Source organism: Oncorhynchus tshawytscha, linkage group LG19, assembly GCF_018296145.1.
Source record: "Oncorhynchus tshawytscha isolate Ot180627B linkage group LG19, Otsh_v2.0, whole genome shotgun sequence".
NCBI classification, from domain to species: domain Eukaryota; kingdom Metazoa; phylum Chordata; class Actinopteri; order Salmoniformes; family Salmonidae; genus Oncorhynchus; species Oncorhynchus tshawytscha.
In genome coordinates, this window is record NC_056447.1 from 55,317,041 (window position 1) to 55,461,219 (window position 144,179).

The 144,179-nt window shown below is 45.7% G+C and overlaps 4 protein-coding genes across 4 annotated transcripts; all 4 read left to right on the forward strand.

The window, feature by feature from the left end:
* The first annotated feature begins 7,252 nt into the window (after positions 1-7,252).
* LOC112219063 (DNA-binding protein RFX7) lies at positions 7,253-62,332 on the forward strand. The gene is made up of 11 exons (XM_042301921.1): positions 7,253-7,764; positions 10,065-10,098; positions 18,991-19,076; positions 21,350-21,394; positions 21,751-21,873; positions 22,465-22,666; positions 24,982-25,192; positions 26,098-26,405; positions 28,174-28,355; positions 30,185-32,054; positions 57,199-62,332. Exons 1-11 carry the CDS (start codon positions 7,454-7,456, stop codon positions 61,192-61,194), a joined length of 7,368 nt encoding a protein of 2,455 aa, XP_042157855.1. The 5' UTR covers positions 7,253-7,453; the 3' UTR covers positions 61,195-62,332.
* A 14,215-nt stretch (positions 62,333-76,547) lies between these two features.
* On the forward strand, positions 76,548-113,498 carry LOC112219065 (protogenin B-like). The gene is made up of 20 exons (XM_042301923.1): positions 76,548-76,674; positions 77,382-77,681; positions 83,149-83,293; positions 83,637-83,773; positions 83,960-84,140; positions 84,424-84,539; positions 86,270-86,429; positions 86,724-86,971; positions 89,382-89,546; positions 89,951-90,256; positions 92,424-92,612; positions 98,769-98,864; positions 99,073-99,259; positions 101,972-102,099; positions 102,854-103,024; positions 103,798-103,986; positions 106,218-106,341; positions 107,502-107,649; positions 109,161-109,268; positions 109,410-113,498. Exons 1-20 carry the CDS (start codon positions 76,605-76,607, stop codon positions 109,959-109,961), a joined length of 3,720 nt encoding a protein of 1,239 aa, XP_042157857.1. The 5' UTR covers positions 76,548-76,604; the 3' UTR covers positions 109,962-113,498.
* Positions 113,499-118,394: 4,896 nt separating this feature from the next.
* On the forward strand, positions 118,395-129,640 carry LOC121840037 (probable ribosome biogenesis protein RLP24). Its single transcript, XM_042301190.1, has 6 exons — positions 118,395-118,433; positions 122,731-122,794; positions 123,756-123,831; positions 126,630-126,715; positions 128,899-128,936; positions 129,584-129,640. Exons 1-6 carry the CDS (start codon positions 118,395-118,397, stop codon positions 129,638-129,640), a joined length of 360 nt encoding a protein of 119 aa, XP_042157124.1.
* A 7,469-nt stretch (positions 129,641-137,109) lies between these two features.
* LOC112218943 (cAMP-regulated phosphoprotein 19) lies at positions 137,110-139,721 on the forward strand. Its single transcript, XM_024380184.2, has 3 exons — positions 137,110-137,362; positions 137,931-138,053; positions 138,321-139,721. Exons 1-3 carry the CDS (start codon positions 137,300-137,302, stop codon positions 138,495-138,497), a joined length of 363 nt encoding a protein of 120 aa, XP_024235952.1. The 5' UTR covers positions 137,110-137,299; the 3' UTR covers positions 138,498-139,721.
* The last annotated feature ends 4,458 nt before the right edge of the window (positions 139,722-144,179 follow it).

Sequence of the window (144,179 nt, forward strand, 5' to 3'; positions counted from 1 at the left end):
TCAGGGGTGGCTAAGCCATGTTGTATCTCATTAGCACGAGTACCATACCTGAGGCAACACTTTGACCTGCTTTTATTTAGTAAATATATTCTTAACTCTTTCTTGAACTGCACTGTTGGTTTAAGGGCTTGTAAATAAGCATTTCACGGTCAAGTCTACACTTGTTGTATTCGGGCTCATGTGACAAATAAAGTTTGATTTTGATTTTTGGTTCGTTTACTGGTTACCAGGGTTACAATGGGAAATACGTCCCAAATGGAACCCTATTCCCTATGTGGCTTGGTCAAAAGTAGTGCGCTACATAGGGAACACAATGTAGGGTGCCATTTTGGACGACAGCACAGTCACACTATTGATTGGTTTGTTTCGCATGCTCAAAACTCTTTATAGGTAATGAATAAGATCATCAATAAACAGAAAGACAAGTGATTGGTTAAATAAATAAAAACATGTTAATTGATAAGCCATTGGTAAGTGCTTATAAATGTTTATATAATGGTGTTATAAACCATTATACAGGTTGTCAATACTTATCTATGTACACTATTCATAAATAGTTTATTGGTCTTTCAAAGATAGGATGTATGTCATGGGATTGTCAGAGGTGCTGTGCATGAATGGAAACATGCAGATTGCCCTGAGGAAGATGATTCTGGAAGGTTACAAATGAAATAACCAAATAACCTAAATGTAACAGTATAACTTTAGACCGTCCCCTCGCCCATACCCGGGCGCGAATCAGGGACCCTCTGCACACATCAACAACAGTCACCCACGAAGCATCGTTACCCATCGCTCCACAAAAGCCGCGGCCCTTGCACCACCGCTAACTAAACTAGCGTTTCACTGGGAAGTCAATGCATAGAGAAGAATTCCCATGAAGGAACAGGGAATCAGAAAGAGAGTGAGAAAACAACAAGAAAACAACCTTTTGGAAGATTTTATATAAATAAACCTTATTCTACCAACGGTTGACTGAAAACACAGGATATTATAATTTACACGATAGGGGAGATGAGAGGCGATGAATGAGCCAATTGGAGGATTAGGTTTTAGGTGGTAATGGTTGTATGAGGGTCAGTTGAGGAATGTTTATAACGGCGTCATAAACCATTATACATGTTATCAATACGCCGAATTAACACCCCTACTCTTGAAACAAGAGTTACGTGACCACAGAGCCATCCTACACAGAGCAACGTCAATGTCTCCAATCACAGCCCTAGGGTCTAATTTGAGGGGAAAGTGCCCCCTACTGGCCTACTGTAATAATGACAATAAAGGAAAAAACTGCAACACCAGAGTTGACAAGAAGATGGCAATATTGGACAAGTAAAATATGTAATTAGCTCAGCCTGCCTAGCTACATTTATTGACAGTACATTTAGTAATACTTCAATTTAAGTGTGAATAAAACGTATATAGATTTTTTTCAGTAGCCGTCACGTGTACTGAATTGAATCGATTACAATATAATTCCCGTAACATTACGGTAGTCCTAATTCTGTTCGCAAAACATTCAAGAACTAGCGGAAAATAATTGTTGGTTGCACGTTAGCTTGGGTTGAGTAAAGACCAGTGGTGTAAAGAAAAATTATTTTAAGAGAAAAATTACTTTAAAGTACTACTTAAGTAGTTTTTTGGGGGGTATTTGTACTTTACTTTACTATTTATATTTTTGACAACTTTTACTCCACTACATTCCTAAAGAAAATAATGCACTTTCTACTTGATACAGTTTCCTTTTCACCAAAAAAGCACTAAGTTACATTTTGAATGCTTAACGGGACAGGAAAATAGTCAAATTCACGCACTTAAAAAATAAAATACCTGGTCATCCCTACTGCATCTGATCTGGCTGACCTACTAAACACAAATGCTTTGTTTGTGTTGTTTTTTAAGAACTAAGTTCTTAAATAAAGAAAAACAAGAAAATGGTGCAGTCTTGTTTGCTTAACATAAGGAATTAGAAATGATTTATACTTTTACTTTTGATACTTAAGTATATTTGAAACCAAATACTTTACAAAACTTTTACTCAAGTACGATTGTCCTGGGTGACTCACTTTTACTTGAGTCATTTTCTATTAAACCCTCCTGTTGTGTTCGTTTGGTGTTAATTAATTCTGTGTTTCAGGTCCAAAATGGCCGCCCCATTATAGCTGATTATAAATCCATAATACATATATTATTACCTAATGTTGTGTTACATCGTTTTAGCAACTTCAGTTCTTGTGAACATTTTATGTTTTGAACTTCTATTTGCTATTTATGTCCTGTAGGCCTCATTGACCTGAGCTCATACAACTATTTATGTCCTGTAGGCCTCATTGACCTGAGCTCATACAACTATTTATGTCCTGTAGGCCTCATTGACCTGAGCTCATACAACTATTTATGTCCTGTAGGCCTCATTGACCTGAGCTCATACAACTATTTATGACCTGTAGGCCTCATTAACCTGAGCACATACAACTATTTATGTCCTGTAGGCCTCATTGACCTGAGCTCATACAACTATTTATGTCCTGTAGGCCTCATTGACCTGAGCTCATACAACTATTTATGTCCTGTAGGCCTCATTGACCTGAGCTCATACAACTATTTATGTCCTGTAGGCCTCATTGACCTGAGCTCATACAACTATTTATGTCCTGTAGGCCTCATTGACCTGAGCTCATACAACTATTTATGTCCTGTAGGCCTCATTGACCTGCTCATACAACTATTTATGACCTGTAGGCCTCATTGACCTGAGCTCATACAACTATTTATGTCCTGTAGGCCTCATTGACCTGAGCTCATACAACTATTTATGTCCTGTAGGCCTCATTGACCTGAGCTCATACAACTATTTATGTCCTGTAGGCCTCATTGACCTGAACTCATACAACTATTTATGTCCTGTAGGCCTCATTGACCTGAGCTCATACAACTATTAATGGCCTGTAGGCCTCATTGACCTGAGCTCATACAACTATTTATGGCCTGTAGGCCTCATTGACCTGAGCTCATACAACTATTTATGTCCTGTAGGCCTCATTGACCTGAGCTCATACAACTATTTATGACCTGTAGGCCTCATTGACCTGAGTTCAAACAACTATTTATGTCCTGTAGGCCTCATTGACCTGAGCTCATACAACTATTTATGTCCTGTAGGACTCATTGACCTGAGCTCATACAACTATTTATGTCCTGTAGGCCTCATTGACCTGAGCTCATACAACTATTTATGGCCTGTAGGCCTCATTGACCTGAGCTCATACAACTATTTATGTCCTGTAGGCCTCATTAACCTGAGCTCATACAACTATTTATGTCCTGTAGGCCTCATTGACCTGACCTCATACAACTATTTATGTCCTGTAGGCCTCATTGACCTGAGCTCATACAACTATTAATGTCCTGTAGGCCTCATTGACCTGAGCTCATACAACTATTTATGACCTGTAGGCCTCATTGACCTGAGCTCAAACAACTATTTATGTCCTGTAGGCCTCATTGACCTGAGCTCATACAACTATTTATGTCCTGTAGGCCTCATTGACCTGAGCTCATACAACTATTTATGTCCTGTAGACCTCATTGACCTGAACTCATACAACTATTTATGACCTGTAGGCCTCATTGACCTGAACTCATACAACTATTTATGTCCTGTAGACCTCATTGACCTGAACTCATACAACTATTTATGTCCTGTAGGCCTCATTGACCTGAGCTCATACAACTATTTATGTCCTGTAGGCCTCATTGACCTGAGCTCATACAACTATTTATGTCCTGTAGGCCTCATTGACCTGAGCTCATACAACTATTTATGTCCTGTAGGCCTCATTGACCTGAGCTCATACAACTATTTATGACCTGTAGGCCTCATTGACCTGAGCTCATACAACTATTTATGTCCTGTAGGCCTCATTGACCTGAGCTCATACAACTATTTATGTCCTGTAGGCCTCATTGACCTGAGCTCATACAACTATTTATGACCTGTAGGCCTCATTGACCTGAGCTCATACAACTATTTATGACCTGTAGGCCTCATTGACCTGAGCTCATACAACTATTTATGTCCTGTAGGCCTCATTGACCTGAGCTCATACAACTATTTATGTCCTGTAGGCCTCATTGACCTGAGCTCATACAACTATTTATATCCTGTAGGCCTCATTAACCTGAACTCATACAACTATTTATGTCCTGTAGGCCTCATTGACCTGAGCTCATACAACTATTTATGACCTGTAGGCCTCATTGACCTGAGCTCATACAACTATTTATGTCCTGTAGGCCTCATTGACCTGAGCTCATACAACTATTTATGTCCTGTAGGCCTCATTGACCTGAGCTCATACAACTATTTATATCCTGTAGGCCTCATTAACCTGAACTCATACAACTATTTATGTCCTGTAGGCCTCATTGACCTGAGCTCATACAACTATTTATGACCTGTAGGCCTCATTGACCTGAGCTCATACAACTATTTATGACCTGTAGGCCTCATTGACCTGAACTCATACAACTATTTATGGCCTGTAGGCCTCATTGACCTGATCTCATACAACTATTTATGGCCTGTAGGCCTCATTGACCTGAGCTCATACAACTATTTATGTCCTGTAGGCCTCATTGACCTGATCTCATACAACTATTTATGACCTGTAGGCCTCATTGACCTGATCTCATACAACTATTTATGACCTGTAGGCCTCATTGACCTGATCTCATACAACTATTTATGTCCTGTAGGCCTCATTGACCTGAGCTCATACAACTATTTATGGCCTGTAGGCCTCATTGACCTGAGCTCATACAACTATTTATGGCCTGTAGGCCTCATTAACCTGAGCTCATACAACTATTTATGGCCTGTAGGCCTCATTGACCTGAGCTCATACAACTATTTATGGCCTGTAGGCCTCATTAACCTGAGCTCATACAACTATTTATGGCCTGTAGGCCTCATTGACCTGAGCTCATACAACTATTTATGACCTGTAGGCCTCATTGACCTGAGCTCATACAACTATTCATGGCCTGTAGGCCTCATTAACCTGAGCTCATACAACTATTTATGGCCTGTCCCCCTATTTATGGCCTGTAGGCCTCATACAACTATTTATGACCTGTAGGCCTCATTGACCTGAGCTCATACAACTATTTATGGCCTGTAGGCCTCATTGACCTGAGCTCATACAACTATTTATGGCCTGTAGGCCTCATACAACTGGCCTGTAGGCCTCATTAACCTGAGCTCATACAACTATTTATGGCCTGTAGGCCTCATACAACTATTTATGGCCTGTAGGCCTCATTGACCTGAGCTCATACAACTATTTATGGCCTGTAGGCCTCATTGACCTGAGCTCATACAACTATTTATGGCCTGTAGGCCTCATTAACCTGAGCTCATACAACTATTTATGGCCTGTAGGCCTCATACAACTATTTATGGCCTGTAGGCCTCATTGACCTGAGCTCATACAACTATTTATGACCTGTAGGCCTCATTTACCTGAGCTCAAACAACTATTTATGTCCTGTAGGCCTCATTGACCTGAGCTCATACAACTATTTATGTCCTGTAGGCCTCATTGACCTGAGCTCATACAACTATTTATGGCCTGTAGGCCTCATTGACCTGAGCTCATACAACTATTTATGGCCTGTAGGCCTCATACAACTATTTATGGCCTGTAGGCCTCATTAACCTGAGCTCATACAACTATTTATGGCCTGTAGGCCTCATACAACTATTTATGGCCTGTAGGCCTCATTGACCTGAGCTCATACAACTATTTATGGCCTGTAGGCCTCATTGACCTGAGCTCATACAACTATTTATGGCCTGTAGGCCTCATTGACCTGAACTCATACAACTATTTATGACCTGTAGGCCTCATTGACCTGAACTCATACAACTATTTATGTCCTGTAGACCTCATTGACCTGAACTCATACAACTATTTATGTCCTGTAGGCCTCATTGACCTGAGCTCATACAACTATTTATGGTCTGTAGGCCTCATTGACCTGAGCTCATACAACTATTTATGACCTGTAGGCCTCATTGACCTGAGCTCATACAACTATTTATGACCTGTAGGCCTCATTGACCTGAGCTCAAACAACTATTTATGACCTGTAGGCCTCATTGACCTGAGCTCAAACAACTATTTATGACCTTTAGGCCTCATTGACCTGAGCTCAAACAACTCGTTTTTACTATAACAAATACTCAGATGAAAAATATTGTGCTATTTATCAGTCTACTTTGTTTAACAAGGACTCTCTCCTCCTCACCAGTGTCATGATCAAATATATGATTTTTTAATTGAACATTTATTTAACTAGGCAAGTTAATTAAGAACAAATTATTAAGAAATATTATTCAATGACAGCCTTGTTCAGGGATAGAACGACAGATTTTTACCTTGTCAGCTCGGGGATTCAATCTAGAAACCTTTCCGGGTACTGGCCCAACGCTATAACCACTAGGCTACCTGGCGCCTCACTAGGCTATCTCATCAGGAGCCTCAGATACAGTATATCGTTTGGTCTTTGTGCTGCCACAGAATGAATTGTGAGCAAGGCCTGAAAAAAGCTTTATACACCAGAGCTGGAGAAAATGTCTATATATTATTGAAACAATGTTGCGATTGTTTGTGAGAATGCCAACAGGTGTGTTTCCCGTGGGGGAAAGATTATATTGGGGAACACACACACACACACACACACACACACACGTGGGGGTCTGGGAGAGGAAGTGTGTCCATCTGATGAATGCGCCTGAACTAAATTTTAGACACTAATTGCAGTCTCACCCATTCATTTCTAATCACTGGTCAAGGGAACATCACAGGTGAACAAAAGTTAAATAAAACACCCAAAATGTAATCAAAATCATCCAAATGTATGTTGTGTGTTCAGATGCCCTGTGTGGACCCAAAGTCATGCAACCTTATATGACAATCAGATTAAATTAACTACATTTTTTAAATAGAGAACTTTTAAATAGAGAACTCCAAGAATGAAAATTGGTACTTTTTCCACCACTGGTAAAGACTTTATTCAAATACTCGTATTATAATGCAATTCTGCTATAATAATGTTATTACTACAACGGTCATTATACAGTTACTATACTGTTATTATTAATTTAATAAACGAAATATTGATGCTGTATCTGGGCGGAATTATATTGTCAGCTTCATTCCGTTCCATCAGTTACCGCGCATGCGCCTCTGGAGCCGGAGCCTGCTGCAGGCGCGCTCGCTGATTGCGGCAGTGGTCAGCTTCTTTCAGCAAAATAATCACTTTTTTAACATTTTTATTCCCGCATGCTGTTTTCTTTTCTTTTCTACATTTCAAGTGCTGTCAAATCATAGCCTTAACCGACATGGTCTATCGTCGATCCAGTAGGTTCTCCTAGCTAAAGGGGTGGATGGTTATTCAGAGATTATACGCTCCTCATCATCAAACGGTGGGTACTCCGCTCCGGCGTCATGCACAGCCACACTGCCAGGGATGCAGCGCTATATCAAGGCATATAGAATCAGGCCTACTTGTTAAACCCCCCCCGACCAAACCACCTCCCCTCAATGAGAATATCGTCGTGATGGCCAATGAAGATGAACAACAACAACATGGTCAGCTGAAGCTCAACTCGGTATTGGGCTCTTTTCCAACACTAGTACCAGAACTCCAGGGCCCTGAGGCCAATGCGTTGCAGTACAAAATTAAGAATTCAATTTGGTAAGACATGTAGCAATGCATTCAAAGACCAATGCACACACACACACACACACACACACATACACTATACACACTTCACTCGCTTATAAATTAGCCACAGTGCTGCACAGGTACAACATGATGACAGATCAGGAGCTCGCTCTCATTTAGATATTCGATTCGTTAGCTAATCAATATGTAGCTAGCTGATAGCTAACTAAAATGATGTGTTTTTAACTAGCTAGTAGTAGAATATTAATTGCGTTTAGTTTGTTAGCTAGCTAACTAGCTAATATTGGGCATCTCTCCTTGCTAGGGCTGTGGGGCTGGTTGTGAAATGATTGCTGCTAGTTAGCCTAGATAGCTAGCCAATTTTCCAGACAGTGAAATAGCTGTCTGTACACACACACACACACACACACACACACTGTAGCTTGCTAGCTACAACATGACAACTAGCTAGCTAACATTGATAATGTCATGTGTGTGTAATAGCTAGCTAGCTACATGTATGCATGCATAGCCAAGGGAGGCCTAATGATAGTCATAAACCTACAGTATGATTAGCCAGCTATATGTCCATGACATAAATTACCCATAATGCCATTGAATCCAGTGTTTGGGCACAGCATGGACTCGTTCTGTATTCTTGTTGATGAGACCTGTCCTATATAATAATACAACTACCTTGGCTAGATGGGATATACACCACTTTGCTTAAGCCTATCATATCCTATCATATTCTATCATATCATATAATATTCTATCATATCCTATCATATCATATTCTATCATATCATATTCTATCCTATCATATCCTTTCATAACATATTTTATCATATCCTATTTATCATATTCTATCATATCCTATCATATTCTATCATATCATATTCTATCATATTCTATCATATCATATTCTATCATATCGTACCATGTCATATTCTATCATATCATACCTTGTCATATTCTTTCATATCCTATCATATCTTGTCATATTCTATCACATCATATGCTATCATATCCTATCACATCCTATCAAATCTTATCCTATCATATCGTATCATATCTTGTCATATTCTATCATATTATATTCTATGACATCATATGCTATCATATCCTATCGCATCATATCCTATCACATGTGAATAGGGTGTAGGTAGGCCATAGGGCCTCGGGGGCCCTTTCTAGATTCTATTGCTATGATGTAAACACAACATGCTGTTGTGTGGAATTGAGGGCTTGTACTGACCTGAGAACATGTTTGTTATGCTACTGCCTTTTTCCACTGTCTCTTTCCTTTCGCTCTCCCCCTCTCTCTATATTCCCCCTCTCTCTCTCTCTCTCTCTCTCTCTCTCTATTCCCCCTCTCTCTCTATATTCCCCCTCTCTCCCCCTCTCTCTCTCTCTCTATTCCCCCTCTCTCCCCCTTCTCTCTCTCTCTCTCTCTCTCCCCCCCTCTCTCTCTATTCCCCCTCTCTCTCTATATTCCCCCTCTCTCCCCCCCTCTCTCTCTCTCTCTCTATTCCCCCTCTCTCCCCCTTCTCTCTCTCTCTCTCCCCCTCTCTCTCTCTCTCTATATTCCCCCTCTCTCCCCCTTCTCTCTCTCTCTCTCCCCCCTTCTCTCTCTCTATATTCCCCCTCTCTCCCCCTTCTCTCTCTCTCTCTCTCTCTCTCCCCCCCTTCTCTCTCTCTCTCTATATTCCCCTCTCTCTCTCTCTCTCTCTCTATTCCCCCTCTCTCCCCCTTCTCTCTCTCTCTCTCCCCCCTTCTCTCTCTCTCTCTATATTCCCCCTCTCTCTCTCTCTCTCTATTCCCCCCTCTCTCCCCCTTCTCTCTCTCTTTCTCTCCCCCCCCTCTCTCTCTCTATTCCCCCTCTCTCCCCCTTTCTCTCTCTCTCTCTCTCTCTCCCCCTCTCTCTCTATATTCCCCCTCCCCCCTCTCTCTCTCCCTCTATTCCCCCTCTCTCCCCCTTCTCTCTCTCTCTCTCTCCCCCTCTCTCACTCTCTATTCCCCCTCTCTCCCCTCTCTCCCTCTCTCTCTCTCTCTCTCTCTCTCTCTCTCTCTCTCTCTCTCTCTCTCTCTCTCTCTCTCTCTCTCTCTCTCTTCCCCCCCCCTCTCCCCCTTCTCTCTCTCTCTCCCCTCTCTCTCTCTATTCCCCCTCTCCCCCTTCTCTCTCTCTCCCCCCCTCTCTCTATTCCCCCTCTCTCCCCTCCTTCTCTCTCTCTCTCTCTCTCTCTCTCTCTCTCTATTCCCCCTCTCTCCCCCTTCTCTCTCTCTCTATCTCTCTCTCTCTCTTTATTTTTCTCTCTCTCTCATTGTAGCAAGTCTGTCCAGTCAAAAGTGGACAACATATTGGTGAGTAGTTGTGATTGCCATAGATAGATATCAGCTTATGTCTTAGATGCAGAGTGAAAAAACAAGACTTTAGACTAGTTTAAAGGTGCACATCTACCGGAACGCACCAAACTAGTGATACTTTAGATTTCCTTGTGGGTTTTTTGAAGAATATGGCATAGAAATATCAGAAATGGCTAGTACAACTGTGTTTCAGTAACACTTTATTTAAATGATGCCGGTATAATGCAGGTTATAAGCATGTAGTTATGAGCCTTCATAATGTCATAAGGCTGATAAAGCTATCGAAGTTTGGTGTCAATTCCATTTCAATTCCAATTCAGGAACACTGAAATTTCAAATTCTTTTTAATGCTTTTCAATGAAGACATTTTGGTATTAGAATTGGAATTTTGTTTACTTTCTGGATTCACTGTAATTGAAAAATGGAATTGACCCCAACCCTGAAGGGATCACTGAATGTGTTATTATTATTATATCTACAGTAGCTTGTCTGTGTCAACTTAGAGAGCGTGACAGAGAGTCTCTCTGTCTGGTCTGTTCAACCTGTCACCCCGTGTCTCAGAGTAATGAGTGGCTGTGCTAAGATTCTGTCATGTCTCTGTCTGGTCTGGTGTTGGCTTGATCATGTTACGCTGTGTCATCATCAGACACAGTCTTAACCTGGGTCGTGTTCATCAGGGCACAACCAAAGCAAAGTGGTTTTTCAACGAAATGCAAACAACATTAGATTCTTATCGGACAAGTCCAGGTAGTTCCTTACAATGTCGGTCCATTTTTTTAATGAACACAATCCTGGTAATAAGCCTTACTGATATGATGACCCATTTAATATGTATGACCTACTTGTGTCAATCATAATAGAATGAAAGACTATAGACCAGCCTAAATTGTTAGAAAAGACAGTGGCGGGCGACAGCTAACAAGCGGGCGACGGCTAACAAGCGGGCGACAGCTAACAAGCGGGCGACGGCTAACAAGCGGGCGACGGCTAACAAGCGGGAGACGGCTAACAAGCGGGAGACGGCTAACAAGCGGTAGACGGCTAACAAGAGGGCGACGGCTAACAAGAGGGCGACGGCTAACAAGAGGGCGACGGCTAACAAGCGGGAGACGGCTAACAAGAGGGCGACGGCTAACAAGCGGGAGACGGCTAACAAGCGGGAGACGGCTAACAAGAGGGCGACGGCTAACAAGTGGGAGACGGCTAACAAGCGGGAGACGGCTAACAAGAGGGCGACGGCTAACAAGCGGTAGATGGCTAACAAGCGGTAGACGGCTAACAAGAGGGCGACGGCTAACAAGAGGGCGACGGTTAACAAGAGGGCGACGGCTAATAAGCAGGCGACGGCTAATAAGAGGGCGACGGCTAACAACGGCTAACAAGGGGGCGATGGCTAACAAGCGGTAGATGGCTAACAAGAGGGCGACGGCTAACAAGTGGGAGACGGCTAACAAGCGGGAGACGGCTAACAAGAGGGCGACGGCTAACAAGCGGTAGATGGCTAACAAGCGGTAGACGGCTAACAAGCAGGCGGCGGCTAACAAGCGGGCGACGGCTAACAACGGCTAACAAGCGGGTGACGGCTAACAACGGCTTACAAGCGGGCGACAACGGCTAACAAGCGGGTGACGGCTGACAAGAGGGCGACGGCTAACAAGCGGACGACGGCTGACAAGAGGGTGACGGCTAACAAGCGGACGACGGCTAATAACGGCTAACAAGGGGGCGACGGCTAACAAGCGGTAGATGGCTAACAAGCGGGCGAACGCTAACAAGCAGGCGACGGCTAACAAGCAGGCGGCGGCTAATAAGCAGGCGACGGCTAACAAGAGGGTGACGGCTAACAAGCGGACGACGGCTGACAACGGCTAACAAGCGGGCGACGGCTGACAAGAGGGCAACGGCTAACAAGCGGGCGACGGCTGACAAGAGGGTGACGGCTGACAAGAGGGTGACGGCTAACAAGCGGACGACGGCTAACAAGAGGGCGACGGCTAATAAGCAGGCGACTGCTAATAACGGCTAACAAGCGGGCGACGGCTAACAACGTCTAACAAGCTGGCGACGGCTAACAAGCGGTAGATGGCTAACAAGCGGGCGACGGCTAACAAGCAGGCGGCGGCTAACAAGCGGGCGACGGCTAACAACGGCTAACAAGCGGGTGACGGCTAACAACGGCTTACAAGCGGGCGACAACGGCTAACAAGCGGGTGACGGCTGACAAGAGGGCGACGGCTAACAAGCGGACGACGGCTGACAAGAGGGTGACGGCTAACAAGAGGGCGACGGCTAATAACGGCTAACAAGGGGGCGACGGCTAACAAGCGGTAGATGGCTAACAAGCGGGCGAACGCTAACAAGCAGGCGACGGCTAACAAGCAGGCGGCGGCTAATAAGCAGGCGACGGCTAACAAGAGGGCGACGGCTAATAACGGCTAACAAGGGGGCGACGGCTAACAAGCGGTAGATGGCTAACAAGCGGGCGAACGCTAACAAGCAGGCGACGGCTAACAAGCAGGCGGCGGCTAATAAGCAGGCGACGGCTAACAAGAGGGTGACGGCTAACAAGCGGGCGACGGCTGACAAGAGGGTGCCGGCTAACAAGCGGTAGATGGCTAACAAGAGGGCGACGGCTAATAAGCAGGCGACGACTAATAAGCAGGCGACGGCTAACAAGAGAGCGACGGCTAACAACGGCTAACAAGCGGGCGACGGCTAACAACGGCTAACAAGCGGTAGACGGCTAACAAGCGGGCGACGGCTAACAAGCAGGCGGCGGCTAATAAGCAGGCGGCGGCTAACAAGCGGGCGACGGCTAACAACGGCTAACAAGCGGGTGACGGCTAACAACGGCTTACAAGCGGGCGACGGCTGACAACGGCTAACAAGCGGGCGACGGCTGACAAGAGGGCAACGGCTAACAAGCGGGCGACGGCTGACAAGAGGGTGACGGCTAACAAGCGGACGACGGCTAACAAGAGGGCGACGGCTAATAAGCAGGTGACGGCTAACAAGAGGGCGACGGCTAATAACGGCTAACAAGGGGGCGACGGCTAACAAGCGGTAGATGGCTAACAAGCGGGCGAACGCTAACAAGCAGGCGACGGCTAACAAGCAGGCGACGGCTAACAAGAGGGTGACGGCTAACAAGCGGGCGACGGCTGACAAGAGGGTGCCGGCTAACAAGCGGACGACGGCTAACAAGAGGGCGACGGCTAACAACGGCTAACAAGCGGGCGACGGCTGACAAGAGGGCGACGGCTAACAAGCGGACGACGGCTAACAAGAGGGCGACGGCTAACAAGCGGACGACGGCTAACAAGAGGGCGACGGCTAACAAGCGGGCAACGGCTAACAAGCAGGCGGCGGCTAATAAGCAGGCGACGGCTAACAAGAGGGCGACGGCTAATAACGGCTAACAAGGGGGCGACGGCTAACAAGCGGTAGATGGCTAACAAGCGGGCGAACGCTAACAAGCAGGCGACGGCTAACAAGCAGGCGGCGGCTAATAAGCAGGCGACGGCTAACAAGAGGGTGACGGCTAACAAGCGGGCGACGGCTGACAAGAGGGTGCCGGCTAACAAGCGGTAGATGGCTAACAAGAGGGCGACGGCTAATAAGCAGGCGACGACTAATAAGCAGGCGACGGCTAACAAGAGAGCGACGGCTAACAACGGCTAACAAGCGGGCGACGGCTAACAACGGCTAACAAGCGGTAGACGGCTAACAAGCGGGCGACGGCTAACAAGCAGGCGGCGGCTAATAAGCAGGCGGCGGCTAACAAGCGGGCGACGGCTAACAACGGCTAACAAGCGGGTGACGGCTAACAACGGCTTACAAGCGGGCGACGGCTGACAACGGCTAACAAGCGGGCGACGGCTGACAAGAGGGCAACGGCTAACAAGCGGGCGACGGCTGACAAGAGGGTGACGGCTAACAAGCGGACGACGGCTAACAAGAGGGCGACGGCTAATAAGCAGGTGACGGCTAACAAGAGGGCGACGGCTAATAACGGCTAACAAGGGGGCGACGGCTAACAAGCGGTAGATGGCTAACAAGCGGGCGAACGCTAACAAGCAGGCGACGGCTAACAAGCAGGCGACGGCTAACAAGAGGGTGACGGCTAACAAGCGGGCGACGGCTGACAAGAGGGTGCCGGCTAACAAGCGGACGACGGCTAACAAGAGGGCGACGGCTAACAACGGCTAACAAGCGGGCGACGGCTGACAAGAGGGCGACGGCTAACAAGCGGACGACGGCTAACAAGCAGGCGGCGGCTAATAAGCAGGCGACGGCTAACAAGAGGGTGACGGCTAACAAGCGGGCGACGGCTGACAAGAGGGTGCCGGCTAACAAGCGGTAGATGGCTAACAAGAGGGCGACGGCTAATAAGCAGGACTAATAAGCAGGCGACGGCTAACAAGAGAGCGACGGCTAACAACGGCTAACAAGCGGGCGACGGCTAACAACGGCTAACAAGCGGTAGACGGCTAACAAGCGGGCGACGGCTAACAAGCAGGCGGCGGCTAATAAGCAGGCGGCGGCTAACAAGCGGGCGACGGCTAACAACGGCTAACAAGCGGGTGACGGCTAACAACGGCTTACAAGCGGGCGACGGCTGACAACGGCTAACAAGCGGGCGACGGCTGACAAGAGGGCAACGGCTAACAAGCGGGCGACGGCTGACAAGAGGGTGACGGCTAACAAGCGGACGACGGCTAACAAGAGGGCGACGGCTAATAAGCAGGTGACGGCTAACAAGAGGGCGACGGCTAATAACGGCTAACAAGGGGGCGACGGCTAACAAGCGGTAGATGGCTAACAAGCGGGCGAACGCTAACAAGCAGGCGACGGCTAACAAGCAGGCGACGGCTAACAAGAGGGTGACGGCTAACAAGCGGGCGACGGCTGACAAGAGGGTGCCGGCGCTAACAAGCGGACGACGGCTAACAAGAGGGCGACGGCTAACAACGGCTAACAAGCGGGCGACGGCTGACAAGAGGGCGACGGCTAACAAGCGGACGACGGCTAACAAGAGGGCGACGGCTAACAAGCGGGCAACGGCTAACAAGCAGGCGGCGGCTAATAAGCAGGCGACGGCTAACAAGAGGGCGACGGCTAATAACGGCTAACAAGGGGGCGACGGCTAACAAGCGGTAGATGGCTAACAAGCGGGCGAACGCTAACAAGCAGGCGACGGCTAACAAGCAGGCGGCGGCTAATAAGCAGGCGACGGCTAACAAGAGGGTGACGGCTAACAAGCGGGCGACGGCTGACAAGAGGGTGCCGGCTAACAAGCGGTAGATGGCTAACAAGAGGGCGACGGCTAATAAGCAGGCGACGACTAATAAGCAGGCGACGGCTAACAAGAGAGCGACGGCTAACAACGGCTAACAAGCGGGCGACGGCTAACAACGGCTAACAAGCGGTAGACGGCTAACAAGCGGGCGACGGCTAACAAGCAGGCGGCGGCTAATAAGCAGGCGGCGGCTAACAAGCGGGCGACGGCTGACAAGAGGGTGACGGCTAACAAGCGGACGACGGCTAACAAGAGGGCGACGGCTAATAAGCAGGTGACGGCTAACAAGAGGGCGACGGCTAATAACGGCTAACAAGGGGGCGACGGCTAACAAGCGGTAGATGGCTAACAAGCGGGCGAACGCTAACAAGCAGGCGACGGCTAACAAGCAGGCGACGGCTAACAAGAGGGTGACGGCTAACAAGCGGGCGACGGCTGACAAGAGGGTGCCGGCTGCTAACAAGGGGCGACGGCTAACAAGCGGTAGATGGCTAACAAGCGGGCGAACGCTAACAAGCAGGCGACGGCTAACAAGAGGGCGACGGCTAACAAGCGGACGACGGCTAACAAGAGGGCGACGGCTAACAAGCGGACGACGGCTAACAAGAGGGCGACGGCTAACAAGCGGGCAACGGCTAACAAGCAGGCGGCGGCTAATAAGCAGGCGACGGCTAACAAGAGGGCGACGGCTAATAACGGCTAACAAGGGGGCGACGGCTAACAAGCGGTAGATGGCTAACAAGCGGGCGAACGCTAACAAGCAGGCGACGGCTAACAAGCAGGCGGCGGCTAATAAGCAGGCGACGGCTAACAAGAGGGTGACGGCTAACAAGCGGGCGACGGCTGACAAGAGGGTGCCGGCTAACAAGCGGTAGATGGCTAACAAGAGGGCGACGGCTAATAAGCAGGCGACGACTAATAAGCAGGCGACGGCTAACAAGAGAGCGACGGCTAACAACGGCTAACAAGCGGGCGACGGCTAACAACGGCTAACAAGCGGTAGACGGCTAACAAGCGGGCGACGGCTAACAAGCAGGCGGCGGCTAATAAGCAGGCGGCGGCTAACAAGCGGGCGACGGCTAACAACGGCTAACAAGCGGGTGACGGCTAACAACGGCTTACAAGCGGGCGACGGCTGACAACGGCTAACAAGCGGGCGACGGCTGACAAGAGGGCAACGGCTAACAAGCGGGCGACGGCTGACAAGAGGGTGACGGCTAACAAGCGGGCGACGGCTAACAAGAGGGCGACGGCTAATAAGCAGGTGACGGCTAACAAGAGGGCGACGGCTAATAACGGCTAACAAGGGGGCGACGGCTAACAAGCGGTAGATGGCTAACAAGCGGGCGGCTAACAAGCAGGCGACGGCTAACAAGCAGGCGACGGCTAACAAGAGGGTGACGGCTAACAAGCGGGCGACGGCTAACAAGCGGGCGACGGCTGACAAGAGGGTGCCGGCTAACAAGCGGTAGATGGCTAACAAGAGGGCGACGGCTAATAAGCAGGCGACGACTAATAAGCAGGCGACGGCTAACAAGAGAGCGACGGCTAACAACGGCTAACAAGCGGGCGACGGCTAACAACGGCTAACAAGCGGTAGACGGCTAACAAGCGGGCGACGGCTAACAAGCAGGCGGCTAACAAGCAGGCGGCGGCTAACAAGCGGGCGACGGCTGACAAGAGGGTGACGGCTAACAAGCGGGCGACGGCTAACAAGAGGGCGACGGCTAATAAGCAGGTGACGGCTAACAAGAGGGCGACGGCTAATAACGGCTAACAAGGGGGCGACGGCTAACAAGCGGTAGATGGCTAACAAGCGGGCGAACGCTAACAAGCAGGCGACGGCTAACAAGGGCGACGGCTAACAAGAGGGTGACAAGCGGGCGAGGCTGACGGCTAACAAGCGGACGACGGCTAACAAGAGGGCGACGGCTAACAAGCGGGGGCGACGGCTAACAAGCGGACGACAACAAGAGGGACAAGCCGGCTAACAAGCGGGCAACGGCTAACAAGCGGCGGCGGCTAATAAGCGGCGACGGCTAACAAGAGGGCGACGGCTAATAACGGCTAACAAGGGGGCGCAAGCGGTAGATGGCTAACAAGAACAAGGGCGACGGCTAACAAGGCGGCGGCTAATAAGCAGGCGACGGCTAACAAGAGGGTGACGGCTAACAAGCGGGCGACGGCTGACAAGAGGGTGCCGGCAAGCGGTAGATGGCTAACAAGAGGGCGGCGGCTGCACAAGAGGGCGACGGCGGCTAACAAGGCTAACAAGACAACAACGGCTAACAAGCGGGCGACGGCTAACAACGGCTAACAAGCGGTAGACGGCGGGCGACGGCTAACAAGGCGGCGGCTAATAAGCAGGCGGCTAACAAGCGGGCGACGGCTAACAACGGCTAACAAGCGGGTGACGGCTAACAACGGCTTACAAGCGGGCGACGGCTGACAACGGCTAACAAGCGGGCGGTGACAAGCGGGCGACGGCTGACAAGGACTAACAAGAGGACGGCGGCTAACAAGAGGGCGGCTAATAAGCAGGTGACGGCTAACAAGAGGGCGACGGCTAATAACGGCTAACAAGGGGGCGACGGCTAACAAGCGGTAGATGGCTAACAAGCGGGCGAACGCTAACAAGCAGGCGACGGCTAACAAGCAGGCGACGGCTAACAAGAGGGTGACGGCTAACAAGCGGGCGACGGCTGACAAGAGGGTGCCGGCTAACGGCTAACAAGAGGGCGACGGCTAACAACGGCTAACAAGCGGACTAACAAGAGGGCGACGGGCTAACAAGAGGGCGACGGCTAACAACAACGGCTAACAAGCGGGCGACGGCGAGGGCTAACAACGGGCGGGCGGCGGCTAACATGTGAGCCAGCAACATGTGTAGTGTTTTGATTATCATAATAGCCACATTTACATGACATTTTAGTCTTATCTAGAAAGACTGACAGGTAACTGCCAAAATAATGGCAACACTCACAAAGTATATTGAAAGCAGGTGCTTCCACACAGGTGTGGTTCCTGAGTTAATTGAACAATTAACATCCCATCATGCTTCGGGTCATGTATAAAAATAGCTGGGAAGTCGATTATTTTGGCTACCGTGGATATGGCCCTGTCGGATGACAATGCCCCCAACAACAGATCCTGTTAGTTCAGGGATTCGATCTAGCAACCTTTTGGTTACTGGGCCAATGCTCTAACCACTAGGCTACCTGCCGAGATACTGCAGCGGTGCCTGGGACGGCGTTTTCCACCACCATCAACAAATCACAAATTATGCAATTTCTCTTAGAAGAATGGTGTCTCATCCCTCCAATAGAGTTCCAGACACTTGTGGAATCCATGTCAATGAGCATTGAATCTGTTCTGGCGGCTCGTAGTGGCCCCCCAACACCCTATTAAGACACTCTAATGTTGGAGTTTCCTTTATTTTGGCAGTTACCTGAAACTACAAGCAGTACATTCCACTAAAGGAGGTAGTAACTGGCAACAGTGAAGCAGGTTGGTTCCCATGGTCATAGCAATGTAGTATGTTAATACTAAATGTTTTGTGTCCCTTTTCTCTACTACCTCTCATTTTACAGCAAGATGTTGAGAAGTTTACAGACATCGAAAAACTCTACCTCTACTTGAAGTTGCCTTCTGGTCCCAGCAATGGCAATGATAAAGGGTAACTTCTTGTTTTTCCTTTTCCTCTCATTTATTAATAATATATATATATATCATGTTGCAGATGCTTTTATCCCAAGGAGACTAAATGTTTTGTATGGGTGTCCCCCTGGAATCAAACCCGCAGTCTAGGCATTGTAAGGGCCTTGCTCTACCAACTGAGCCATACAGGACCATTTACCATTGAAGCTGGGTCTGTTGTCTCATCAATAACTAGGGTACGGTAGGGTCTGTTGTCTCATCAATAACTAGCGTACGGTAGGGTCTGTTGTCTCATCAATAACTAGGGTACGGTAGGGTCTGTTGTCTCATCATTAACTAGGGTACGGTAGGGTCTGTTGTCTCATCGATAACTAGGGTACGGTAGGGTCTGTTGTCTCATCATTAACTAGGGTACGGTAGGGTCTGTTGTCTCATCATTAACTAGGGTACGGTAGGGTCTGTTGTCTCATCATTAACTAGGGTACGGTAGGGTCTGTTGTCTCATCATTAACTAGGGTACGGTAGGGTCTGTTGTCTCATCATTAACTAGGGTACGGTAGGGTCTGTTGTCTCATCAATAACTAGGTACGGTAGGGTCTGTTGTCTCATCAATAACTAGGGTACGGTAGGGTCTGTTGTCTCATCAATAACTAGGGTACGGTAGGGTCTGTTGTCTCATCATAACTAGGGGGTCTGTTGTCTCATCGGTAGGGGGTCTGTTGTCTCATCGATAACTAGGGTACGGTAGGGTCTGTTGTCTCATCAATAACTAGGGTACGGTAGGGTCTGTTGTCTCATCATTAACTAACGGTAGGGTCTGTTGTCTCATCAATAACTAGGGTACGGTAGGGTCTGTTGTCTCATCAATAACTAGGGTACGGTAGGGTCTGTTGTCTCATCAATAACTAGGGTACGGTAGGGTCTGTTGTCTCATCATTAACTAGGGTACGGTAGGGTCTGTTGTCTCATCATTAACTAGGGTACGGTAGGGTCTGTTGTCTCATCATTAACTAGGGTACGGTAGGGTCTGTTGTCTCATCATTAACTAGGGTACGGTAGGGTCTGTTGTCTCATCATTAACTAGGGTACGGTAGGGTCTGTTGTCTCATCATTAACTAGGGTACGGTAGGGTCTGTTGTCTCATCATTAACTAGGGTACGGTAGGGTCTGTTGTCTCATCAATAACTAGGGTACAGTAGGGTCTGTTGTCTCATCGATAACTAGGGTACGGTAGGGTCTGTTGTCTCATCAATAACTAGGGTACTGTAGGGTCTGTTGTCTCAATAATTATTAACTAACTATTAACTAGGGTAACATTTTGAAGCTGAGCCATTTGCTCGGGCTCTGCTGCTGCAGTACAGTCACATCTGACTTAGATCATAACATGGTGTCAGAAGCGCTTCAACCTCATCAAATACAAGACAGGTCATTTTTTGTCAGAGTTTAGAGTAATGAAAAGTAGCTAACTGCTTTCTGGTGTCTCTTCGTTGAGCAGAGCAGAGCCCAAGCGGAGCCGTTACTATGGTTACTCACAGACTCAAAGCAGAGCGCATGCAGAGCGAGCTGCGCGCAGGGAGCTAGTGACAGACAGAGAGGAGCAGCTCATGGATTTCGGATTTCGGGCAGGGCCATAAATTTGGCAGAAGTAATCAGGCCTGGGTAGGGTATGGCCTGAACTTCCCAGGCATGGGTAGTGTATGGCCTGAACGTCCCAGGCATGGGTAGGGTATGGCCTGAACTTCCCAGGCATGGGTAGTGTATGGCCTGAACGTCCCAGGCATGGGTAGGGTATGGCCTGAACTTCCCAGGCATGGGTAGGGTATGGCCTGAACTTCCCAGGCATGGGTAGGGTATGGCCTGAACTTCCCAGGCATGGGTAGGGTATGGCCTGAACTTCCCAGGCATGGGTAGGGTATGGCCTGAACTTCCCAGGCATGGGTAGGGTATGGCCTGAACTTCCCAGGCATGGGTAGGGTATGGCCTGAACATCCCAGGCATGGGTAGGGTATGGCCTGAACTTCCCAGGCATGGGTGGGCGGGGCTTAAAATGAATTCTCGTGCAGGGCTCTACAAGCAGGACGCATTCATTCGAGAGAGAAAAAACTTTCTCCACAATTCCTTTGCATCAATATTCAAGACTGCACTCTCTGTAGTGTGGTTAGGGTTATGTTTATTTGTACGATGATGAAGCAATACTAGTATAACGATTGATTTGCTATTATATCCAGCTTTCCGTGTTCTGAATTTGTTACGCTATCTTTATCCGTTACCCGCAACTCTTCAACACCGCAGCATCGCTAGGACTGAGAACCAGAGAGCCTCCACTCCGGGACTATGGTACTTACTACATTACACACACACACACACACACACACACACACACACACACACACACACACACACACACACACACACACACTTATACACACACACACACACACACACACACACTTACACTTACACTTACACTTACACTTACACTTACACTTACACTTACACACACATACACACACATACACACACATATACACACACATACACACACATACACACACATACACACACACACACACACACACACACACACTATTCCCTGAAAGAAATCCAAACAAAAGGTCACAAGAACGTTTTCATTTTCAAGGGTTGTTTCACCACTAACCTGCTTGTGTCGGTGTACCTTGAACCCGTTTCAGTGACCAGAGTGGCATGTCGTCCAGCCGAACACAGCAGATGTACGCTTTCAACTGGATCCGCAATCACCTAGAGGAGCACCCTGAGACATCACTGCCAAAGCAAGAGGTGTACGACGAGTACAAGTGAGTATGGCCTGTACATAGGGTTGCAAAAGGTTTTCCAGAAATCCTGGTTAGAAGATTCCAGGAATCAAAAAGGAATAAAGCAAAACATCTTAAATCCTCCAACCAGGATTTCTGGAAAACCTGGGTATTTTTGAGGAAAGGTACTGGAATTTGGCAACCCTATCTGGGTTCTCAGTGCAGAATCTTCAGCTCATCGAAAGTGGTTCCTGGACTGTGTCTGGGACAGCGGCCCTTGAGTCTATTAGTAGTGGTTTGTCCGGTTGAAGGAATGGTTTGATGAATGTGCCTGGTGCCAAAATCCTCGATAGGAAAAAATCATCCCAAGTTCTAGTTCAAAAAAGTTTAGGTTTCTTTGCCATGTTTACATTTATTATATTTGTTTATCTTATATTCACTAGAGAATCATCTAACTTTAGTGGGTTTCTTTCTGTCAATCAAATGTATTTTTATAAAGCCCTTTTCACATCAGCCTAAAACCCTCAGAGATGGCAAGCAGCGGTAGAGCACAGTGGTTAGGAATAACTCAACATGTACAGATCGTATTGGTTTAATACAAGACATGTTTATCATGTTGTGAATGTGTTTCAGGAGCTACTGTGACAGTCTTGCCTACCACCCACTGAGTGCTGCAGACTTTGGAAAGATCATGAAGAACGTCTTTCCCAACATGAAGGCTCGCCGCCTGGGCATGAGAGGCAAATCTAAATACTGTTATAGTGGACTGAGGAAAAAAGCTTTTGTTCACATGCCCTCTCTGCCCAACCTGGACTTACATAAATCAGGCGACGGGGTAAGTTTACATGATGTTTTTTTGTTTTTTTTTTGCCAGGAAGTGACCATAATCATTTCAGAACAAGTACATGTAGATTTCAGAGTTGGGGTCAGTTCCATTTCATCAGGGTTGGGGGTCAGTTCCATTTCGTCAGGGTTGGGGTCAGTTCCATTTCATCAGGGTTGGGGGTCAGTTCCATTTCGTCAGGGTTGGGGGTCAGTTCCATTTCATCAGGGTTGGGGTCAGTTCCATTTCATCAGCGTTGGGGTCAGTTCCATTTCATCAGGGTTGGGGTCAGTTCCATTTCATCAGGGTTGGGGTCAGTTCCATTTCGTCAGCGTGGGGGTCAGTTCCATTTCGTCAGGGTTGGGGTCAGTTCCATTTCATCAGGGTTGGGGGTTGGGGTCAGTTCCATTTCATCAGGGTTGGGGTCAGTTCCATTTCATCAGGGTTGGGGTCAGTTCCATTTCATCAGGGTTGGGGTCAGTTCCATTTCATCAGGGTTGGGGTCAGTTCCATTTCATCAGGGTTGGGGTCAGTTCCATTTCGTCAGGGTTGGGGTCAGTTCCATTTCATCAGGGTTGGGGTCAGTTCCATTTCATCAGGGTTGGGGTCAGTTCCATTTCATCAGGGTTGGGGTCAGTTCCATTTCATCAGGGTTGGGGTCAGGGTTGGGGGGTCAGTTCCATTTCATCAGGGTTGGGGTCAGTTCCATTTCATCAGGGTTGGGGTCAGTTCCATTTCGTCAGGGTTGGGGTCAGTTCCATTTCATCAGGGTTGGGGTCAGTTCCATTTCATCAGGGTTGGGGTCAGTTCCATTTCGTCAGGGTTGGGGTCAGTTCCATTTCGTCAGGGTTGGGGTCAGTTCCATTTCATCAGGGTTGGGGTCAGTTCCATTTCATCAGGGTTGGGGTCAGTTCCATTTCGTCAGGGTTGGGGTCAGTTCCATTTCATCAGGGTTGGGGTCAGTTCCATTTCATCAGGGTTGGGGGTCAGTTCCATTTCGTCAGGGTTGGGGGTCAGTTCCATTTCGTCAGGGTTGGGGTCAGTACCATTTCGTCAGGGTTGGGGTCAGTACCATTTCGTCAGGGTTGGGGTCAGTTCCATTTCATCAGGGTTGGGGTCAGTTCCATTTCGTCAGGGTTGGGGTCAGTTCCATTTCATCAGCGTTGGGGTCAGTTCCATTTCATCAGCGTTGGGGTCAGTTCCATTTCATCAGGGTTGGGGTCAGTTCCATTTCATCAGGGTTGGGGTCAGTTCCATTTCATCAGGGTTGGGGTCAGTTCCATTTCATCAGGGTTGGGGTCAGTTCCATTTCATCAGCGTTGGGGTCAGTTCCATTTCATCAGCGTTGGGGTCAGTTCCATTTCATCAGGGTTGGGGTCAGTTCCATTTCATCAGGGTTGGGGTCAGTTCCATTTCGTCAGGGTTGGGGTCAGTTCCATTTCATCAGGGTTGGGGTCAGTACCATTTCGCCAGGGTTGGGATCAGTACCATTTCGCCAGGGTTGGGGTCAGTACCATTTCGTCAGGGTTGAGGTCAGTTCCATTTCGTCAGGGTTGAGGTCAGTTCCATTTCATCAGGGTTGGGGTCAGTTCCATTTCATCAGCCTTGGGGTCAGTTCCATTTCGTCGGGGTTGGGGTCAGTTGCATTTCGTCAGGGTTGGGGTCAGTTGCATTTCGTCAGGGTTGGGGTCAGTTCCATTTCGTCGGGGTTGGGGTCAGTTCCATTTCGTCAGGGTTGGGGTCAGTTCCATTTCATCGGCGTTGGGGTCAGTTCCATTTCATCGGCGTTGGGGTCAGTTCCATTTCATCATGGTTGGGGTCAGTTCCATTTCGTCAGGGTTGGGGTCAGTTCCATTTCGTCAGGGTTGGGGTCAGTTCCATTTCGTCAGGGTTGGGGTCAGTTCCATTTCATCATGGTTGGGGTCAGTTCCATTTCATCAGGGTTGGGGTCAGTTCCATTTCTTCAGGGTTGGTGTCAGTTCCATTTCATCAGGGTTGGGGTCAGTTCCATTTCAATTGAGGAAGTAAACTGATAATCCAATTCCAAATCTCACTGAGAAGCAAGTTGAGGAAAATTTGAATTTGAATTTCAGTTTAGATCTGAATTTAAATGGAATTGACCTCATTCCTAGTAAATCCACCCAAACTCCAGACGATATCATATCTGAATGACCTCTTCCTTAAACTCCAGACAGGATATCATATCTGAATGACCTCTTCCCCAAACTCCAGACAGGATATCATATCTGAATGACCTCTTCCATAAACTCCAGACAGGATATCATATCTGAACTCTTCCCCTACTTAATTAACCCTTTTCTCCCCAGTGTGAGTCGATGGAGCCGTCGTCGGGCCAGTCTCCCAGTGCGGAGGATGAGATGCGCTCAGCGGCCTGTGGCTTGGTGTGTGAGTGGGCTCAGAAGGTCCTCAGCAGACAGTTTGATGCCGTGGAGGACCTGGCTCGCTTCCTGCTCAACAGTCACTACATAGGAACCAAGTCTATGGCTGCCCTCACCATCATGACTGGGGCTCCCACAGGTAGGCATGGCTAATGGGGATGGTGGGTTAGAAGGTACAGGTAGGCATGGCTAATGGGGATGGTGGTATGGAAGGTACAGGTAGGCATGGCTAATGGGGATGGTGGTATGGGAGGTACAGGTAGGCATGGCTAATGGGGATGGTGGTATGGGAGGTACAGGTAGGCATGGCTAATGGGGATGGTGGTATGGAAGGTACAGGTAGGCATGGCTAATGGGGATGGTGGTATGGAAGGTAGAGGTAGGCATGGCTAATGGGGATGGTGGTATGGAAGGTAGAGGTAGGCATGGCTAATGGGGATGGTGGTATGGAAGGTACAGGTAGGCATGGCTAATGGGGATGGTGGGTTAGAAGGTACAGGTAGGCATGGCTAATGGGGATGGTGGTATGGGAGGTACAGGTAGGCATGGCTAATGGGGATGGTGGTATGGAAGGTACAGGTAGGCATGGCTAATGGGGATGGTGGTATGGAAGGTAGAGGTAGGCATGGCTAATGGGGATGGTGGTATGGAAGGTACAGGTAGGCATGGCAAATAGGGATGGTGGGTTAGAAGGTACAGGTAGGCATGGCTAATGGGGATGGTGGGTTAGAAGGTACAGGTAGGCATGGCTAATGGGGATGGTGGTATGGAAGGTACAGGTAGGCATGGCTAAAGGGGATGGTGGTAGAGACGCTATTGGGTGTTGTTGATGGCCACAGTCAACAGGGGGCTCAACAGTCAATAGTCACTCAACGGTCACTACATTGGCACCAAGTCCGTGGCAACGCTAAGCAGACAACCAGGTGTCGGGCTGTTGATGGGAACGAAGTTGGGAGTCTTGCTGTAGTTGGTTCAACACATTTTTTAAAACCCATTTCTCAGGCATGTTGAGAAATCTCTTTTCTCATCTGTATATCTCACCAGGTCTGAAGACGCCCACGCCAACCTCTGCGTTCGTGCCCACGTCCGAGGCCTCGTCCTTCCAGCCGCAGGTGAAGACGCTGGCCTCTCCCTCGGTGGACGCCAAGCAGCAGCTCCAGAGGAAGACCCAGAAGAAACAGCAGGAGCAGAAGCTCCGGTCCCCCCTGCCTGGAGAGGCCCAGGGACAGAACCAGGCCAGGAGGACCGAGGCCAGCACCCCAGGGCCAGCTATCCCCTGTGGAAGTCCTGCCCTGCTTTCACCGCAACCTACCATTGGTATTGTGGTGGCAACCGTCCCCAGCCCCATCACGGTACGATGGGATAACATATGTATGCACAGATACACACACACACACACACAGATACACACACACACACAGATACACACACACAGATACACACACACAGATACACACACACAGATACACACACACAGATACACACACACAGATACACACACACACAGATACACACACACACACACACACAGATACACACACACAGATACACACACACAGATACACACACAGATACACACACACAGATACACATACACAGATACACACACACACACAGATACACACACAGATACACACACACACACAGATACACACACAGATACACACACACACACAGATACACACACAGATACACACACACACAGATACACACACACACAGATACACACACAGATACACACACATACAGATACACACACAGATCAGACAAGATTGATACTGGTTTTAGATGACATGCTCAGTTTTAAAAGATAAGATAAGGCAACAATTTATTGAATGTCAAGACTGGCGCTGCGATGGATAGCTACTGAACAATTCTGCTATTTGGTCAAATCTACATGACCTTGGGCCCAGATCTACATGACCTTGGGCCCAGATCTACATGCCCTTGGGCTCAGATCTACATGACCCTGGGCCCAGATTTACATGACCTTGGGCCCAGATCTACATGACCTTGGGCTCAGATCTACATGACCTTGGGCTCAGATCTACATGACCTTGGGCTCAGATCTACATGACCTTGGGCTCAGATCTACATGACCTTGGGCCCAGATCTACATGACCTTGGGCCCAGATTTACATGACCCTGGGCCCAGATTTACATGACCTTGGGCTCAGATCTACATGACCCCAGGCCCAGATCTACATGACCTTGGGCCCAGATCTACATGACCTTGGGCCCAGATCTACATGACCTTGGGCTCAGATCTACATGAGCTTGGGCCCAGATCTACATGACCTTGGGCCCAGATCTACATGCCTTTGGGCCCAGATTTACATGACCTTGGGCTCAGATCTACATGACCCCGGGCCCAGATCTACATGACCTTGGGCCCAGATCTACATGACCTTGGGCTCAGATCTACATGAACTTGTGCCCAGATCTACATGACCTTGGGCCCAGATCTACATGCCTTTGGGCCCAGATTTACATGACCTTGGGCCCAGATCTACATGACCTTGGGCCCAGATTTACATGACCTTGGGCACAGATTTACATGACCTTGGGCCCAGATCTACATGACCTTGGGCCCAGATCTACATGACCTTGGGCTCAGATCTACATGACATTGGGCCCAGATTTACATGACCTTGGGCCCAGATTTACATGACCTTGGGCCCAGATCTACATGACCATGGGCCCAGATTTACATGACCTTGGGCTCAGATCTACATGACCTTGGGCTCAGATCTACATGACCTTGGGCCCAGATTTACATGACCTTGGGCCCAGATTTACATGACCTTGGGCCCAGATCTACATGACCATGGGCCCAGATTTACATGACCTTGGGCTCAGATCTACATGACTTTGGGCCCAGATCTACATGACCTTGGGCCCAGATCTACATGACCTTGGCCCCATATTCTATGCCTGAGGAGTATTACTTCCTCCTTCACCAGTAATAATAATAATAAGTCATCTAGATCTTTTAACAGATGCTTACAGTCACACTGAATACATTTTACGTGTGGGTGGCCTCGGGAATCGAACCCCTGACCCTTGGCATTACAAGCGGCCGTCGTCTAACATGTTCCCACTGTGTGTTTCTCCCGGCAGGTCCAGAGGAGCAGGCAGCTGATGACATCCCCTAGCCCGGTGGCGTCCGCCGAGGGGAAGGTCATGCCAACGGTTAACTTCCAGGTGGTCACCCACACCCAGTCTCTGACCCACAGACAGTCCCCTAAAACGCCCCAGAACATCTCAGCCAGCCCCGTGGGAGACCGCCTGGCTAGGCACAGGTAATAATGAGAATCATCACCATTTATCATAATAATAGATTTTATTTCTACAGAATACTTTAGTTACACTATTGGACGGTTTTCCGGACACAGATTAAGCCCACCCTACACTCTTAGTAAAAAGGGTTCCAAAAGGGTTCCTCAGCCGTCCCCATATGATAACCCTTATTGGTTCCTGGTAGAACCCTTTTGGGTTCCATGTTAGCAGTTGATGTTACTCTTCAAGGACACAGACCCCAAAGCAAATCAGGGGAGAAAAAAAACAATTATTCAAAGAGGACAAATCATGGATGTTATGCTGAGAGGTAGGTATTGATTCTCCCCTGTCCTCAGTGATTCTCTTCAGTGATTCTCTCTCAGTGATTCTCTCTTCAGTGATTCTTTCCACAGTGATTCTCTCCTCAGTGATTCTTTCCACAGTGATTCTCTCTGTGATTCTCTCCTCAGTGATTCTCTCTCAGGGATTCTTTCCACAGTGATTCTCTCCTCAGTGATTCTTTCCACAGTGATTCTCTCCTCAGTGATTCTTTCCACAGTGATTCTCTTCAGTGACTCTCTTCAGTGATTCTCTCCTCAGTGATTCTTTCCCACTGTGATTCTCTCTCAGTGATTCTCTCTCAGTGATTCTCTCCTCAGTGATTCTTTCCACAGTAATTCTCTCTCAGTGATTCTCTCCTCAGTGATTCTCTCCTCAGTGATTCTTTCCACAGTGATTCTCTCTCAGTGATTCTCTCTCAGTGATTCTCTCTCAGTGATTCTCTCTCAGTGATTCTCTCTCAGTGATTCTCTCTCAGTGATTCTCTCTCAGTGATTCTCTCTCCGTGATTCTCTCTCCGTGATTCTCTCTCCGTGATTCTCTCTCCGTGATTCTCTCTCCGTGATTCTCTTCAGTGATTATCTCCAGTGAACAAAGTGACAGGATGTAGTTTTATAACCCAACCCCAGCCTGTGGTTGACCAATTAGAATTCCTTGCAATAAAACTGCGCCAATGGCCAAATAACAAGTATCCTATTTCAGGGTCAATGTATAACCAATTTGGACCAATGAGAACTTGCCATGTAGTTATGAGTCCCGGACTGAAATTCCTCTCAGGTCTCTGACCCATTGATCATTAATCCCCTATTACATAAAAAAACAACACTATTTCCAATGACCTTTAGTACTGTATTCACCTCTCGTCCTCTTGACCTTTAGTACTGTATTCACCTCTCGTCCTCTTGACCTTTAGTACTGTATTCACCTCTCGTCCTCTTGACCTTTAGTACTGTATTCACCTCTCGTCCTCTTGACCTTTAGTACTGTATTCACCTCTCGTCCTCTTGACCTTTAGTACTGTATTGACCTCTCGTCCTCTTGACCTTTAGTACTGTATTGACCTCTCGTCCTCTTGACCTTTAGTACTGTATTGACCTCTCGTCCTCTGCGTTGTGTATTTATCTTCAAAATATTCTTACAACCCTTTGTGGAAAGGGTTCTACATGGAACCCAAAAGGGTTCTAACTGGAACCAAAAGGGTTCTAACTGGAGGTTCTAACTGGAACCAAAAGGGTTCTAACTGGAGGTTCTAACTGGAACCAAAAGGGTTCTAACTGGAGGTTCTAACTTCAACCAAAAAAGGTTCTTCAAAAGGTTCTCCTATGTGGACAGCCGAAGAACCCTTTCAGGTTCTAGATACAGTAGCATCCCTCAATCATAGCCCTTGTAGCTAAAAAGCTCATTCAATGAACATTCTCCATTGAGCATGTTTTTTAGTCCAAGAAACCAGCCCTATAAAGTTCAGTTGCCTTTGTTTGTGTTAATAAACTATTTCCATCTCCTGACGCCACAGGTACCCCCAGATCCTCCCCAAGCCCTCTGCCACGGGGGCCATCACCCTGCGTTCGCCCCCCACCCTGCTCATCACCAACAGCCCCATGAAAACCCACCACGTGATCCAGCCCCAGCTCAGCTCCCACGTCAACGTGGTCAAGATGACCGCCATCTCCCTGACCCCGAGCAACACTATCAGTACCAGCAGTAACAGTATGGTCCTCAGGCCAGCTTCAGCCTCGGCCGGGGTGGGAACCACCACCACCTTTACCACCATCGCTACCATAGAGGAGGTCCAGCAACAGGGACAGAGCCAGGGAGGCCCCACAGCCACCCCACAATGCCCTGCAGTACGGCCTGGCGCCCCAGTCTCCACAGTGGCTCCTGAGGCCATCATCACTGACAATAACCCGGGCGTTAATTCTGGTAAACTGAGCACCATACAGAAGTCCCCCGGTGGGTCCAATCGTCCAGAGAGGGCCACTAAGTACCGAGCGTCCAGCGAACCCTCGCTCCTGGTCATATGCTCCCCAGGACCTGAAAGAGTTGCCGCCAGGACCAAAAGCTACCCTTCCTCTAGCTCCCCTCCCACCTCTGCCACCAATGCAGCGACCAAGCAGGACAGCAATAACAACAGCAGCACCGCCAACTGTCACCAAGAAAGTCCTTTTTATTTGACTGTTGTGCCCTCGGCCAATCAGAACACTCCTAGCGTCAGTGGAAAGTCCTCCTCGTCCAATGGCTTATCGGCTGTTACCCTATTGTCTGCTAGAGACTCCTCCTCCTGTGCGTCACGTTCTATGAGTCCTCGGAAGCGAACCGGCCCTGGTCTGGATTCCTCCCACGTGATCCCTGTGAAGCGTGTCTTCATCTCCCAGCAACCTTTAGGTGTGACCTTTGACCCCAAACCAGTGGTTACCGCCGCTGTCAAGAGGGTCCCAGCCAGACAAAGCACGCCGGCCCGACCGGAGAGCGCCCCCTGTCGAGTGACGGTGAAACAACACCTAGTGCCCACGCAGATCCTGGCGCCGTCTGACTCGCCCGTCGCGAACGCAGAGATCTCCTCCTTCTCCTCTCAGACAGTCAGTGTGAAGCCCCAGTCCTCCTCGTTGCTGCTAGTTAAACAGGAAGACCAGTCCTCTCTAACTCCACGTCTCAGCACTGTCAGCAGTCACACCAGCAGCACTGAAGCCTCTGGGACAACCACCACCGCAGTGTCTGAGCAGCAGCAGCAACAACAGCAGAAACAACAGCAACAGGCCTTACTACAGCAGATCACAGCAGGGACAGTAGGAGCACAGCAACACTCTGTCTCTGTGATGGCAGTAGGGGCACAGCAACACTCTGAGGTCTCTGCGATGGCAGTAGGAGCACAGCAACACCCTGAGGTCTCTGGGATGGCAGTAGGGGCACAGCAACACCCTGAGGTCTCTGGGATGGCAGTAGGGGCACAGCAACACTCTGTCTCTGTGATGGCAGTAGGGGCACAGCAACACTCTGTCTCTGTGATGGCAGTAGGAGCACAGCAACACTCTGAGGTCTCTGTGATGGCAGTAGGGGCACAGCAACACCCTGTCTCTGTGATGGCAGTAGGGGCACAGCAACACCCTGAGGTCTCTGTGATGGCAGTAGGGGCACAGCAACACCCTGTCTCTGTGATGGCAGTAGGAGCACAACAACACTCTGTCTCTGGGATGGCAGTAGGAGCACAGCAACACTCTGAGGTCTCTGCGATGGCAGTAGGAGCACAGCAACACTCTGTCTCTGTGATGGCAGTAGGGGCACAGCAACACTCTGTCTCTGTGATGGGGAACATGACAAGCACAATGTTGGAAGAGTCAGCTGTAGGATATGTGGAGGAGCTGCAGAAACAGGCCTTCACTCAGACTGTGAGTGCTTATTATGACCCACTATGTGTCTCTATGGGTCTCTAGTACATGGGTCTCTAGTACATGGGTCTCTATTTGTCTCTATGGGTCTCTAGTACATGGGTCTCTATGGGTCTATTTGGGCCTCTAGTACATGGGTCTCTATGGGCCTCTAGTACATGGGTCTCTATGGGTCTCTAGTACATGGGTCTCTATGGGTCTCTAGTACATGGGTCTCTATGGGTCTCTAGTACATGGGTCTCTATGGGTCTCTAGTACATGGGTCTCTATGGGTCTCTAGTACATGGGTCTCTATGGGTCTCTATGGGTCTCTACATGGGTCTCTACATGGGTCTCTATGGGTCTCTATGGGTCTCTAGTACATGGGTCTCTATGGGTTTCTAGTACATGGGTCTCTATGGGTACATGGGTCATGGGTCTCTATGGGTCTCTATGGGTCTCTAGTACATGGGTCTCTATGGGTCTCTATGGGTCTCTACATGGGTCTCTATGGGTCTCTAGTACATGGGTCTCTCTATGGGTCTCTAGTACATGGGTCTCTATGGGTCTCTATGGGTCTCTAGTACATGGGTCTCTATGGGTCTCTAGTACATGGGTCTCTATGGGTCTCTACATGGGTCTCTGGGTCTCTAGTACATGGGTCTCTATGGGTCTCTAGTACATGGGTCTCTAGTACATGGGTCTCTATGGGTCTCTAGTACATGGGTCTCTATGGGTCTCTATGGGTCTCTAGTACATGGGTCTCTATGGGTCTCTAGTACATGGGTCTCTATGGGTCTCTAGTACATGGGTCTCTATGGGTCTCTAGTACATGGGTCTCTAGTGGGTCTCTAGTACATGGGTCTCTATGGGTCTCTAGTACATGGGTCTCTATGGGTCTCTATGGGTCTCTAGTACATGGGTCTCTATGGGTCTCTATGGGTCTCTAGTACATGGGTCTCTATGGGTCTCTAGTACATGGGTCTCTATGGGTCTCTAGTACATGGGTCTCTATGGGTCTCTAGGGGGTCTCTATGGGTCTCTAGTACATGGGTCTCTATGGGTCTCTAGTACATGGGTCTCATGGGTCTCTAGTACATGGGTCTCTATGGGTCTCTATGGGTCTCTATGGGTCTCTAGTACATGGGTCTCTATGGGTCTCTAGGCCATGGGTCTATGGGTCTCTAGTACATGGGTCTCTATGGGTCTCTAGTACATGGGTCTCTATGGGTCTCTAGTACATGGGTCTATGGGTCTCTAGTACATGGGTCTCTAGTACATGGGTCTCTATGGGTCTCTAGTACATGGGTCTCTATGGGTCTCTATGGGTCTCTCTAGTACATGGGTCTCTATGGGTCTCTAGTACATGGGTCTCTATGGGTCTCTAGTACATGGGTCTCTATGGGTCTCTAGTACATGGGTCTCTATGGGTCTCTAGTACATGGGTCTCTATGGGTCTCTAGTACATGGGTCTCTATGGGTCTCTAGTACATGGGTCTCTATGGGTCTCTAGTACATGGGTCTGGGTCTCTATGGGTCTCTAGGGTCTCTAGTACATGGGTCTCTATGGGTCTCTAGTACATGGGTCTCTATGGGTCTCTATGGGTCTCTAGTACATGGGTCTCTATGGGTCTCTAGTACATGGGTCTCTATGGGTCTCTAGTACATGGGTCTCTATGGGTCTCTAGTACATGGGTCTCTATGGGTCTCTAGTACATGGGTCTCTATGGGTCTCTAGTACATGGGTCTCTATGGGTCTCTAGGTCTCTATGGGTCTCTATGGGTCTCTAGTACATGGGTCTCTATGGGTCTCTAGTACATGGGTCTCTATGGGTCTCTAGTGGGTCTCTATGGGTCTCTAGTACATGGGTCTCTATGGGTCTCTAGTACATGGGTCTCTATGGGTCTCTAGTACATGGGTCTCTATGGGTCTCTAGTACATGGGTCTCTATGGGTCTCTAGTACATGGGTCTCTATGGGTCTCTAGTACATGGGTCTCTAGGGTCATGGGTCTCTATGGGTCTCTAGTACATGGGTCTCTAGTACATGGGTCTCTAGTACATGGGTCTCTATGGGTCTCTAGTACATGGGTCTCTATGGGTCTCTAGTACATGGGTCTCTATGGGTCTCTAGTACATGGGTCTCTATACATGGGTCTCTATGGGTCTCTAGTACATGGGTCTCTATGGGTCTCTAGTACATGGGTCTCTATGGGTCTCTAGTATGGGTCTCTATACATGGGTCTCTATGGGTCTCTAGTACATGGGTCTCTCTATGGGTCTCTAGTACATGGGTCTCTATGGGTCTCTAGTACATGGGTCTCTATGGGTCTCTCTAGTACATGGGTCTCTATGGGTCTCTAGTACATGGGTCTCTATGGGTCTCTAGTACATGGGTCTCTATGGGTCTCTAGTACATGGGTCTCTATGGGTCTCTATGGGTCTCTAGTACATGGGTCTCTATGGGTCTCTAGTACATGGGTCTCTATGGGTCTCTAGTACATGGGTCTCTATGGGTCTCTATGGGTCTCTAGTACATGGGTCTCTATGGGTCTCTAGTACATGGGTCTCTATGGGTCTCTAGTACATGGGTCTCTATGGGTCTCTAGGACATGGGTCTCTAGTACATGGGTCTCTAGTACATGGGTCTCTATGGGTCTCTAGTACATGGGTCTCTATGGGTCTCTAGTACATGGGTCTCTATGGGTCTCTAGTACATGGGTCTCTATGGGTCTCTCTAGTACATGGGTCTCTATGGTCTCTATGGGTCTCTAGTACATGGGTCTCTATGGGTCTCTAGTACATGGGTCTCTATGGGTCTCTAGTACATGGGTCTCTAGTACATGGGTCTCTATGGGTCTCTAGTACATGGGTCTCTATGGGTCTCTAGTACATGGGTCTCTATGGGTCTCTAGTGGGTCTCTATGGGTCTCTATGGGTCTCTAGTACATGGGTCTCTATGGGTCTCTAGTACATGGGTCTCTATGGGTCTCTATGGGTCTCTAGTATGGGTCTCTATGGGTCTCTAGTACATGGGTCTCTATGGGTCTCTAGTACATGGGTCTCTATGGGTCTCTAGTACATGGGTCTCTATGGGTCTCTAGTACATGGGTCTCTATGGGTCTCTAGTACATGGGTCTCTATGGGTCTCTAGGGTCTCATGGGTCTATGGGTCTCTATGGGTCTCTAGTACATGGGTCTCTATGGGTCTCTAGTACATGGGTCTCTATGGGTCTCTAGTACATGGGTCTCTATGGGTCTCTAGTACATGGGTCTCTATGGGTCTCTAGTACATGGGTCTCTAGTCTCTATGGGTCTCTAGTACATGGGTCTCTATGGGTCTCTAGTACATGGGTCTCTATGGGTCTCTAGTACATGGGTCTCTATGGGTCTCTAGTACATGGGTCTCTATGGGTCTCTATGGGTCTCTAGTACATGGGTCTCTATGGGTCTCTAGTACATGGGGGTCTGGGTCTCTAGTACATGGGTCTCTATGGGTCTCTAGTACATGGGTCTCTATGGGTCTCTAGTACATGGGTCTCTATGGGTCTCTAGTACATGGGTCTCTATGGGTCTCTAGTACATGGGTCTCTAGTACATGGGTCTCTACTAGTACATGGGTCTCTATGGGTCTCTAGTACATGGGTCTCTATGGGTCTCTAGTACATGGGTCTCTATGGGTCTCTAGTACATGGGTCTCTATGGGTACATGGGTCTATGGGTCTCTAGTCTGGGTCTCTATGGGTCTCTATGGGTCTCTAGTACATGGGTCTCTATGGGTCTCTAGTACATGGGTCTCTATGGGTCTCTAGTACATGGGTGGGTCTCTAGTACATGGGTCTCTATGGGTCTCTAGTACATGGGTCTCTATGGGTCTCTAGTACATGGGTCTCTATGGGTCTCTATGGGTCTCTAGGGTCTCTACATGGGTCTCTATGGGTCTCTAGTACATGGGTCTCTATGGGTCTCTATGGGTCTCTAGTACATGGGTCTCTATGGGTCTCTAGTACATGGGTCTCTCTCTATGGGTCTCTAGTACATGGGTCTCTATGGGTCTCTAGTACATGGGTCTCTATGGGTCTCTAGTACATGGGTCTCTATGGGTCTCTAGTACATGGGTCTCTATGGGTCTCTAGTACATGGGTCTCTATGGGTCTCTAGTACATGGGTCTCTATGGGTCTCTAGTACATGGGTCTCTATGGGTCTCTAGTACATGGGTCTCTATGGGTCTCTAGTACATGGGTCTCTATGGGTCTCTAGGACATGGGTCTCTAGTACATGGGTCTCTATGGGTCTCTAGTACATGGGTCTCTATGGGTCTCTAGTACATGGGTCTCTATGGGTCTCTAGTACATGGGTCTCTATGGGTCTCTCTAGGGTCTCTACTCTAGTACATGGGTCTCTATGGGTCTCTAGTACATGGGTCTCTATGGGTCTCTAGTACATGGGTCTCTATGGGTCTCTAGTACATGGGTCTCTATGGGTCTCTATGGGTCTCTAGTACATGGGTCTCTATGGGTCTCTAGTACATGGGTCTCTATGGGTCTCTAGTACATGGGTCTCTATGGGTCTCTAGTACATGGGTCTCTATGGGTCTCTAGTACATGGGTCTCTCTATGGGTCTCTAGTACATGGGTCTCTATGGGTCTCTAGTACATGGGTCTCTATGGGTCTCTAGTACATGGGTCTCTATGGGTCTCTAGTACATGGGTCTCTATGGGTCTCTAGTACATGGGTCTCTATGGGTCTCTAGTACATGGGTCTCTATGGGTCTCTAGTACATGGGTCTCATGGGTCTCTAGGGTCTCTGGGTCTCTATGGGTCTCTAGTACATGGGTCTCTATGGGTCTCTAGTACATGGGTCTCTAGTACATGGGTCTCTATGGGTCTCTAGTACATGGGTCTCTATGGGTCTCTAGTACATGGGTCTCTATGGGTCTCTAGTACATGGGTCTCTATGGGTCTCTAGTACATGGGTCTCTATGGGTCTCTAGTCTCATGGGTCTCTCTATGGGTCTCTATGGGTCTCTAGTACATGGGTCTCTATGGGTCTCTAGTACATGGGTCTCTAGTATGGGTCTCTATGGGTCTCTAGTACATGGGTCTCTGGGTCTCTAGTACATGGGTCTATGGGTCTCTAGTACATGGGTCTCTATGGGTCTCTAGTACATGGGTCTCTATGGGTCTCTATGGGTCTCTAGTACATGGTCTCTAGGTCTCTATGGGTCTCTAGTACATGGGTCTCTATGGGTCTCTAGTACATGGGTCTCTATGGGTCTCTAGTACATGGGTCTCTATGGGTCTCTAGTACATGGGTCTCTATGGGTCTCTAGTACATGGGTCTCTATGGGTCTCTAGTGGGTCTCTATGGGTCTCTAGTACATGGGTCTCTATGGGTCTCTAGTACATGGGTCTCTATGGGTCTCTAGTACATGGGTCTATATCTCTAGGGGTCTCTATGGGTCTCTAGTACATGGGTCTCTATGGGTCTCTAGTACATGGGTCTCTATGGGTCTCTAGTACATGGGTCTCTATGGGTCTCTAGTACATGGGTCTCTGGGTCTCTAGTACATGGGTCTCTATGGGTCTCTAGTACATGGGTCTCTATGGGTCTCTAGTACATGGGTCTCTATGGGTCTCTAGTACATGGGTCTCTATGGGTCTCTAGTACATGGGTCTCTATGGGTCTCTAGTACATGGGTCTCTATGGGTCTCTAGTACATGGGTCTCTCTAGTACATGGGTCTCTATGGTCTCTAGTACATGGGTCTCTATGGGTCTCTAGTACATGGGTCTCTATGGGTCTCTACATGGGTCTCTATGGGTCTCTACATGGGTCTCTATGGGTCTCTAGTACATGGGTCTCTATGGGTCTCTAGTACATGGGTCTCTATGGGTCTCTAGTACATGGGTCTCTAGTACATGGGTCTCTATGGGTCTCTAGTACATGGGTCTCTATGGGTCTCTAGTACATGGGTCTCTATGGGTCTCTAGTACATGGGTCTCTATGGGTCTCTAGTACATGGGTCTCTATGGGTCTCTAGTACATGGGTCTCTATGGGTCTAGTACATGGGTCTCTATGGGTCTCTAGTCTACATGGGTCTCTATGGGTCTCTAGTACATGGGTCTCTATGGGTCTCTATGGGTCTCTAGTACATGGGTCTCTATGGGTCTCTAGTACATGGGTCTCTATGGGTCTCTAGTACATGGGTCTCTATGGGTCTCTAGTACATGGGTCTCTAGTACATGGGTCTCTATGGGTCTCTAGTACATGGGTCTCTATGGGTCTCTAGTACATGGGTCTATGGGTCTCTAGTACATGGGTCTCTATGGGTCTCTAGGGTACATGGGTCTCTAGTACATGGGTCTCTATGGGTCTCTAGGGTCTCTATGGGTCTCTAGTACATGGGTCTCTATGGGTCTCTAGTACATGGGTCTCTATGGGGTCTCTATGGGTCTCTAGGGTACATGGGTCTCTATGGGTCTCTAGTACATGGGTCTCTATGGGTCTCTAGTACATGGGTCTCTATGGGTCTCTAGTACATGGGTCTCTATGGGTCTCTAGTACATGGGTCTCTCTATGGGTCTCTAGTACATGGGTCTCTATGGGTCTCTAGTACATGGGTCTCTATGGGTCTCTAGTACATGGGTCTCTCTCTAGGGGTCTCTATGGGTCTCTAGTACATGGGTCTCTATGGGTCTCTAGTACATGGGTCTCTATGGGTCTCTAGTACATGGGTCATGGGTCTCTAGTACATGTCTCTATGGGTCTCTAGTACATGGGTCTCTATGGGTCTCTAGTACATGGGTCTCTATGGGTCTCTAGTACATGGGTCTCTATGGGTCTCTAGTACATGGGTCTCTAGTACATGGGTCTCTAGGGTCTCTAGTACATGGGTCTCTATGGGTCTCTAGTACATGGGTCTCTCTAGTACATGGGTCTCTATGGGTCTCTAGTACATGGGTCTCTATGGGTCTCTAGTACATGGGTCTCTAGTCTCTATGGGTCTCTAGTCTCTATGGGTCTCTAGTACATGGGTCTCTATGGGTCTCTAGTACATGGGTCTCTATGGGTCTCTAGTACATGGGTCTCTATGGGTCTCTAGGGTCTCATGGGTCTCTATGGGTCTCTAGTACATGGGTCTCTATGGGTCTCTAGTACATGTCTCTAGTACATGGGTCTCTATGGGTCTCTAGTACATGGGTCTCTATGGGTCTCTAGTACATGGGTCTCTATGGGTCTCTAGTACATGGGTCTCTATGGGTCTCTAGTACATGGGTCTCTATGGGTCTCTAGTACATGGGTCTCTATGGGTCTCTAGTACATGGGTCTCTATGGGTCTCTAGTACATGGGTCTCTATGGGTCTCTAGTACATGGGTCTCTATGGGTCTCTAGTACATGGGTCTCTAGTACATGGGTCTCTATGGGTCTCTAGTACATGGGTCTCTATGGGTCTCTATGGGTCTCTAGTACATGGGTCTCTATGGGTCTCTAGTACATGGGTCTCTATGGGTCTCTAGTACATGGGTCTCTATGGGTCTCTATGGGTCTCTAGTATGGGTCTCTATGGGTCTCTAGTACATGGGTCTCTATGGGTCTCTAGTACATGGGTCTATGGGTCTCTAGTACATGGGTCTCTATGGGTCTCTAGTACATGGGTCTCTATGGGTCTCTAGTACATGGGTCTCTATGGGTCTCTAGTACATGGGTCTCTATGGGTCTCTAGTACATGGGTCTCTATGGGTCTCTAGTACATGGGTCTCTATGGGTCTCTAGTACATGGGTCTCTATGGGTCTCTAGGGTCTCTACATGGGTCTCTATGGGTCTCTAGTACATGGGTCTCTATGGGTCTCTAGTACATGGGTCTCTATGGGTCTCTAGTACATGGGTCTCTATGGGTCTCTAGTACATGGGTCTCTATGGGTCTCTAGTACATGGGTCTCTATGGGTCTCTAGTACATGGGTCTCTATGGGTCTCTAGTACATGGGTCTCTATGGGTCTCTAGTACATGGGTCTCTATGGGTCTCTAGTACATGGGTCTCTATGGGTCTCTAGTACATGGGTCTCTATGGGTCTCTAGTACATGGGTCATCTCTACATGGGTCTCTATGGGTCTCTAGTACATGGGTCTCTATGGGTCTCTAGTACATGGGTCTCTATGGGTCTCTAGTACATGGGTCTCTATGGGTCTCTAGTACATGGGTCTCTATGGGTCTCTAGTACATGGGTCTCTAGTACATGGGTCTCTCTAGTACATGGGTCTCTAGTACATGGGTCTCTATGGGTCTCTAGTACATGGGTCTCTATGGGTCTCTAGTACATGGGTCTCTATGGGTCTCTAGTACATGGGTCTCTATGGGTCTCTAGTACATGGGTCTCTATGGGTCTCTAGGTCTACATGGGTCTCTAGTACATGGGTCTCTATGGGTCTCTAGTACATGGGTCTCTATGGGTCTCTAGTACATGGGTCTCTATGGGTCTCTAGTACATGGGTCTCTATGGGTCTCTAGTACATGGGTCTCTATGGGTCTCTAGTACATGGGTCTCTATGGGTCTCTAGTACATGGGTCTCTACATGGGTCTCTATGGGTCTCTAGTACATGGGTCTCTATGGGTCTCTAGTACATGGGTCTCTATGGGTCTCTAGTACATGGGTCTCTATGGGTCTCTAGGGTCTCATGGGTCTCTCTAGTACATGGGTCTATGGGTCTCTAGTACATGGGTCTCTATGGGTCTCTAGTACATGGGTCTCTATGGGTCTCTATGGGTCTCTAGTACATGGGTCTCTATGGGTCTCTATGGGTCTCTAGTACATGGGTCTCTAGTACATGGTCTCTAGTAGTACATGGGTCTCTATGGGTCTCTAGTACATGGGTCTCTATGGGTCTCTAGTACATGGGTCTCTATGGGTCTCTAGTACATGGGTCTCTATGGGTCTCTAGTACATGGGTCTCTATGGGTCTCTAGTACATGGGTCTCTATGGGTCTCTAGTACATGGGTCTCTATGGGTCTCTAGTACATGGGTCTCTATGGGTCTCTAGTACATGGGTCTCTATGGGTCTCTAGTACATGGGTCTCTATGGGTCTCTAGTACATGGGTCTCTATGGGTCTCTAGTACATGGGTCTCTATGGGTCTCTAGTACATGGGTGGGTCTCTAGTACATGGGTCTCTCTAGTACATGGGTCTCTATGGGTCTCTAGTCTCTATGGGTCTCTAGTACATGGGTCTCTATGGGTCTCTAGTACATGGGTCTCTATGGGTCTCTAGTACATGGGTCTCTATCTCTATGGGTCTCTAGTACATGGGTCTCTATGGGTCTCTGGGTCTCTATGGGTCTCTAGTACATGGGTCTCTATGGGTCTCTATGGGTCTCTAGTACATGGGTCTCTATGGGTCTCTATGGGTCTCTAGGGGTCTCTATGGGTCTCTAGTACATGGGTCTCTATGGGTCTCTAGTACATGGGTCTCTATGGGTCTCTAGTACATGGGTCTCTATGGGTCTCTAGTACATGGGTCTCTAGGGTACTATGGGTCTCTAGTACATGGGTCTCTAGGGTCTCTAGTACATGGGTCTCTATGGGTCTCTAGTACATGGGTCTCTATGGGTCTCTAGTACATGGGTCTCTATGGGTCTCTAGTACATGGGTCTCTATGGGTCTCTGGGTCATGGGTCTCTCTAGTACATGGGTCTCTATGGGTCTCTAGTACATGGGTCTCTATGGGTCTCTAGTACATGGGTCTCTATGGGTCTCTCTAGTACATGGGTCTCTATGGGTCTCTAGTACATGGGTCTCTATGGGTCTCTAGTACATGGGTCTCTATGGGTCTCTAGTACATGGGTCTCTATGGGTCTCTAGTACATGGGTCTCTAGTACATGGGTCTCTAGGGGTCTCTATGGGTCTCTAGTACATGTCTCTAGTACATGGGTCTCTATGGGTCTCTAGTACATGGGTCTCTATGGGTCTCTAGTACATGGGTCTCTGGGTCTCTAGTACATGGGTCTCTATGGGTCTCTATACATGGGTCTCTATGGGTCTCTATGGGTCTCTAGTACATGGGTCTCTATGGGTCTCTAGTACATGGGTCTCTCTAGTACATGGGTCTCTATGGGTCTCTAGTACATGGGTCTCTATGGGTCTCTAGTACATGGGTCTCTATGGGTCTCTAGTACATGGGTCTCTATGGGTCTCTAGTACATGGGTCTCTATGGGTCTCTAGTACATGGGTCTCTATGGGTCTCTAGTACATGGGTCTCTATGGGTCTCTAGTACATGGGTCTCTATGGGTCTCTAGTACATGGGTCTCTATGGGTCTCTAGTACATGGGTCTCTATGGGTCTCTAGTACATGGGTCTCTATGGGTCTCTAGTACATGGGTCTCTATGGGTCTCTAGTACATGGGTCTCTATGGGTCTCTAGTACATGGGTCTCTATGGGTCTCTAGTACATGGGTCTCTATGGGTCTCTAGTACATGGGTCTCTATGGGTCTCTAGTACATGGGTCTCTATGGGTCTCTATGGGTCCATGGGTCTATGGGTCTCTATGGGTCTCTAGGGTCTCTACATGGGTCTCTATGGGTCTCTAGTACATGGGTCTCTATGGGTCTCTAGTACATGGGTCTCTATGGGTCTCAGTACATGGGTCTCTATGGGTCTCTAGTACATGGGTCTCTCTAGTGGGTCTCTAGTACATGGGTCTCTAGTACATGGGTCTCTATGGGTCTCTAGTACATGGGTCTCTATGGGTCTCTAGTACATGGGTCTCTATGGGTCTCTAGTACATGGGTCTCTATGGGTCTCTAGTACATGGGTCTCTATGGGTCTCTAGGGTCTCATGGGTCTCTATGGGTCTCTATGGGTCTCTAGTACATGGGTCTCTATGGGTCTCTAGTACATGGGTCTCTATGGGTCTCTAGTACATGGGTCTCTATGGGTCTCTAGTACATGGGTCTCTATGGGTCTCTAGTACATGGGTCTCTATGGGTCTCTAGGGGGTCTCTAGTACATGGGTCTCTATGGGTCTCTAGTACATGGGTCTCTATGGGTCTCTAGTACATGGGTCTCTCTAGTGGGTCTCTAGTACATGGGTCTCTATGGGTCTCATGGGTCTATGGGTCTCTAGTACATGGGTCTATGGGTCCTCTAGTACATGGGTCTCTATGGGTCTCTAGTACATGGGTCTCTATGGGTCTCTATGGGTCTCTAGTACATGGGTCTCTATGGGTCTCTAGTACATGGGTCTCTATGGGTCTCTAGTACATGGGTCTCTATGGGTCTCTAGTACATGGGTCTCTATGGGTCTCTAGTACATGGGTCTCTATGGGTCTCTAGTCTCATGGGTCTCTATGGGTCTCTAGTGGGTCTCTAGGGTACTAGTGGGTCTCTATGGGTCTCTAGTACATGGGTCTCTATGGGTCTCTAGTACATGGGTCTCTATGGGTCTCTAGTACATGGGTCTCTATCTCTCTAGTCTCTATGGGTCTCTATGGGTCTCTAGTACATGGGTCTCTATGGGTCTCTATGGGTCTGGGTCTCTATGGGTCTCTATGGGTCTCTAGTACATGGGTCTCTAGTACATGGGTCTCTATGGGTCTCTAGTACATGGGTCTCTATGGGTCTCTAGTACATGGGTCTCTATGGGTCTCTAGTACATGGGTCTCTATGGGTCTCTAGTACATGGGTCTCTATGGGTCTCTAGTACATGGGTCTCTATGGGTCTCTAGTACATGGGTCTCTATGGGTCTCTAGTACATGGGTCTCTATGGGTCTCTATGGGTCTCTAGTACATGGGTCTCTAGGGTCTCTACATGGGTCATGGGTCTCTATGGGTCTCTAGTACATGGGTCTCTAGTACATGGGTCTCTATGGGTCTCTAGTACATGGGTCTCTATGGGTCTCTAGTACATGGGTCTCTATGGGTCTCTAGTACATGGGTCTCTATGGGTCTCTAGTACATGGGTCTCTCTAGTGGGTCTCTAGTCTCTAGTACATGGGTCTCTATGGGTCTCTAGTACATGGGTCTCTATGGGTCTCTAGTACATGGGTCTCTATGGGTCTCTAGTACATGGGTCTCTATGGGTCTCTAGTACATGGGTCTCTATGGGTCTCTAGTACATGGGTCTCTAGTGGGTCTCTATGGGTCTCTAGTACATGGGTCTCTATGGGTCTCTAGTACATGGGTCTCTATGGGTCTCTAGTACATGGGTCTCTATGGGTCTCTAGTACATGGGTCTCTATGGGTCTCTAGTACATGGGTCTCTATGGGTCTCTAGTACATGGGTCTCTATGGGTCTCTAGTACATGGGTCTCTATGGGTCTCTAGTACATGGGTCTCTATGGGTCTCTAGTACTCTATGGGTCTCTAGTACATGGGTCTCTATGGGTCTCTAGTACATGGGTCTCTATGGGTCTCTAGTACATGGGTCTCTATGGGTCTCTATGGGTCTCTAGTACATGGGTCTCTATGGGTCTCTAGTACATGGGTCTCTATGGGTCTCTAGTACATGGGTCTCTATGGGTCTCTAGTACATGGGTCTCTATGGGTCTCTAGTACATGGGTCTCTATGGGTCTCTAGTGGGTCTCTAGTACATGGGTCTCTATGGGTCTCTAGTACATGGGTCTCTATGGGTCTCTAGGGTCTCTAGTACATGGGTCTCTAGGGTCTCTATGGGTCTCTAGTACATGGGTCTCTATGGGTCTCTAGTACATGGGTCTCTATGGGTCTCTAGTACATGGGTCTCTAGTACATGGGTCTCTAGTACATGGGTCTCTATGGGTCTCTAGTACATGGGTCTCTATGGGTCTCTAGTACATGGGTCTCTATGGGTCTCTATGGGTCTCTAGTACATGGGTCTCTATGGGTCTCTAGTACATGGGTCTCTATGGGTCTCTAGTACATGGGTCTCTATGGGTCTCTAGTACATGGGTCTCTATGGGTCTCTAGTACATGGGTCTCTATGGGTCTCTAGTACATGGGTCTCTATGGGTCTCTAGTACATGGGTCTCTATGGGTCTCTAGTACATGGGTCTCTATGGGTCTCTAGTACATGGGTCTCTAGGGGTCTCTATGGGTCTCTAGTACATGGGTCTCTATGGGTCTCTAGTACATGGGTCTCTATGGGTCTCTAGTACATGGGTCTCTATGGGTCTCTAGTACATGGGTCTCTATGGGTCTCTAGTACATGGGTCTCTATGGGTCTCTAGTACATGGGTCTCTGGGTCTCTAGTACATGGGTCTCTATGGGTCTCTAGTACATGGGTCTCTATGGGTCTCTAGTACATGGGTCTCTATGGGTCTCTAGTACATGGGTCTCTATGGGTCTCTATGGGTCTCTAGTACATGGGTCTCTATGGGTCTCTATGGGTCTCTAGTACATGGGTCTCTATGGGTCTCTAGTACATGGGTCTCTATGGGTCTCTAGTACATGGGTCTCTATGGGTCTCTAGTACATGGGTCTCTCTATGGGTCTCTAGTACATGGGTCTCTATGGGTCTCTAGTACATGGGTCTCTATGGGTCTCTAGTACATGGGTCTCTAGTACATGGGTCTCTATGGGTCTCTAGTACATGGGTCTCTATGGGTCTCTAGTACATGGGTCTCTATGGGTCTCTAGTACATGGGTCTCTATGGGTCTCTAGTACATGGGTCTCTATGGGTCTCTATGGGTCTCTAGTACATGGGTCTCTATGGGTCTCTAGTACATGGGTCTCTATGGGTCTCTAGTACATGGGTCTCTATGGGGGTCTCTCTAGTACATGGGTCTCTATGGGTCTCTAGTACATGGGTCTCTATGGGTCTCTAGTACATGGGTCTCTATGGGTCTCTAGTACATGGGTCTCTATGGGTCTCTATGGGTCTCTATGGGTCTCTATGGGTCTCTAGTACATGGGTCTCTATGGGTCTCTAGTACATGGGTCTCTCTAGTATGGGTCTCTAGTACATGGGTCTCTATGGGTCTCTAGTACATGGGTCTCTATGGGTCTCTAGTACATGGGTCTCTATGGGTCTCTATGGGTCTCTAGTACATGGGTCTCTATGGGTCTCTAGTACATGGGTCTCTATGGGTCTCTAGTACATGGGTCTCTATGGGTCTCTAGTACATGGGTCTCTATGGGTCTCTAGTACATGGGTCTCTATGGGTCTCTAGTACATGGGTCTCTCTAGTACATGGGTCTCTATGGGTCTAGTACATGGGTCTCTATGGGTCTCTAGTACATGGGTCTCATGGGTCTCTAGTACATGGGTCTGGGTCTCTATGGGTCTCATGGGTCTCTAGTACATGGGTCTCTATGGGTCTCTAGTACATGGGTCTCTATGGGTCTCTAGTCTATGGGTCTCTAGTACATGGGTCTCTGGGTCTCTATGGGTCTCTAGTACATGGGTCTCTATGGGTCTCTAGTACATGGGTCTCTATGGGTCTCTAGTACATGGGTCTCTATGGGTCTCTAGTACATGGGTCTCTATGGGTCTCTAGTACATGGGTCTCTATGGGTCTCTAGTACATGGGTCTCTATGGGTCTCTAGTACATGGGTCTCTATGGGTCTCTAGTACATGGGTCTCTATGGGTCTCTAGTACATGGGTCTCTATGGGTCTCTAGTACATGGGTCTCTATGGGTCTCTAGTACATGGGTCTCTATGGGTCTCTAGGGTCTCTAGTACATGGGTCTCTATGGGTCTCTAGTACATGGGTCTCTATGGGTCTCTAGTACATGGGTCTCTATGGGTCTCTAGTACATGGGTCTCTATGGGTCTCTAGTACATGGGTCTATGGGTCTCTATGGGTCTCTAGTACATGGGTCTCTCTATGGGTCTCTAGTACATGGGTCTCTATGGGTCTCTATGGGTCTCTAGTACATGGGTCTATGGGTCTCTAGTACATGGGTCTCTATGGGTCTCTAGTACATGGGTCTCTATGGGTCTCTAGTACATGGGTCTCTATGGGTCTCTAGGGTCTCTACATGGGTCTCTATGGGTCTCTAGTACATGGGTCTCTATGGGTCTCTAGTACATGGGTCTCTATGGGTCTCTAGTACATGGGTCTCTATGGGTCTCTAGTACATGGGTCTCTATGGGTCTCTAGTACATGGGTCTCTAGGTCTCATGGGTCTCTGGGTCTCTATGGGTCTCTAGTACATGGGGTCTCTATGGGTCTCTAGTACATGGGTCTCTATGGGTCTCTAGTACATGGGTCTCTATGGGTCTCTAGTACATGGGTCTCTATGGGTCTCTAGTACATGGGTCTCTATGGGTCTCTATGGGTCTCTATGGGTCTCTAGTACATGGGTCTCTATGGGTCTCTAGTACATGGGTCTCTATGGGTCTCTAGTACATGGGTCTCTATGGGTCTCTAGTACATGGGTCTCTCTAGTACATGGGTCTCTATGGGTCTCTAGTACATGGGTCTCTATGGGTCTCTAGTACATGGGTCTCTATGGGTCTCTAGTACATGGGTCTATGGGTCTCTAGTACATGGGTCTCTATGGGTCTCTAGTACATGGGTCTCTCTATGGGTCTCTAGTACATGGGTCTCTATGGGTCTCTAGTACATGGGTCTCTATGGGTCTCTAGTACATGGGTCTCTATGGGTCTCTAGTACATGGGTCTCTATGGGTCTCTAGTACATGGTCTCTAGTCTCATGGGTCTCTATGGGTCTCTAGTACATGGGTCTCTATGGGTCTCTAGTACATGGGTCTCTATGGGTCTCTAGTACATGGGTCTCTATGGGTCTCTAGTACATGGGTCTCTATGGGTCTCTAGTACATGGGTCTCTATGGGTCTCTAGTACATGGGTCTCTATGGGTCTCTAGTACATGGGTCTATGGGTCTCTAGTACATGGGTCTCTAGTACATGGGTCTCTATGGGTCTCTAGTACATGGGTCTCTAGTGGGTCTCTATGGGTCTCTAGTACATGGGTCTCTATGGGTCTCTAGTACATGGGTCTCTATGGGTCTCTAGTACATGGGTCTCTATGGGTACATCTCTATGGGTCTCTAGTACATGGGTCTCTATGGGTCTCTAGTACATGGGTCTCTATGGGTCTCTAGTACATGGGTCTCTATGGGTCTCTAGTACATGGGTCTCTATGGGTCTCTAGTACATGGGTCTCTATGGGTCTCTAGTACATGGGTCTCTATGGGTCTCTAGTACATGGGTCTCTATGGGTCTCTAGTACATGGGTCTCTATGGGTCTCTAGTACATGGGTCTCTATGGGTCTCTAGTACATGGGTCTCTATGGGTCTCTAGTACATGGGTCTCTATGGGTCTCTAGTACATGGGTCTCTATGGGTCTCTATGGGTCTCTATGGGTCTCTAGTACATGGGTCTCTATGGGTCTCTAGTACATGGGTCTCTAGTACATGGGTCTCTATGGGTCTCTAGTACATGGGTCTCTATGTACATGGGTCTCTAGTACATGGGTCTCTATGGGTCTCTAGTACATGGGTCTCTGGGTCTCTAGTACATGGGTCTCTATGGGTCTCTAGTACATGGGTCTCTATGGGTCTCTAGTACATGGGTACATGGGTCTCTAGTACATGGGTCTCTAGTACATGGGTCTCTATGGGTCTCTAGTACATGGGTCTCTATGGGTCTCTCTAGTACATGGGTCTCTATGGGTCTCTAGTACATGGGTCTCTATGGGTCTCTAGTACATGGGTCTCTATGGGTCTCTAGTACATGGGTCTCTATGGGTCTCTAGTACATGGGTCTCTATGGGTCTCTAGTACATGGGTCTCTATGGGTCTCTATGGGTCTCTATGGGTCTCTAGTACATGGGTCTCTATGGGTCTAGTACATGGGTCTCTATGGGTCTCTAGTACATGGGTCTCTATGGGTCTCTAGTACATGGGTCTCTATGGGTCTCTAGGGTCTCTACATGGGTCTCTATGGGTCTCTAGTACATGGGTCTCTATGGGTCTCTAGTACATGGGTCTCTATGGGTCTCTAGTACATGGGTCTCTATGGGTCTCTAGTACATGGGTCTCTATGGGTCTCTAGTACATGGGTCTCTATGGGTCTCTAGTACATGGGTCTCTATGGGTCTCTAGTACATGGGTCTCTCTAGTACATGGGTCTCTATGGGTCTCTAGTACATGGGTCTCTATGGGTCTCTAGTACATGGGTCTCTATGGGTCTCTAGGGTCATGGGTCTCTAGTACATGGGTCTCTAGTACATGGGTCTCTATGGGTCTCTAGTACATGGGTCTCTATGGGTCTCTAGTACATGGGTCTCTAGTACATGGGTCTCTATGGGTCTCTAGTACATGGGTCTCTATGGGTCTCTAGTACATGGGTCTCTATGGGTCTCTATGGGTCTCTATGGGTCTCTAGTACATGGGTCTATGGGTCTCTAGTACATGGGTCTCTAGTACATGGGTCTCTATGGGTCTCTAGTACATGGGTCTCTATGGGTCTCTAGTACATGGGTCTCTATGGGTCTCTAGTACATGGGTCTCTATGGGTCTCTAGTACATGGGTCTCTATGGGTCTCTAGTACATGGGTCTCTATGGGTCTCTAGTACATGGGTCTCTATGGGTCTCTAGTACATGGGTCTCTATGGGTCTCTAGTACATGGGTCTCTATGGGTCTCTAGTACATGGGTCTCTATGGGTCTCTAGTACATGGGTCTCTATGGGTCTCTAGTACATGGGTCTCTATGGGTCTCTAGTACATGGGTCTCTATGGGTCTCTAGTACATGGGTCTCTATGGGTCTCTAGTACATGGTCTCTCTGGGGTCTCTATGGGTCTCTAGTACATGGGTCTCTATGGGTCTCTAGTACATGGGTCTCTATGGGTCTCTAGTACATGGGTCTCTATGGGTCTCTAGTACATGGGTCTCTATGGGTCTCTCTATGGTCTCTAGTACATGGGTCTCTATGGGTCTCTAGTACATGGGTCTCTATGGGTCTCTATGGGTCTCTAGTACATGGGTCTCTAGTACATGGGTCTCTATGGGTCTCTAGTACATGGGTCTCTATGGGTCTCTAGTACATGGGTCTCTATGGGTCTCTAGTACATGGGTCTCTATGGGTCTCTAGTACATGGGTCTCTATGGGTCTCTAGGGTCTCTACATGGGTCTCTAGTACATGGGTCTCTAGGGTCTCTAGTACATGGGTCTCTATGGGTCTCTAGTACATGGGTCTCTATGGGTCTCTAGTACATGGGTCTCTATGGGTCTCTAGTACATGGGTCTCTATGGGTCTCTAGTACATGGTCTCTATGGGTCTCTAGTACATGGGTCTCTATGGGTCTCTAGTACATGGGTCTCTATGGGTCTCTAGTACATGGGTCTCTATGTACATGGGTCTCTATGGGTCTCTAGTACATGGGTCTCTATGGGTCTCTAGTACATGGGTCTCTATGGGTCTCTAGTACATGGGTCTCTATGGGTCTCTAGTACATGGGTCTCTATGGGTCTCTAGTACTCTATGGGTCTCTATGGGTCTCTATGGGTCTCTAGTACATGGGTCTCTATGGGTCTCTAGTACATGGGTCTCTATGGGTCTCTAGTACATGGGTCTCTATGGGTCTCTAGTACATGGGTCTCTATGGGTCTCTAGGGTCTCTACATGGGTCTCTATGGGTCTCTAGTACATGGGTCTCTATGGGTCTCTAGGGTCTCTAGTACATGGGTCTCTATGGGTCTCTAGTGGGTCTCTAGTACATGGGTCTCTCTAGTACATGGGTCTCTATGGGTCTCTAGTACATGGGTCTCTATGGGTCTCTAGTACATGGGTCTCTATGGGTCTCTAGTACATGGGTCTCTGGGTCTCTAGTACATGGGTCTCTATGGGTCTCTAGTACATGGGTCTCTATGGGTCTCTAGTACATGGGTCTCTAGTACATGGGTCTCTATGGGTCTCTAGTACATGGGTCTCTAGTACATGGGTCTCTATGGGTCTCTAGTACATGGGTCTCTATGGGTCTCTAGTACATGGGTCTCTATGGGTCTCTAGTACATGGGTCTCTATGGGTCTCTAGTACATGGGTCTATATGGGTCTCTAGTACATGGGTCTCTATGGGTCTAGTACATGGGTCTCTATGGGTCTCTAGTACATGGGTCTCTATGGGTCTCTAGTACATGGGTCTCTATGGGTCTCTAGTACATGGGTCTCTATGGGTCTCTAGGACATGGGTCTCTAGTACATGGGTCTCTATGGGTCTCTAGGGTCTCTACATGGGTCTCTATGGGTCTCTAGTACATGGGTCTATGGGTCTCTAGTACATGGGTCTCTATGGGTCTCTAGTACATGGGTCTATGGGTCTCTAGTACATGGGTCTCTATGGGTCTCTAGTACATGGGTCTCTATGGGTCTCTAGTACATGGGTCTATGGGTCTCTAGTACATGGGTCTCTATGGGTCTCTAGTACATGGGTCTCTATGGGTCTCTAGTACATGGGTCTCTATGGGTCTCTATGGGTCTCTAGTACATGGGTCTCTATGGGTCTCTATGGGTCTCTAGTACATGGGTCTCTATGGGTCTCTAGTACATGGGTCTCTATGGGTCTCTAGTACATGGGTCTGTATGGGTCTCTAGTACATGGGTCTCTATGGGTCTCTAGTACATGGGTCTCTATGGGTCTCTAGTACATGGGTCTCTATGGGTCTCTAGTACATGGGTCTCTATGGGTCTCTAGTACATGGGTCTCTATGGGTCTCTAGTACATGGGTCTCTATGGGTCTCTAGTACATGGGTCTCTATGGGTCTCTAGTACATGGGTCTCTATGGGTCTCTAGTACATGGGTCTCTCTATGGGTCTCTATGGGTCTCTAGTACATGGGTCTCTATGGGTCTCTAGTGGGTCTCTAGGGTCTCTAGTACATGGGTCTCTATGGGTCTCTAGTACATGGGTCTCTATGGGTCTCTAGTACATGGGTCTCTATGGGTCTCTAGTACATGGGTCTCTATGGGTCTCTAGTACATGGGTCTCTATGGGTCTCTAGTACATGGGTCTCTATGGGTCTCTAGTACATGGGTCTCTATGGGTCTCTAGTACATGGGTCTCTATGGGTCTCTATGGGTCTCTAGTACATGGGTCTCTGGGTCTCTAGTACATGGGTCTCTATGGGTCTCTAGTACATGGGTCTCTATGGGTCTCTAGTACATGGGTCTCTATGGGTCTCTAGTACATGGGTCTCTATGGGTCTCTAGTACATGGGTCTCTATGGGTCTCTAGTACATGGGTCTCTATGGGTCTCTAGTACATGGGTCTCTATGGGTCTCTAGTACATGGGTCTCTATGGGTCTCTAGTACATGGGTCTCTATGGGTCTCTAGTACATGGGTCTCTATGGGTCTCTAGTACATGGGTCTCTATGGGTCTCTAGTACATGGGTCTCTAGTGGGTCTCTATGGGTCTCTAGTACATGGGTCTCTATGGGTCTCTAGTACATGGGTCTCTATGGGTCTCTATGGGTCTCTAGTACATGGGTCTCTAGTGGGTCTCTATGGGTCTCTAGTACATGGGTCTCTATGGGTCTCTAGTACATGGGTCTCTATGGGTCTCTAGTACATGGGTCTCTATGGGTCTCTAGGGTCATGGGTCTCTATGGGTCTCTAGTACATGGGTCTCTATGGGTCTCTAGTACATGGGTCTATGGGTCTCTAGGTACATGGGTCTCTAGTACATGGGTCTCTATGGGTCTCTAGTACATGGGTCTCTATGGGTCTCTAGTACATGGGTCTCTAGTGGGTCTCTATGGGTCTCTAGTACATGGGTCTCTATGGGTCTCTAGTACATGGGTCTCTATGGGTCTCTCTAGTACATGGGTCTATGGGTCTCTATGGGTCTCTAGTACATGGGTCTCTATGGGTCTCTAGTACATGGGTCTCTATGGGTCTCTATAGGTCTCTACATGGGTCTCTATCTCTAGTACATGGTCTCTATGGGTCTCTAGTACATGGGTCTCTATGGGTCTCTAGTACATGGGTCTCTATGGGTCTCTAGTACATGGGTCTCTATGGGTCTCTAGTACATGGGTCTCTATGGGTCTCTAGTACATGGGTCTCTATGGGTCTCTAGTACATGGGTCTCTATGGGTCTCTAGTACATGGGTCTCTATGGGTCTCTAGTACATGGGTCTCTATGGGTCTCTAGTACATGGGTCTCTATGGGTCTCTCTAGTACATGGGTCTCTATGGGTCTCTAGTACATGGGTCTCTATGGGTCTCTAGTGGGTCTCTAGTACATGGGTCTCTATGGGTCTCTAGTACATGGGTCTCTATGGGTCTCTAGTACATGGGTCTCTATGGGTCTCTATGGGTCTCTAGTACATGGGTCTCTATGGGTCTCTATGGGTCTCTAGTACATGGGTCTCTCTAGTACATGGGTCTCTATGGGTCTCTAGTACATGGGTCTCTATGGGTCTCTATGGGTCTCTAGGTCATGGGTCTATGGGTCTCTAGTACATGGGGGTCTCTCTCATGGGTCTCTATGGGTCTCTAGTACATGGGTCTATGGGTCTCTAGTACATGGGTCTCTATGGGTCTCTAGTACATGGGTCTCTATGGGGTCTCTATGGGTCTCTAGTACATGGGTCTCTATGGGTCTCTAGTACATGGGTCTCTATGGGTCTCTAGTACATGGGTCTCTAGTACATGGGTCTCTATGGGTCTCTAGTACATGGGTCTCTATGGGTCTCTAGTACATGGGTCTCTATGGGTCTCTAGGACATGGGTCTCTAGTACATGGGTCTATGGGTCTCTAGTACATGGGTCTCTATGGGTCTCTAGTACATGGGTCTCTATGGGTCTCTAGTACATGGGTCTCTATGGGTCTCTAGTACATTGGTCTCTATGGTCTCTATGGGTCTCTAGTACATGGGTCTCTATGGGCTCTAGTACATGGGTCTCTATGGGTCTCTAGTACATGGGTCTCTATGGGTCTCTAGTACATGGGTCTCTATGGGTCTCTAGGCCATGGGTCTATGGGTCTCTATGGGCCTCTAGTACATGGGTCTATGGGTCTCTAGTACATGGGTCTCTATGGGTCTCTAGTACATGGGTCTCTATGGGTCTCTATGGGTCTCTAGTACATGGGTCTGTGGGTCTCTAGTACATGGGTCTCTATGGGTCTCTAGTACATGGGTCTTTATGGGCTCTAGTACATGGGTCTCTATGGGTCTCTAGTACATGGGTCTCTATGGGTCTCTATGGGTCTCTAGTACATGGGTCTCTGGGTCTCTAGTACATGGGTCTCTATGGGTCTCTAGTACATGGGTCTCTATGGGTCTCTAGTACATGGGTCTCTATGGGTCTCTATGGGTCTCTATGGTCTCTAGTACATGGGTCTCTATGGGTCTCTAGTACATGGGTCTCTATGGGTCTCTAGTACATGGGTCTCTATGGGTCTCTAGTACATGGGTCTCTAGTACATGGGTCTCTATGGGTCTCTATGGGTCTCTAGTACATGGGTCTCTATGGGTCTCTATGGGTCTCTAGTACATGGGTCTCTATGGGTCTCTAGTACATGGGTCTATGGGTCTCTAGTACATGGGTCTCTATGGGTCTCTAGTACATGGGTCTCTATGGGTCTCTAGTACATGGGTCTCTATGGGTCTCTAGTACATGGGTCTCTATGGGTCTCTAGTACATGGGTCTCTATGGGTCTCTAGTACATGGGTCTCTATGGGTCTCTAGTACATGGGTCTCTATGGGTCTCTAGTACATGGGTCTCTATGGGTCTCTAGTACATGGGTCTCTATGGGTCTCTAGTACATGGGTCTCTATGGGGTCTCTAGTACATGGGTCTATGGGTCTCTAGTACATGGGTCTCTAGTACATGGGTCTCTATGGGTCTCTAGTACATGGGTCTCTATGGGTCTCTAGTACATGGGTCTCTATGGGTCTCTAGTACATGGGTCTCTAGTACATGGGTCTCTATGGGTCTCTAGTACATGGGTCTCTATGGGTCTCTAGTACATGGGTCTCTATGGGTCTCTAGTACATGGGTCTATGGGTCTCTATGGGTCTCTAGTACATGGGTCTCTATGGGTCTCTAGTACATGGGTCTCTATGGGTCTCTATGGGTCTCTAGTACATGGGTCTGTGGGTCTCTAGTACATGGGTCTCTAGTGGGTCTCTCTAGTACATGGGTCTCTATGGGTCTCTAGTACATGGGTCTCTATGGGTCTCTATGGGTCTCTAGTACATGGGTCTCTATGGGTCTCTAGTACATGGGTCTCTATGGGTCTCTAGTACATGGGTCTCTATGGGCCTCTAGTACATGGGTCTCTATGGGTCTCTAGGACATGGGTCTATGGGTCTCTAGTACATGGGTCTCTATGGGTCTCTAGTACATGGGTCTCTATGGGTCTCTAGTACATGGGTCTCTATGGGTCTCTAGTACATGGGTCTCTATGGGTCTCTAGTACATGGGTCTCTATGGGTCTCTATGGGTCTCTAGTACATGTGTCTCTATGGGTCTCTAGTACATGGGTCTCTATGGGTCTCTAGTACATGGGTCTCTATGGGTCTCTATGGGTCTCTAGTACATGGGTCTCTATGGGTCTCTAGTGGGTCTCTAGTACATGGGTCTCTATGGGTCTCTATGGGTCTCTAGTACATGGGTCTCTATGGGTCTCTAGGACATAGGTCTATGGGTCTCTATGGGTCTCTAGGACATGGGTCTATGGGTCTCTAGTACATGGGTCTCTATGGGTCTCTAGTACATGGGTCTCTAGTACATGGGTCTCTATGGGTCTCTAGTACATGGGTCTCTAGGGTCTCTACATGGGTCTCTAGTACATGGGTCTATGGGTCTCTAGTACATGGGTCTATGGGTCTCTCTCTAGTACATGGGTCTCTATGGGTCTCTAGTACATGGGTCTCTATGGGTCTCTAGTACATGGGTCTCTATGGGTCTCTAGTACATGGGTCTCTCTATGGGTCTCTATGGGTCTCTAGTACATGGGTCTCTATGGGTCTCTAGTACATGGGTCTCTCTAGTACATGGGTCTCTAGTACATGGGTCTCTAGTACATGGGTCTCTATGGGTCTCTAGTACATGGGTCTCTATGGGTCTCTAGGACATGGGTCTATGGGTCTCTAGTACATGGGTCTCTATGGGTCTCTAGTACATGGGTCTCTATGGGTCTCTAGTACATGGGTCTCTATGGGTCTCTAGTACATGGGTCTCTATGGGTCTCTAGTACATGGGTCTCTATGGGTCTCTAGTACATGGGTCTCTATGGGTCTCTATGGGTCTCTAGTACATGGGTCTCTATGGGTCTCTAGTACATGGGTCTCTATGGGTCTCTAGTACATGGGTCTATGGGTCTCTCTAGTACATGGGTCTCTATGGGTCTCTAGTACATGGGTCTCTATGGGTCTCTAGTACATGGGTCTCTATGGGTCTCTAGTACATGGGTCTCTATGGGTCTCTAGTACATGGGTCTCTATGGGTCTCTAGTACATGGGTCTCTATGGGTCTCTAGTACATGGGTCTATGGGTCTCTAGTACATGGGTCTCTATGGGTCTCTAGTACATGGGTCTCTAGTACATGGGTCTCTATGGGTCTCTAGTACATGGGTCTCTATGGGTCTCTAGTACATGGGTCTCTATGGGTCTCTATGGGTCTAGTAGTACATGGGTCTCTATGGGTCTCTATGGGTCTCTAGTACATGGGTCTCTAGTACATGGGTCTCTATGGGTCTCTATGGGTCTCTATGGGTCTCTCTATGGGTCTCTAGTACTTGGGTCTCTATGGGTCTCTAGTACATGGGTCTATGGGTCTCTATGGGTCTCTAGTACATGGGTCTCTATGGGTCTCTAGTACATGGGTCTCTATGGGTCTCTAGTACATGGGTCTATGGGTCTCTAGTACATGGGTCTATGGGTCTCTATGGGTCTCTAGTACATGGGTCTCTATGGGTCTCTAGTACATGGGTCTATGGGTCTCTAGTACATGGGTCTCTGGGTCTCTATGGGTCTCTAGTACAGTATATCAGGCTAACTATTTTTCATTTGTGGAGTTTACAAACGTTTGTTAAAGTCATTCCACAATATTATAACAATTGACCGTACACATTTCTTATTAAAATGTCATTTGATGTCTTTTGAAATCATCCCTTTTGGGTAATACCAATAAAACATTGTTCCTCCTCCTTTTGATTGTCAATAAAGTTATGTTCTATTTCATTCTGTTCTAGATCGCAGCAGACCACACCAAGCAGCAGGCCCTGGATTCTACAGACCAACACCAACTCTCCAACATCATGTCCCAGACCTCAGACTCCTCTGATCAGTTATCTGGCCTTCACCAGGAGATGGTGCACTTTGCCTCCTCAGCCTCCCAGCACGGCTCCACCATGGACTACTTCTCCTTTAACGATGACGATATGACCCAGGACAGCATAGTGGAGGAACTGGTTCAGATGGAAGAACAGATGAAGCTGAAAGGCCTCCAGCCGTTGTTCAGTACCTGTGTGGATAATATCTCTCTCCAGGGCCAGCCTGGGGGCCCCCAGGGGTCCATCCTCAACACTCACCACCAGGAGGATAGTTCCTCTTTCTACCAGTCTGCCCATAGCAGCATTACCCCTACCCTGACTCCAACCCCTACCCCCACGGAGATGACTCTCGGTGGGCATGAGCTGACCAGAGAGAGCCCCTGTTGCCATCACAGCATGGCCCCTATCACGCCCGTGGAGGGGCCTCTAGGAGGACGACACACCCCTATAAGCGCTCTGTCTAACTGTTCTAGCGGCATCCCGCCCAGCCCGGTGGAGTGCAGGAACCCGTTTGCCTTCACCCCTATCAACTCCAGCATGGCAGGGGGTTACCACGATGCCTCCGTGGTGTCTGTCTCCTCCAGTCCCATCAAGCCCATGCAGAGACCCATGGCCACGCACCCTGATAAGGCTAAACTGGAGTGGATCAACAACCGCTATAACAGTAGTGGTACTGAAGCTACTGGAGGAGTCGGAGCAGGGTCAGGTTCCGGGGTATCCATCTCTAACCACAGCCTTGGTGGACTCCTGCCTAGTTACCAGGATCTAGTGGATGACCATTTCCGTAAGCCGCACGCCTTCGCTGTCCCGGGCCACAGTGGCCAGTGTTTCCAGGCCCAGTCCAGACAGCAGGACGGCAGCCATTTTGGACATCTCACCCCCATCTCTCCGGTGCAACAGCAGTTGACCAGCGTATCAACCACACCCACCAACACGGCAAGCAAACAGGACGAGAGCTTCGCTGTGCCCGCCCCTTTGGACAGCAAGGGTGGAGCCTTGCCATCAGGGGGCGGGGCCTTCCGTTGCCGCAGCGTCAGCCCCGCCGTGAGTCAGATGACCTTCAGCGGTACCGTCACAACCCCCAACGCCGGCACTACCACTCGATTGGTTGTCTCGCAGTTTAGTTCCCCCATGACCTCACAGGAAATACTCATCATTCTGTCCAACAGCCAATCGGTGGGCGGCAACCTCCACAGCATGGCCCAGCGCAGCCAATCGGTGCCCTTAAACATCATGATGCAGAGCGTTGTGGAGATGCAGGGCATCCAGGGACAAAACCAGAGTAATGCCACTAAGATCACCAACGTCCTCCTGAGTAAGATGGACTCTGACGTAAACGACACTGTGAGGGGCCTGGGCATCAACAACCTCCCTTCCAACTATACCGCCCGCATGAACCTCACCCAGATGCTGGAGACCCAGTCTCAGAGTCAGACTGTCCCTGGGGGCTTCACCACTGGAGGAGATGGAGGAGGAGGGGGGAACGCCCACCAGTCTCAGCTGCAGACTGTCAGCTCCAGCCCTGCCTCTTTCGAGCTCCAGCAGCACGGGGGTTATCTCACCAGTACCGGAGGAGACGGTGGGGAGGTGAGCTTCAACCAAGCACAATCAGGCCCTGGTGGTGAGGATGTGGACCTGGAGCTACAGCAGATCCAGGAGCTTCAGGAGGCCTCAGGACAGCTCCATCCCCAGCTACTACAAACCCAGGCTATGCTGCTCCAGGACCCCCAGCTCCAGAATCCCAAGCTCCACACTCCCCAGGCCCAGCTCCAGAGTCCCCAGCTCCAGAGCCCCCAGCTCCATACTCCCCAGGCCCAGCTCCACACTCCCCAGGCCCAGCTCCACACTCCCCAGGCCCAGCTCCACATTCCCCAGGCCCAGCTCCACATTCCCCAGGCCCAGCTCCACATTCCCCAGGCCCAGCTCCACATTCCCCAGGCCCAGCTCCAGAGTCCACACACCCAGCTCCACATTCCCCACACCCAGCTCCACATTCCCCACACCCAGCTCCAGAGTCCCCACACCCAGCTCCAGAGTCCCCACACCCAGCTCCAGAGTCCCCACACCCAGCTCCAGAGTCCCCACACCCAGCTCCAGAGTCCCCACACCCAGCTCCAGAGTCCCCAGCTCCAGAGTCCCCAGCTCCAGAGCCCAGCTCCAGAGTCCCCGCACCCAGCTCCAGAGTCCCCGCACCCAGCTCCAGAGTCCCCGCACCCAGCTCCAGAGTCCCCGCGCCCAGCTCCAGAGTCCCCGCGCCCAGCTCCAGAGTCCCCAGGCCCAGCTCCAGAGTCCCCAGCTCCAGAGTCCCCACACCCAGCTCCAGAGTCCCCACACCCAGCTCCAGAGTCCCCAGCTACAGAGTCCCCAGCTACAGATTCCCCACACCCAGCTCCAGAGTCCCCAGCCCCAGAGTCCCCAGCTCCACATTCCCCAGGCCCAGCTCCAGAGTCCCCAGCTCCAGAGTCCCCACACCCAGCTCCAGAGTCCTCACACCCAGCTCCAGAGTCCCCACACCCAGCTCCAGAGGCCCCAGCTCCACATTCCCCAGGCCCAGCTCCAGAGTCCCCAGCTCCAGAGTCCCCACACCCAGCTCCAGAGTCCCCAGCCCCAGAGGCCCCAGCTCCACATTCCCCACACCCAGCTCCAGAGCCCCCACTCCAGAGTCCCCACACCCAGCTCCAGAGTCCCCACACCCAGCTCCAGAGTCCCCACACCCAGCTCCAGAGTCCCCACACCCAGCTCCAGAGTCCCCAGCTCCAGAGTCCCCAGCTCCAGAGTCCCCAGCTCCAGAGTCCCCAGCTCCAGAGTCCCCAGCTACAGAGTCCCCAGCTACAGTTTCCCCACACCCAGCTCCAGAGTCCCCACACCCAGCTCCAGAGTTCCCAGCTCCAGAGTTCCCAGGCCCAGCTCCACATTCCCCACACCCAGCTCCAGAGTCCCCAGCCCCAGAGGCCCCAGCTCCACATTCCCCATGCCCAGCTCCAGAGTCCCCAGCTCCAGAGTCCCCACACCCAGCTCCAGAGTCCCCACACCCAGCTCCAGAGTCCCCACACCCAGCTCCAGAGTCCCCAGCCCCAGCTCCACATTCCCCAGGCCCAGCTCCAGAGTCCCCAGCTCCAGAGTCCCCACACCCAGCTCCAGAGTACCCACACCCTGCTCCAGAGTACCCACACCCAGCTCCAGAGTCCCCAGCTACAGATTCCCCACACCCAGCTCCATAGTCCCCACACCCAGCTCCAGAGTTCCCAGCTCCAGAGTTCCCAGGCCCAGCTCCACATTCCCCACACCCAGCTCCAGAGTCCCCACACCCAGCCCCAGAGGCCCCAGCTCCACATTCCCCAGGCCCAGCTCCAGAGTCCCCAGCTCCAGAGTCCCCAGCTCCAGAGTCCCCAGGCCGGGTTCCGACTCCTCCAGCCCATCACCACCCAGCAGCAGCAACAACAACAGGATGAAGAAGACAAGGCACAACAACAGGATGAAGAAGACAAGGCACAACAACAGCTAGACTTCAGCAACACTGTTAAAGACCTGTTAGGTGACGACGGCCTCAACGTCCACGCTGAAGGCCTCAACGTCCACGCTGAAGGCCTCAACGTCCACGCTGAAGGCCTCAACCCTAGCTCTCAGCTGGTTGGTCAGGTGGCCTCGGAACTCAACGCCGCTGTGGCTTCCGACTTCACCAACGACATCAGGCTGATCTCTGACCTCTCCAGTAGCATCACAGACCTGAACACGTTGGACGCCGACCTGCTGTTCGATCCGTCCAATCAGCAGCAAGAACAGTACGAAGACGCCACACTGGAAGAGCTGAAGAACGATCCTCTGTTTCAGCAGATATGTAGTGATACTGTGAACTCCTCGTTCGACTGGCTGGAGTGCAAAGACCAGCCTACTACCGTAGAGATGTTGGGCTAATGATGTTATTGTGTGTGAACAAATTGAAGCTCATTCCCTTATATAGTTTACTATGGGTCTTTGTCTATTGGCCCTAGTCAGAAGCAGTGTACAATATAGGGACTAGGGTGTGTCAATTCAGATACAGACTGGCTTAAAATAAATACGTATATTTATGGGGTTTTGTTTTTTTCTTGTTTCGTCAGGGGAAGAAAAAAACTTCTGGACTCTCGGCCGTTTGTCCAGGGAAAAGTGCCATCCTAACCTGAATCTCTTTTATTGTTACGATATCTGAATCACAAACATTACCTCTTAATTTCACCTTCCTATGAAATCATCAATGAGTATATTTCAAGTGAGGGAAGATATGGTCTGTGAGACGTGGACTGGGAGACGTGGTCAGTGAGACGTGGACTGGGAGACGTGGTCAGCGAGACGTGGTCAGCGAGACGTGGTCAGCGAGACGTGGTCAGCGAGACGTGGTCAGCGAGATGTGGACTGGGACACGTGGTCAGCGAGACGTGGTCTGCCAGATGTGGACAGTGAGACGTGGTCTGTGAGACCTGGTCTGCAAGACGTGGTCAGCCAGACGTGGTCTGCCAGACGTGGACAGTGACATGTGGTCAGTGAGACGTGGTCTGCCAGACGTGGACAGTGAGACGTGGTCAGCGAGACGTGGTCAGCGAGACGTGGACAGTGAGACGCGGTCTGCCAGACGTGGACAGTGAGACGCGGTCTGCCAGACGCGGTCTGCCAGACGTGGTCAGCCAGACGTGGTCTGCCAGACGTGGTCTGTGAGACGTGGTCTGCCAGACGTGGTCTGTGAGACGTGGTCAGTGAGATGTGGTCTGTGTCTGAAATGCCAACCGAGGGTTCTGATCAAGAGTACTGCACTATATGGAGTAGGGGTCCATTTCAGTGGCAGACTTGTTATTGGGGGTAGATTTCCCAAGGTACAGTATAATGAACATCACACAGTTAAACCACATCTTCCTATGTTGTGTGTACTCATTCAATAATGCAATAGTTTTATTCAGAAATCATCTAACACATAGGACATCTGGCGCAAAATCACACAATCACATAATCACACATAATCACATAATCACACTCACATAATCACACTCACATAATCACACTCACATAATCACATAATCACACTCACATAATCACACTCACATAATCACACTCACATAATCACACTCACATAATCACACTCACATAATCACATAATCACACTCACATAATCACAATCACACTCACATAATCACACTCACATAATCACATAATCACACTCACATAATCACATAATCACACTCACATAATCACACTCACATAATCACACTCACATAATCACACTCACATAATCACATAATCACACTCACATAATCACACTCACATAATCACACTCACATAATCACATAATCACACTCACATAATCACACTCACAAAATCACACAAACAACACATTCCAAGACAACTTAATAATACACACATGACATTTTAGCAGTAAATTTGCCTACCATGTCCGAACACTAAAAGGGTAGCATCCGCAAGCTACCAGGTGCTGAATTTAAGACATCTCCATCATGCATCATATTGAAACCAAATCAATGGCATACTGGTTCATATCTGAACAGTTTAAATGTCAGTCTATATATGCTACTTGTACTGTTCAATTAGGAAGAGATGGAGAGGGATTTTAAAGATGAGGAAGAGGAGCTGGATTCGCTAGTGCTGGTAGTCTTATCTGGTGAAGAACCAATATGACACTCCGAGGAAGGGAAGCAACAACAAACATGGCTGCCTTATTTTCCAATCTTCCAAGGCCTTACGCCATCCCTACAGACAGACTATATAATACTATATAGTAGTACATAGAATCTGCACATTCTAGAACCGATTCTATAATTCTAGAACCATCCAGAGCTTCACCATTCATATCAAGACAACTGTTTAAAATCTGATAATGTTTTCAAAACTTTTTTTCCTTATGATTCTCTTTTTTATTTGCAGTGTCACTTGAGGCATCCATCCTGTATAAAAACAAGCCAAAGCAGTGCACTATATAGGGAATAGGGTTCTATAGGGCTCTGGTCTAAAGTAGTGCACTATATAGGGAATAGGGTTCTATAGGGCTCTGATCTAAAGTAGTGCACTATATAGGGAATAGGGTTCTATAGGGCTCTGGTCAAAAGTAGTGCACTATATAGGGAATAGGGTTCTATAGGGCTCTGGTCTAAAGTAGTGCACTATATAGGGAATAGGGTTCTATAGGGCTCTGATCTAAAGTAGTGCACTATATAGGGAATAGGGTTCTATAGGGCTCTGGTCAAAAGTAGTGCACTATATAGGGAATAGGGTTTCTATAGGGCTCTGATCTAAAGTAGTGCACTATATAGGTAATAGGGTTCTATAGGGCTCTGATCTAAAGTAGTGCACTATATAGGGAATAGGGTTCTATAGGGCTCTGGTCTAAAGTAGTGCACTATATAGGGAATAGGGTTCTATAGGGCTCTGATCTAAAGTAGTGCACTATATAGGGAATAGGGTTCTATAGGGCTCTGGTCTAAAGTAGTGCACTATATAGGGAATAGGGTTCTATAGGGCTCTGGTCTAAAGTAGTGCACTATATAGGGAATAGTGTTCTATAGGGCTCTGATCTAAAGTAGTGCACTATATAGGGAATAGGGTTCTATAGGGCTCTGGTCTAAAGTAGTGCACTATATAGGGAATAGGGTTCTATAGGGCTCTGGTCTAAAGTAGTGCACTATATAGGGAATAGGGTTCTATAGGGCTCTGGTCTAAAGTAGTGCACTATATAGGGAATAGGGTTCTATAGGGCTCTGATCTAAAGTAGTGCACTATATAGGGAATAGGGTTCTATAGGGCTCTGGTCTAAAGTAGTGCACTATATAGGGAATAGGGTTCTATAGGGCTCTGATCTAAAGTAGTGCACTATATAGGGAATAGGGTTCTATAGGGCTCTGGTCTAAAGTAGTGCACTATATAGGGAATAGGGTTCTATAGGGCTCTGGTCTAAAGTAGTGCACTATATAGGGAATAGGGTTCTATAGGGCTCTGGTCTAAAGTAGTGCACTATATAGGGAATAGGGTTCTATAGGGCTCTGATCTAAAGTAGTGCACTATATAGGGAATAGGGTTCTATAGGGCTCTGGTCTAAAGTAGTGCACTATATAGGGAATAGGGTTCTATAGGGCTCTGGTCTAAAGTAGTGCACTATAGGAATAGGGTTCTATAGGGCTCTGGTCTAAAGTAGTGCACTATATAGGGAATAGGGTTCTATAGGGCTCTGGTCTAAAGTAGTGCACTATATATAGGGTTCTATAGGGCTCTGGTCTAAAGTAGTGCACTATATAGGGAATAGGGTTCTATAGGGCTCTGGTCTAAAGTAGTGCACTATATAGGGAATAGGGCTCTGGTCTAAAGTAGTGCACTATATAGGGAATAGGGTTCTATAGGGCTCTGGTCTAAAGTAGTGCACTGTATAGGGAATAGGGTTCTATAGGGCTCTGGTCTAAAGTAGTGCACTATATAGGGAATAGGGTTCTATAGGGCTCTGGTCTAAAGTAGTGCACTATATAGGGAATAGGGTTCTATAGGGCTCTGGTCTAAAGTAGTGCACTATATAGGGAATAGGGTGAGTTTAAAAGACGAAAAGCTGCAAAAATCTATGTAAAGTATGTAAATGGCTGAGGTTGTTGCTTAGGCAACACTGGGCCAGAGAGCATGTTGTTGAAACAATCACAGCCAGCCAGTTAGTGCCTTCGGAATGTATTCAGACCCCTTGACTTTTTCCACATTTTGTTACATTACAGCCTTATTCTATAATAGATTATTATTATTTTAAACACATCCACAAGCAATCTACACACAATACTCCATAATGACATCACAATACCCCATAATGACATCACAATACTCCATAATGACATCACAATACTCCATAATGACATCACAATACCCCATAATGACATCACAGTACTCTATAATGGCAAAGCAAAAACAGGTTTTTAGAATTTCTTGCAAGTATTTACATAAGTATTCAGACCCTCGAAGTTGCTCAACAACTGAGAGACTATTCAGGATCGAGGAAAAGTTGAACGGAGAAAAGTATAGAGAGATCATTGGTGAAAACCTTCTCCAGAGCGCTGAAGACCTCAGACTGGGGGCGAAGGTTCACCTTCCAACACAACGCAGGAGTGGCTTCGGGACAAGTCTCTGAATGTCCTTGAGTGACCCAGCCAGACCCCGGACTTGAACCCAATCAAACATCTCTGGAGAGACCTGAACATAGCTGTGCAGCAACGCTCCCCATCCAACCTGACAGAGCTTGAGAGAATCTGCAGAGAACAATGGGAAAACTTTCCCAAATACAGGCGTGCCAAGCTTGTAGTGTCTTACCCATGTATGACACTACAATGCTGCAGAACTGCTGTAATTGCTGTCAAAGGAGCTTCAACAAAGTACTGAGTAAAGGGTCTGAATACCTATGTAAATGTGATTTTTCAGTTTCTTAATTTGTATAAATTAGCAAACATTTCTAAAAAAATAAAACTGTTTTTGCTTTGTCATTATGGGGTATTGTGATGTCATTATGGGGTATTGTGATGTCATTATGGGGTATTGTGATGTCATTATGGGGTATTGTGTGTAGATTGAGGAGGGGGGGGGGGACTATTAAATACATTTTTGTATAAAGCTGTAACGTAAAACAAAATGTGAAAAAAAGTCAAGGGGTCTGAATACTTTCCCGAATGCAATTTATAACAGTTCGGAGGATTTGCTTGAGTTGTGGCTATTGTTGTAAAAGTCATAGTCAAACTAAAGCTTCATTAATTTGTAAATAGGATAGATAAATAGAAATATGTTGTGTCACGATGAAAAAGGCTCTACTTACTATATTATGTCCATCATTCTAGTTAATAAATATCTATGTTCCATTTGAGAAAAAAAGAGAAAAGAGAGCTCAGCAGATTTATAATAGTGAAGATAATGGTTAAGATATGGTGTCTCATCGATGTATTTGTAATAGTAATGCTGTCCGTTTGGTCTCTAGTTTGCTGCTGTGTTTGACTTTTCAAAAAGATAATTATAATAATAGGTCTCTGACGTGTGCTTTGAACGAGAACAATCGCATGGTTTTATTGACAAGAACAAAACAGATGAGTAGTGGTATGAAATATTAGCCCGGTTGCATACATTTCTGTGACGTCATCGATTCTACAGACGTTGTGCTCAGAACCTTTTAAGCAGAAACACTGGAAAAAACATGTCAATGAGGGAAGACATGTCAATGAGGGAAGACATGTCAATGAGGGAAAACATGCCAATGAGGGAAAACATGACAATGAGGGAAGACATGTCAATGAGGGAAGACATGACAATGAGGGAAGACATGACAATGAGGGAAGACATGTCAATGAGGTTCCCTGTTTTCAACAGACAACCTTTGTAAGTTCCCTTTTATTTCACTACATGTTTATGATATGAAACATAGTGTAAAGTTCTGTTCTTCCTCCTCCTCCGAAGAGGAGGTGTAGCAAGGATCGGACCAAAATGCAGCGTAGTTGGTGTTCATGTTCTTTAATAAAGAACAAACTCAAACCATCAACATAAATACAAAACAATAAACGTGAAAAACTGAAACAGTCCTCTCTGGTGCAAAAACACAAAGACAGGAACAATCACCCACCAAACACTCAAAGAATATGGCTGCCTAAATATGGTTCCCAATCAGAGACAACGATAAACACCTGCCTCTGATTGAGAACCACTCTAGGCAACCATAGACTTACCTAGAGTACTACTCTAACCACAATCCCATAACCTACAAACAACCCCAGACAAAACAAACCACATAAATCTCCATGTCACACCCTGGCCTAACCAAAATAAATAACGAAAACACAGAATACTAAGACCAGGGCATGACACATAGCTTTGTCACATAAACCTTATAATGGACAAATGTAACGATGGAATGACGAACGGAGGCCCCGGTAACAACAACAACAACAAATACACAGAATATTTTTTAAGATCTAAGATAAGAAAGAAAGTAAACATTTTATCAAATGTCATGTAGATAATGACTCTACTATCATTAACTTGTAGCAAACATGTGCATTAATAATAATAATAATCTCAGTGAGATTTAATCATTCTCATCCACGAGAATATAATCTTACATTTTGAGGAAAAATTTCATAAACCCTTTTAAAAACCGACATGCTTCATTATGTTGATGAATGACTGTAATACGTAGGCCTGCATGTGTTGATCATTTCTATTTTACTACTCTGTATTCTTAAGTGCTTACCAAAATGGCATCTTATTCCCTATACGGTGCACTACTTTTGACATGGTCAAGTGCACTACATAGGGAATAGGGTGCCATTATACGGTGCACTACATAGGGAATAGGGTGCCATTTCGGGCGCACTTTCAGTAAGGTAACCACTGTCTGTTATGGTAAGGGTGGCTTCTGTGTACCTGACTGGCAGTGTTACTGTAGTTAATTTAATTACAGTAAGTTGGGCGGCTTCTGTGTACCTGACTGGCGGTGTTACTGTAGTTAATTTAATTACAGTAAGTTGGGCGGCTTTTGTGTACCTGACTGGCAGTGTTACTGTAGTTAACTTAATTAAAGTAAGTTACATTACTTTACATTGTGGGCTGTTTACTTAATATAAGTTAAGATAATTCTCTATGTTTCATTAATGACTGACTGTTATTTTTTATTTTTTTGCATACTTCTTTTTATTTTTGCATTTGTAAAAGAAAGAAGTTGTTAACAAAAATGTATTGATTTTTGTGGCATTATACTGTAAGGCACTGATATTTGAATTTAATCTTTGAATGAAGGAAAATGCACCTCCATCTTTAGATTTACACAAGTTCCAACTATAGAATTTAGAATGACTTGTTATGATTCTAAGGTTCCGTCTAGCAGTGACTCGTTGTGAGTTCCGACTGACCCTGAGCCAGTACCAACTCAGTTTGACTCATCTATCCTGTTCATTCCTACCAGTAGAAGAAGCTCCCTCCCTCTGTTGTTGTCTGGTGTACTGTGTCATATGTACAGTAGCTTGTTAATATGGCAAAACAAAAGCGTTAATGTTTCTTTTTCAATGGAAAGTGCTCACAGGTGAGATTTTTAAAGTGGTTTTAAAAGCCAATAAACTTTTTTATAGAATGTTGCTCTTCATTGTGTTCGCTTCGTTTCTAAACGGTAACGTTGAACTACACAGATCCACTGTATTCTATTTCAAACGCATAGATATAGTACTGATGAAAAACTGGCCTCAAGTGGCAACACTATTGATGATAGCCTACTGAGAAGGTTTTCTGTGTCCCCTACGATGAACAGGAACTAACAGAAATACCTTGTCTTTTTTGCAATGAGTTTTATCCAACGTTTTTAATTTTTTCCCCACTTTCTTTATAACAGTGCATTTGTAAAGTATTCAGAACCCTTGACCCTTTCCACATTTTGTTACATTACAGACTTAATCCCATTTTTTCCCCCATTGTCAATCTACACACAATACCCCATAATGACAAAGTAAAAACAGGTTTTTAGAAATTTGGCCAATTTTTTAAATTTTTGATTAAAAAGTATTCAAGCCCTTTACTCAGTACTTTGTTGAAGCACCTTTGGTAGTGATTACAGCCTTGAGTCTTCTTGGGTATGATGCTACAAGCTTGGCACACCTGAATTTGGGGAGTTTCTCCCATGCTTTTCTGCAGATCCTCTCAAGCTCTGTCAGGTTGGATGGAGAGTGTTGCTGCACAGATATTTTCAGGTCTCCAGAGATGTTCAGTTGGGTTCAAGTCCGAGCTCTGGCTGGGCCACGCAAAGACATTCAGAGACTTGTCCCAAATTCCATTCCTGCATTGTCTTGGCTGTGTGCTTAGGGTCGTTGACCTGTTGGAAGGTGAACCTTCACCCCAGTCTGAGGTCCTGAGCGCTCTGGAGCAGGTTTTCATCATGGATCTCTCTGTACTTTGCTCCTTCCATCTTTCCCTTGATCCTGAATAGTCTCCCTGTCCCTGCCGTTGAAAAACGTCCTCACAGCGTGATGTTGCCACCACCATGCTTCACCGTAGGGATGGTGTCAGGTTTCCTTCAGACGTGACGCTTGGTATTCAGGTCAAAGAGTTCAATTTTGGTTTCATCAGACCAGAGAATCTTGTTTCTCATGGTCTGAGACTCCAAGAGGACTGTCATGTGCCTTTTACTGAGGAATGGCTTCCGCCTGGCTACTCTACCATAAAGGCCTGATTGGTGAAATGCTGCAGAGATGATTGTCCTTCCGGAAGGTTCTCCCATCTCCACAGAGGAACTCTGGAGCTCTGTCAGAGTGACCATCAGGTTCTTGGTCAGCTCCCTGACCAAGGCCCTTCAAATCAAATCAAATGTATTTATATAGCCCTTCGTACATCAGCTGATATCTCAAAGTGCTGTACAGAAACCCAGCCTAAAACCCCAAACAGCAAGCAATGCAGGTGTAGAAGCACGGTGGCTAGGAAAAACTCCCTAGAAAGGCCAAAACCTAGGAAGAAACCTAGAGAGGAACCAGGCTATGTGGGGTGGCCAGTCCTCTTCTGGCTGTGCCGGGTGGAGATCTCCTCTGATTGCTCAGTTTGACCGGGCGGCCAGCTCTAAGAAGAGTCTTGGTGGTTCCAAACGTCTTCCATTTAAGAATGATGGAGGCCACTGTGTTCTTGGGGACCTTCAATGCTGCATAAATGTATTGGTACCCTTCCCCAGATCTGTGCCTCGACACAATCCTGTCTTGGAGCTCTACTGACAATACCTTCGACCTCATGGCTTTGGTTTTTGCTCTGACATAAACTGTCAACTGTGGGACCTTCTATAGACAGGTGTCTGCCTTTCCAAATCATGTCCAATCAACTGAATTTACCACAGGTGGACTCCAATCAAGTTGTAGAAACATCTCAAGGATGATCAATGGAAACAGGATGCACCTGATCTCAGTTTTGAGTCTCATTAGCAAAGGGTCTGAATACTTATGTGAATAAAATATTTCTGTTTTTTATTTTTCATACATTTGCAAAAATGTGCTTTGTCATGATGGGGTATTGTGAGTAGATTGATGAGGAAACATTTTTCTTTAAATCAATTTTAGAATAAGGCTGTAATGTAACAAAATCTGGAAAAAGTCAAGGGGTCTGAATACTCTCCGAATGCTCTGTAGATGTTGTATCCGATTGTTCTTTTGCATTGACAATATGGCAGAGCTGGGGGTCAACCTCAAGCCCCTACACATCAAAAGGTTAAAGGTCAAGTCAGCCCATTGGATGGCTCCTGGGGTAACTGGGGAGGAGGGGCCTCCCTCTTCCCCCACACAAATCCCCTCGACCAATCAGGAAGAAGTCTGTTGGTCTTGTCTCTCCGTTCCCAGGCCCTCCACCGTATTTATAACATGTTAATGACCTTTACTCCTATTGATCATGACCTTGCCCAGCCTGACCCCTGACCTCTGACTCTTGACCCTGAGAGTGAGGAGCCTTGTCACTGTGCTGTGCCTCCACACAGTGACAGTGTTGTTTAAGCAGTATGTGGTCCAATCAATGACATAGAGCAATAAAGAACACACCCCTTCCCTGAGATGCTGACTAAAGGAAAATAAACTACACACACAAAGAAACAAGTTGCACACTCATCTCTCCTTGCTCTCGATATTGGTCAATTCTATACGAATTCCACACAGTGCCATTTGGCAGGGTAGCCTAGTGGTTAGAGCGTTGGACTAGTAACCAAAAGGTTGCAAGTTCAAATCCCCAAGCTGACAAGGTACAAATCTGTCGTTCTGCCCCTGAACAGGCAGTTAACCCACTGTTACTAGGCCGTCATTGAAAATAAGAATTTGTTCTTAACTGACTTACCTAGTTAAATAAAGATCAAATTTACAAAACATTTAGCAGTGTTGGGGAGTAGTGATCTACATAAAGTTCAACTAGAAATTTAATTATGTTTTGATGTAGCTTGGTGGTAGTTGAACTGAATTCAAATCTAGGTCGTGTTTTCAATAGTAACATTTTTTTAAATGATCATGTAGTGGGGTAGCTAACTACTGGAACTATACACTACTGTTTTACCATGTAGCAGTGTAGCTAACTACTGGAACTACACACTACTGTTTTACCATGTAGCAGTGTAGCTAACTACTGGAACTACACACTACTGTTTTACCATGTAGCGGTAGGGCTAACTACTGGAACTACACACTACTGTTTTATCATGTAGCGGTGTAGCTAACTACTGGAACTATACACTACTGTTTTACCATGTAGCGGTGTAGCTAACTACTGGAACTACACACTACTGTTTTACCATGTAGAGGTGTAGCTAACTACTGGAACTACACACTACTGTTTTACCATGTAGCTAACTACTGGAACTACACACTACTGTTTTACCATGTAGCGGTGTAGCTAACTACTGGAACTACACACTACTGTTTTACCATGTAGCGGTGTAGCTAACTACTGGAACTACACACTACTGTTTTACCATGTAGCGGTGTAGCTAACTACTGGAACTACACACTACTGTTTTACCATGTAGCGGTGTAGCTAACTACTGGAACTAAACACTACTGTTTTACCATGTAGCGGTGTAGCTAACTGTTGGAACTACACACTACTGTTTTACCATGTAGCTAACTACTGGAACTACACACTACTGTTTTACCATGTAGCTAACTACTGGAACTACACACTACTGTTTTACCATGTAGCGGTGTAGCTAACTACTGGAACTATACACTACTGTTTTACCATGTTTTAACTACTGGAACTACACACTACTGTTTTACCATGTAGCGGTGTAGCTAACTACTGGAACTACACACTACTGTTTTACCATGTAGCGGTGTAGCTAACTACTGGAACTACACACTACTGTTTTACCATGTAGCTAACTACTGGAACTACACACTACTGTTTTACCATGTAGCGGTGTAGCTAACTACTGGAACTATACACTACTGTTTTACCATGTAGCTAACTACTGGAACTATACACTACTGTTTTACCATGTAGCGGTGTAGCTAACTACGTGGATGTCGATTATGGCAGCCCCCCATCTCTCTGATTCAGAGGGGTTTGGGTTAAATGCGGAAGACACATTTCAGTTGAATACATTCAGTTGGACAACTAACTAGGTATCCCCCCTTTCCCTTTCTCTATTAGGCTCAATAACACATTCTGCTAACATCTGACTCCAGATCTGTTCTTTTAATTTTGTATTCTATGACGTTTCAGATTGAGATACGATACTTTTTCACAAAGTACTTTGGATTTAGTAAATTACTTTATCAAAGTAACTTTAGTTAAGTAAACTATATTTTTCTTAAGGGAAGCTTTAGTGTAGCTTAAATTCTTCTGGTGTGAGGTAATGGGTAGCTTAGTAAACTATATTTTTCTTAAGGGAAGCTTTAGTGTAGTTTAAATTCTTCTTGTGTGAGGTAATGGGTAGTTTAGTAAACTATATTTTCAGATTATTTTCCCCAACACTAACAATTAGGGCACATAAGTAGCCAGATTTAACCAGGGAATGAATGTGGATGATACAATAATATAAACAGATATATAAAACAGCAGCTCAGTATTGGACTGTGTGAGTTACAGCACCTTAAGGTCTTAATGATTTTACCAGGGACTGTACAGGGTGGTGGATAATGTAGTCACTCTACGAATGAGGATTATGATAACAGATGTAGTTTAACAACACGCACCTGTACAGGGTGGTGGATAATGTAGGCACTCCTTTTGAATATGACATTATTTTTTATTTTTTTAAAAGTCAAATAGCCCTTTAACTGTTTCTACACAGCATTAAAACATCAAGTAAAGGAGAGATGTTGAGGTTCTGATTCAAACCTTAACAGATGGTCCTGTACTGATTTCACCTGCATTACGAAACCTTTAAATGAAACAGAGCATATTTGTAAATGAATGAATACTAAAGAGATGATCGGACAGCGTTATCCTGACCATTAGTCTTGAGCTTTGACTGAAGTGGGGCAGATATGATTAAATCAATCAATGGTCAGCTCTCTAATCAATATATAATTACACTGCACACTCCATCATGACAGGTTATTTAAGACATTATTTAAACTTTCCTTTACTGACAGTTGAAGCTCACAATCAATCTTTTTTTTAAAATGTATTATTTAAACTTTATTTAACTAGACAAGTCAGTGAAGAACAAACTCTTATTTTCAATGACGGCCTAGGAACAGTGGGTTAACTGCCTTGTTCAGGGGGCAGAACGACAGATGTTTAAATAGTCAGCTCGGGGATTTGCTCTTGCAACGTTACTGGCCCAACGCTCTAAAGGAGATGTGTGATGCTGCAAGAGGCAAATGGTGGTCACACCATTTCACAGCATACATGGCATGCTTTTTTTTTGCAATGGTATGGTAAAAAGGGGATAAAACAAATAAATAAGCCAATGAATAAAGTATTTTCCTCAAGTGTAAGGTGAGACAAAATGTCTAGATTAAATCTTTGCCTATGTAGAGAGCAGAGAGAGAAAAAAAGAGATTGGATTATTATTTTTTTAGCTGACCACAGCACAGCTGATTTCAACCTCACAGCTGGAGCCTATTGTGTGGTTATTGAATGAGGGTGGAGAGATGAAAGGGTTAAGGGGAGAGGAGGGAGGAGCTTCATTGGCAAAAGACATAGTCACTCCAAATCCATGGTGGCCGGTTGGATCAACAGCTGAATTCATTTAGGAAGCCTGCTGATTGGCTACCACCGTCAATATCACTTCATAGTTACCAAGTTCTACGGTCGAACAGAGCAGCTGTTTCATTTAGGGACTTGATCACCAGGTTTTTTTTTAAATCAACGCATTGGTCTTTGGTAACTGCTTGCTAAACCCATAAAACAACATCTAACAAAGATATGGTGATGCCAGCAATTGTTGGATATCGTATGGTGCAGCATTGGGGAACATCCCCGGGCCGCCACTACGCGCGCACACACCACGTCTATTTTTCAATCGGCACAAGCAAGGCTGTTGCGGTGAACGTATTTCAGCCACGCTGACGGTCACAAGTCATGAAGGCAGTCAAATTCCATGTGACCATTTAGTCGTGGTAATTAGGCTTCTCCAAGCTCTGATGCCATCGAATGAATCGAAAATGAATCGATGAATTCATTCGATGAAAATCTAATCTAACTCCTCGCCTGTGAAGCCCTTTTTGTGCAAAGCATTGATGACGGCACATGTTTCCTTGCAGGTAACTATGATTGACAGAGGAAGAACAATGATCCTCCTTTTGAAGCTTCCAGTTTTTTATTTGAACTCAATTATCATGACAGCGTGATCTCCAGCCTTGTCCTCGTCAGCACACACCTGTGTTAACTAGAGAATCACTAACATGATGTCAGCTGGTCCATATGTGGCAGGGCTGAAATGCAGTGGAAATGTTTTGGGGTGATTCAGTTAATTTGCATTGCAAAGAGGGACTTTGAAATTAATTGCAATTCATCTGATCACTCTTCATAACATTCTGGAGTATATGCAAATTGCTATCATGCAAACTGAGGCAGCAGACTTTGAAAATTAATATTTGTGTCATTCTCAAAACTTTTGGCCACGACTGTAGAATATAGAGAAGACATCAAAACTATGAAATAACACATGGAATCATGTAGGAACCAAAAAAGTGTTAAACAAATCAAAATATATTTTATATTCTTCAAGTAGCCACCCTTTGCCTTGATGACAACTTTGCACGATCTTGGCATTCTCTCAACCAGCTTCACCTGGAATGCTTTCCCAACAGTCTTTAAGGAGTTCCCACAAATGCTGAGCACTTGTTGGCTGCTTTTCCTTCACTCTGCGGTCCAACTCATCCTAAACCATCTCAATTGGGTTGAGGTCGGTGATTGTAAAGGCCAGGTCATCTGATGCAGCACTACATCACTCTCCTTGGTTCCACAGCCTGTTGGTGTGTTGGGCTATTGTCTTGTTGAAAAACAAATGACAGTCCCACTAAGTTCAAACCAGATGGGATCTCGTATCGCTGCAGAATGCTGTGGTAGCTATGCTGGTTAAGTGTGCCTTGAATTCTAAATAAATCACAGACAGTGTCACCAGCAAAACACCCCCATACCATCACACCTCCTCCTCCATGCTTCACGGTGGGAACCACACATGCGGAGATCATACTCTTTTTTGGTTGGAACCAAAAATCTCCAATTTGGACTCATCAGACCAAGTACACATTTCCCCCGGTCTAATGTCCATTGCTCGTGTTTCTTGGCCCAAGCAAGTCTCTTATTATTATTGGTGTCCTTTAGTAGTGTTTTCTTTGCAGCAATTCAACCATGAAGGCCTGATTCACTCAGTTTCCTCTAAACAGTTGATGTTGAGATGTGTCTGTTACTTGAACTCTGTGAAGCATTTATTTGGGCTGCAATCTGAGGTGCAATTAACTCTAATGAACATATCCTCTGCAGCAGAGGTAACTCTGGGTCTTCCATTCCTGTGGCGGTCCTCATGAGAGCCAATTTCATCAGAGCTCTTGATGGTTTTTGTGACTGCAACTGAAGAAACTTTTAAGGTTCTTGAAATTTTCCGTATTGACTTATCTTCATGATGGGCTGTCGTTTGTCTTTGCTTATTTGAGCTGTTCTTGCCATAATATGGACTTGGTCTTTTCCCAAATAGGGCTGTCTTCTGTATACCAGCCCTACCTTGTCACAACACAACTGATTGGCTCAAACACACTAAGAAGGAAATACATTCAACAAATTAATGAACAACTGTTAATTGAAATGCATTCCAGGTGAGTACCTCATGAAGCTGGTTGAGAGAATGCAAGAGTGTGCAAAGCAATTGTTTTAACTTTTTAAAATTTAACCTTTATTTATCAAGGCAAATGGTTTGCTACTTTGAAGAATCTCAAATATAAAATATTTTAAATTGTTTAACACTTTTTTTGGTTACTACATGATTCCATGTGTTATTTCATAGTTGTGATGTCTTCACTATTATTCTACAATGTAGAAAATAGGACAAATACTGAAAAACCCTGGAATCAGTAGGTGTGTCCAAACTTTTGACTGGTACTATACATGTAGTGTGTTTCCACTAGTGGTTCCCCCCTGCCCACACCCGCGGCCGACCCGCAGACCCCTCGCCACACAGTTTGGGAACCACTAGTGGAAACCCACCACATGCGCCCCACGATTAAAGCTTGGCTCAAGAAGCGCATGCGCCGTCGGGGGGGTGGGGTCTCAGCCGGAGTCTGTCTCAGGAGTTCTCAGCACCGGTGTCATTCGTTATTTGAGGGAGGCTCGCAGCACGATGGGGAACGGCGGTCGTCCTTTATAGAATGACAGGACAATCGGAATAAATGGCGATTTTGAAAAGGGATCGATACCAGCAGTGTTTGCTGTGTTTTGTTTTGTTTATTCAACTATCAGGTTAAGTAATTTGTTTTCTTCCTGTATCTTTTCTGTGTCAGTAGTTCTTTGCAACTGCAAGAGAGTTTGAGGTCCGTGTGTGTGTGTGTGTGTGACCAGACATAAACCGTACCAGACCGGATGACCACAGAATGTAGCCACAACCTTTTGGGCGGATAATATACCGGGCAAAAAAAAAAAGGATGCACGAGAAAAAAAAATTATAACGTAAAAGGGAAAAAATAAGTTAATATTCTGTGTAAAATGCTATGATTACATTACGTCTAGAGGAATCGAGTAACTGACTTGAGTGGCGGTGATTGTGTCCAGTTGTTAATTCCTGCATGGACCAAAACCATGCATTCAAATATTCAAATTAACTGATATTTCCCAATTCAAACTGACAATTTGGTATATATTTTTTGGTCTCATCAACACTGTATTGTGTACCAAGTAACCTGAGCAATAACTAGGCTATACACTGTATCAGAGTTATTTATTCTTCTTTCTCTTTGTGATGTATTTATCAGGAAAATCAGGAAACGGTCGAGAATTTTACACTAAAAGCTATACACTGCTATAATACACTGCTATGGTAACCATGCAAGTATTGTGCAATACATAAGTGCCCAATAGAGTCCCACAGACCTAACATATCAATGCCTTCCTCTCCATCCTTCCTCCTCCTTCCATCTCATTAACGGTCCCCTCTCCTTTCCATTTCCCAGGTGTTTTTTGTTTCAGTGAGCTCTCCTTCATCACAGAACCCAGTGATGTTGTAGTAATAACCAGGGATCCAGTGACCCTGGACTGTGTGGCCCACGGTCAGCCTCCCATCACCATCAGATGGCTGAGGAATGGAGTCAGGGTAGAGGAGAGCGAACGACTACAGATCCTGTCCAACGGATCACTGTACATACCTGAGGTCAGGAGAGATGGGGAGGAGTCAGACAAAGGGTTCTATCAATGCCTCTCTCAGAATAGATATGGAGCCATATTAAGCCAAAGATCCCGACTGACTATCACAAGTAAGTATGGAGCATGAGGCAAATACAATGTGTCACTGGAAAGCATTGTATATACCTCTTAACAGGTATATCAAGCACATCGTTGCAGGTTGTATGTAGAATGCTATAGAACAACAACATTTGTAATGACACACACAAACACGTTATTGAGAAAAGTCCTCAGTAAAGTTTTCCATGTCATTAGAAGTTGTCCAGTGTTTCAGGAAGTGGACAGGCCTCTCCTTATTGGTGGTAAAATATTCTTGTGGGGTTATAGACTTCTTTCAAAGTTTTTTTTAAACATCAATTATATACTGATGGACAGTCTGAAAGATAATTAAATACTCAGGTTCACAGGTTATATGTGTAATTTAGGAAAAGTAATATGGAAACACACACGCACACACACACGCGCACACACACACACACACACACACAAAGGCCTACACACTTTCACACACACACACACACCATTTCCTGGAAAATGGGATCAGTCAGTCTGCCGTGTTCTTGTGTTGGTTATTTGCCAGTGGAGACCAGTGCTCTCTCTGTGTGATTGTCTGTCACTTTTAGCCCTTTGTCTGGCCTGCCCTGACTGTTCCTGACTGGCCCTGACTGTTCCTTACTGGCCCTGACAGTTCCTTACTGGCCCTGACTGTTCCTTACTGGCCCTGACAGTTCCTTACTGGCCCTGACTGTTCATTACTGGCCCTGACTGTTCCTTACTGGCCCTGACTGTTCCTTACTGGCCCTGACTGTTCCTGACTGGCCCTGACTGTTCCTGACTGGCCCTGACTGGCCCTGACTGGCCCTGACTGTTCCTGACTGGCCCTGACTGTTCCTGACTGGCCCTGACTGTTCCTTACTGGCCCTGACTGTTCCTTACTGGCCCTGACTGTTCCTTACTGGCCCTGACTGTTCCTTACTGGCCCTGACTGTTCCTGACTGTTCCTAACTGGCCCTGACTGTTCCTTACTGTTCCTTACTGGCCCTGACTGTTCCTGGCTGTTCCTTACTGGCCCTGACTGTTCCTTACTGGCCCTGACTGTTCCTTACTGGCCCTGACTGTTCCTTATTGGCCCTGACTGTTCCTTACTGGCCCTGACTGGCCCTGACGGTTCCTGAATGGCCCTGACTGTTCCTTACTGGCCCTGACTGTTCCTGACAGTTCCTTACTGGCCATGACTGTTCCTAACAGTTCCTTACTGGCCCTGACTGTTCCTGACAGTTCCTTACTGGCCCTGACGGTTCCTGATAGTTCCTGACTGGCCCTAAAGAAAAGACTCTGTTGCAGGGCATTAGTTTGTCTACATCTCAGTGGACAGGACAGCTGTCCAGATCTATGGTCTATTGAGCATCACCAGGCCAGTTCTTAGACACAACCACATGGGTTGGCTTTGTTTAGTCTGGTTTATCTTTTTGGTAGGATATTTTTTTCATATTTTCCTGTAGGACATAATTTAGGGATGGTGGGGTGATATTTTAAGTATCACATATTCCTTGTTTATCAAAAGCAACACCAATATCAATGTTGCTTAGTTTATTGTAAGTTTTGATAATAGTTGTTAGAACTGGCAATGATGAGTGTGGCTCCTAAAGGGTTAAAGGTTTTGGCCAGCTGTATGGAGGCTGGGGAGGCAGAGGTTGGAGGAGGGGCATCTCTCTTTCTCTCTGCTGCTCCCCATCATTCCCAGAGGCCCAGAGAGGTCAAGGGTTGCATGGGAAAGTCTTTGTGATGTCACCGCCTGGCCTAGCCTGCTCTGAGCTCTGTGCTGGGTCTGGGGGTTGCCCTGTCCTGCTGTCCTCTGTCCTTTCACTAGTCCGTTGGTCCTTTCAGTGGCTCTCTAGTCGCTGACCTCTCCCACACTCACTATCATTGTCAAGGGCAACTCTATTGTTCTATGTATGTATAGACTAGGCCCGATCTGTCATGCGGGTGACTAGGTTGTATTATCAAACATCTGGGGAAAAAAATGCTCAGGAAAGGAAAGCTACAAGAGTTTTGTGATGTTTCTTATTATGTCTGATTTCAGTTTGATAACAGTCCGTGTTATACCACTGATGTCATAGAGCAACGTGGTCTATGACATCACACTACACCCGCATCTTTACAGTCATACTACAGCAACATTGTTTCATATTCTAAAACAAAACAACTAACAAAAAAACAAAGTCTCTTTTTTTGGGGGGTAGACAATAGCTGACCAGACCGATAACAGTCTTCGATCCGACCAGGTCTCCCCCCCAATTTGGTCTAAAATTGGATGGACATGGGGGCTGGGTTTGAACCCTGACCTCCTTTAAGGGAACCTTTGTGCAGTCTGACCTGTCCATTGATCTGCTGTTTACGACAAAGCTAGACTGGGCTGACCATATTAGTGGAGTAGTCTGCTGCCCGGGCCACACCCCCCAACATGGCTGATCCCGACCACCGGCAGAAACCCCCACCAGAGAGGATGGCCTGGCCTCTTATCTATGGGTGGGCATTTAGATCATCTTAGCAGGGCCCAGGGTAGTTGGCTCTGGGTGGTGAGGACCTAGGCCTACATTCCATGGTGCCATTGTTTTCAAGATGTTTCTCATGTTACAAAAAAACAAACATTTTTGAAATTTTATTTTTTTACACTCCCCCCTTTTTCTTCCCAATTTCAATCTTGTCTCATCGCTGCAACTCCCCAACGTGCTCGGGAGAGGCGAAGGTCGAGTCATGCGTCCCCCGAAACATGACCCGCCAAGCCACGTTTCTTAACCCGGAACCCGGCTGCACCAATGTGTTGGAGGAAACACCGCTCAACTGATGGCCGAAGTCAGCTTGCAGGCGCCCGGCCCGCCACAAGGAGTCAGTAGAGCGCAATGAGCCAAGTAAAGCCCCTCCTGGCAAAACCCTCCCGGTTTTGGTTGTGACACAGCCTGGGATTGAACCCAGGTCTGTAGTGACGCCTCAAGCACTGCGATGCAGTACCTTAGACCGCTACACCACTCAGGAGGCCCTTAACATTTTTTTAATAAGATATTTAGGTGATTATCATATGCAATGGGGAAGGCAGCCATTTGATTGCTGTTCTCTACAATCCAGGGCAAGGATGACCTTCTCAACATTAGGTTTAGCTTTTATTTGTGTGCAATATTGTTCTTATTAGGCTTCAAATTAAATAGGAAATATGTTTCATTCAAATCTGCTTTAGAGCAACATTTTTATGTTGACTTTAATAGGAGAAACTAGTCATTGATTTTCTGTGACTGGGGTCTTTAATATGGTTTTGACCTGGTCCTGTGACTGGGGTCTTTAACATGGTATTAATCTGGTCCTGTGACTGGGGTCTTTAACACGGTATTGACATGGTATTGACCTGGTCCTGTGACTGGGGTCTTTGACATGGTATTGACCTGGTCCTGTGACTGGGGTCTTTAACATGGTATTGATCTGGTCCTGTGACTGAGGTCTTTAACATGGTATTGACCTGGTCCTGTGACTGGGGTCTTTAACATGGTATTGATCTGGTCCTGTGACTGGGGTCTTTAACATGGTATTGTTCTGGTCCTGTGACTGGGGTCTTTAACATGGTTTTGACCTGGTCCTGTGACTGGGGTCTTTAACATGGTTTTGACCTGGTCCTGTGACTGGGGTCTTTAACATGGTATTAATCTGGTCCTGTGACTGGGGTCTTTAACACGGTATTGACATGGTATTGTCCTGGTCCTGTGACTGGGGTCTTTAACATGGTTTTGTCCTGGTCCTGTGACTGGGGTCTTTAACATGGTATTGGCTTGGTCCTGTGACTTGGGTCTTTAACACGGTTTTGATCTGGTCCTGTGACTGGGATCTTTAACATGGTATTGGCCTGGTCCTGTGACTGGGGTCTTTAACATGGTATTGATCTGTACCTGGTCCTGTGACTGGGGTCTTTAACATAGTTTTGTCCTGTGACTGGGGTCTTTAACATGGTATTGGCTTGGTCCTGTGACGGGGGTCTTTAACATGGTATTGGCTTGGTCCTGTGACGGGGGTCTTTAACATGGTATTGGCCTGGTCCTGTGACTGAGAGGGTCAGATGTGTTATCACTAAAAACACATATTGAAGGTTAAACATATTTCCTTTGGTACCTATATGTTTCCAGTGGATTTGTGTGAGTTTTAGGGTATGCTTATGGAAAGATTCCTAGTTAACATCACTCAGCCATCCTGACTCAAATGGACACCACGTTAACGACGTTAGTTTCTGTTGTTTCCAATGACACATTGTGTTTGTATTATGTACTCAATGGTCAGGCAGACAGAACCTTCTAGTATTTGTTATTGAAGATCTCTGTGATGATTCATTATCATACGTTTATTATTTATATTCCTCCTCTTCCTCCGCCTCCTCCTTCTTCATCTATCTGCAGTCTTAAAGCCTTATCTCCTGAGAGCCAGCCCATTGATTCGTGTTAATTTATGACCAATCATCATTTAATGCCATTCTCCCATTGATCTATTGATTGTTCTATTGATCCGGCCAGCTGACCAGCTGCACAGATGATTGGCTCAAAGACAAGAACGTGGTGGCTGGGATTTATTAAACTCCCTCATGGGTTCAGATCACATTTATCAATGTCAGGATTTGACAAGACTTGACCTTATATCTTCAAACTATTAGATTGAAAAGGTGAATATTCAAATTCCCAAAAGAAAAGTTGTTGAAATCAATGCAGTCGTTTTGTGAAACACTTGATAACAAGTTCATCAGAGAAACGTTTTTAAATGGTTAGGGTCCTACAGACCTTCCAGTCAGCCATTTGTTCTTAACTGCCTCACCTGGACTTAATGGTCAAGTAAATAAATACATTTGAATATGTTGCACCAGTTTGCATCTAGAACTCATGAACTCCCTGGTTATTCTATGTGTGTTCTGAGGGCAGTCTGTGTGTTCTGAGGGCAGTCTGTGTGTTCTGAGGGCAGTCTGTGTGTTCTGAGGGCAGTCTGTGTGTTCTGAGGGCAGTCTGTGTGTTCTGAGGGCAGTCTGTGTGTTCTGAGGGCAGTCTGTGTGTTCTGAGGGCAGTCTGTGTGTTCTGAGGGCAGCCTGTGTGTTCTGAGGGCAGCCTGTGTGTTCTGAGGGCAGCCTGTGTGTTCTGAGGGCAGCCTGTGTGTTCTGAGGGCAGCCTGTGTGTTCTGAGGGCAGCCTGTGTGTTCTGAGGGCAGCCTGTGTGTTCTGAGGGCAGCCTGTGTGTTCTGAGGGCAGCCTGTGTGTTCTGAGGGCAGCCTGTGTGTTCTGAGGGCAGCCTGTGTGTTCTGAGGGCAGCCTGTGTGTTCTGAGGGCAGCCTGTGTGTTCTGAGGGCAGCCTGTGTGTTCTGAGGGCAGCCTGTGTGTTCTGAGGGCAGCCTGTGTGTTCTGAGGGCAGCCTGTGTGTTCTGAGGGCAGCCTGTGTGTTCTGAGGGCAGTCTGTGTGTTCTGAGGGCAGTCTGTGTGTTGTGTCCCATAGCTAATTGGTCTTTCATTGTGTGCTCCAGATATCTCACCGTTCGTGGTGCACCCTGTGCTTTTGGAGGTGACTGAGGGTTCCGTGGCCAGGTTCACCTGTCAGGTGACCTCTAACCCTCCTGCCAGCGTGACCTGGGAGCTAGACCAAAGCACACTACCGCTGGAGACAGACAGGTACAGTATATATGAATATGTGTTTTAATGTAAAAAGGTTCTACAAGCGATGTTTAGGGTCTGCAGCTGGACCATGCTTACCATGACCACGAGTTGTGGTCAAGAAGCATTTGTCATTCCACTTCATGGCTGTATAGTTTTTAAAATATTATTCAAATCAGACTAGTATGGTATAAATATGTTACGCGTTGTTTATGTTAGGGTACAATTCAATATACAAGACCGCATTTGTCTCTTAAGTTTACTTCAATCTCATCGCTTTTTTTTGGGGGGGGGGGTTGTGTTTATACTGTTCTATCAGGTCCTGGTACTAACTATCACTGACTATACCGTGTCTCTCTAGAATCACAGTCCTGCCCAACGGAGTTCTCCAGATCCACAACGTCCAGCTAGAGGATGCTGGGAAGTACCGCTGTGTGGCCACCAATATCGGCAACCGCGTCAACAGCAGCGAGGCAACGCTCTCTGTTATCAAACCAGGTAATTGAGAATAAGAACTGTCAACAACACATTTATTCAATAAAGGAAGCAATCTGTGTATTTCTCCTATGGACAGCTGTATCACAGCTCCACTTCCTGGTATATTTCCATGAATGTACATAGAAACGTTGTTTATTGCTTTAAATGCTTACTTGACATGTGTCTTGGTCTTCCTGTCTGTTTCAGGTGTTGGCCCTAAGCCCCGTCAGACGCCCCGGATCATAGCGGGCCCCCAGAATGTGACGGTGTCCCTCCACCACACTGTGGTTCTGGAGTGTATCGCTACGGGCAACCCCAGACCCATCATATCCTGGAGCCGAGCCGACAGTAAACCCATTGACGTGTACAATGCCAGGGTGCTGGGCAGGTAAGACAGACATACACCATGGATGCTTTTTTGAATCACGCTTAAACTGAGAATCAACGATCAGACGTTCGCCCCCAATACTGCTGTTTACTTCGTTCGTGGCCGACTGTACCTTTTAATCAACGTCCTATATAGCTTGGCCTTTTTAAATCAGTGGTTGTATTAGTATTATTTAAGACATCCGTTGTGTTTTATGTTCTTTTGTTTTACTACAGTGTTTTGTTTTAACGGTAAAAGTGTGTTTCAAATGCGTCAAGTTTGATGTGTTTTTTTTTCCTGTCAGTGGAAACCTCTTGATCAGTAATGTGAAGCCTCAGCACAATGGAGTCTACATCTGTAGAGCCACCACACCAGGAACTCGTAACTACACCAACGCTGCTGCCAACCTCACCGTGCTCGGTGGGTACAATACTTGGGTACATTTCCTTCCTGCACAACAGAATCTGTTCAGTCGATAATCTTAATTGAAAGTGTTTTTTTTGTTGTTGTCCAGGATTGGCTTAAATCTGTGTCTCCGATTCCAGAATCTTATGCTCGTATTCATTGCTCTAATATACAGTGGGGGGCAAAAAACGTATTTAGTCAGCCACCAATTGTGCAAGTTCTCCCACTTAAAAAGATGAGAGAGGCCTGTAATTTTCATCATAGGTACACTTCAACTATGACAGACAAAATGGAGAGAAAAAAATCCAGAAAATCACATTGTAGGATTTTTTATGAATTTATTTGCAAATTATGGTGGAAAATAATAATAATGATGAAAATTACAGGCCTCTCTCATATTTTTAAGTGGGAGAACTTGCACAATTGGTGGCTGACTAAATACTTTTTTTTACCCCACTGTATGTGTTTTCAGACAACAATGTAAAGTACTGGATCCACAGAGATCGAACTGTTATATTGTCTTTGACCTCAACCATCCGTGTATGTTTTGGATGGAATTGAATAGTGTTTTTTCAGATGCTCAAAGAGCTTTATAATGTAAAGGGGAAACTAACCTCATCTACCAGTTAAAGGGGAAATTAACCTCATCTACCAGTTAAAGGGAGAAACTAACCTCATCTACCAGTTAAAGGGAGAAACTAACCTCATCTACCAGTTAAAGGGGAAACTAACCTCATCTACCAGTTAAAGGGAGAAACTAACCTCATCTACCAGTTAAAGGGGAAATTAACCTCATCTACCAGTTAAAGGGAGAAACTAACCTCATCTACCAGTTAAAGGGGAAATTAACCTCATCTACCAGTTAAAGGGGAAACTAACCTCATCTACCAGTTAAAGGGGAAATTAACCTCATCTACCAGTTAAAGGGGAAACTAACCTCATCTACCAGTTAAAGGGAGAAACTAACCTCATCTACCAGTTAAAGGGGAAATTAACCTCATCTACCAGTTAAAGGGGAAATTAACCTCATCTACCAGTTAAAGGGGAAACTAACCTCATCTACCAGTTAAAGGGAGAAACTAACCTCATCTACCAGTTAAAGGGGAAATTAACCTCATCTACCAGTTAAAGGGGAAATTAACCTCATCTACCAGTTAAAGGGGAAACTAACCTCATCTACCAGTTAAATCTACCAGTTAAAGGGAGAAACTAACCTCATCTACCAGTTAAAGGGGAAATTAACCTCATCTACCAGTTAAAGGGAGAAACTAACCTCATCTACCAGTTAAAGGGGAAATTAACCTCATCTACCAGTTAAAGGGGAAATTAACCTCATCTACCAGTTAAAGGGGAAATTAACCTCATCTACCAGTTAAAGGGGAAACTAACCTCATCTACCAGTTAAAGGGAGAAACTAACCTCATCTACCAGTTAAAGGGGAAACTAACCTCATCTACCAGTTAAAGGGAGAAACTAACCTCATCTACCAGTTAAAGGGAGAAACTAACCTCATCTACCAGTTAAAGGGAGAAACTAACCTCATCTACCAGTTAAAGGGAGAAACTAACCTCATCTACCAGTTAAAGGGAGAAACTAACCTCATCTACCAGTTAAAGGGAGAAACTACCCTCATCTACCAGTTAAAGGGGAAACTAACCTCATCTACCAGTTAAAGGGGAAACTAACCTCATCTACCAGTTAAAGGGAGAAACTAACCTCATCTACCCGTTGTTATGTCCCTCCAGAGCCTCCGTCCATGGTGGAGAGGCCAGAGAGCCAGACTCGTCCCAGGGCTGGCACTGCCCGTTTCATGTGCCAGGCTCAGGGTGTGCCCCCACCTCGCATCACCTGGCTGAAAAATGGAGAGGAGGTGCACCTGAACGGCAGGATCAAGATGTACAACAGGTAGAACCTTAACGTATTCCACCTTATTAAACTTATTAGACAATTCACCACTTATCCCTAAACAAATCAAAATAGATGTTAGCTGTTTCACTTTCTTTTAGATTAGAAAACTTCACCGTTTCAGTATAACAAGAACAGATTGTAGTAATAGTGCCCTACAATAAATTTGCGGAAATCTAATCACAATGTCTACATAATAAAAACTGTATAAAGGGGAATTGGGAGAACCCCCCCCAGAACCCCCCATTTCCTGATTGTACTCGATGTTCACTAATTCTGTGTTTCCCTCCACAGTAAACTGGTGATCACTCAGATCATCCCAGAGGATGATGCCATCTACCAGTGTGTGGCGGAGAACGAGCAGGGCAGCGTTCTGTCCCTGGCACGCCTCATCGTGGTGATGTCTGAGGATCGGCCCAGCGCGCCCAGGAACATCCACGCTGAAACCATCTCCTCCTCAGCCATCCTACTGGCCTGGGAGAGACCCATCTACAACGCTGACAAAGTCATTGCTTACTCTGTACACTACATGAAAGCTGAGGGTAAATGACGTGTTATAAGCTTGTATGAGCCTTAATAATGTCCTTATTACAGATGTAGGATCTTAATTTGAGCCAGTTTGCTACAGCAGGAAAACAATCCTGCAGCAGCAGGAATGATTATTATGTGGATTCTAATTAATGGACATTTTTGGAAAGGGTTGAAATATATTTCATGAGGGCAAATCAAGTCTGACGTTTCAAAGTGGAAATTACAAACGTTAGAAGCTTTTTTAAACCTCAAAAACATTGCAAGTTTTAATTTAAAAAAAAAAAAAATATATATATATATATATATATTGTACCAATTTAGGTTACAGGCGCCAAAAGTCACTGAGAACTGTTGCAAATTGTGGTTGAACTTGTTGAACTTCACAATGAAGGTATTGAAAGGAGTGAGTCCAGTCCACCTCAATAGACTATGGAGGCAGGCAGGGCTCTAACCTCTACGGCTCTAGTTGTCTAATGTGTGACCAGCTTTCCTTGGAGGCCATCTGTTGTCGCCACGGCGAGGTCGAGGTTTAAGCAGGAAGAATGGCCAACGCTCCAAAATAACAACAGCTACGGCGGCCATTGTCCACCCTCAACCTTCTCAACCACACCGTTCTCGCTCTTAAAGGGACAGGACACCATTTTCTTTAAGCCTGATATAATGGTTTTGAAATAGGACGTAAACTGTCTACTATTCCAGACCAAACAGACCTCCAAACACTTGTAATGTTAGGAGATAATCTACAAACTATCAAAATAAAGAAAGTCACATACTCCATATATAAACTCCCAGCCATTGAATGGGTATTTACCAACATTTCGACATTACTGTGCCTTCCTCAGGGTCCACAAGGAGAACCTGAAGAAGGCACAGTGATGCCGAAACGTGATGCATTAGTCAGCACCTCCACACAAATAAAAAAATTTTAAATCAGAAGATAATCTACAAACATTAGTTAACTGACATTTTAAACAACAATAATTGCTGACTGTTGCTAAAAAAAAACAACACTTAAAAAGTGGATACAGACAAATGTAAAAAAAAGTTTTTCTTTAACTCACAGGTTAGGACTGTTTGAGGCCTGTGGGCAGGAAAGACACAGGGAATGTGACTCTGCTCTGCATTAGGTCAATGTTTACAGAAAATCTGAGGGGCAAGAGAGACTATTAGCAGAAAGACTACCCAGCAAACCAGAAACATTCCCGGAACATTAGCTAAGATTCCCTGTAATAGTCCAAGGGCCACCTACCAAAAATGTGTTGCTCCGTGACCCAGAAAACTGAACTGCAACATGATGTATATAGTGTTATGAGCATGAATGATTTAAAACTTGTAAAAGTTGCACATACATTTTTTTTTTCTTTAATCAAAGTTATGATATTTAGCATCAAAAACACAGTTTCACTTTGGTTACTTTTGTTGCACACTGGCTCACAGAACTTCTCGGTTAATATAAGGTCCTTTGGGCAGCTGTACTTAGCCTACAAGGGCCATCATTGCTCTTTCCTGCTAGCTAAACTAAAGATAGGTCAACGTTTGCTAGCTTACACTGCTCTCAAAACATGCAAGGGTCCCGACAACTAAATAAAATACTGTTCTGGCATCTGAGATTTTTGTTGTTGTTGCTATTTAGCTTCTTATCTCGCATTGTTTTTGGATTCCTCCGGTCCGGCGTTTCTTTTTGCAAACATGAACAATGGAATGTGTGTAACAATGGTAACCAAGATTTAACATGGCAACCTCATAATGTTGCTAGGGGAAATTACCCAAAATGGGATATGATTTTGAAATTGTACCTTTTTTTTAAAAATGTATAATATCTTAATTAATTTGCAATTTTTACAAGTTGTAGATCACAAATTCTTCAACTTAATTACAATTATCTACGAAATAATGTTGCCATTTTCCAGTTCTGTTTCAAGGCTGGTGGGTAGCCCTTTGACTACAAGTTATAGTTAAGGTTTTATCTAGCGTTAGGATAACATCCCCCCCCAAAAAACATTCAAACAATGTTTTTTTAAATGAAATATCCGTAGAACGTTCTCCTAACTATAATGTGGTGCACAACATCTGTAACAGCCACCCACAGAACATTCCCCAAACGTTCTAATTAGGTTTCCAGATCATGTAATAACACATATTTTGAGCATACTGTCGCAAACGAAATGTAAGAGCAACGTTCACAGAACCAATTTTGGTTTGCTGGGTAGTTTACCCAAACAGTGAATCCAATTTGTTTATATACCACAGGGTTATGAAGATCTCTGGTCTTTTTATATCTATTTTATTTGTTTTTATTTCTCATTTATTTAACCAGGTCCCATTTAGGTATTTCCTCTTTTTTAAAGGGAGCCCTACATTTGAAGCATCTTACACGTTACGTTAAACCTATGCTTTTCATCTGCTCCCTATCCGTTCCAGGACTAAACAATGAGGAGTATCAGGCAGTGATTGGCAACGACACGACCAGCTACATCATAGATGACTTGGAGCCAGCCTGGAACTACTCTTTCTACATTGTGGCCTATATGCCGATGGGAGCTAGCCGTATGTCTGACCAAGTCTGTCAACACACTCTGGAGGACGGTGAGTAAGGCCATACAAATTTGTATCCTTTTTTTTTTTTTCTCACACCAATAAAATATACTTGAATTGAATTGAGTTGAGCAGTAGAGGACAGGGACTCAATGATTCCTTTCACTAAATCGCTTCATTTGAGATAATATTGCCGTAATATTCAGGTAAACGATGTGAGTCAATGTATTATCGTATTACTATTATATTGAATATACATATTCACTCGTATTATTTTTCAGATATTGGCTCTTCTGAAGAAGGTTTTTACCTTTTTGTAATGATGATAAACATATTATGTGATCGTTTTACCTAGATTAGTTGATGCACTGATTGGAAGTCGCTTTGGAAATGAGATTCTGTTAAATGACTAATATATAATGATGTATATGATGTCGCTCTTCCTGTTCCCTCAGTGCCCCTACGTACCCCGGAGCTCAGTCTGACCAGCCACAGCCCTACAGACATCCAGGTGTCGTGGCAACCCCTGTCCACCAAACTGTCCCGTGGTAACATCTGGGCCTACCGACTCTCCTACCGCACGGCCACAGACGCCACGGTTTTGTCTGTGGAACTGGCCCAGAACAACACCCAGTACCTCCTCGGTGACCTTCAGCCTGATACCATCTACCTTCTCCGGATCTCTGCAGCCACCAGGGTGGGGTGGTGTGAACCCTCCTCCTGGACCTCCCACCGCACTCCCAAAACCTCCAGTAATAAAGGTGACTAACATCACACCCTAACCCAATACCTCCAGTAATAAAGGTGACTAACATCACACCCTAACCCAATACCTCCAGTAATAAAGGTGACTAACATCACACCCTAACCCAATACCTCCAGTAATAAAGGTGACTAACATCACACCCTAACCCAATACCTCCAGTAATAAAGGTGACTAACATCACACCCTAACCCAATACCTCCAGTAATAAAGGTGACTAACATCACACCCTAACCCAAAACCTCCAGTAATAAAGGTGACTAACATCACACCCTAACCCAAAACCTCCAGTAATAAAGGTGACTAACATCACACCCTAACCCAAAACCTCCAGTAATAAAGATAACTAACATCACACCCTGATAGGGTGATCCAGCTTGGTCAGACTACTGTAATGATGTAGTCAGGTCCACATCTGATTGGTCAGACTACTGTAATGATGTAGTCAGGTCCACATCTGATTGGTCAGACTACTGTATTGATGTAGTCAGGCCCACATCTGATTGGTCAGTTCCTCATGGCTTATGAATAAAGGTTAGGGTTATGTGGTAGGGATAGTCTTCTCACACACAGTGGTTGTGTTTCTCTCTGTGAATTCCTAGCCTAGCCTAGCCTAGCCTAGCCTAGCCTAGCCCCATGCAGAGTTCCTCAAGCTGGTTTCAAGCGCACAGCGCTTGTAAAGGACCACAGGAGGAGGCAGGTAACTGGGTCCAGGGGCAGGCAGAAGGTCATACACAGGAGGAGGCAGGTAACTGGGTCCAGGGGCAGGCAGAAGGTCATACACAGGAGGAGGCAGGTAACTGGGTCCAGGGGCAGGCAGAAGGTCATACACAGGAGGAGGCAGGTAACTGGGTCCAGGGGCAGGCAGAAGGTCATACACAGGAGGAGGCAGGTAACTGGGTCCAGGGGCAGGCAGAAGGTCATACACAGGAGGAGTCAGGTAGCTGGGTCCAGGGGCAGGCAGAAGGTCATACACAGGAGGAGGCAGGTAACTGGGTCCAGGGGCAGGCAGAAGGTCATACACAGGAGGAGGCAGGTAGCTGGGTCTAGGGGCAGGCAGAAGGTCATACACAGGAGGAGGCAGGTAGCAGGGTCTAGGGGCAGGCAGAAGGTCATACACAGGAGGAGGCAGGTAGCAGGGTCTAGGGGCAGGCAGAAGGTCATATACAGGAGGAGGCAGGTAGCTGGGTCCAGGGGCAGGCAGAAGGTCATACACAGGAGGAGGCAGGTAGCTGGGTCCAGGGGCAGGCAGAAGGTCATACACAGGAGGAGTCAGGTAGCTGGGTCCAGGGTCCAGGCAGAAGGTCATACACAGGAGGAGGCAGGTAGCTGGGTCCAGGGGCAGGCAGAAGGTCACACACAGGAGGAGGCAGGTAGCTGGGTCCAGGGGCAGGCAGAAGGTCATACACAGGAGGAGGCAGGTAGCTGGGTCCAGGGGCAGGCAGACGTTACAAGATGTGTGTAGGAAAGACGTAAACTCCTAAATCCGAATCGGCCCCTATGTGCCCTGGCCTGAAGCGGTGCCAGTATGTGTCCTTCATCAACCTCTTCATACCGACTCTCCTTCCTGTGTTCTTCATCATCCTCTTCATACCGACTCTCCTTCCTGTGTCAAATCAAATCAAATCAAATCAAATTTATTTATATAGCCCTTCGTACATCAGCTGATATCTCAAAGTGCTGTACAGAAACCCAGCCTAAAACCCCAAACTGCAAGCAATGCAGGTGTAGAAGCACGGTGGCTAGGAAAAACTCCCTAGAAATAAGTGTCCATCATCCTCTTCGTACCGACTCTCCTTCCTCTGTCCTTCATCATCCTCTTCATGCCAACTCTCCTTCCTGTGTCTTTCATCATCCTCTTCATGCCGACTCTCCTTCCTGTGTCCTTCATCATCCTCTTCATGCCGACGCTCCTTCCTGTGTCCTTCATCATCCTCTTCATGCCGACGCTCCTTCCTGTGTCCTTCATCATCCTCTTCATACCGACTCTCCTTCCTGTGTCCTTCATCATCCTCTTCATACCGACTCTCCTTCCTGTGTCCTTCATCATCCTCTTCATGCCGACGCTCCTTCCTGTGTCCTTCATCATCCTCTTCATGCCGACGCTCCTTCCTGTGTCCTTCATCATCCTCTTCATACCGACTCTCCTTCCTGTGTCCCCACAGTGCCACCTGCCCCACTGCTGCAGCAACTGGAGCCTCTCAACTGCACCTCCATCTTGGTTCGATGGCAGCCATCTCCAGGCTCTGTGGTCGTCCAGGGTTACCGGCTCTGTTACCATGAGGAGGGCCAACCAGAACAGCCCTCCATCCAGCTCCAGCCTGAGGACACAGAATACACCATCAGTGGCCTGGGTGAGTGATAGTTACAGTAGGTATAGATTGGGTATAGGTATAGATTGGGTATAGGCGGGTATAGATATAGATTTGGGGATAGATTGGGTATAGGCGGGTATAGGTATAGATTGGGTATAGGTTGGTTATAGACGGGTATAGATATAGATTGGGTTTAAGTGGGTATAGGCAGGTATAGGTATAGATTGGGTACAAGTGGGTATAGATTGGGTACACGTGGGTATAGATTGGGTACAATCGGGTATAGGTATAGATTGGGTATAGGTATAGATACCCAATCTATACCTATACCCACCTGTACCCAATCTATACCTATACCCACCTGTACCCAATCTATACCTATACCCACCTGTACCCAATCTATACCTATACCCACCTGTACCCAATCTATACCTATACCCACCTGTACCCAATCTATACCTATACCCACCTGTACCCAATCTATACCTATACCCACCCGTACCCAATCTATACCTATACCCACCCCGTACCCAATCTATACCTGTACCCAATCTATACCTATACCCACCTGTACCCAATCTATACCTATACCCACCCGTACCCAATCTATACCTATACCCACCCGTACCCAATCTATACCTATACCCACCCGTACCCAATCTATACCTATACCCACCCGTACCCAATCTATACCTATCTAAATTTATACCCGCCTATACCAAATCTATACCTATATAGATATAGATTGGGTACAGGTGGGTATAGATATAGATTGGGTATAGATATAGATTGGGTATAGGCGGGTATAGATTGGGTATAGGTATAGATAGGGTATGGTTGGGTATAGACATAGATTGGGTATAGGTGGTTATAGATTGGGTATAGGTGGTTATAGATATAGATTGAGTATAGATATAGATTGGGTATGGGTATAGATTGGGTATAGGTGGGTATAAGTATAGATTGGGTATAGGTATAGATTGGGTATAGGTGGGTATAGGTATAGATTGGGTACAGGTGGGTATAGATTGGGTATAGGTATAGATTGGGTATAGGCAGGTATAGGTATAGATTGGGTACAGGTGGGTATAGATTGGGTATAGGCGGGTATAGATATAGATTAGGTACAGGTGGGTATAGATACAGATTGGGTACAGGTGGGTATAGATATAGATTGGGTATAGGCAGGTATAGGTATAGATTGAGTATAGGTGGGTATATGTATAGATTGGGTATAGGCGGGTATAAGTATAGATTGGGTACAGGTGGGTATATGTATAGATTGGGTATATATATAGATTGGGTATAGCTGGTTATAAGTATAGATTGGGTATAGGTGGGTATATATATAGATTGGGTATAGACATAGATTGGGTATAGGTGGGTGTAAGTATAGATTGGGTATAGGTGGGTATAGATATAGATTAGACATAGATTGGGTATAGGTGGGTGTAAGTATAGATTGGGTATAGGTGGGTATAGATATAGATTGTATATAGACATAGATTGGGTATAGATATAGATTGGGTATAAGTAAGGATTGGGTATAGGTGGATGAAAGTATAGATTGGGTATAGGTGGGTATAGATATAGATTAGACATAGATTGGGTATAGGTGGGTGTAAATATAGATTGGGTATAGGTGGGTATAGATATAGATTGTATATAGACATAGATTGGGTATAGATATAGATTGGGTATAAGTAAGGATTGGGTATAGGTGGATGAAAGTATAGATTGGGTATAGGTGGCTATAGATATAGATTGGTATAGACATTGATTGGGCATAGGTGGGTATAGATATAGATTGGGTATAAACATATATTGGGTATAGGTGGGTATAAGTGTAGATTGGGTATAGGTGGGTATAAGTGTAGATTGGGTATAGATTGGGTATACGTGGGTGTAAGTATAGATTGGGTATAGGTGGGTATAGATATAGATTGGGTAAAGGTGGGTATAAGTATAGATTGGGTATAGGTGGGTGTAAGTGTAGATGGGGTATAGATTGGGTGCAGGTGGGTATAGATATAGATTGGGTATAGGCAGGTATAGGTATAGATTGAGTATAGGTGGGTATATGTATAGATTGGGTATAGGCAGGTATAGGTATAGATTGGGTACAGGTGGGTATATGTATAGATTGGGTATATATATATAGATTGGGTATAGCTGGTTATAAGTATAGATTGGGTATAGGCGGGTATATATATAGATTGGGTATAGACATAGATTGGGTATAGGTGGGTGTAAGTATAGATTGGGTATAGGTGGGTATAGATACAGATTGTATATAGACATAGATTGGGTATAGATATAGATTGGGTATAAGTAAGGATTGGGTATAGGTGGATGAAAGTATAGATTGGGTATAGGTGGCTATAGATATAGATTGGTATAGACATTGATTGGGCATAGGTGGGTATAGATATAGATTGGGTATAAACATAGATTGGGTATAGGTGGGTATAAGTGTAGATTGGGTATACGTGGGTGTAAGTATAGATTGGGTATAGGTGGGTATAGATATAGATTGGGTAAAGGTGGGTATAAGTATAGATTGGGTATAGGTGGGTGTAAGTGTAGATGGGGTATAGATTGGGTGTAGGTGGGTATAGATATAGATTGGGTATAGGTGGGTATAGAACTCCAGCTTGAGGACACAGAATGAAACATCAGTGGCCTGAGGAGTTTCTGGCTCCCTGTGTAGTTGTAAAACATCAGTACGGCCTGACCCTTGTTTCCAAAACAGACGCCCCTCTCCTCCCCAGCCCCCCTCTTCATCTCTGTCCTGGTCCTGTTTGTGCTGTCTTACCAACTCTTTGTGGTCATTGTCACTTCTGGCATCACGATGACCGTATGAGTTGTGAAGACGGCACACACAGACCTGGGACCAGGCTCCTTTAGTCCCTGTCCAGTCCCCTCCCCAGTGTCTCTCCATTCCCTCTCCCAGCATTGTGTGAGCAGCAAAGCCTCCAAGGGGGTCAGAGGTCAGGGCCCAGATGTTCTTCCCACCACTGTTTCCCATGGATCTCATCCTTGGCTTGCATACGTTATCCCTGGCTATTGTACTATAGCCACTGGGCCAGAGCTCACCCCCGACACCTTGACTAGCACTCGATCTCCAGCAGGATGGGGTGAGGTTACCACCACACCCCACGGCCCCCTGGGACTGGCCAGAGCTAGACGGACAAAGGACCTATGACCTATGGTCTTGAGACAGTGGACTTGGATTAGAGAATTGCACTGTCTGTCTATTTCACAATGGCCTCTGTGATGTCCGAGGGCTGTAGGTTCGATTCCCACGGGGGACCAGTATGAAAATGTATGCACTCACTATTGTAGTGACTCTGGATCAGAGAGTCTGCTAAATGACTCACTACTGTAGTGGATCAGAGAGTCGGCTAAATGACTCACTACTGTAGTGAATCAGAGAGTCTGCTAAATGACTCACTACTGTAGTGGCTCTCTGGATAAGAGAGTCTGCTAAATGACTCACTACTGTAAGTCTCTCTACCTGCCGCCCCCGTCAGATACATTAGATTAGAACTCAATCTAGGCTTTTAACAGTTAAAGGATTTATCTGGAAGTAAGTTAATAGATTTACCTAGAAGGAAGTGTATAGATTTACCTAGAAGGAAGTGTATAGATTTACCTAGAAGGAAGTTTATAGATTTATCTAGAAGGAAGTTTATAGATTTATCTAGAAGGAAGTTTATAGATTTATCTAGAAGGAAGTTTATAGATTTATCTAGAAGGAAGTTTATAGATTTATCTAGAAGGAAGTTTATAGATTTATCTTGAAGGAAGTTTATAGATTTATCTAGGACGTTTATAGATTTATCTAGAAGGAAGTTTATAGATTTATCTTGAAGGAAGTTTATAGATTTATCTAGAAGGAAGTTTATAGATTTATCTAGAAGGACGTTTATAGATTTATCTAGAAGGAAGTTTATAGATTTATCTAGGACGTTTATAGATTTATCTAGAAGGAAGTTTATAGATTTATCTTGAAGGAAGTTTATAGATTTATCTAGAAGGAAGTTTATAGATTTATCTAGAAGGACGTTTATAGATTTATCTAGAAGGACGTTTATAGATTTATCTAGAAGGAAGTTTATAGATGTATCTAGAAGGAAGTTAGCCTATATGTTGAAGGGTAAGATAGTGGCAGTAGGGGAGACAATCCTTTCTATATATGCCTCCAAATTGAAGGGTAAAGACAGGGGCTGTCCAGTCAGTACACCCTCTCGATACACTGAGTGTACAAAACATTAGGAACACCTTCTTAATATTGAGTCGTTCTGCCCCTGAACAGGCAGTTAACCCACTGGTCCTAGGCCGTCATTGAAAATAAGAATTTGTTCTTAACTGACTTGCCTAGTTAAATAAAGGTAAAAAATAAAAAATGTCTCAGGGCTTAAAAATCCTACTCCCCTTCACTTACACTGATTGAAGTGGATTTAACAAGTGACATCAATAAGGGATCATAGCTTTCACCTGGTCAGTCTATGTCATGGAGAGAGCAGGTGTTCTTAATGTTTTGTACCCTCAGTGTATATGTGTCCAAATTGAAAGAGTCATTTGAGTGGACAGCCCTTTCTATGGTATATACTATATCTGTCTAAGGTGGAGGGTAGATAGAAGGCTGGAGGGGCGGCCAGGAGGAGGGTAGATAGAAGGCTGGAGGGGCGGCCAGGAGGAGGGTAGATAGAAGGCTGGAGGGGCGGCCAGGAGGAGGGTAGATAGAAGGCTGGAGGGGCGGCCAGGAGGAGGGTTATCAAAGGCTGGAGGGGCGGCCAGGAGGAGGGTAGATAGAAGGCTGGAGGGGCGGTCAGGAGGAGGGTAGATAGAAGGCTGGAGGGGTGGTCAGGAGGAGGGTAGATAGAAGGCTGGAGGGGCAGTCAGGTGGAACAGAAGGTCCCGACAAAGGGAAACAAAGGGGGCTCCTCCCCTCTACTCTACTCAATTCAATTCAAGGGGCTTTATTGGCATGGGACACATATGTTAACATTGCCAAAGCAAGTGAGGTAGATAATATACAGAAGTGAAATAAACAATAATAATGAACAGTAAACATTACACTCACAGAAGTTCCAAAAGAATAAAGACATTTCAAATGTCATAGAGTGGTCTACTCTCTCCTCTCCCACAGTCCTGAAGCCCAGATTCCTTCTGTTCTATCTTGGCCTGACCCCTGACACTAGTCAACCCCCCCCCCCCCTTGTCCCAGGGGCCTTGGGTCCTAGCAGCTGAATGCTGCCTCTGGCCCCGCACCCCAGCCCCTAGCCCCCAGGACCCCCACCAAGTCTGCTGGTTTCATCCCCCCATCACCACAACAACATGCCTGGACACACACACACACACCACCCCTCCCCTTTCCACTGGTCAATACCCAGAACCTAACCTTTCACACCAAGATATAAAACAAATCCTTAACGGTCCCCTAAAATACGTCATGATTTAGGAGATGGTTAGCGTGTGGTGCGTTTTCAAGTGAAAGACACTGAATTGAATTGCACCATTTTTAAAGAGCGATTGGCCCTAAAAATCAACTTCTCATTTTGAAAACGGCCGATCTGGCATCGGCATATGAGTCAGAAACATTGATTCTAGTGTCAAAATCGGCTATAAAATGTAAATAGAATAATTTTAGCATTAAGTATCTAGCAAGCGCAAAAGTAGGTGCCAGGCGCACCATTTTGTGTCAAGAACTGCAACGCTTCTGGGTTTTTCACGCTCATCAGTTTCCCCCGTGTTTATCAAGACTGGTCCACCACCCAAAGGACATCCAGCCAACTGGACACAACTGTGGGAATCATTGGAGTCAACATGGGCCAGTATCCCTGTGGAACGCCTTCGACACCTTGTAGAGTCCAACGCCTCGACGAATTAAGGCTGTTCTGAAGTCAAAAGGGGGGGGCGACACTGAACTCTGTGTGAGTAGGGAACGGTCAGCTAAGACCAAGAGGTCGTCTGCCCTCCAGCTCATAAGGGCTAGTACTTTAACTGTTAACTTTTCATTTATTTCATTTATTTATTCTTATTTCTTATGTTTTGACTGATAATGGCCATTTCAGATGTGTCTTTTGTTTACACTGATGTTTTTAACGCGAATGTGGGTCAGTTAGACAGAAAATATAATATATATTTCCACAGAAATGATTTATTAATCTACCATTTATTGTTTTCCAGAACCAAGGAGGAAGTACCATGTGAAACTGTTGGCATTAAGCCTTGTAGGAGATGGTTACCAGGCCGACCAGACACTCAGCACCCCAGGATGTGTGTGTAAGTAAACAGAAAAATCAGTTAAATCTGTTTCAGCTTCTGTTCCTCCTGATTTCTACAGGATCTCCCACTATTCAACACATCTCCCACTACCATAAAAATACTTCTTCGACATTTGAAGCAATCGCACGCATTTTCTACAGGAAATGTTATTTTGTTTTTGTGACAAATTGTTTGTTTTCCATCTGTGTGTGGGTGTGTCTTGTAGCTGTACGAGATCACCCGGTGGCCTCCCCTCCAGCCCCGGACCATGTGAGTGCGGTGGCTAACAGCTCGTCAACGGTGTACCTGCGTTGGAGCCGTCCTGCCTTCGCCTCTAGGAAGGCTGTCAGCTACACAGCTCGCTGTACACCTGTGGGCCTGATGAATGCATCAGCCATACGCTACATACAGACGTGAGTTCATGACCAATGTTCTGCAACAGAACTGCTCGTGATCTACAAGATACTTATGATCGTCAATAAGAAAAGAGGACCAAGGCACTCTTCATATAATTAATAAATATAATCATTAATCATTCAAACAAATAATAATTCATAATTATAATAACTAATACTTATAATCATTAATTATTGTATTCATTAATTATTGTAATAATTAATCAATAATAATTATATTAATTGATTAATAAGAATGAATAATTACAATACTTAATTAATAATAATGAATATGTATAATGGTTAATAATTAATAATTGTATTCATTTATTATTTTAATAATTAATCAATAATAATTATATTAATTGATTAATAATAATTATTACAAATTAATCAGTAATAAAGGAATAATTATAATAATGAATTATATGAAGAGTGCCTTGGTCCTCCTTTCTTTTTGATTACCAATTCATCCCTTTTACCAAAGAGCCTCTTCTGTCTACCAAAACATACCATTGTTTACCTTCGTAACACTCCCCTTCCTCCACTTTCTACAAGATACTTATGATGTTTATACCTGTATCCTGGAGTCTGTTGAGGAAGAAGAATACTTTACTACTATATTAATACCAAGATTATTATACTGAACAAAAATATGAATTGCAACAATTTAATTGATTTTACTGAGTTACAGTTCGCATAAGGAAATCAGTCCATTTAAATACATTCATTAGGTCCTAATCTATGGATTTCACATGACTGGGAATAAAGATATGCATCTGTTGGTCACAGATACCTTTAAAATAAATGGGGCTCAGGATCTCGTCACGGTAGTTTTGTGCATTCCAAATTGCCATCGGAAAAAATGCAATTGTGTTCGTTGTCCGTAGCTTATTGCCTGCTCATACCATAGCCCCACCTCCACCACCATGGGGCACTCTGTTCACAACCCCCCCACCGCCACCACCACGTGGCACTCTGTTCACAACCCCCCCCACCGCCACCACCACGTGGCACTCTGTTCACAACCCCCCACCATCCCACCCCTGTTCACACACTCCACCACCACGGGGCACTCTGTTCACAACCCCCCACCGCCACCACCACGGGGCACTCTGTTCACAACCCCCCACTGCCACCTCCACCACCACCACGGGGCACTCTGTTCACAACCCCCCCACCACGGGGCACTCTGTTCACCCCCCCACCACCACTGCCACCACCACGGGCATGTTCACAACCCCCCACCACCACCACGGGCACTCTGTTCACAACCCCCCACTCTGTTCACAACCCCCCACCGCCACCACCACGGGCACCTGCCACCATGGGGCACTCTGTTCACAACCCCCCACCGCCACCGCCACCACCACCACCACGGGGCACTCTGTTCACAACCCCCCCGCCACCTCCACCACCACGGGGCACTCTGTTCACCCCCCAACCCCTCCACCACCACCACCACGGGGCACTCTGTTCACAACCCCTCCACCACCACGGGGCACTCTGTTCACAAACCCCCACCTCCACCACCACCACGGGGCACTCTGTTCACAACCCCCCACCACCACCACGGGGCACTCTGTTCACAACCCCCCCGCCACCACTACCATGGGGTACTCTGTTCACAACCCCCCACAACCCCCCACCTCCACCACCACGGGGCACTCTGTTCACAACCCCCCCACCACCTCCACCACCACCACCACGGGGCACTCTGTTCACAACCCCCCCCTCCACCACCACGGGGTTCACTCTGTTCACAACCCCTCCACCACCACGGGGCACTCTGTTCACAACCCCCCACCTCCACCACCACCACCACGGGGCACTCTGTTCACAACCCCCCACCGCCACCATGGGGCTCTCTGTTCACAACCCCCCACGGGGTACTCTGTTCACCTCCACCACCACGGGGCACTCTGTTCTGTTCACAACCCCCCACCGCCACCATGGGGCACTCTGTTCACTCTGTTCACAACCCCCCACCGCCACCATGGGGCTCTCTGTTCACAACGTTGACATCCGCAAACCACTCGCCCACTTGACGCCAAACATGTAGTCTGTGGTTGGGAGGCCTTTTGGACGTACTGTCAAATCCTCTAAAATTATGTTGGAGGCGGCTTATGGTAGAGAAATTAACATTCAATTCTCTGGCAACAGATCTGGTGGACATTCCTGCTGTCAGCATGCCAGTTGCAACGCTCCCTCAAAACTTGAGACATCTGTGGCATTGTGTTGTGTGACAAAACTGCACATTTTAGAGTGGCCTTTTATTGTCCCCCCAGCACAAGGTGCACCTGTGTAATAATCATGCTGTTTAATCAGCTTCTTGATATGACACACCTGTCAGGTGGATGGATTATCTTGGCAAAGGAGAAATGCTCAGTAACAGGGATGTAAACACATTTGTGCACAACATTTTAGAGAAACAAGTTTTTTTGTGTGTATGGAACATTTCTGGGGTCTTTTATTTCAGCTCATGAAACGTGGGACCAACACTTTCTACATGTTGCAGTGTACTTTACTACTATGCTATTGTCCATTTCCATTGTCATTTTTCCGATCATGGAAATTGATATTGCATGTGGTGATTTAGTTTTACACTTTACTTCTCTTCTGACAAGAGACTGAAGTGCAACATTGTTATGAACACGGAGTGTGTTTTTTTATTGAACCCTGTCACGATTGCTAATATTTATTCTGGGATGTCTGTTTTGTCCTCGTCAGTACCAACCAGAGTGTGCTCATACAGAGCCTGGACCCCAACACTCGCTATGAGTTAGTGGTGCGTCTCCATGTCGACCAACTGGCCAGTCCCTGGAGCGTGGTTGTCTTTCAGAGGACTCTACCAGCAGGTAAACAAACCTCGTATTCTCTTCTGACGCATCATGTCACGTTTCCCAAAGATAACAAGGATAAAGAGTCCTTCATGATCTATGCATTATGAAGGACTCTATTTAACTTTTTTTAAGTGACATCAACAGCTTCCTTCCCAGTCTACTCTGAGATGTTCCCGGCCGGTTCTCTGCCCTGCACCTTGAGACTGATGCCCCATGTATATAGATAGAACACATAGAACACCGGTCACCTCATATTCTGTGTATATATACTGCTGTTGACTCACTGTTTATGTATATACTGTATTCTCAACTCTAGCTCATCCTAATATACCTACTACTGTACATACCATTTTCTTCCAAGTGATCTACTGTCTGAACACAACAGGTATTTATATTGTGTATTCAGACAGCGTTCACACTGATTTATCTACTCTCGGTTGTTGGACTCATTCTGACATGTTGTTGTTTTGTATTTGGATTATTTCTGTATTTGCTAGAACATTCTACAGGCGCTGTTTGAGTAACATAAGCATGACGCTGCACAAAGTTTATTGGTCGCATACAAAAACACAGCTATAACACCTGACAATGTTTTTGTACGGCGACCAATAAACTTTTTAAAATTTTATTTTATTTGAGATGGGCGAGAACCAGCGCACCCTTGTGCACACAATAACATTCACCAATCAAAGCCAACTGTACTAGATGACGGACCAATATACATTTAAGCTAATTAAGATATTTAAATGACCCTTTTTCTGTTCATCAGCGCCCAGCCACCCTCCCGAAGGTGTGAGGGTGAGTCTGATTGAGGACGGCACAGCCCTGGTTTCCTGGAGAGAACCAGAGGAGAACAACCTGGCAGTGACGCACTACACCATCCTGTACGCCTCACAGAGGGCCTGGCTGGCCGGATACTGGCAGACACTGCAGAGGGAGGGTGAGTGGAACAGCTAGATACTGGCAGACACTGCAGAGGGAGGGTGAGTGGAACAGCTAGATACTGGCAGACACTGCAGAGGGAGGGTGAGTGGAACAGCTAGAGACTGGCAGACACTGCAGAGGGAGGGTGAGTGGAACAGCTAGATACTGGCAGACACTGCAGACGGAGGGTGAGTGGAACAGCTAGATACTGGCAGACACTGCAGGGGGAGGGTGAGTGGAACAGCGAGATACTGGCAGACACTGCAGAGGGAGGGTGAGTGGAACAGCTAGATACTGGCAGACACTGCAGAGGGAGGGTGAGTGGAACAGCTAGATACTGGAAGATACTACAGAGGGAGGGTGAGTGGATCAGCCAGACACCGGAATATACTACAGAGGGAGGGTGAGTGGAACAGCCAGATACTAGCAGATACTGCAGAGGGAGGATGAATGTGATGGTTAGACAGCCAGATACTGCAGAGGGAGGGTGTGTGGAACAGCTAGATACTGGCAGATACTGCAGAGGGAGGATGAGTGATATGGTTAGACAGCCAGATATTACAGAGGAATTGTAAACACAGGAGGTCCTTTTGGAAGGGGAGGGTCTGGAGACAGGCTTGGGCAGAAGCTTTGAGAGCAGAGTGTTTGAGTCCGTTGAGTGCAGATTTAAACCTTTCTGACGTATCTGACCAGTGTGCATCCCAGATTTGTGTCTGGGGTTTTGGGAATGGCTGTGTTATGATGCATTCTACTCCAGTCCGCTCTGAAACCTGTCTGCTGTCCCTACAGGAAGTAACACCATGGCCCTGCTGGAGCGTCTGGAGCCTGGTAACGTCTACCTGGTGAAGATCTCTGCCTCCAACCAGGTGGGAGACGGGCCCTTCTCTACTACTGTGGAGCTGGCCCTGGGGCCTGGGTCTAGACACCGAGGGAAGAGCCCCAGGCACTCAGGCAGCGGCTCCTCCTCAGACACCACAGGTTAGTATTGTCGTAGTGTTGTTGGACTGGAGAGTGTTGTTGTTGACTGGAGAGTGTTGTTGGACTGGAGAGTGTTGTCAGTATTGTTGGACTGGAGAGTATTGTCGCAGTGTTGTTGGACTGGAGAGTGTTGTCGTAGTGTTGTTGGACTGGAGAGTGTTGTCGTTAGTATTGTGGGACTAGTGGTCAGTGTTGTTGGACTGGAGAGTGTTGTCGTAGTGTTGTTGGACTGGAGTTTTGTTGTAGTGTTGTTGGACTGGAGAGTGTTGTCGTAGTGTTGTTGGACTGGAGAGTTGTCGTTAGTATTGTGGCTAGTGGTCAGTGTTGTTGGACTGGAGAGTGTTGTTGGACTGGTAAGTTTTGTTGTAGTGTTGTTGGACTGGAGAGTTTTGTTGTAGTGTTGTTGGACTGGAGAGACATTGGACCTGTCATATCTTGGACTTTGAACATACTGCAGTTGGAGACAACAAACATAATATAGTCTCTTACTTTACCTGGTTGTAGGGCTATATACAGGGTATTACGGTACAGAGTCAATGTGGAGGCTATATACAGGGTATTACGGTACAGAGTTAATGTGGAGGCTATATACAGGGGGTACCGGTACAGAGTCAATGTGGAGGCTATATACAGGGGGTACCGGTACAGAGTCAATGTGGAGGCTATATACAGGGTGTTACGGTACAGAGTCAATGTGGAGGCTATATACAGGGGTTACGGTACAGAGTCAATGTGGAGGCTATACAGAGTCAAGAGTCAATGGAGGCTATATACAGGGTGTTACGGTACAGAGTCAATGTGGAGGCTATATACAGGGGGTACCGGTACAGAGTCAATGTGGAGGCTATATACAGGGTGTTACGGTACAGAGTCAATGTGGAGGCTATATACAGGGGTGTTACCGGTACAGAGTCAATGTGGAGGCTATATACAGGGTGTTACGGTACAGAGTCAATGTGGAGGCTATATACAGGGGTTACCGGTACAGAGTCAATGTGGAGGCTATATACAGGGGGTACCGGTACAGAGTCAGTGTGGAGGCTATATACAGGGGGTACCGGTACAGAGTCAATGTGGAGGCTATATACAGGGGTACTGGTACAGAGTCAATGTGGAGGCTATATACAGGGGTACCGGTACAGAGTCAGTGTGGTGGCTATATACAGGGGTACTGGTACAGAGTCAATGTGGAGGCTATATACAGGGTGTTACGGTACAGAGTCAATGTGGAGGCTATATACAGGGGGTACCGGTACAGAGTCAGTGTGGTGGCTATATACAGGGGTACCGGTACAGAGTCAATGTGGAGGCTATATACAGGGTGTTACGGTACAGAGTCAATGTGGAGGCTATATACAGGGGTTACCGGTACAGAGTCAGTGTGGTGGCTATATACAGGGTGTTACGGTACAGAGTCAATGTGGAGGCTATATACAGGGGTTACCGGTACAGAGTCAATGTGGAGGCTATATACAGGGGGCACCGGTACAGAGTCAATGTGGAGGCTATATACAGGGGTTACCGGTACAGAGTCAGTGTGGTGGCTATATACAGGGTGTTACGGTACAGAGTCAATGTGGAGGCTATATACAGGGGTTACCGGTACAGAGTCAATGTGGAGGCTATATACAGGGGTTACGGTACAGAGTCAATGTGGAGGCTATATACAGGGTGTACCGGTACAGAGTCAATGTGGAGGCTATATACAGGGGTTACCGGTACAGAGTCAATGTGGAGGCTATATACAGGGTGTTACGGTACAGAGTCAATGTGGAGGCTATATACAGGGGTTACCGGTACAGAGTCAATGTGGAGGCTATATACAGGGGTTACCGGTACAGAGTCACATGTGGAGGCTATATACAGGGTGATTACCAGTGTGACAGAGTCAATGTGGAGGCTATATACAGGGGTTACCGGGACAGAGTCAGTGTGGTGGCTATATCAGCAAAGGGGGTACCAGTCCAGAGTCAATGAGGAGGCTATATACAGGGGTACCAGTACAGAGTCAATGTGGAGGCTATATACAGGGGTACCAGTACAGAGTCAATGTTATATACAGGGGTACCAGTACAGAGTCAATGTGGAGGCTATATACAGGGGTTACCGGTACAGAGTCAATGTGGAGGCTATATACAGGGGGCACCGGTGTCGAGGTAATATGTACATGTAGGTAGAGTTATTAAATTGATGTGATTACTCAGTGTGACATGATTTCTCATGTCTTCCAGTGTTCTCTGACGGCCTGTACCACACGGAGCAGAATTCCATGACCGGGATCATCGTGGGGGTCTGCATCGCTCTGGCCTGTATAGTGATGTGGACCATCATCCTCATCAGCAAAGGCAGATCCAGGTATTTACACGATGTCCATCTTAGTAATAGTCGTCTGTTTCTTCTGTTTCTTCTTCTTCTGTATCTTCTTCTTCTCCTTCTTCTCTTTCTTCTGTATCTTCTTCTTCTCCTTCTTCTCTTTCTTCTGTTTCTTCTTCTTCTCCTTCTTCTTCTCTTTCTTCTGTTTCTTCTTCTTCTTCTTCTTCTCCTTCTTCTTCTCTTCTGTATCTTCTTCTTCTTCTTCTTCTCTTTCTTCTTTATCTTCTTCTTCTCCGTTTCTTCTTCTTCTTCTTTCTTCTTCTTCTTTTTCTTCTGTTTCTTCTTCTTCTTCTTCTTCTTCTTCTGTCTTCTTCTTTCTTCTTCTGTTTCTTCTTCTGTTTCTTCTTCTTCTGTTTCTTCTTCTTCTTCTTCTTCTGTTTCTTCTTCTTCTTCTTCTTCTGTTTCTTCTTCTTCTGTTTCTTCTTTTCTTTTCTTCTTCTTCTTCTTTCTTCTTCTTCTTTTCTGTTTCTTCTTCTGTTTCTTCTTCTTCTTCTTCTGTTTCTTCTGTATCTTCTTCTTCTGCTTCTTCTTTTTCTTCTGTTTCTTCTTCTTCTCTTTCTTCTGTTTCTTCTTCTTCTCCTTCTTCTGTTTCTTCTTCTTCTCCTTCTTCTTCTTCTTCTGTTTCTTCTTCTTCTTCTGTTTCTTCTTCTTCTGTTTCTTCTTCTTCTTTTATCCTTCTTCTTCTGTTTCTTCTTCTTCTTCTGTTTCTTCTTCTTCTGTTTCTTCTTCTTCTTCTGTTTCTTCTTCTTCTTCTTTTCTTCTTTTCTTCTGTTTCTTCTGTTTCTTCTTCTTCTGTTTCTTCTTCTTCTTCTGTTTCTTCTTCTTCTTCTTCTGTTTCTTCTGTCTTCTTCTTCTTCTTCTGTTTTCTTCTTCTTCTGTTTCTTCTTCTTCTGTATCTTCTTCTTCTGTATCTTCTTCTTCTGTATCTTCTTCTTCTGTATCTTCTTCTTCTGTATCTTCTTCTTCTCTTTCTTCTGTTTCTTCTTCTTCTCCTTCTTCTGTTTCTTCTTCTTCTGTTTCTTCTTCTCCTTTTCAGACTATAGTCCATTTACTCATTCTAATGCTTCAGCCATTTTTGAAAGAACTCTCTTCCAATATATTATTTTATATTGTCCCCTAACTTCTACTCTTTGCTCCAATAGGAAATCTTCCATCTGTAAGATCATGGACGTAGTGAACGGTGAGGGAACCCATGGTCCACATACTGGTTTGGCCCTGGCCAATGAACACCAGGCTGAGAACATAGAGGCCCTGATGCCCATGATGGCACCACACTTCATTGATGCCAAGGTGAGACATGACTCCACAGACACAGGTCATGAGTGTGTATGTATGAGACTGTATTTATGCCATATACTGTGCCTTCGGGAAAGTATTCAGACCCCTTTACACTTTTTCCACATTTTGTTAGGTTACAGCGTTATTCTAAAATGGATTACATTTTATCAACCTCATCAACCTACAAACAATACCCCATAATGACATCACAATACCCCATAATGACATCACAATACCCCATAATGACATCACAATACCCCATAATGACAAATAATTTTTTTTTTTGCAAATGTATTAAATCGGGTTCAAGTCCGGGCTCTGGTTGTGTCACTCACGGACATTCAGAGACTTGTCCCGAAGCCACTCCTGCGTTGTCTTTTGGCTGTGTGCTTAGGGTGGTTGTCCTGTTGGAAGGTGAATCTTCGCCCCCAGTCTGAGGTCCTGAGTGCTCTGGAGCAGGTTTTCATCAAAGATCTCTCTGCACTTTGTTCTGTTCATCTTTCTCTCAATCCTGAATAGTCTCCCAGTCCCTGCCGCTGAAAAACATCACCACAGCATGATGCTGCCACCACCATGCTTCACCGTAGGGATGGTGCCAGGTTTCCTCGAGATGTGACGCTTGGCATTCAGGCCAAATAGTTCAATCTTGGTTTCAATTTTGTTTCTCATGGTCTGAGAGCCCTTTAGGTGCCTTTTGGCAAACTCCAAGAGGGCTGTCATGTGCCTTTTACTGAGGAGTGGCTTCCGTCTGGTCACTACCATAAAGGCCTGATTGGTGGAGTGCTGCAAAGATGGGAGAAACTTCCAGAAGGACAACCATGTTCACAGATGAACTCTGGACCTCAATCAGAGTGACCATCAGGTTCTTGGTCACCTCCCTGACCAAGGCCCTTCTCCCCCGATTGATCAGTTTGGCCTGGCGGACAGCTCTAGGAAGAGTCTTGGTGGTTCTAAACTTCTGCCATTTAAGAATGATGGAGGCCACGGTGTTCTTGGGGACCTTCAGTGCTGCAGAATATTTTTGGTACCCTTCCCCAGATCTGTGCCTTCGACACAATCCTGTCTTGGAGCTCTACGGACAATTCCTTCAACCTCATGGCTTGGTTTTTGCTCTGACATGCACTGTCAACTGAGGGACCTTGTATAGACAGGTGTGTGCCTTTCCAAATCATGTCCAAACAATTGAATTTACCACAGGTGGTCTCCAATCAAGTTGTAGAAACATCTCAAGGATGATCAATGGAAACAGGATGCACCTGAGCTCAGTTTCATGTCTCACAGCAAAGGGTCTGAATACTTATGTAAATCTGAAGAAAAAAATGGGGGAAAAAATCTGTTTTTCGCTTTGTCATTATGTGGTATTGTGTGTAGATTGCTGAGGATTTTTTTAATTTATTGAATCCAGTTTAGAATAAGGCTGTAACGTAACAAAATGTGGAAAAAAGTCTAAAGGGGTCTGAATACTTTCTGAATGTACTCTACGCCTTTATCTGTCTCTAATCTGGTTCTCTCTCTGTTTTCAGGGTGGGACAAACCTGATGATTACAGGAGCCGGCCCGGTCTGCGGTTTCAACCGCAGTAAGAGATGGCACTTTTTTAAGAGGGAGAGATACAATAGAAGTACAAGCCAGGTCGGTCTTCAGACATGAACCAAATCATGTTGCTGCTATTAAAATACCAGTCTTCAACATGGAGTTTACAGTATTGAGTATTGGTAATTTGTTATACAATGTTGTTATACAACAAATATCTCTCCTCTCCTTTATCTCTAGGCTGAGAACAGAGCACGTCTGTACGAGGCAGGGAAGACCGTTCTGTGTTACGAGGAGAAGGAAGGTGCGCCTCCCCTCCAGCCCTCCAGCCTGCATATCCTGTTCGGGCCACTAGGGGACTTGGAGAGCTCCGGGGGCTTCAGTGAGGGAAACAGCTCTGGAACTACTGAGACCAGTGACGGAAGTCGGGAGACAGGAGACTCTGGTCTCTACTCCAACGAAGAGATAAGCAATGAGATGAGCAACTCCAGGCCTCCGTCCTTCGGGTCGGAGTTGGATGACAGTCCAACTCCAGAGAAGGAAGAAGAAGAAAAGCCTGGTTTTAAAGTGGAATCTGAGGTGACGCCACCAAGACATCCCTACCGTCTCCACCATGGTCTCCACCAGCCTGGTCATGACACTGTCCAGCATCCCTGTTCCCTCTCGGCTGAGGAAAATGTTTATCCTGCCCAGGCCACGGTCCAGCATCCCTCACGTCCCTGTTCCCTCTCGGCTGAGGAAGCTGTTTATCCTGCCCAGGCCACGGTCCAGTCAGCAGGCTCGTCCTGGTGATAGGTTACCCAACCTGAATGCGGCTTATTTTCAGTTGAAGCAGCCCACCTTTCTCGCTTCTTTGCCTCCTGAAATAGGTCCTTGGGCAAGGAACATACAGTTACATAGAGGGATCAGGAAGTTTAAGCTTTAAGGAGGAAAGGGGTGTTTGCTTCAGGTCTACCTCAAGATATTTGTAATGAATGGTGTTGTTTTCCTGTTTCATTTTGGTCTTATTTTCAGTCTGTCTGGTTTTTGTCTTTGTGTCAGGTCTTTAGGGATGATTTCTTAGACACCAACCTCAGCGGGGGTCGGTGACAACCGGATGCTTCCGGTTTTCAGGGGAACTGGAAAGAGAGACTTCTGCTTTAGGACGTTAACAAGTCGACATTCCATCTTAACTCCTCCTCCACATTTACAGGATTGGTTGAACAGTGTAGAAGAGCACAACAAAGAAAGAAACACCACACAGATGATGCTTTGTCATGAATTGGTGAAAGGGATGTTATGGGATCCTAATAAGCATGTTCAGTGAAGATTGGACATTGGAAGGAGCTTTACATGTTTTTAATTTTTTTAAATATTTTTTTTTAACAAAACTAAGCTTAATCTTTGTCCGGGAAACCAGTCCTTAATGTCTGTCCTAAACCAAAGCTCACCCAACAATGAATGTTCAAAAGAATGTAGAAATATATTGCTTGGTGATACATTCTATAATTAAGGAGATTTGTTTTCTTCCATTGAAGCAGAGGGTTGGTGACCCTCCTCATTGCTGATTGTCTACCTCAGTTACTCTGACTCTGTATATATAGTACTACCTCATTTATAACAATATATTGTGCAAGTACCGTATTATACTACTACCTCATTTTTAAGAGTATATTGTGCAGTATTATTTTCCCCAACTCAGGGTAATGAGGGTTGGAAATATTTCAAAGCCATGTCGTCTTACCTGCAGGAGTTATAGTTACAGGCTGAATTTAGTTTGAAGATTTGTGAAAATTCCTTTTTGGAATTATTTTTTTTTTTTTTGTAAGGTTGGAAAAGTGTTTACGTTTTTTTTTTAATGACGAGCCTCTTCAGTATAGTTCTAACATTGAAGTGCATTAGATACTGTATCACCAGTCTCTATTTGAGTAAGATCAAGTAACTAAAAAATTAAACGTTGAACTGGCATTTGCAGTACAGCGTACCTTTTTAAAAGCTTTAAAATGGCCTTATTATTACGTGGAAAAGGGCTTTGCAGATGATTGTAGATACAGAGAACCAAAGAAAGAGTAGGAACACGCGACATAACAGCCCTACAGTATTGTAAGTGTCCTCTGAATAATTTCGCTGCCGTGCCAAGTATGTATATTTCTCATTGAATTATCGAGTTGAATACAATTCTTATTGTACATTTTCAAGACACGTTTTTATATCTGGTTGAAAGCTTTAGTGCTCTGTCTTTCAGACGAGTGTTCTCCATTTGCCTTCTATGTCCAGTAGATCATTGATGCTAAATGCAGCGTTGACACTGTGCTATTAGATGCCAAAGAGTTGTCTACTTCCTCAGATGGGGGGATTCAGATAGATGATAGATCAGACTGGAGGACTGATGGGTCCTCCAGATAGATCAGACGGGAGGACTGATGGGTCCTCCAGATAGATCAGATGGGAGGACTGATATGTCCTCCAGATAGATCAGACGGGAGGACTGATGGGTCCTCCAGATAGATCAGATGGGAGGACTGATATGTCCTCCAGATAGATCAGACGGGAGGACTGATGGGTCCTCCAGATAGATCAGACGGGAGGACTGATGGGTCCTCCAGATAGATCAGACGGGAGGACTGATGGGTCCTACAGATAGATCAGACGGGAGGACTGATGGGTCCTACAGATAGATCAGACGGGAGGACTGATGGGTCCTCCAGATAGATCAGACTGGAGGACTGATGGGTCCTCCAGATAGATCAGATGGGAGGACTGATATGTCCTCCAGATAGATCAGAAGGGAGGACTGATGGGTCCTCCAGATAGATCAGACGGGAGGACTGATGGGTCCTCCAGATAGATCAGACGGGAGGACTGATGGGTCCTCCAGATAGATCAGATGGGAGGACTGATATGTCCTCCAGATAGATCAGACGGGAGGACTGATGGGTCCTCCAGATAGATCAGACGGGAGGACTGATGGGTCCTCCAGATAGATCAGACGGGAGGACTGATGGGTCCTCCAGATAGATCAGACGGGAGGACTGATGGGTCCTCCAGATAGATCAGACGGGATGATGTCACAGGAGATTCCAGAGTTGGGGCTAGTTCCATATCAATTCAGTCAGTTCCGGGAGTAAACTGAAATTCCAATTCTTTTCAAAAGGGAAATTTGAGAATTTTGAAATTTCAGTTAAACTTTACAGAATTTACTGAATTGAACTGGAATTAAGCCCAACACGGACAGGAGTTTGTCTCACACCAAAACAAAGAATCCAGTCAGTGTATTGACAGAGATAGTGGATGGATGAAGTAACATTTGCATTCATCAAGCTGATATCACCTGCGGTCAACAATTCACATGAATACCATTTTTTATAAATGAATGAATGTTGTATGATGGAGAAATGTATATTTGTATCCACTATATTTCTAGCCTGGTACCATATTTGTTTGTGCTGTATAGCATGCCAGCCATGACAATGACCATAGGAGTCGGCTACACAGATCAAACACAGCTGGGAGCTGCTATTATATTACACACCCCAGTTTGACAATACCACAAGATTCTGACTATCAACTCAATAACCCCTATGTGTGAAGAGCAACATAATCAAGTTTTATATCTTTGAAAAGCAAATAATCTTGACCAAAGAAGATGTTGTTTTAATAATTAGTTATTTGGTTTTACTTCTTTTTTTTTTTTTTTTTCACAACAGTATTTGCATAATGTGTTATAAGTTGCTAGGATTTTTGATGAACTAGAAAATGGAATTTTTAAAGTCGAATCATTGTGATGCCAAGTTCCATTTTTTGTTTTGTGTGGCTTGAGAGGTCAAAGAGTGTTCAGTTGTCAGTTGGATCGTGTTCATGAGATTTCGCCTGAAAGATGTTAAAAGTTTACTTTTGGGACTTTTTAAAACATTTTATGGTTTTGTTTATTTTAGGATAGTTTTATTTCGTGTTCAAGCATATTTCCTGAGGTCATGTCTACACTTGACACTTGCATGTGACTTCTGCTATCGGAAATACGAAGGTCGCATTGAAAAGACGGGTCTCTTTGTGGTCTGATTGTGTTCAGATCTGGTTACCACTTCAGGAGTTGGTCAGGGATGCATTGTGTTCAGATCTGGTTACCACTTCAGGAGTTGGTCAGGGATGCATTGTGTTCAGATCTGGTTACCACTTCAGGAGTTGGTCAGGGATGCATTGTGTTCAGATCTGGTTACCACTTCAGGAGTTGGTCAGGGATGCATTGTGTTCAGATCTGGTTACCACTTCAGGAGTTGGTCAGGGATGCATTGTGTTCAGATCTGGTTACCACTTCAGGAGTTGGTCAGGGATGCATTGTGTTCAGATCTGGTTACCAGATCTGGTTCCACTTCAGGGAGTTGGTCAGGGATGCATTGTGTTCAGATCTGGTTACCACTTCAGGAGTTGGTCAGGGATGCATTGTGTTCAGATCTGGTTACCACTTCAGGAGTTGGTCAGGGATGCATTGTGTTCAGATCTGGTTACCACTTCAGGAGTTGGTCAGGGATGCATTGTGTTCAGATCTGGTTACCACTTCAGGAGTTGGTCAGGGATGCATTGTGTGCGGATTTCTCCTCAGTCTGGACACAATCAGGCTACCGAAAGTGCATACAGTGGGCGATGTCATCAGCACTCCTCTCATAAGTCTCCAGAAAGCTTGTTTTGAAATTGAGAGGCGCCTTTTTCATTATAACGTTGGAGGACATACATTGTTAGTGTGTGAGGAACGTGTTTGCTGGCCTCAGAAATGCTAGCCAACAAGCTAATATTTAGAATAGCTATTTTTTTTAGTTTGGCTAGTGTTATGCAAACCCTTTTGCAATCCCTTTAGTGTTGCTTGCTAGCTACAGAGGTTAGCTGGCTGGTTAGCTACAGTAGTTAGCTACAGAGGTTAGCTGGCTAGTTAGCTACAGTAGTTAGCTACAGAGGTTAGCTGGCTGGTTAGCTACAGTAGTTAGCTACAGAGGTTAGCTGGCTGGTTAGCTACAGTAGTTAGCTACAGAGGTTAGCTGGCTGGTTAGCTACAGTAGTTAGCTACAGAGGTTAGCTGGCTAGTTAGCTACAGTAGTTAGCTACAAAGGTTAGCTGGCTAGTTAGCTACAGTAGTTAGCTATTGCCATCAGTTGTTGTTGTGTTATTATCATATTTAGCCTATTCCACCGTTTGTAGAATGCATACTGGCATTTGAATATAGCGCAGGAAAAACGGGAATCCGGACACAATGTGGACACGGAAGACACATTTATTTGTAGGTGTAGACACATGACACTTTCGGAATTCCCTGATCAGAATTCCCTGATCAGAATTCCATGATCAGAATTCCATGATCAGAATTCCATGATCAGAATACTAAAGCTGCGTGAACTGTCAAGTCTAGACACGGCCTTAGATGGATATAAGAAAAGACTGGGCTATTATCCCCCTCTGTCTGTGTTCTCCGAGCCTGCGTCAGGGACAGGTTTTGTCGGCTAGGGGAGCTTGCTGCCTTTGCCGGACACCCATTTGAATGTGTCCTTTTATTTCTACTATTTAACATGTGTTTTTGTTGTAATTTCCTGATTTTGTATTTCTTTCTCCCAAGTATGAAAGTAAAGAGTGTTTCTGTGTTACAAACCACATTATTTTATCCTCTCAAGATGGTCTCATCGTTTCAATAAAAATGTTTCCTGAAAAAGTTTTCCAGTGATAGTTTTTTTTTCAAAAATCATTGATATGGATGTGATGAGAGGACATAGTTTTATCTCAGTGTCACCAAAATACACTATACAGTGTCAACAGATACAGGATTGGTTGTATATGTGGATCTAAGTCTGTCCAGCAAACCAAAAAATGGTTCTGTGTGAAAATTGCATTCTGGGAACTTTTGCAGCAAATGTTCTCATAACTCAAAAAACTGTCTAGTCGTGCTGATGATTTATAGAACGTTTAAAACAAACATTTACCTGTTGTTGCAAGAACATTTCTAGAAAATATTGAATCTGTTCTTTGAAGGTTACCAGCATGTGTCATTAGGTTATTGGGAACATTGTGGGGACGTCACAAAAAGATAAGTTCACGAAAACACACACACAAAAAAAAAACTCCAGTTGTGCCAACATTCAGATCATGTCTGTAAAAAAATTACAAGAATGTTGACAGAACAGCCTTTGAGGTTTAAAAAAATAAAAATAAGGTTCCCAGAACATTTAATTAGGTTGTACATTACAGGCGATGGGTTCCCAAAACATTTAATTAGGTTGTACATTACAGGCGATGGGTTCCCAAAACATTTAATTAGGTTGTACATTACAGGCGATGGGTTCCCAAAACACAATGCTCAGTTGTGATGACATTCATACAATGTTTAAGTTAGGTTGCACAGAACATTCCCATAATGTTGTATGATGTTTCCACAATTTCTGAATAAGTCTGTTTTTCTATGACGTTCGTAAGCCTCTTTGTTTTAGGTTTAACATAATATTCAAATATATATATATATAAACACAACATGCAACAATTTCAAAGATTTTACTGAGTTACGGTTCATATAAGGAAATCAGTCAATTGAAATAAATTCATTTGGCCCTAATCTATGGATTTCACATGACTGGGAATACAGATATGCATCTGTTGTTCAGATACCTTAATAAAACAATAGGAGTGTGGATCAGAAAACCAGTCAGTATCTGGTGTGACCATTTGTCTCATGCAGCGCGACACATCTCCTTCACATAGAGTTGATCAGGCTGTTGATTGTGGCCTGTGGAATGTTGTCCCACTCCTCTTCAATGGCTGTGTGAAGTTGCTGGATATTGGCGGGAACTGGAACACGCTGTTGTACACGTCGATCCACAGCATCCCGAACATGCTCAATGAGTGACATGTCTGGTGAGGATGCAGGCCATGGAAGAACTGGGACATTTTCACCTTCCAGGAATTGTGTCCAGATCCTTGAGACATGGTGTTGTGCATTATCATGCTGATGGTGGATGAATGGCACGACAATTGGCTTCAAGATCTCACCACAGTATCTCTGCCATCGATAAAATGCAATTGTGTTTGTTGTCTGTAGTTTATGCCTGCCCATAACATAATCCCACCGCCACCATGGGGCTCTCTGTTCACAATGTTGACATCAGCAAACCGCTCGCCCACACAACGCCATACGCGTTGTTTGCCATCTGCCTGGTATAGTTGAAACCGGGATTCCTCCGTGAAGAGCACACTTCTCCAGCGTGCCAGTGGCCATCGAAGGTGAGCATTTGCCCACTGAAGTCAGTTACGACATCAAACTGCAGTCAGGTCAAGACCCCTAGTGAGGACGACGAGTATGCAGATCAGCTCGGATCGATGAGCTCGATGAGACGGTTTCTGACAGTTTGTGCAGAAATTCTTTAAATGTGCAAACCCAGAGTTTCATCAGCTGTGCAGGTGGCTGGTCTCAGATGATCCCGCAGGTGAAGAAGCTGGATGTGGAGGTCCTGGGCTGGCGTGGTTATACGTGGTCTGTGGTTGTGAGGCCAGTTGGACGTACTGCCAAATTCTTTAAGGTGGCTTATGGTAGAGAAATTAACATTCAATTCTCTGGCAACAGCTCTAGTGGACGTGCCAATTGCACGCTCCCTCAAAGGTTTAGACATCTGTGGCATTGTCTTGTGTGACAAAACGGCACATTTTAGAGTGGCTTTTTATTGTCCCCAGCACAAGGTGCACCTGTGTAATGATCAGGCTGTTTAATCAACTTCTTGATATGCCACACCTGTCAGGTGGATGAATTATCTTGGCAAACGAGAAATGCTCACTAACAAGGATGTAAGCAAATTGGTACACATCATTTAAAGAAATACACTTTTTGTGCGTATGGAACATTTCTGGGATCTTTTATTTCAGCTCATGAAAATGGGACCAACAGTTTACATGCTGTGTTTATATTTTTGATCAGTGTACATTTAACTTTGTCTTAGAGGTCCTCAAAACATTTCAAGAAGATTTAGAAAATGTTATATTGAATTTTTACCACAACATTCTCAGCATGCAAATGTGTAGTAGCTCTTTATTAAAGCACATTGGAATACATCCCCACGATGTTTCTCTCCAGATTGAATGGCAATACGCATTTGAGGACTGTAATTGTAGGACCACTACAAGCAGATATAGACCCACAGGACATTTGAACAGCATTTAATCATAAACACACAAACATATTTATTTGACTGTTTATACCGTATGTTGACAATCTGCACATGTGGGGTTTGAAACTGTCACGACTTCCACGGAAGGTGCATCCTCTTCCTGTTCGGGCGGCGCTCGGCGGTCATAGTCACCGGTCTACTAGCTGCCACCAATCTTTTTTCCTTTTCTTTTGGTCATGTCTGTTATGTGGTTCACCTGGTTTCATTTTGGTTAATTAGGGGGGGTATTTCATCTCGACATTTCCTTTGGGTTTTTGTGTGGGATTGTTTTCGCTTTCGCTAGTTCCCTGGACTGTGTCTGAGTGGGGTTTTATGGCTACTGCTGTAGTCCGGTGTCCTGTGATTTTTGAGCTGGTTGATTAAACGCCCTTTTCATTCATTACTTGTTTCTCCTGCGCCTGACACCCCACATCTCCTTGGGGAGTTTTGACAGAAACGGCAATGCTCGGTTCCCTAGCCAAGTCTTTTATCCTTCCGCCCAATCACGGAAGCTATTTTATAACTTATTGTTTTAGTGTGTAACCATGGCAGTATGGTCAATGAGGAATTGCATGGTTCCTTTTTTATCCTTCTTAAACATAACTAACCCAGGGATATACTGGCAACTGGGTTATTCACCATCACTTCCCCCACCCTCTTTATATGTTGTGTACTTCTGGTCCTATATTTACAAGATCTCCAAGACTGTGAATGTTGATCTAGGATCACTTTTGCTTTTCAGATCATAAAAAAAAATAAGAAAGAGGTGACCATGTCAAGCGTCTCAAAGTAGGAATTATATTGGGTTCATTTAAAAAAAAAAAAGTTGGAACAGTCAAACAACCTGGGGGTGAATTATTGTAACGACCTTGGGTTTATAAGCGCGGAAATCGACCTTGCCGCACGAGAAATCGACCTTGCCGCACGAGCATGCTTTTGAATGTCTGGTGCAAATTGAACATCTACCGTCAGTAGTTCAGGAGTACGTCCTGCAGAGGGCAGCAAAAGCGCTTCAGACACCTGACGTCTGCTATGACGAACGAAAAGAGGAAAGACGTAAAGACATGTTTGAACAATGCGGGGCCTGTTTAACTCCGGCCATGGGATGATGTTTGTACGTAATGACTGCAAGTTATGACTATTTGGTGTTCTTTGCCTTGTTTAGCGTCGACAACTTTTGTCTGCATCTCTAGTTAGGTATGGACCGCTGTTATCACGTTCAAAACAACTGGGAACTCAGGGGGGGAAAAAACGAGATCCAACTGGGGACCAGTTTTCCGACCAGAAAATCACTGACGTCATGATTTGACCTCGTATTTTTCCGAGCTCTCAGTTGTTTTAAACGCAGCATATGTCCCACACACTACGAGCTGCAAGAGCATCCGATGTGTGGACCAAAGCTAGCTAACTAACTACAGCGACACAGATACTGATGATAATTAACCCCTAGACAGCAAGTTATTCTTTTTTTGTGTGTTATTTCTTACATTATTAGCCCAGAACGTTTTTTTTTGTGTTATTACATACAGCCGGAAATCATTTTTGGATGTCAGAGCAGCGGTAACAGGCGATAACAGCAGGAAACAACTTTCCTGAATTGGATCCTTAGTTCGTACCCCCCCCCAGGAAATTTTACTTATCCTAGAGGCTGCTCCAAGACCCCGCAGGCGGAGAAGAGGTATTCAGAGTGGACTTCTAGTCCGACTCAGGAGGTGTGCACACCATCTACTGCTTCCGAGTATATTACTCGCTAATGTCTCTGGACAATAAAGCAGATGAGCTCAGAGCGAGGATCTCCTTCCAGAGAGACATCAGGGACTGTAACATACTCTGTTTCACGGAATGATGGCTCTCTCTGGATATACTGTCCCCGTCCATACAGCCAGCTGGGTTCTCAGACGGATTACCAGGACGTTGTACTCCGAGCATGCGCTGACCAACTGACAAGTGTCTTCACTGACATGTTCAATCTGTCCCTGACTGTGTCTGTAATACCAACATGTTTCAAGCAGACCACCATAGTCTCTGTGCCCAAGAACACTAAGGTAACCTGCCTAAATCACTACAGACCTGTAGCACTCGCGTCTGTGGCCATGAAAGGTTGGTAATGGCTCACATCAACTCCATTATTCCAGAAACCCTAGACCCACTCCAATTTGCATACCGCCCCAACAGATCCACACACGATGCAATCTCTATTGCACTCCACACTGCCCTTTCCCACTTGGACAAAAGGAACACCTATGTGAGAATGCTATGCATTCAACACCATAGTGCCCTCAAAGCTCATCACTAAACTAAGGACCCTGGGACTAAACACCTCCCTCTGCAACTGGATCCTGGTCTTCCTGACAGGTTGCCCCCAGGTGGTAAGGGTGGGTAGCAGCACATCCTCCATGCTGATCCTCAACACGGGGGCCCCTCAGGGGTACGTGCTCAGTCCCCTCCTGTACTCACTGTTCACTCATGACTGCATGGCCAGGCACGACTCCAACACCTTCATTAAGTTTGCCAGCTAATCTCAGCTAATCTCAGCTAATCTGAGGCTCCTGAACAGCTAATCAAATGGCTACCCAGACTATTTGCATTGTTCCCTCCCCTTTATGCTGCTGTCCCATCTGTCTGCTGTCCCATCTGGACAAGAGGAATACCTATGTAAGAATGCTGTTGATTGACTATAGCTCATCATTGAGCTCGGGGCCTGGGTCTGAAACCCGCCCTGTTCAACTGGGTTCTGGACTTCCTGACGGGCCGCCCACAGGTGGTGAAGGTAGGAAACAACACCAACACTTCGCTGATCCTCAACACAGAGGCCCCACAAGGGTGCATGCTCAGCCCCCTCCTGTACTTCCTGTTTACCCATGACTGCGTGACCACGCACTACTATCTCTTCACTATAGCACTTGTTTTTCTCAATTATTTTAAATCGCCTCCACATAGGAGATTCGATTGACTCCTCAAAACTTTTGCCACCTCAATCTACTTCACCCTTACAGGGCACTCAGGATCATGATCCCCCACCAACACCGTCGTCCTTCTACACACTGTTCTTCACTATACTGTCTGTCTGTCCTTCTGCACACACTTGAAACATGGCCAAATCCTTTACAATTCTTACACAGCAATGGTTTGGGGATTTGCGTATTTTACATAACCAAGGTTCACATGGGTAGGTATTTGTTTTTTATCAAAAAAACAACAGGAGCGACAGACTGTTCTCTGTTCTTCCTCTGTTCGTCTTGGTCACTCTGACAAGACTCCGCTTTTCCCAGCTCATACTTCACCATTTTCCATACCTCAAATGGGTTTCCCCACATACGCATTAGAGGTCGACCCGATTAATCGGAATGGCCGATTAATTAGGGCCGATTTCAAGTTTTTATGACAATCGGAAATCTGTAATTTTGGACACTGATTTGGCCGATTAAAAAAATATATATTTACACCTTTATTTAATCTTTATTTAATTAACTTGGCAAGTCAATTACGGCCTAGGAACAGTGGGTTAACTGCCTCGTTCAGGGGCAGAACGACAGATTTCACCTTGTCAGCTCGGGGGATTCAATCTTGCAACCGTACAGTTAACTACAGTACAGTTAACTACAGTACAGTTAACTACCGTACAGTTGACTTCAAGCCCATCAACTCCCGAGATGAGGCTGGTGTAACCGATGTGAAATGGCTGGCTAGTTAGCTGAGTGGCGCTAATAGCGTTTCAAACGTCACTCGCTCTGAGACTTGGAGTGGTTGTTCCCCTTGCTCTGCATGGGTAACGCTGCTTCGATGGTGGCTGTTGTCGTTGTGTTCCTGGTTCGAACGAGGAGAGGGACGGAAGCTATACTGTTACACTGGCAATACTAAAGTGCCTATAAGAACATCCAATAGTCAAAGGTTAATGAAATACAAATGGTATAGAGGGAAATAGTCCTATAATTCCTATAATAACTACAACCTAACACTTACCTGGGAATATTGAAGACTCATGTTAAAAGGAACCACCAGCTTTCATATGTTCTCATGTTCTGAGCAAGGAACTTAAACGTTAGCTTTTTTACATGGCACATATTGCACTTTTACTTTCTTCTCCAACACTTTGTTTTTGCATTATTTAAACCAAATTGAACATGTTTCATTATTTATTTGAGGCTAAATTGATTTTGTTTGTAATGGTTTTCTTTAGTTGAAGGAGAGGCGGACCAAAACGCAGCGTGATTATATTGATTCATGTTTAATAAAAAAAGATAAACACGAACACTACAAAACAATAAACGTGGAAAACCAAAAACAGCCCTATCTGGTTCAAAACACAGAGACAGGAACAATCACCCACAAACACACAGTGAAACCCAGGCTACCTAAGTATGATTCTCAATCAGAGAAAACTAATGACACCTGCCTCTGATTGAGAACCATACTAGGCCGAAACATGGAAATACCCAAAACATAGAAAAACAAACATAGACTGCCCACCCAACTCACGCCCTGACCATACTAAATAATGACAAAACAAAGGAAATAAAGGTCAGAACGTGACAGTATTGATGTGTTATATTAAGTTAAAATAAGTGTTCATTCAGTATTGTTGTAATTGTCATTATTACAAATAAAAATAAAAAACCGTCCAATTAATCGGTATCGACTTTTTTGGTCCTCCAATAATCGGTATTGGCGTTGACAAATCATAATCGGTCGACCTCTAATACGCATCCTTAACTCAACAAACACATCTCAACAAGAAGCGATTTATTATCCTTCATACACGTATCCTCCACTCCAATGTGAGACAATTTCAAGTTTTGTTTCAGTTTTCGATACTTCTGTTGTCCGAACATTCGTCTTTACCGACTTTGCTCTACGTGTTGCCTGATTCCAACTCAGCTTCTACTTCCTCCATCTTTTCCTCTCTTTGTTTCTTCCTTTTCTAATGATGTTTTTCTTCTCCTAGCCACTTGTACTTCTACATCTGCATTGCTTGTTCTTTGGTGTTTTAGGCTGGGTTTCTGTATAGTAGAGCCCGGGATGATATCAGTATCAGTCAATAGTATTTTAGTATCGTGGCAAGGAAACAAAACACAAAGCAGATTTTTAACTATCCAGGGTCACATTTATTTTCTAAGCTATATAGCACACAATGTTACATCCAGCAGGTTTTTTAAAGGACCAAAGAGTCTAGTCTGCTTTGCTTTGTGTTTTAATTTTTTGCCATGGAAAAAAGTTATTGCGATACTGGCATCGTCACAGCCCTTAGTGTAGAGCACATTGTGACAACTGCTGATGTAAAAAAGAAAGGCTTTATTAAAAAAAAACATTTTGATTTAATTTGATGAAGTATTCATAAAGTAAATATCCTTATGTAGCTACTACTATTAGTCGTAATATTCGTTCCCTGTTTTATTTGTTCCGTGCCTCAGGACAACTCGTTGGAGTTTGAGAAGCGCGGAAATATTCCAGTCAAGTACAGAAGGGAGTTGTGGGGTAAGATAAGGTCATTTATTGATCCAGTTATTTTTATCCTCTCACATGGCTCTTCAAGTCACCTCAGTTCATCGTATAATTGTTTACATTGAACTAATTGCGTTGTTAATGTGTGAGTCCATTTTAAATACTGACTAGAATAGCAACAACCTAACTTATTTTTTGTTATTTAGTGGAGGCGATTGTTTGAGGAATTTTGTTCCTATGTGTTCATTAACCAATGCAATTAATACACTCTGTCTGTTTCTAAGAATTTGTAAGGTTCTTATTTAAATGAAACGGACAGAGATCAGTCAACTTCTTGAAGACTGGGAAAAGCAGGTTGGATCTCGTCACCACCTCTGTCGTGTACCAGTTCACCACTGGCCTGAAATAAACCCTCAATTCAGAGGTCAGGTCTTTTGCCTTACGGATCCTGGATCCGCCCGTGCATGGTTTTCAGCAGTTCCTCGGGAAGACAGAGATAGATTTTGAGATCCGGCTCGAAGGACCAATTGATAAGAGAGTTATGTTCTTCAGGTACATAACCCAATTTAATTATATTACTCTCAGTCTGCAAACCAGAATTTGTAAGATCCTGGTCGAATGAAACAGATGGAGGCCCAGCTAAATGGTCAAATGTTTATTCATGGGAACGTTCATTCATTTTATACTGACTTCTCACGCCCACACATACACACAAACATACACACACACGTCCTGCTACGCACACACTGTCTCACCACCCAGCCAACAGAGATAGTGACCTTGTCCTTGAGACGTACTCCCCGTTCTCTCCCAAATCTCTAGTCAGGTCGGCAACAAGCTCAGACAGTCTGTGTTTAAAATACCATAGAGCTATATTGTTTTACCCTAATTCTGACTAGAACTACACATTTATTGATTATGATTTCATACATTCTAATCAATTCCATACAATTATATGTTTCAGGGCGGAACATTCTAATCATTCAATTAACAGACAATTCTCACCTATCAGCGATGAAGAAGGTGGAAGAGATCAAACAGAAACGACAGGCAAAGTTTATCATGAAATGGTGAGTACAATTCATAGTTTTTAATATGGTAAATAACAAGCAGAGTCCTAAATTAAAATTTGTAAAAAAATTGGCACATGCTTCGTAAGCAACAGGTGTAGACACAGAGTGAATGCTTCCTGACCCTGGGATAGTAATGCTTCCTGACCCTGGGATAGTAATGCTTCCTGACCCTGGGATAATAATGCTTCCTGACCCTGGGATAATAATGCTTCCTGACCCTGGGATAGTAATGCTTCCTGACCCTGGGATAATAATGCTTCCTGACCCTGGGATAGTAATGCTTCATGACCCTGGGATAATAATGCTTCCTGACCCTGGGATAGTAATGCTTCCTGACCCTGGGATAGTAATGCTTCCTGACCCTGGGATAGTAATGCTTCTTGACCCTGGGATAGTAATGCTTCCTGATCCTGGGATAGTAGTGTTTCCTGACCCTGGGATAGTAATGCTTCCTGACCCTGGGATAATAATGCTTCCTGACCCTGGGATAGTAATGCTTCCTGACCCTGGGATAGTAATGCTTCCTGACCCTGGGATAGTAATGCTTCCTGACCCTGGGATAGTAATGCTTCCTGACCCTGGGATAATAATGCTTCCTGACCCTGGGATAATAATGCTTCCTGACCCTGGGATAGTAATGCTTACTGACCCTGGGATAGTAATGCTTCCTGACCCTGGGATAGTAATGCTTCCTGACCCTGGGATAATAATTCTTCCTGACCCTGTGATAATAATGCTTCCTGACCCTGGGATAGTAATGCTTCCTGACCCTGGGATAGTAATGCTTCCTGACCCTGGGATAGTAATGCTTCATGACCCTGGGATAGTAATGCTTCCTGACCCTGGGATAATAATTCTTCCTGACCCTGTGATAATAATGCTTCCTGACCCTGGGATAGTAATGCTTCCTGACCCTGGGATAGTAATGCTTCCTGACCCTGGGATAGTAATGCTTCCTGACCCTGGGATAATAATGCTTCCTGACCCTGGGATAATAATGCTTCCTGACCCTGGGATAGTAATGCTTCCTGACCCTGGGATAATAATGCTTCCTGACCCTGGGATAGTAATGCTTCATGACCCTGGGATAATAATGCTTCCTGACCCTGGGATAGTAATGCTTCCTGACCCTGGGATAGTAATGCTTCCTGACCCTGGGATAGTAATGCTTCTTGACCCTGGGATAGTAATGCTTCCTGATCCTGGGATAGTAGTGTTTCCTGACCCTGGGATAGTAATGCTTCCTGACCCTGGGATAATAATGCTTCCTGACCCTGGGATAGTAATGCTTCCTGACCCTGGGATAGTAATGCTTCCTGACCCTGGGATAGTAATGCTTCCTGACCCTGGGATAGTAATGCTTCCTGACCCTGGGATAATAATGCTTCCTGACCCTGGGATAATAATGCTTCCTGACCCTGGGATAGTAATGCTTACTGACCCTGGGATAGTAATGCTTCCTGACCCTGGGATAGTAATGCTTCCTGACCCTGGGATAATAATTCTTCCTGACCCTGTGATAATAATGCTTCCTGACCCTGGGATAGTAATGCTTCCTGACCCTGGGATAGTAATGCTTCCTGACCCTGGGATAGTAATGCTTCATGACCCTGGGATAGTAATGCTTCCTGACCCTGGGATAATAATTCTTCCTGACCCTGTGATAATAATGCTTCCTGACCCTGGGATAGTAATGCTTCCTGACCCTGGGATAGTAATGCTTCCTGACCCTGGAATAGTAATGCTTCATGACCCTGGGATAGTAATGCTTCCTGACCCTGGGATAGTAATGCTTCCTGACCCTGGGATAGTAATGCTACTTGACCCTGGGATAGTAATGCTTCCTGACCCTGGGATAGTAATGCTTCCTGACCCTGGGATAGTAATGCTTCATGACCCTGGGATAGTAATGCTTCCTGACCCTGGGATAGTAATGCTTCCTGACCCTGGGATAGTAATGCTACTTGACCCTGGGATAGTAATGCTTCCTGACCCTGGGATAGTAATGCTTCCTGACCCTGGGATAGTAATGCTTCCTGACCCTGGGATAATAATATTTCCTGACCCTGGGATAGTAATGCTTCCTGACCCTGGGATAGTAATGCTTCTTGACCCTGGGATAGTAATGCTTCCTGACCCTGGGATAGTAATGCTTCCTGACCCTGGGATAGTAATGCTTCCTGACCCTGGGATAATAATGCTTCCTGACCCTGGGATAATAATGCTTCCTGACCCTGGGATAGTAATGCTTACTGACCCTGGGATAGTAATGCTTCCTGACCCTGGGATAGTAATGCTTCCTGACCCTGGGATAGTAATGCTTCCTGACCCTGGGATAGTAATGCTTCCTGACCCTGGGATAATAATTCTTCCTGACCCTGTGATAATAATGCTTCCTGACCCTGGGATAGTAATGCTTCCTGACCCTGGGATAGTAATGCTTCCTGACCCTGGGATAGTAATGCTTCCTGACCCTGGGATAGTAATGCTTCCTGACCCTGGGATAATAATTCTTCCTGACCCTGGGATAATAATTCTTCCTGACGGGCCCTTTAATTATAGGCAGAAGTTGTGATCTGATATTTGAAGGAACTTTGGGAGTAGTTTGCAAAGTATTTGTGCCAATGTGTATATATTGGATACAAGGCAGCGTTATTATATGATTATATATTATTATTATTATATTATGATATCTCAGTCAATCAGTGGATTAGCAAGTCCTTGTGTCAATCTGTATGTATGGAAATGATAGCTCAATGAGCTCATACCTGTTTCTCCATCTGCTCATCCTTCAGGCTGAAGAAGGGCAAACAGTTGGAGAAGGAAGAGGCCATAAGCAAAGTGAAGAAGAATATTCACCTCATCAAAGCACCTCATGCAGGTGAGACACCTGACTACAACATACACAGCTATTACTACAACATACACAACTAGTACTACAACATACACAGCTAGTACTACAACATACACAGCTCTTACTACAACATACACAACTAGTACTACAACATACACAGCTATTACTACAACATACACAACTAGTACTACAACATGCACAGCTAGTACTACAACATACACAGCTCTTACTACAACATACAACATACACAGCTATTACTACAACATACACAACTAGTACTACAACATACACAGCTATTACTACAACATACACAACTAGTACTACAACATGCACAGCTAGTACTACAACATACACAGCTCTTACTACAACATACAAAACTAGTACTACAACATGCACAGCTAGTACTACAACATACACAGCTCTTACTACAACATACAACATACACACCTATTACTACAACATACACAACTAGTACTACAACATACACAGCTATTACTACAACATACACAGCTAGTACTACAACATACACAACTAGTACTACAACATGCACAGCTAGTACTACAACATACACAACTAGTACTACAACATGCACAGCTAGTACTACAACATACACAGCTAGTACTACAACATACACAACTAGTACTACAACATACACAGCTAGTACTACAACATGCACAGCTAGTACTACAACATACACAACTAGTACTACAACATGCACAGCTAGTACTACAACATACACAGCTAGTACTACAATATACACAACTAGTACTACAACATACACAACTAGTACTACAACATACACAGCTAGTACTACAACATACACAACTATTACTACAACATACACGACTATTACTACAACATGCACAGCTATTACTACAACATACACAGCTATTACTACAACATACACGACTATTACTACAACATACACAACTATTAATACAACATACACGACTATTACTACAACATGCACAGCTAGTACTACAACATACACAGCTAGTACTACAACATACACAGCTAGTACTACAACATACACAGCTATCACTACAACATACACAGCTAGTACTACAACATACACAACTAGTACTACAACATACACAACTATTACTACAACATGCACAGCTATTACTACAACATGCACAGCTATTACTACAACATGCACAGCTATTACTACAACATGCACAGCTATTACTACAACATACACAGCTATTACTACAACATACACAGCTAGTACTACAACATACACGACTATTACTACAACATACACAGCTATCACTACAACATACACAGCTAGTACTACAACATACACGACTATTACTACAACATACACAGCTATTACTACAACATACACAGCTAGTACTACAACATACACGACTATTACTACAACATACACAGCTATTACTACAACATACACAGCTAGTACTACAACATACACAACTATTACTACAACATGCACAGCTATTACTACAACATACACAGCTAGTACTACAACATACACAACTATTACTACAACATGCACAGCTATTACTACAACATGCACAGCTATTACTACAACATGCACAGCTATTACTACAACATGCACAGCTATTACTACAACATACACAGCTATTACTACAACATACACAGCTAGTACTACAACATACACGACTATTACTACAACATACACAGCTATCACTACAACATACACAGCTAGTACTACAACATACACGACTATTACTACAACATACACAGCTATTACTACAACATACACAGCTAGTACTACAACATACACGACTATTACTACAACATACACAGCTATTACTACAACATACACAGCTAGTACTACAACATACACAACTATTACTACAACATGCACAGCTAGTACTACAATATACACAGCTAGTACTACAACATACACAACTATTACTACAACATGCACATCTATTACTACAACATGCACAGCTATTACTACAACATGCACAGCTATTACTACAACATGCACAGCTATTACTACAACATGCACAGCTATTACTACAACATACACAGCTAGTACTACAACATACACGACTATTACTACAACATGCACAGCTATTGCCTCTTCTCTCCTTCCCTCTGATCACCTCTTCTCTGCTACATGTTCAGTTTGACAAGCGAACAAACGTCTCCTTGACTTTAAAGGGGTTGAATGCTTGATGAGAGCAGCTTTTTAGATACATGTCCTCATTGATCTGCAGGCCAAGCCAAACAGCTGGAAGAGAAGATGTGGAAATGGGTAATGATTAACGTGTTGCTTTCGATGTGGTTGGTTTCAACAACTCATATTTCTGTGTGCTGTGTTTGAAATGTAACTGTTCCAAATACAAGTGGTGTCAGTCTTCAAAGCATACTGTGTATAATACAGAGGACATGTGTTTTTAAAGACATTGGATACAATAAAGGAATTGATGTATCCTGCCAAGTGAAATAGGTTTCTGATGTTCTTATGCATTCCATCTTATGCATTCCATCTTATGCATTCCATCTTATGCATTCCGTCTTATGCATTCCATCTTATGCATTCCATCTTATGCATTCCGTCTTATGCATTCCATCTTATGCATTCCATCTTATGCATTCCATCTTATGCATTCCATCTTATGCATTCCGTCTTATGCATTCCATCTTATGCATTCCATCTCATGCATTCCGTCTTATGCATTCCGTCTTGTGCATTCCATCTCATGCATTCCGTCTTATGCATTCCGTCTTATGCATTCCGTCTTATGCATTCCGTCTTATGCATTCCATCTTATGCATTCCATCTTATACAGTCCATCTTATACAGTGCCTAGTGAAAGTCTACCGCTCGCACAGTCTTTACATTTTGCGGCCTCAAAAATTAATCTAAAAAGGATAACATTCTATTTTTCTCCCCTACAGATCTACACAACCTACTCAACCTACTCCACGTTTTCAACGTGGGAAAAAAAGTTGTAGAGCATTTTCCAAGTTAATAACAAATATTCACACCTTGTCTCTGATTTTCAAGCAAATTTAAGTCGGGACTGAGACTCAGGAAAACTCAACACATCTTGGAAAGACATTCTGGTGTGTCCTTGGCATCATTTCTTTGTAACTGTCCCACTGAAAAATAATACTATTCCAGGGTTAGGTTTTCCTTTAACTTTTCACCTGAGCTTTGCTCGTTTCATATTTATTTTGATCCTGACAAACTCCCCAGTCCCTGCCGATGACAAGCATACCCATAACATGATGCTGCCGCCCCAGTTCTTGAAAATACAGAGGGTTTCACACTTTTGTGTTGTATTGGATATGACCAAAACCTGTAGTTTTTCCATTTAGGCCAAAAAGGTGTCTTTGCTGTGTTATCTTGCAGTATTACTTAACAGTCTTGTTGCAAATCAAATGGATGGTTTGGAGTGGATTTTTTTAAACACACGCTTCCTTCTTTTCTCTTTGTCATAAAGGCCAGCAATGTGAAGTGAATACAATGTTGTTGATCCCTTTGTATTTTTAAAGTATTGTGGTGGCAGCATCATGTTATGGGTAGCCTGGCGGGTAGGAGCGTTGGGCCAGTAACCGAAAGGTCCCTGGGCTGACAAGGTAAAAATCTGTTGTTCTGTCCCTGAGCAACGCAATTAACCCACTGTTCCCCGGGCCTTGAGCAAGGCAATTAACCCAGTGTTCCCCGGGGCTTGAGCAAGGCAATTAACCCACTGTTCCCCGGACGCCGATGACGTGGATGTCGATTAAGGCAGCCCCCCGCACCTCTCTGATTCAGAGGGAGAGCCGCACACACTAGGAGCTCAGATGCAAACAATATTTATGTCCAACGTGTAATACCCTGATGAAGACACCTTGTCTGTCGAAACGATGGACATAAATATTTTTGCATCTGAGCTCCTGGAGAGTGCGGCTCTCCTTTGTTTTTTTTAGAGGGAAATCTAACCCTGGGATAGAGTTTCATTTTTTCCATGGGACAATTACACCCGTTTATGCTAAAGACGTACCACAATGCTTTTCAAGAGGTGTTGAGTATTCCAGTCTCCATCCAGACTTAAATCTGAAAAATATATTTAAAAAAAAATCTGAGACAAGGTTTTGAATATTGCTGTCCGTCAATGATTCCCAACCAAATTCACTGAGCTTGAGCAATTTTAACAGAAACAATGGTTGTATGTTACACTAAGAGTTGGGCAAAGCTGGTTGAATCATATTAAAAATGATTCACAACTGTAACAGGAGAAACTAATATATGGTTCATTTTTCGATAAAAAGCCATGACAAACTTCAGCTAACTTTAACCACCACTAGTTAAAATCTTTGGAAGTGATGTGAGCATGTTGTTGATTTTTTTTCATGGCCAAATATCACCTTTTAACTAACATTAAACCAAATATGGAGTTGATTTAAGGTGAGTTTTGACATTATTTTTTTTCAAAACATGCCCCCATCACTTTCATAGATGTTTAGCTAGTGGTTGCTAAAGTTAGCTAAAGTTTAATGGCTGTTTACAGTTTCCCCTGGTCCAGAGACAACTTCCAGGGTAAGGAAACATCTAACATCAAGATGTAAAATGGTGTACTAGTAGTCCTTTTTAAGGCAGCAAAATGTGAAAAAAATGTGAAGACTGTGTAGTCCCTAGTGAAAGTCTATGTATTCGTTTAGACAAAGGCCCTTATTCACGTAATGTTTGTCTCTGTCTTGAGCATTCCATTTAGCAATCATATCTGAAATGAGTTTGAGGTTGATATTATTCGTAATTTGTTATTCGTTATTCACTGTGTGACTATATATTCCTTGTCATATTATTTATTTATTTATTTAATGTTTTATCGAAAATTCATTGTTGAAAAAAAGCAACCCGTAAGTAATCATTTAACTGTTAGTCTACATTTGTTATGACTTGAGTGAGGACCCAAAAGCGGTTTAACAAAAACAGAGTCCTTTAATGTAAAAAACACAGGGAAGACATAGATCCTCTTCAGATGTAGAAAAATGGCAAAATAGACAACCCTCAGAGAGGGCGACAAATGAAACAGAAAGTCCTTCTGATATTTACAAAAGAGTCCCCTTCTTAGCAGCAGAGGAGAATAGCTGGGTTGCGGCGACAGACTGCTGGTCTCTCTGGGTAGGCGCGGGTCGTAGCGGACAGAGGTACCTGATAACACGTATCATCAAAAGAACAGGCAGATTCCGACAGGATGGGACAAGGGTGAAGCAAACAAGACGATAGTTTGGTTCTGGCATGAGAAACTCAAACGAGAATCTGACAAAGAAAGAAGCAGGAACAGAGAGAGAAATAGAGACCTAATCAGAGGGAAAAAGGGAACAGGTGGGAAAAGAGTGAACGAGGTAGTTAGGGAAGATGAGGAACAGCTGGGGGAAGGAGAGGAAGAGAAGGTAACCTAATACGACCAGCAGAGGGAAACGGAGTGAAGAGAAAGAACAGGAACAAGACATAATATGACAATACATGACAACATTGTTGTTTACGAAGCGTGTGACAAATAAAATGTGATTTTATCTGTTTGGGGAAAATGCATATAATCGTGGGGTGAGACAGGGATGCAGCTTAAGCCCCACCCTCTTCAACACCCTCTTCAACATATACATCAACGAATTGGTGAGGGCACTAGAAAAGTCTACAGCACCCGGCCTCACCCTACTAGAATCCTAAGTCAAATGTCTACTGTTGGCTGATGATCTGGTGCTTCTGTCACCAACCAAGGAGGGCCTAGAGCAGCACCTAGATATTCTAAACAGATTCTGCCAGACCTGGGCCCTGACAGTAAATCTCAGAAAGACCAAAATAATGGTGTTCCAAAAAAGGTCCAGTCGCCAGGACCACAAATACAAATTCCATCTAGACACCATTGCCCTAGAGCATACAAAAAACTATACATACCTTGGCCTAAACATCAGCGCCAGAGGTAACTTCCACAAAGCTGTGAACGATCTGAGAGACAAGGCAAGAAGGGCATTCTATACCATCAAAGGGAACATAAAATTCAACATACCAATTAGGATCTGGCTAAAAATACTTGAATCAGTCATAGAGCCCATTGCCCTTTATGGTTGTGAGGTCTGGGGTCCGCATGCATGCAGAATTCTGCAGAAATATCCTCCGTGTACAACGTAGAACACCAAATAATGCATGCAGAGCAAAATTAGGCCGATACCCACTAATGATCAAAAGCACACCCCACAGAGCCCCAGGACAGCAGCACAATTAGACCCAACCAAATCATGAGAAAACAAAAAGATCATTACTTGACACATTGGAAAGAATTAACAAAAAAACAAAAAAACAGAGCAAACTAGAATGCTATTTGGCCCTAAACAGAGAGTGCACAGCGGCAGAATACCTGACCACTGTGACTGACCCAAACTTAAGGAAAGCTTTGACTATGTACAGACTCAGTGAGCATAGCCTTGCTATTGAGAAAGACCGCTGTAGGCAGACGTGGCTCTCAAGAGAAGACAGGCTATGTGCACACTGCCCACAAAATGAGGTGGAAACTGAGCTGCACTTCCTAACCTCCTGCCCAATGTATGACCATATCAGAGACACATATTTCCCTCAGATTACACAGATCCACAAAGAATTAGAAAAAACAATACATTTGGATAAACTCCCATATCTACTGGGTGAAATTCCACAGTGTGCCATCACAGCAGCAAGTTTTGTGACCTGTTGCCACGAGAAAAGGGCAACCAGTGAAGAACACACACCATTTGTAAATACAACTCATATTTATGCTTATTATCTTTGTCCCCAACGCTCTAGGCGACCAGTTTTGATAGCCTTTAGCCGCACCCTCATACTACTCCTCCTCTGTTCCGCGGGTGATGTGGAGGTAAACCCAGGCCCTGCATGTCCCCAGGCACCCTCATTTGTTGACTTCTGTGATCGAAAAAGCCTTGGTTTCATGCATGTCAACATCAGAAGCCTCCTCCCTAAGTTTGTTTTACTCACTGCTTTAGCACACTCTGCTAACCCTGATGTCCTTGCCGTGTCTGAATCCTGGCTCAGGAAGGCCACCAAAAATTCTGAGATTTCCATACCCAACTATAACATTTTCCGTCAAGATAGAACTGCCAAAGGGGGAGGAGTTGCAGTCTACTGCAGAGATAGCCTGCAAAGTAATGTCATACTTTCCAGGTCCATACCCAAACTACTAATTTTAAAAATTACTCTCTCCAGAAATAAGTCTCTCACTGTTGACGCCTATTAGCGACCCCCCTCAGCTCCCAGCTGTGCCCTGGACACCATTTGTGAATTGATCGCCCCCCATCTAGCTTCAGAGTTTGTTCTGTTAGGTGACCTAAACTGGGATATGCTTAACACCCCGGCAGTCCTACAATCTAAGCTAGATGCCCTCAATCTCACACAAATCATCAAGGGACCCACCAGGTACAACCCTAAATCTGTAAACAAGGGCACCCTCATAGACGTCATCCTGACCAACTGGCCCTCCAAATACACCTCCGCTGTCTTCAACCAGGATCTCAGCGATCACTGCCTCATTGCCTGTATCCGCTACGGATCCGCAGTCAAACGACCACCCCTCATCACTGTCAAACGCTCCCTAAAACACTTCTGTGAGCAGGCCTTTCTAATCGACCTGGCACGGGTATCCTGGAAGGACATTGACCTCATCCCGTCAGTTGAGGATGCCTGGTCATTCTTTAAAAGTAACTTCCTCACCATTTTAGATAAGCATGCTCCGTTCAAAAAATGCAGAACTAAGAACAGATATAGCCCTTGGTTCACTCCAGACCTGACTGCCCTCGACCAGCACAAAAACATCCTGTGGTGGATTGCAATAGCATCGAAAAGTCCCCGCGATATGCAACTGTTCAGGGAAGTCAGGAACCAATACACGCAGTCAGTCAGGAAAGCTAAGGCCAGCTTCTTCAGGCAGAAATTTGCATCCTGTAGCCCCAACTCCAAAAAGTTCTGGGACACTGTGAAGTCCATGGAGAACAAGAGCACCTCCTCCCAGCTGTCCACTGCACTGAGGCTAGGTAACACGGTCACCACCGATAAATCCATGATTATCGAAAACTTCAACAAGCATTTCTCAACGGCTGGCCATGCCTTTCGCCTGGCTACTCCAACCTCGGCCAACAGCTCTGCCCCCCCGCAGCTACTCGCCCAAGCCTCTCCAGGTTCTCCTTTACCCAAATCCAAATAGCAGATGTTCTGAAAGAGCTGCAAAACCTGGACCCGTACAAATCAGCTGGGCTTGACAATCTGGACCCTCTATTTCTGAAACTATCCGCCGCCATTGTCGCAACCCCTATCACCAGCCTGTTCAACCTCTCTTTCATATCGTCTGAGATCCCCAAGGATTGAAAGCTGCCGCAGTCATCCCCCTCTTCAAAGGGGGAGACACCCTGGACCCAAACTGTTACAGACCTATATCCATCCTGCCCTGCCTATCTAAGGTCTTCGAAAGCCAAGTCAACAAACAGGTCACTGACCATCTCGAATCCCACCGTACCTTCTCCGCTGTGCAATCTGGTTTCCGAGCTGGTCACGGGTGCACCTCAGCCACGCTCAAGGTACTAAATGATATCATAATCGCCATCGATAAAAGACAGTACTGTGCAGCCGTCTTCATCGACCTTGCCAAGGCTTTCGACTCTGTCAATCACCATATTCTTATCGGCAGACTTAGTAGCCTCAGTTTTTCTGATGACTGCCTTGCCTGGTTCACCAACTACTTTGCAGACAGAGTTCAGTGTGTCAAATCAGAGGGCATGCTGTCCGGTCCTTTGGCAGTATCTATGGGGGTGCCACAGGGTTCAATTCTCGGGCCGACTCTTTTCTCTGTATATATCAATGATGTTGCTCTTGCTGCGGGCGATTCCCTGATCCACCTCTACGCAGACGACACCATTCAGTATACTTCCGGCCCGTCCTTGGACACTGTGCTATCTAATCTCCAAACGAGCTTCAATGCCATACAACGCTCCTTCCGTGGCCTCCAACTGCTCTTAAACGCTAGTAAAACCAAATGCATGCTTTTCAACCGTTCGCTGCCTGCACCCGCACGCCCGACTAGCATCACCACCCTGGATGGTTCCGACCTTGAATATGTGGACATCTATAAGTACCTAGGTGTCTGGCTAGCCTGTAAACTCTCCTTCCAGACTCATATCAAACATCTCCAATCGAAAATCAAATCTAGAGTCGGCTTTCTATTCCGCAACAAAGCCTCCTTCACTCATGCCGCCAAACTTACCCTCGTAAAACTGACTATCCTACCGATCCTCAACTTCGGCGATGTTATCTACAAAATAGCTTCCAACACTCTACTCAGCAAACTGGATGCAGTTTATCACAGTGCCATCAGTTTTGTCACTAAAGCACCTTATACCACCCACCACTGCGACCTGTATGCTCTAGTCGGCTGGCCCTCGCTACATATTCGTCGCCAGACCCACTGGCTCCAGGTCATCTACAAGTCCATGCTAGGTAAAGCTCCGCCTTATCTCAGTTCACTGGTCACGATGGCAACACCCACCCGTAGCACGCGCTCCAGCAGGTGTATCTCACTGATCATCCCTAAAGCCAACACCTCATTTGGCTGCCTTTCATTCCAGTTCTCTGCTGCCTGTGACTGGAACGAATTGCAAACATCGCTGAAGTTGGAGACTTTTATCTCCTTCACCAACTTCAAACATCTGCTATCTGAGCAGCTAACCGATCGCTGCAGCTGTACATAGTCTATCGGTAAATAGCCCACCCATTTTTACCTACCTCATCCCCATACTGTTTTCATTTATTTACTTTTCTGCTCTTTTGCACACCTATACCTCTATCTGTACATGACCATCTGATCATTTATCACTCCAGTGTTAATCTGTAAAATTGTAATTATTCGCCTACCTCCGCATGCCTTTTGCACACAATGTATATAGACTATTTTTTTTCTACTGTGTTATTGACTTGTTAATTGTTTACTCCATGTGTAACTCTGTGTTGTCTGTTCACACTGCTAAATATATATGTATATATATATATATATTTTAATTCATTTCCCTTGTGTACTTTAACCATTTATACATCGTTACAACACTGTATATATATAATATGACATGTGTAATGTCTTTATTGTTTTGAAACCTCTGTATCTGTAATGTTTACTGTTAATTTTTATTGGTTATTTCACTTTTGTATATGATCTACCTCACTTGCTTTGGCAATGTTAACACGTTTCCCATGCCAATAAAGCCCCTTGAATTGAATTGAATTGAGAGAGAGAAAGAGAGGCACAGGCACAGAGAGAGACAGAGAGAGAGAGAGAGGCACAGGCACAGATAGAGACAGAGAGAGAGAGAGGCACAGACAGATAGAGAGAGAGAGAGAGAGAGAGAGAGAGAGGCACAGATAGAGAGAGAGAGAGGCACAGGCACAGATAGAGACAGAGAGAGAGGCACAGGCACAGAGAAAGAGTTTTTTTCTCTCTCTGTCTACAGACAATCTGCTGCACCACGAGAGAAAAGGGAGGGAGCACACGGCCTTTTTTTTGTGTAGGTGGTCTGGCTAGTAGCTGTGTGTCTGTAGTGTTGTTGGTGTAAACCTCCGTTTTTGTAGAAAACTGGACATTTACGTAGTTCGCCATGTCCGAGGAGATTGAAGGAACAAGGCCTGCCGTCGGGGAGGCAACCCACGAGGAACAGCAGGTTAGAGTTGTATTACTTTGATGCTAACAAGCTAGGTTAATGATACATTGCTAGTAGCCATGTCAAATATGTCTGTCAAAGCAGCAGTTTAGTTAGTGAACGTTTAGTAACTTAATTTATTTCAAATGTATCATCACCGTGCATTGAATTGTGCACATAACCATTATTTTTATCTTGCAATATGAGTGGTTAGCTAGTTAGCAACACAGAGATAGCTTTATTAATTTTACCGGTAGCTATGTAGCTTAGCTAGATGTTTTCTACAAGTTTGTCTGCCTGCGTTCATGCATGCCGCTAAACTACGCTGTTTTTTTTGGGGGGGGGGCACATTACAGATAAGCTGAAGGCTATGTTGCCAGCTAGCAACCTAACCCCACTCATTGGAGAATCAAATCAAAGGCCATAATTTATCTGATAGAATCATAACCAGTAGCTAAACTAATCGACTTGTCAACCGTCGAGATGGACAAAAACACCATTTTGTTGCTGTGATGATGGTAACATGTTACCCCAACCCTATTCATTTTTGTCTTATACTTTGTATTTGTGTGTTGTTCTGTCAACACAGGAGATGGATGACACAGTCCTCAGCCCGGAGAAGGCAGAGGAGGTGAAACTCAAGGCCAGGTTCCCTCATCTTGGAGCCAAGCCTGGGGGCTCTGACCTGCTCCGGAAACGGATTCAGAAAGGGGTAATAATGGCCTGATGGTTGTGCCCTGCAAACACAACACTTTGGTAGCTGTAGATGATTATAGTTAGGCTGAACGTGCAAACTAGGCTATTTACACTTTACATTCACTTGCTTTTTTTGTTATGGAGTCATTGTCATGCTTTTTTTTTTATAAGCATTGGTTTTCATTTTCTTGGACAACACAAACATCTTTGTAAAGGCTGTAACATATCTGATCTGTGATTTATTTATATTTACAGTATATATATATTTTTTTTCTCCGTTCAGCAAAAGTTCTTTGACTCTGGGGACTACAACATGGCCAAGGCTAAGGTGAAGAACAAGCAGCAGCTCCCTGCAGTGACGCCGGCTGAGAAGGCAGAGATAACCGGGGACCACATCCCCACACCCCAGGACATCCCCCAGAGGAAGCCCTCCATCGTGGCCAGCAAACTGGCTGGCTGAGGGGCTGATGGAAACAGGGAAGCTTTGGAAATTTGACTTGTTTTGTTCTGGTGTTATCATTCCATCGCTCTCTCTCTCTCCTCTCTCTCATGCCAGTCCCAATTCAATCCCTACTTCCTTTACCTCTTGGCCCTAACCCTTCAATGTTTGATATATCTTGCTGTGGCTTCCACCACAGTACCTACACCTTACAGATTTGCAAACATTGAATGGTTAGGGCCAGAGGGAACGGGCAGAGAGGTAATTCAGATCAGTGCATTCTCTCTCCCTCCATCTCTCTTCTTTCCTAGACAGCTGTCTTCTGCCCCCCAATTTTTTCCCTCACCATCACCACCATCTCTATATGAATTCTGAAAAATAATATTTTTGAGAATCAAGCAGAAAGACTCCTGAGAAATATTGCTGCCAGAGGATGACTGTCTTCGGATACTGACTGAAAAAATTGGTTTAAAGGGACACGTTTTTTGCAAAGTCTAGTTCAAAGTGGCCTGTATCTACTGTAGTGACTTATGTAAACTGTACATAGCCTATCACCATGTATGGGAGAGGCCAGGTCAATATCTTAGACATGTTTTACCTTCCATGGCCTCCATTGACATTTTAAATTGTGAGGTAATATTCTAGAACCAACCGATGAGAATTCTTGATCACTCTTAGAATCCTGTTCTGGTTCCAGATCTATTTCTGTTTGTCTGGATAGCTTCTTGACCTTACAGTCATTGTCTAGACAACACAAACCGTTCTGGTACCATCAGTCTTAATGCCCTCCTCCACTGTCCAAAAGCTATGCTGTTTGTTTTGATGCATTGATTGAAAATAGCCTGTATCGCACAGTAGCTGTCATGTATATTATGAATCTCATCTGAACCTCTTAAATGTCCTTTAACAGTTTATGAGCCTCTGTTTTCTCTTGGGCAATATTTGCTCACTCACTCCAGTGAGAGAATCTCTGCTTGTCTGATATGGATCCCTATATAGTGCACTCCCTGTGAGGCTCTGGTCAAATGTAGTGGACTAGGGGTTAGGATGCCATTTCTGATGACATAGCCTCTGTGAATCTAGCCTAGGAATGCCTGCCTGCCTCTATATCTGAGACTCAGGTAAATTAGGTTTAGTAGTCGAGCAACTCGCTTTAAATGAAGTGTCAGTTTGAACGGTGTGCATGTGCATTGACTGTGTGCAGTCACGTTGTGCCATTTGTAAATAAAATAGTTTTGCACAATAGCTTTGTTTTGACCTTTTGTTCTGTTGGTTGATGTTTTACTTGTTTTCCGCTTTCACAGTAGCTCTAATACTACAGCTGTAATGTCCACGTTGACCAACACTGGCAAAGAACACACTGAACGTGGAAGAGAATATAATAGGCCCATTTACCTTCAAATCCATCCATTTATTAGCCTGGGTGCTGGTCTGTAGCCTGGGTGACGGTCTGTAGCCTGGGTGCTGGTCTGTAGCCTGGGTGACTGTCTGTAGCCTCGGTGCTGGTCTGTAGCCTGGGTGCTGGTCTGTAGCCTGGGTGCTGGTCTGTAGCCTGGGTGACGGTCTGTAGCCTGGGTGACAGTCTGTAGCCTGGGTGCTGGTCTGTAGCCTGGGTGACGGTCTGTAGCCTGGGTGATGGTCTGTAGCCTGGGTGCTGGTCTGTAGCCTGGGTGACGGTCTGTAGCCTGGGTGCTGGTCTGTTTGCTCTCTTGTCAACTCCTTATGGAATTCTCATACCAAATGACCGCAATGGAAGCTGGCAAGAACACAAACTGATCTGAAACCAAGTCGGCTCTATGAGCTCATCTGCATTTGACAATCGATGTGTTCTTTTAATATTTCATATTGATTAATCCAGTATCCCACATGTTTGGCTCCCCCCCAAAAACAGAACCGTGAACTGTTGAAACAAAGTTGATTTCTAATAATAATACATGGGATTTATGTAGAGACTCATACGTCACTTTCCAATTGTTTTTCAATTTATAATTTGAAATGACTTGGAATCTTCGTAACCTAAAAGGGGTTATTTATTTTATTTACTTGACACATTTGTAATTTGACAAATCTGGACTGTGTTTTCAATAACATTATTAAATAAATCTGGACTGTGTTTTCAATAACATTATTAAATAAATCTGAACTGTGAAACAATTAAATAAATGACTGTTTTTCAATAACATTATTAAATAAATCTGGTGTTTTCAATAACATTATTAAATAAATCTGGACTGTGTTTTCAATAACATTATTAAATAAATCTGTTTTTTCAATTTATAAATAAATCTGACTTGTTTTCAATAACATTATTAAATAAATCTGGGTGTTTTCAATAACATTTTAAATAAATCTGGACTGTGTTTTCAATAACATTATTAAATAAATCTGGACTGTGTTTTCAATAACATTATTAAATAAATCTGGACTGTGTTTTCAATAACATTATTAAATAAATCTGGTTGTTTTTATTCTTACCGATTGAATTTATTTGGGGTAACATACATATTCAACAAAATGTACAATGTGGACCCAGAGGATATCACAGCGTGTTTCCATAGTGATCCTTGGTGGTAAAAACAATAACACATCTAATGATTAAAAGACAAAGAGAAAATTACAAAATAAACCAAAAATAAATACATTCATTTATTTTAACATCCTAAAAAGTGGCACTATTCACTACACTTCTCCCGAACCTTAAAAATCAACGGTATTAATTTCACATAAAAACAAATCTATTAATCCTTCAAATAAATACACCGTACCAGCAGTAGGGGGCAGAAGAGGCAGTGTAGTGGTTTCTCTGATTTCGACAACCTTGTCCAGATTAAAACCTTTGCTTGTTTTTTGAAGTTATTTATATTTTTTTTCTTTGCTTGATCTCCAAGGAGAGGCCATTCCACAGACAAATGCCTGTATAAAAAATAAAACCGTGCTCCTCACAGTACTGTTTACTCTTGGGATTTTACAAGACATAACACTAGCTCTGCTATTGTAACTGTGTTGGTTATAGACCATATCAATGTGGTTTTTCATATAACCTGGGCTACTGCCAGCTGTACCAGTCTAGAGGTAACAACAAGGTGGACCAGCACCAACACAGACAGTACCTCAAGGTTCGACTACCTGCTGTACCAGTCTAGAGGTAACAAGAAGGTGGCCTAGCACCAGACTGGCTCAGTACCTCAAGGTTCGACTGCCTGCTGTACCAGTCTAGAGGTAACAAGAAGGTGGCCTAGCACCAGACTGGCTCAGTACCTCAAGGTTCGACTGCCAGCTGTACCAGTCTAGAGGTAACAAGAAGGTGGACCAGCACCAACACAGACAGTACCTCAAGGTTTGACTACCTGCTGTACCAGTCTAGAGGTAACAAGAAGGTGGCCTAGCACCAGACTGGCTCAGTACCTCAAGGTTCGACTGCCTGCTGTACCAGTCTAGAGGTAACAAGAAGGTGGCCTAGCACCAGACTGGCTCAGTACCTCAAGGTTCGACTGCCAGCTGTACCAGTCTAGAGGTAACAACAAGGTGGACCAGCACCAACACAAGACAGTACCTCAAGGTTTGACTACCTGCTGTACCAGTCTAGAGGTAACAAGAAGGTGGACCAGCACCAACACAAACAGTACCTCAAGGTTCGACTACCTGCTGTACCAGTCTAGAGGTAACAAGAAGGTGGCCTAGCACCAGACTGGCTCAGTACCTCAAGGTTCGACTGCCAGCTGTACCAGTCTAGAGGTAACAAGAAGGTGGCCTAGCACCAGACTGCCTCAGTACCTCAAGGTTTGACTGCCAGCTGTACCAGTCTAGAGGTAACAACAAGGTGGACCAGCACCAACACAAGACAGTACCTCAAGGTTTGACTACCTGCTGTACCAGTCTAGAGGTAACAAGAAGGTGGACCAGCACCAACACAGACAGTACCTCAAGGTTCGACTACCTGCTGTTCCAGTCTAGAGGTAACAAGAAGGTGGCCTAGCACCAGACTGGCTCAGTACCTCCAGGTTCGACCAGCCAGCTGTACCAGTCTAGAGGTAACAAGAAGGTGGCCAGCACCAGACTGGCTCAGTACCTCAAGGTTCCCTGCCAGCTGTACCAGTCTAGAGGTAACAAGAAGGTGGCCTAGCACCAGACTGCCTCAGTACCTCAAGGTTTGACTGCCAGATGTACCAGTCTAGAGGTAACAAGAAGGTGGCCTAGAACCAGACTGGCTAGTACCCAACTGGTTCGACTGCCAGCTGTACCAGTCTAGAGGTAACAAGAAGGTGGCCTAGCACCAGACTGCCTCAGTACCTCAAGGTTTGACTGCCAGATGTACCAGTCTAGAGGTAACAAGAAGGTGGCCTAGCACCAGACTGGCTCAGTACCTCAAGGTTCGACTGCCAGCTGTACCAGTCTAGAGGTAACAAGAAGGTGGACCAGCACCAATACAGACAGTACCTCAAGGTTCGACTACCTGCTGTACCAGTCTGTACCTCAAGGTACCTCAAGGTTCGACTGCCTGCCCCAGGTCCTCTGCCAGCTGTACCACCTAATGCCAGCTGTACCAGTCTAACTGCCCCAGGTCCTCTGCCAGCTGTACCACCTAATGCCAGCTGTACCAGTCTAACTGCCCCAGGTCCTCTGCAAGGATCCCTTGTCCGAGGGTGCCTACTACTGGGAGGTGGAGCGGAAAAGGGGGGCCTGCACCTAAAAGGACCTCAAGAGGACAGGCTACTGGGACAGGTGGAGAGGAAAAGGGGGGCCTGCACCTAAAAGGACCTCAAGAGGACAGGCTACGGGGACAGCTCCGATTCTAGCCACTCTGCCCAGCATAGTAAAGACCAACTGGATATCAATGCACCCTATTCATCCCGGATAGGGGTCTTCTTGGACCTATCGGCAGCCACCCTCTCCTTCTACACCATGAGGGGTACCATGTCTCTCACCTACCGCTTCAATGCCTCTTCCGCTGAGCACGTCTATCCAGGTTTCTGAGTCTGGTATCAGTAAGCTGTCACCATTGCGCTTTCACACCGAGGATTGGTGATTATCGAGGGGCAGATTTTTGGAAAGATTTTTTTTCAAATAGTTTTAATATATTATTATTCACTATGGATGTTCAAAAAGCTATGACTTACATTTCTGAGCAGCAGACCAGGTACATCTATATGTGCTCAGGCCCTCAACATGATCAGGACAGAGAAACCAGACACACGTTCCCCCAACATGATCAGGACAGAGAAACCAGACACACGTTCCCTCAACATGATCAGGACAGAGAAACCAGACACACGTTCCCTCAACATGATCAGGACAGAGAAACCAGACACACCTTCCCTCAACATGATCAGGACAGAGAAACCAGACACACGTTCCCTCAACATGATCAGGACAGAGAAACCAGACACACGTTCCCCCAACATGATCAGGACAGAGAAACCAGACACACGTTCCCTCAACATGATCAGGACAGAGAAACCAGACACACGTTCCCTCAACATGATCAGGACAGAGAAACCAAACACGTTGCTCATTGCTCACACTCCAAACAAAAGACAATGAAAATAAATTATGTTTATGAAATAAACCAAAACATGTTTCTCACAAGTGTAACAGGTTGTGATCTCTGCAAACAAAGTTTCCACTCCGAGAATGAGAACGGTAAATTACTGTAATTAATACATGCATTAACAGAAATTAATGTAAACAAACGACAGGGGGAAA

Bases quoted from the DNA above. Each gene is read 5' to 3' on its own strand.
- LOC112219063 (XM_042301921.1), top strand. From the start codon at position 7,454: ATGGTTATTCAGAGATTATACGCTCCTCATCATCAAACGGTGGGTACT. The intron at 21,395-21,750 runs GTACTTACTACA...AACCCGTTTCAG, and splicing joins GCCTCCACTCCGGGACTATG to TGACCAGAGTGGCATGTCGT. The intron at 22,667-24,981 runs GTAAGTTTACAT...TTTTCTCCCCAG, and splicing joins TACATAAATCAGGCGACGGG to TGTGAGTCGATGGAGCCGTC.
- LOC112219065 (XM_042301923.1), top strand. From the start codon at position 76,605: ATGGCGATTTTGAAAAGGGATCGATACCAGCAGTGTTTGCTGTGTTTT. The intron at 102,100-102,853 runs GTAAACAAACCT...TCTGTTCATCAG, and splicing joins TCAGAGGACTCTACCAGCAG to CGCCCAGCCACCCTCCCGAA. The intron at 103,987-106,217 runs GTTAGTATTGTC...CATGTCTTCCAG, and splicing joins CTCCTCCTCAGACACCACAG to TGTTCTCTGACGGCCTGTAC.
- LOC121840037 (XM_042301190.1), top strand. From the start codon at position 118,395: ATGCGGGGCCTGTTTAACTCCGGCCATGGGATGATGTTT. The intron at 122,795-123,755 runs GTAAGATAAGGT...TTCAATTAACAG, and splicing joins GTACAGAAGGGAGTTGTGGG to ACAATTCTCACCTATCAGCG. The intron at 123,832-126,629 runs GTGAGTACAATT...CTCATCCTTCAG, and splicing joins GCAAAGTTTATCATGAAATG to GCTGAAGAAGGGCAAACAGT.
- LOC112218943 (XM_024380184.2), top strand. From the start codon at position 137,300: ATGTCCGAGGAGATTGAAGGAACAAGGCCTGCCGTCGGGGAGGCAACC. The intron at 137,363-137,930 runs GTTAGAGTTGTA...CTGTCAACACAG, and splicing joins CAACCCACGAGGAACAGCAG to GAGATGGATGACACAGTCCT. The intron at 138,054-138,320 runs GTAATAATGGCC...TTCTCCGTTCAG, and splicing joins GGAAACGGATTCAGAAAGGG to CAAAAGTTCTTTGACTCTGG.